Source organism: Lepisosteus oculatus, chromosome 27, assembly GCF_040954835.1.
Source record: "Lepisosteus oculatus isolate fLepOcu1 chromosome 27, fLepOcu1.hap2, whole genome shotgun sequence".
In the NCBI taxonomy this organism is placed as follows: Eukaryota; Metazoa; Chordata; class Actinopteri; order Semionotiformes; family Lepisosteidae; genus Lepisosteus; species Lepisosteus oculatus.
Window position 1 is genome coordinate 4,143,266 of NC_090722.1, and position 140,100 is coordinate 4,283,365.

The 140,100-nt window shown below is 48.4% G+C and overlaps 6 protein-coding genes across 20 annotated transcripts in view; all 6 read left to right on the forward strand.

The window, feature by feature from the left end:
* The first annotated feature begins 833 nt into the window (after nt 1–833).
* paqr6 (progestin and adipoQ receptor family member VI) lies at nt 834–19,864 on the forward strand. Of its 3 annotated transcripts, none has more exons than XM_015336662.2 (8): nt 834–981; nt 9,867–10,093; nt 10,185–10,312; nt 10,788–10,993; nt 12,213–12,339; nt 12,878–12,974; nt 13,427–13,571; nt 15,145–19,864. In XM_015336662.2, the coding sequence occupies exons 2-8, from the start codon at nt 10,043–10,045 to the stop codon at nt 15,426–15,428; spliced, it is 1,038 nt and encodes a 345-aa protein (XP_015192148.1). In that variant the 5' UTR covers nt 834–981; nt 9,867–10,042; the 3' UTR covers nt 15,429–19,864. The 3 variants fall into 3 exon arrangements, with proteins under 3 accessions (XP_015192148.1, XP_006641879.1, XP_015192149.1); XM_006641816.3 differs by having other exon boundaries at nt 9,870–10,093; XM_015336663.2 differs by lacking the exon at nt 834–981 and adding an exon at nt 9,129–9,144.
* Nucleotides 19,865–29,522: 9,658 nt separating this feature from the next.
* LOC102690567 (relaxin-3 receptor 1-like) lies at nt 29,523–39,282 on the forward strand. Of its 2 annotated transcripts, none has more exons than XM_069185246.1 (2): nt 29,523–29,786; nt 35,537–39,282. In XM_069185246.1, exon 2 carries the CDS (start codon nt 35,770–35,772, stop codon nt 37,024–37,026), a length of 1,257 nt encoding a protein of 418 aa, XP_069041347.1. In that variant the 5' UTR covers nt 29,523–29,786; nt 35,537–35,769; the 3' UTR covers nt 37,027–39,282. The 2 variants fall into 2 exon arrangements, with proteins under 2 accessions (XP_069041347.1, XP_006641878.1); XM_006641815.3 differs by lacking the exon at nt 29,523–29,786 and adding an exon at nt 31,042–31,116.
* Nucleotides 39,283–49,480: 10,198 nt separating this feature from the next.
* Nucleotides 49,481–72,933, forward strand: LOC107075450 (ankyrin repeat domain-containing protein 35). Of its 4 annotated transcripts, none has more exons than XM_069185090.1 (17): nt 49,481–49,961; nt 54,514–54,644; nt 55,383–55,471; nt 55,814–55,878; nt 56,328–56,385; nt 57,250–57,320; nt 59,623–59,729; nt 60,908–61,086; nt 61,441–61,481; nt 61,940–62,314; nt 63,313–63,495; nt 64,142–64,315; nt 65,509–66,171; nt 68,059–68,766; nt 69,786–69,875; nt 71,939–72,028; nt 72,540–72,933. In XM_069185090.1, the coding sequence occupies exons 1-17, from the start codon at nt 49,923–49,925 to the stop codon at nt 72,609–72,611; spliced, it is 3,135 nt and encodes a 1,044-aa protein (XP_069041191.1). In that variant the 5' UTR covers nt 49,481–49,922; the 3' UTR covers nt 72,612–72,933. The 4 variants fall into 4 exon arrangements, with proteins under 4 accessions (XP_069041191.1, XP_069041188.1, XP_069041190.1 ...); XM_069185087.1 differs by having other exon boundaries at nt 49,482–49,961; nt 64,142–64,405; XM_069185089.1 differs by having other exon boundaries at nt 49,482–49,961; nt 64,142–64,405; nt 71,971–72,028.
* Nucleotides 72,934–74,958: 2,025 nt separating this feature from the next.
* Nucleotides 74,959–81,745, forward strand: nudt17 (nudix (nucleoside diphosphate linked moiety X)-type motif 17). 6 transcript variants are annotated; one of them, XM_015336667.2, is made up of 8 exons: nt 74,960–75,654; nt 75,919–76,041; nt 76,944–77,127; nt 77,448–77,473; nt 78,612–78,704; nt 79,899–79,997; nt 80,098–80,234; nt 80,990–81,186. In XM_015336667.2, exons 1-8 carry the CDS (start codon nt 75,580–75,582, stop codon nt 81,000–81,002), a joined length of 750 nt encoding a protein of 249 aa, XP_015192153.2. In that variant the 5' UTR covers nt 74,960–75,579; the 3' UTR covers nt 81,003–81,186. The 6 variants fall into 6 exon arrangements, with proteins under 6 accessions (XP_015192155.2, XP_015192153.2, XP_006641877.2 ...); XM_006641814.3 differs by lacking the exon at nt 80,990–81,186 and adding an exon at nt 81,193–81,745 and having other exon boundaries at nt 74,962–75,654; XM_069185093.1 differs by lacking the exon at nt 80,990–81,186 and adding an exon at nt 81,193–81,745 and having other exon boundaries at nt 74,962–75,654; nt 75,919–75,963.
* Nucleotides 81,746–113,927: 32,182 nt separating this feature from the next.
* Nucleotides 113,928–131,084, forward strand: LOC107075457 (uncharacterized). 3 transcript variants are annotated; one of them, XM_069184829.1, is made up of 8 exons: nt 113,928–113,998; nt 117,632–117,749; nt 125,821–126,032; nt 127,990–128,304; nt 128,891–129,208; nt 129,822–129,935; nt 130,586–130,638; nt 130,784–131,084. In XM_069184829.1, exons 3-8 carry the CDS (start codon nt 125,972–125,974, stop codon nt 130,841–130,843), a joined length of 921 nt encoding a protein of 306 aa, XP_069040930.1. In that variant the 5' UTR covers nt 113,928–113,998; nt 117,632–117,749; nt 125,821–125,971; the 3' UTR covers nt 130,844–131,084. The 3 variants fall into 3 exon arrangements, with proteins under 3 accessions (XP_069040930.1, XP_015192146.2, XP_015192144.2); XM_015336660.2 differs by lacking the exons at nt 113,928–113,998; nt 117,632–117,749 and adding an exon at nt 119,536–119,711; XM_015336658.2 differs by lacking the exons at nt 113,928–113,998; nt 117,632–117,749 and adding an exon at nt 123,565–123,877.
* A 3,878-nt stretch (nt 131,085–134,962) lies between these two features.
* The window catches only part of mtx1a (metaxin 1a), a 25,039-nt gene continuing 19,901 nt past the window's right edge, over nt 134,963–140,100 (forward strand). For both annotated transcript variants that reach the window (XM_069184830.1, XM_069184831.1), the window contains exon 1: nt 134,963–135,079. In XM_069184830.1, coding sequence (XP_069040931.1) covers nt 134,999–135,079 — 81 coding nt within the window. In that variant the 5' untranslated portion in view covers nt 134,963–134,998. The remainder of the gene's footprint in view (nt 135,080–140,100) is intronic.

Sequence of the window (140,100 nt, forward strand, 5' to 3'; positions counted from 1 at the left end):
CTCACAGCACACAGCCTGCAGCTCAGAGCTCAGAGCTCACAGCACACAGCCTGCAGCTCGGAGCTCAGAGCTCACAGCACACAGCCTGTATCACGCAGCTCACAGCCCACAGCTCAGAGCTCACAGCACGCAGCACGCAGCTCAGAGCTCAGGTTTATTACACGTTCGACTCTTCGCCCGTTTTGTGATGTATAGCTCCCCTCTGATAAAGTCGATAATTCATTATAACGTTAAATGTCGTTTGCGCGGATTTGTGTTTAATAAGCGTAGCCGGGCTGAGCATGCAACGCTGACTAATAAGCAGATACTGTAGCTGAACAGGTGCCGGCTGCGAGCTCCTGTCTGTAGTGGCACACGGCCGATTAACGAGGGGTTTACCAAAGTGTGCGGAAGCGGGAATGATTCTTAATCGGCCTCCACATTGCAATTCCCGACCCACCAGGTAGAAAATAACCCCTCGAGAAGCCCCATCCCGAACGCGCTGAGCGGGGAGCGCTGCCCTCTGCCTCTCCGGGGCGGCCGGCGCGCAGCGAACAGCTTTGGAGGCCGAATTGGGGCGAATCTGGAGGAGGGGGGGGCGGGTCTCTTCGCGGGGCTCGAATGAAAAAGAAGTCCCTGGGCTTGGTGCCCATCCTCGCCTCCTCCAGAACCCCCCATTTACCTCATCTTTGTGTCCTCCCCCCCCTTTTTTATTCTTCTTTCTGGAGCGAATGGAAGGGAGGAACAAGACCCGTCTCCTGATGCCCAAACAAACAAGGGCCTCTTTCTTATCCGCAGCCAATGAGATATCCCGTTCCGTATGGCGGAGGTGGGATCTCGTTGACATTTTTTTTTTGGGGAGGGGAGGTTTAACGCAGAGCGAGGAATGCGAAGACACGCTCGAAACTGGAGCGGAGCCACACGGCGTGTCCTGACACAGCGAGCGACAGCCCACCCGAGACCCGGACCCGCGATGTGCGTTTGACACCCCTCGTCCGCAAGGTTGGGCTCGATTCCTCCTCTCCTGTCTCCCGCTGGGGAAGCAGCGGGCGCTGCCGGGGATAGTGGCGTGATCGGGCGTCCTGTTTCGAGTCTCAAGTTTTGCTTTTTCCCGTCAGGTTTGCTCGGTTTTTTCCTCCTCTCTCTCGCTGCTGCTGCTGCCTCTCCACCGCCGTCGCTAAACTCGACCGCTTTTGACTCGGTTTTATCGCAAGAGCTTTTCACAACACTCCAGCCCTGCAGGAGCACTGAAACTCTCGACCACTCCCACTCGCTTTGTTCCCCCTAAGAATTAAAAAAAAACAACCCGTTTTCCCCGATCCTGGCTTTGCTTTTCGTTATTTTCATGTTTGGCGCCGTGCAACTAGGCGTTGGTCATGTTTGCTATGAATGTTTTGTCGCAGTTTGCTGAAACCTGTGTTATCCTGGAGTGTAAGCGGAACTCCAAAAGTTGTGCGCCTGCAGGACGCGCTCTAGGTAGCGTTTCTCTAACTCGCAAGTTTGAGAACAACACGGTACACTTGCACTAGTGATGTTAAGTATTTTTGCGAGAACTTAATGCGGTTTGATTTTTGCAACACGGTTTTTGTTTCGTGGACATGTGACAGGCGCAGAGTTCAAGTTTTTTTTGCCGACACCCCCACGGTTGCAGTGAAAAAACACATGAGCAGAGCGCCACGCTTTGGGTAAAATACATATCGCGTCGTTAATAAAAACACCATAAACCGACTTGTATTGTAATTCGTACAGGTGGGGAGCTGCGTCAGTATGCGTGGGCTGCAAAGGAACAAGTAATAGGTTTATTCCTGTGCTGAAAAGAGAAGACAGAAAACACAACGTTTCGGCCGGTGAGGGGGTGAGGTGCTGGAGGTGGTGTACCGATCACCTAAGCTTCGGTAAATTTGCATACTGGAACTCAAAGTACAGAGAAACACAGAGCTCTGGAACAGATCGTACTGCGGGGCAGCAAAGAGACAGTTCTGTTCCCGATGTTGTAAGAAAGACGCCACTTCTTAAGCAACTGTAATATCACAATTCAGTGAACGAATTGGCCAATGTCAGCAAGCCTGGTCTGTAACTGTTCTGTCCCAATAAAAGCTAAGGACTGAACAGATTTGGTCATTTTAGATGTTATTGTACTCGACCACATTTGTCGTTTTACAGACAGTAAATCATACTGATAACGTCAATTGCAAATGTTACAATGTATTTTTTGTAGGTGTTAGAAGCACATCTGGTTTATTTGTGGAGCCGGTGTGCAGTGTGATGGAGTTGAGGTTTGTGGGACCGAGAGTTGTTGTTCTAACTCGATGAAGCCGCCAGTGGCCCGGAGACTTCGTTAAAGCTGTTAACGTTAAAATGACAACGACAGCAGATCGATTAGCTTGAGCTACAGGTCAAGTAACATAGCTAATACACAAATTCCAAAACAATTGGCACTGATCATAGAGCTGTCAGTTGAAATGACAAATGCAGTCGAGTACAGTAGAATAATTCTGCTGTTGGAATAACATCTAAAATGTCCAAATCTGTTCAGTCCTTAGCTTTTATTGGGACAGAACAGTTACAGACCAGGCTTGCTGACATTGGCCAATTCCTTCACTGAATTGTGATATAACAGTTGCTTAAGAAGTGGAGTTTTTGTTACAACATCAAGAACGGAACTGTCTCTCCGCTGCCCCGCAGTGCGATCTGTTCCAGAGCTCTGCGTTTCTCTGTACTTTTGAGTTCCAGTATGCAAATTTACCGAAGCTCAGGTGATAGGTACACCACCTCCCGCACAGGGTGTAGGCTCCCTTCACTTGTATGACGCAGCCCAGCAGCTGCTAAAATGTGGAACGGCTCAGACTGCTATGCAGTGGGAGCCTTAGAGCTGTCGTTGCACATGCACCAAAAGCACGTTCAGTGGCATCCAAGCCAGGACCCTCAGCAGGAGATTGCCTATGCCTGTCGAATCATGGGGTGGCTCTGTGGCTAAGGATCTGCGCCTGTGACCGGAAGGTTGCCGGTTCAAATCCCGCGGCCGGCAGAGGAATCCTACTCCGTTGGGCCCCTGAGCAAGGCCCTTAACCTCAACTGCTCCAGGGGCGCCGTACAATGGCTGACCCTGTGCTCTGACCCCAAGCTTCTCTCCCTGTCTGTGTGTCTGTGTCTCCCTGGAGAAAAGCTGGGGTATGCGAAAAGACGCATTCCTAATGCAAGAAATTGTATAGGGCTAATAAAGAAACATTATTATTATTATTATTATTATTATTATTATTATTATTATTATTATTATTATTATTATTACATTATCATGAATTGAAAGTATATGCCATCAAAGGTGCGATCGGTTAAGTGGAATGCAATCACACAGGTGATTCAGTGCCCAGATGTGACTGCAGGCTGACCACTCTTCCCCATGACCTGGAGCAGGGCTGTCTAACTGTGCTCCTGGGTGGCCGGTGTACCTGTGCTCGGCTCGGTACTGGCTGTCGGCTCACCAGGTGTGGCTGCTTTAATAGAGAGGCGTGGAACCTGTCGGCTCCACGGGCCCCTGGGGGTGGGAGCTGGGACCCCTCGAATGTGGCCACTGGAACAGCTCGTGGGGCGCCGGGCTGGGGGAGGGGGATGACCACAGTCTTGGACATGCTTCCAGTCTGGCGCGGAGGTGTTTTACGGGGGAGCTGTACTTGTAATGAAACGAATGTTTTGAGTGATCACCTGTTGGAGACCTTAATAAATATCTCCTATGCGGCTGGCTGGCTGCGAGACTGGTGAGGCCCGGTGTTTAATTCAGCAGTCGGGACAGGACGCGGGCCCTGCAGGTAGCGAGTCTGAGTCTTCCGGATCAGGGGTACTTATAGCTTCTGCAAGCCTTGGTTTTTTAATATTAATTGTGCCAATTAATACAAGCTCCCCTGTGACTAGGAGAAATAGTCCTTTATTAAAGTGCCTTAGGGTCTCCTGAGTGGCTGAACTGATCCTGATCACAGCATAATTACTTAACTGTAGGCGGTACAGCTGCTATTTGGGCTGCTGTAACTGGGGCTCTGCTGTTCAGATATCATCTGCTGTTTGCTTGTGAATTGTCTAAATGCTCTGTCTGCAGTTTGTGTTTTTTTTTTTACAATCGAGAGACTTTCTGTAAGTCAGAATTCCATTGTGCCAGAACATGTGCCGGTTACGTATGGCACTAAAGTTCAAGTTCAGGCGTAGCTGGTGCTGCTGTTTGTATTGAAGGGGGTGCAGATGCTACTCTTCCTGTGTGACAGTACCTTCTTGAGATGTGATATTTCTTCATGAGGAGACTTTGTATGTTTTGCATTTTTTCAGTGATCTCCCCCTTTTCTTAATGCTGTTTCCTGTACAGGGTTACGGGGGGGGAGCTGGAGTCTATCCCAGCAAGCAACGGGCAGAAGGCAGGTGACACCCTGGACGGGATGCCAGTCCATCCCAGGGCACACACAGACACACTCACACCAGCACCAATATTCCTAAAAGTCAATTAACCCCACCAGGATGTCATTGGACTGTGGGGGGGGAACCCGGATGAACATGCAAACTCCACACAGACACCCCCCAGGGCGCCAACACTGCATGCAACGGTGCTAACCACTGCGCCAGAACTCTACCCTGTTCATAAATATTTTGGCAGTGATGGTCACGCAGTGATCACCCAGTGCACGTTAAAGTCACTGCAGAGAATTCCGCAATCGGCCTCCACTGTTACCCCAGAGGTTTTCCGTCTTTGTGGTTTATTTCGGAACTGCAGGAACCAATTATTTCGGCCCAGGCACTAAAATTCAAATTAGCAGCCTGAGCTGCTATGCAGGCTAAACGTTTCCAACTCCTGATCCCCCGTTTCGACTTAAGCACTTCCTCGGATTTTTCAATTACACTCGCTGACGTTTGGAGTTGCAGGCCCCAGGCGCAGCTATCAGCTGGGATTTCAGACACGATCCGGATTGTGATCTGGCTTCCCTTTGGCATTCTGCCCCCTTTCCCACTGATCTCTTAATCTGCTGCCCTGTGCCATTGTCCCAAGACCCACTTCCGTCCTCCCGGAGGGGGTGGTTTAAATGCCCAAAGTCCAAGCCACACTCAGCCCATCTGCTCAGCAGCCCCTAGTCCAATGGCTGCTCTGCTGGAAAGAGGTGGGGATTTAGCAGGGGTGCAGCCAGTAGATTCCTGTCCTACTTACTCGCATTCCAGTGCTTGGCTATTGGCCTCCAGTTGTAGTGCAGGATTCTGGCTTGTACCAAACATGTGTTTTAGTGGAGTTCTCATAACTGTGTTCCGGGGAAGTATGCTTGAAGATAAATGATTTCACAAAGAACAGTCTTGAGAAGATACTGGCACACAGAAACCTGCAACTTGTTCTGCAAAGTGCAGCACTTTTTTAAAAAGCTTTTTTTTTGCCCTCTCCCCTCTTTTGTTTTCATTGTAATATAATTGGCATGAATGGCAATCGGTGATATTTTCCTGTCTATAGTGAAAAACACACCTACAGGAATGTGTGGCGAGGTGTCTGTTGGCATACGTGCACGGGGATGTCGAGGAAGCCTTTGGAAGTTGTTGTTTTTAGGGTTTTGCTTTTGCAATCGAACACTGGCAAAACGCAGTTAAAATTAAGTTGCCCCCAAAAAAGCCGCAGGTCAGTAGCTGGCTCTGGACATGTGAAAAGCTCTGTTGGAGGAGTCTGGGGTGTTGTAGGTGTACTCTGCACCCTGTGGTGTCTGCATTGGACGGAGGGCTTGGCCAGCCCTCGCTTATGGGTGGGGCTAGAGGTTGTGCTGGACTGCCGCTCCCCAGGAGTGACCATCACTTGTCTTCTCTTCCCAGCTGTGCCTCTTCCGGGCAGAAATGGGGGTATGCGCCACCCCGTTTTCGGACCCCCTTACAGAACCGTGCGCCGAGTCGGCTGTTTAGCTCCCGATGCACAGCGGTCGGGTCCGTTTCAGGCTTTCCCTCTCGGGTGGGGCTCTTGTTCCCCTTCCTGTGCTGAAAGAGGAAAGTCGTGGCGCAAGTTGTACTGGCTCTCGAGTTCAAATCCGGCGCTTGATTGCAGTCGTTTGGGCTTGCCGAACGCGTCTCCCTTAAAGGAGGAATTTTGTGCAAAAGAAAACTGGGTGTTGCTCGAAATCCCAGGGTGTTTCTCGAAAAGAGAAGGGGTGCTACCTCAGTGTCCTGGTCAAATTCCCCCCTGGCCTTTACCCATCATGGCCTCCTGATAATCCCCATCTCTGAACTGGCTTCATCACTCTGCTCTCCTCCCCACTGAGAGCTGGTGTGTGGGGGGCGGGCTGGCGCGTCATCCAGGTGGGGCTGCACACTGGTGGTGCTGGAGGGGATCCCCATTACCTGTAAAGCGCTTTGAGTGGAGTGTCCAGAAAAGAGCTATAGAAGTGTAAGGAATTATTATTATTAGAGTGGTCAGTGTTTGTGATGTCTAACCTGGGCAGGGTGTTAAAAGCATGCTTCAGCTTGGAGACATCCTCAAAATCATCAGTATGATTTGTCCTACAGGTTGCAATGACTCATCTGCTGTAGTCCAAGTTCTTTGACTATCTACGTGCTGCTCGACCACACGAGGTGACGGGGGCCTGGTGTGGCCATGCCCTGGCCGCTTTTCTGACAGGTTCCAAACCATCAGATCGTGGGCATGGTCAGAGAGGCCAGAAAGACTCTGCTGCAGCCTCCAGAGCAGGCGTTCTGTCCTTTTGCATTATTGGTAATGACAGTAAGTCACACACACACTCTCTTTTGGATAGCTGACATTTAAACAAATATCACGTCCCTGCTAGGAACTGATTTAGTGCACACTTTCTGAAAGTAACCAACTTTCAAGAATCTGGCAGCAGAATTCATGGAGACAAAAAGCAAGCTTTCCAGATGGGTGTCTGTACCTTTCCCTTGCAAGCAGTTTAATAGGTCATAGGTATAACAGTGTATGCTAGAAAGGTTACCCGTTTGGCCCCTGCAGTCTGATTGGTAATTAGTAGTTAATTGATCCAGGATCTCATCCAACCTTTTCTGGAACAAAGGCAGGGTATCGGCTTCAACACCATGGCTCTGCAACTTGTTCCACACTCCCACCACCCTCTGTGTAAAGAGGTGCCTCCTGTTCTTGGTTTTAGATTCACTTCTACCCATCAGGACCTCTTCTTATTGTCTGTGTTTTAAGACTACAAAGGTTCTCCTGTCAGCAGGAGAACTTAAGAGGCAAAGTAAGAACTTAAAGAGACCTTTATAAATGAAAGAAATTGTTGACAAACTGCAAAAGCCTTTTCACAAAGAAGGGTCTTGAGAAGATACTGGCACACAGAAACCTGCCACCCCTTCAATAAACACAGGGCTCCCGTACGAACAGCAACACCAGTTACACCAGTGTGAACTGCATGAAATCAGTTAGGGTTTGTCTTTTCCTTAAAGTCAACATCCCAATCCACCCTGAATAGTGGATTTTTACAGCAGATGAGATCGTGTATTTCCCATAATTTCAGTTCTCCTGATTCTCTGTGCAGCTGGTTTGCACAGGCAGTTTGAAGAGGCAATAAAATGAGGTCAAACCAGGAATTTGAATGACTTAAACTTTCCCCCTTCCAGCTGGTCATTGTGACTTCCAGTAAACACAATTGAAATGATCCAGTCATCCCCGTGTGTAGCTCTTGGTCCCACACACGCACAGAGTCCCCTCCCTGCTGTCTGGAATAGGCCTCTTATTGTCAGGAAGCAGGAATAAAGATGTCTATTCACGGGGATCATGTGATGGGATCACGCGGGAGAACCAGAGAGGGGTGGAGAGGGGGAATGTGGGGTAGAAGGGAGGGGAGGGAAATTGAAATGGGGAAAGAGGAGGACGTTGGGAGAGAGTGACAGTGGGCAGGGAGAAAGGGCCTGAGAGATGGGGTTAAGCAGGAAGGGAGAATGAGATCAGTGGAAATGTAGGAGCTATGAATGGGAGGGCTCATTTTATCAGTAGAGGGAGTCAGTAGGGGCTCAGCAAGACAGAAGGGTACTGTGTAAATCAGGGTCTGGAGTCTGGGACAGGGTGGAGCAGTCGTTCATGTTGAACAATCCCAGGCCTTATCCAGGATGCACCCTTGAAGATCCATTGTTCTCCTGGTGTTTGTGCATGCTCCGTTTTGTGCTTAGTATTTGATCACATGCATAACCCCCCCCCCCCCCCCCTCCAGTTTGCTCATTCTCTTATGGCAGGCTCTGTAATGCTTTGTAACAGTATCCCCTTAGCTCTAGCACTGCTGTGACCCTTACAATATACTCCTCGTTCCTGTGAGGTGGGTCTGGGGAATGCGGTCCTGTATGCCTGAAAGGGACAGTTTCAGCACAGCCCACTGACTGACGCGTCTTTCAGGGGGCCCTGCGAGAGTTTAGGGAAAAGACACTTTCGTCCTGAAATGTGCCTGTTTAACTGGGCCACCCTCCAGACAGGATGTCCCCATGTCTCAGTCTTTGTGTGTTTGTGTTTCCCAGAGTCACAGCTTGTATCCGTCAGTGTGTGCGTGCACGCACAAGACCCCGGCTTGTTTGTCTCTGTCAGTGTGTGTGTGTGCACGCACAAGACCCCGGCTTGTTTGTCTCTGTCAGTGTGTGTGTGTGCACGCACAAGACCCCGGCTTGTTTGTCTCCGTCAGCCTGTGTGTGTGCGTGCACGCACAAGACCCTGGCTTGTGTCTCTGTCAGTGTGTGTGCGTGCACGCACAAGACCCTGGCTTGTGTCTCTGTCAGTGTGTGTGCGTACATGTACAAGACCTCTGGTTGTGTATGTGTCTGTGTGTGTGCGTGCACGCTTGTTTGTCTCCGTCAGCGTGTGTGTGGGAGCACGCACAAGACCCCGGCTTGTGTCTCTGTCAGTGTGTGTGCGTACATGTACAAGACCCCGGCTTGTGTGTGTGCAGGCTGCTGTGCTGTTTCCTGTTGATGTTCTCTGCCAACACTGTACGGACTCTTTCCTGCGAGCTGTCACAGAGAGCAGCTGGGGTCCTGTTGCCCTTGCTGGGGATGTTTTTCTCTGCACCCAGTGTGTCTCTGGATAGGGAATGCTTGGGACTTCTGGCCCCAGACTTAAATCTCGCCTGTCCGCTTCTCGAGGGATCCTGGGGGATCGGCTCTAACGTCAGAGCCGGAGCTTGTCCAGACTCCCGCATCTTCCTGTCCTCGGTGGTAAACGTATATCCTTTTCCGTTCGGACCGTACTGCTCCTTTGTTTTGCTGTGTCGGTCAGTGTGTGCCACGCTGGAAACGGGGTTGTCTGGGTTTGTACCCCCATCCTTATGTCTGTAGTCCCCTCTCCGTCTCTGTTCGAGCCGAGATGGGGTTGGCGATGAGCTGTGGTCAATTTAAGCACAGCAGATAATGGAGCTGTTCTTTGAAAGGATGTCTGAGCTGCAGGCGTCTTGGGGCGACTCCGGATGAGGGCTCTGCAGTGCCTGTGAGCGGGGTTGCTTGGCCGCTGTGTGTCGTGGAGGGGCCAGTGTGTCCGTCACATCCTCCCTGTGGAGAGAGCAGGGCTGCTGAGCGCCAGGAGAGACCGCATCTGCAGGGTTGATTAAAACAAAGAAGGACTGTCGATTCAATTAGGATGTAATAGGGAAAAAATCTACAGTGTGGTATAGTTTTGTTTTTTTTAAACCAGAAGTCTCCATGCGTATTTTCCTGTTGATTCATTATTACCTCTCCGTGATCTTCTGTGGATGGATAGAGCCCCCTGTCTCTGGGAAGGCAGACTGCTCCTTCAGTGCAGATGGGTCTGGGACAGTATGTACGTTCTTTATTAGTGGGAAAAAAACGTTGGCATAAAAGTAACCCTTCTATCTCTCTCTCCCCTTCTCCATATCTCTCACTCCACATCCTTCTGCTTCTCTCTCTCTGTGTTTCCTGTGTAGCAGGAGGTCAGCCTTCAGGCAAGGGGGCCGCAGGGGGCCGTGCGTGCGATGGGAGGGGGGGCCTGCCTGCAGACCCTCTCTCGGTGAGCGTCAGGTGAGGTGCTCGGCGTGCCAGGCGGGGGCTCGACTTGGACAGGCCTGCCGGGGCCGGGGGCGGCTGGCGTCTGCCCCCCGACATGCTGACCATCAAACTCCCCCAGCTGTTTGATATTCACCAGGTGCCCCGGGTAAGGACCCCCCCCCCACCGGATCTGCGCACGGTGTCGAAACGCTGTTATTGCTCAAGGCTGTGCTGCTGATGCCCTGTCTGCGCGGCAGGTCTTCCGAGAGGATGGCATTATTTCCGGGTACCGTCACCCTCGGAGCTCGGCCCTGGACTGTATCCTGAGCAGTTTTCAGATGACCAATGAAACCGTCAACATCTGGACCCATTTCCTGCCCACATGGTAGGCCCTTGCCAGCAACACCCTCCCTCCCTGCTCCCCCGCCATCCCTCTCCCCCTGTCTGCCCCGCCCAGGGTCTGTGGAACCGGCCACAGGTTACAGGAGCAGCTGAGAAGCCTGGAGTTCCCCAAGCGTGCTGTGCAACAGCGCCCCCCTGTGGCCGGGTAGTTGGCAGTTCCATCAGGAAGACCTGAGTGCCTCAGTCCTGCTGCTGGTACTCTGGGCCTTGCGGGGTGAAGAGAAGTGAATGGCCGGTCAGGTTCTGGATGTGTGTGTGTGTGTGACCTGAGCCCAGTCTATACAGGTCTGTCTGTCCCACATATTCCCCCAGATCTCCCAGATTCGGTGCCCTGTGTCTCTGTCTCCCCGGGGTATTCCCTGTGCGGATCCGGGGCCCTGTGTCTCCTGGGTATTTTATTGCGCGTGTTAAGTGCTCTGTGAGTGCGTCGTGCTGATTCTGCGCTCTGTGTGCTTCAGGTATTTCCTGTGGCGGTTCACCATGCTGTGCTCGTCCCTGGACTTCCTGAACGAGAGCTACACCTGGCCCCTGCTGGTCTACATGGTGCTGATCTGCCTGTACCCCTTCACCTCCAGCTGTGCCCACACCTTCAGCTCCATGTCTGCTGAGGCCAGGCACATCTGCTACTTCCTGGACTACGGCGCGCTGAGCCTCTACAGCTTGGGTAGGGTGGGCAGTGCCCAGCAGCTGCTGTTTCTTCTGTCATGGCTGCAGGTCCTGGGCCTGCTGCTGAGTCCTCGGCCACTCACTACTGCTGCCACTGGTGCTTATGGTGTCTCCTGCAGTGATTGTTTATTTAACTGGCTTGTATCTTAAGTGATGATGCTGACGAGTGTATTTTACTGGCGCGGTCTAAGGGAAGTTCTTTGCCAGTAGGAGACTGAGCTCATGTGATCTGGCTTGATCGTGTAGCAGGCCAGATGCAGGTTAAAATAATCAATTAAAATGTAAGAACAACAATTCCTTACACTTATATAGCACTTTTCTGGATACTCCCCTCAAAGCAGTTAACAGTTAATGGGGATCCCCTCCACTACCAACAATGTGCAGCCCCACCTGGATGATGCTCCAGTCTGCTCCCCACACACCAGCTCTCAGTGGGGAGGAGAGCAGAGTGATGAAGCCGGTTCAGAGAGGGGGGTTATTAGGAGGCCATGACTGGTAAAGGCCAGGGGGGAAATTGGGCTAGGGCACTGGGGTAACATCCCTAGTCTTTTCAAGAAATGCCCTGGGATTTTTAATGACTACGGAGAGTCATTTTTTACAGTATAGTGTCCCCGTCACTATACTGGGGCATTAGGACCCACATGGATCCTACTGGTCACACAAACACCTCTTCCAGCATCTGCTCAGCTTTCCCAGGAGTCTCCCCTCCAGGTACTGGCCAGGCTCACAGTGGGCAGGGCGTTGCAGGGCGATAGAGCTTCTGGATAAGGTAAGCTAAGCCAGGCGAGTCAAAAAGTAATCCAAGGTCATGGTCAGAAAACGAGCAGGGCTCAGAACCAGAGACACCTGGTGGGGAGGACAAAGTATCCAGGGAAACCCCAAAACACAGATCAAGGGGAGATCCACGAGAGTGAAGTCAAAACCAAGCCAAGCTCAGTCCTGAGGCAAGGAATTGCACACGGAGGCCGATACCAGGGCCGAAATCACTGAGACTGGGCGTGGTTGTGTCATAGAGGCGGGGCTTAAGTACTCGGTGAAGAGCGTATTGGTGGGCCCGATTTCCTTCCTGATCTGGTCACCGTGGCAGCAGGTTGAGTGGCAGGTCTGCTGGCGGTGGGGATTCTAGTGTTGACGGTGTTGTTTCAGAGCGGGTTGTGGCAGCTCTTTCATGACTCAGCGTGGCCTCTCTCCTGTCTCCATCTCGCGTGCGCGCCCAGGCTGTGCCATCACCTACGGTGCCTATGTGATGCCCGATTGCTGGGTGAACAGCTGGCTTCACCAGAACTTCGTGCCCATCGCCGTCCTGAACACCCTCATCTGCACCGGCCTGTCCTGCTACTCCAGGTATGCTGCCACAGGAACGGAAGCTGGTGCTCGGCTCAGGTTACCTCGACTCTGCTGTTGTTTTGCCTGGTCTTCTTTAAGCCCAGCAGCTCATGAGAGTTCGATTTGAAAAATCGGAATGTGGGCGTCAGTGGGGTGAGATACGATGCCAGTCAGAGAGAGATAAGTAGCTCTAAGGAAATCCCAGCAAGAGCTGAAGTCAAAGGGAGGATGAGTTCGGTTTAGGAATTCAGTAGGAATGATATCTCGTCAAGATGATACTCTTGCTGAAACAGTGTCCTGGGTTTAGGAGAACCGGGACAGGAGAAAGTCTGGAGTTTAGGCTCAGGTTCAGGGTAAGGGATTTCAGAGCCGGATTGAATTGATGTCAAGCTCGAGGGTAGACTAAAGGTTAGGAGTCAGAGTTAGAGGTGGTCTTCGGGGTAGGGGTTAGAGATGATACCTGGGTGTTGGACTCGGGATTGGAGGGGTGACGGCACCGTCTGTTGTCACACTCCCCCCCTCGTTCTTGACTTCTGTCTCCCTTCTCGCTCTGCAGGTTTCCAGAGCTAGACTTTCCTCACTGGAGCAAGGTTGTTCGGACGGGTGCCTTTGTTTATCCCTTCCTCTTCGACAACATCCCCCTCTTTTACAGAGTGAGTTTCCCACATCCCGGTGTGGGACAGAATTGTTCTTGAATGTCCTTCATTTTCCATGTCCAGGCTGTGGTCACTCAGCCTGTTCACTCTGGACAGCCAGATCTGCCTGTGTTCAGCCTCTGTGTCCAGATTGTGGTTACTGAGCCTGTCCTCTCTGGACAAGCAAGAGCAGTCCTGCTTATGTCAGGTTTCTATGTCCAGGCTGTGGTCTGTTTCTTCTTGCTATCTCTCACTTGGCTGTGTGTGTTGTGTGCTGTGTGTTGTGAGGGGGTGACTGACCTGTGCTGTCCTGAGGCTGGCTGGTGTGGGTGTGACTGGGCAGTGAGCTTCAGGGCCTGCTGACTCAGGTGGGGTGGGGGTGGTGGTGGTGGGGCTCTTCTCTCCCTCTCACTCTGTTTGACCCCCGAGCTCTTCCTCCTTGTCTCTCCTCTCCCTCTCCCTGAGTCCAGCTGCTGCTGTGCCTGGGAGACAGCTGCAGCCACACGGAGGCGCTGTCCAGTCACTGTCACCACCTGCTCTTCGCCTTCCTCACCTGCTTCCTCTTCGCCTCGCACCTGCCCGAGAGGCTGGCCCCTGGACGCTTTGACTACATCGGTCAGTCTGCCCGCCCGTCTGCACGCCCGGCTCTGCTGTGCCTTTGCTTTGGTGTGACGGGCCTAGAGCCTTTCTCAGAAAAACATTCCTAGCTCTCACCATTGCAAACCCTCACTACCGCTGTCCAGATCAGAGCTGCCCAATCCTGCCCCTGGAGAGCTGATATAACTGCATGGTTTCATTCCAGCTCAGATCTTAATGAGCTTAATCATCTCGTTCCTGGCTTAACTGGAGCAGCTCAGCAGCTTCTCACTGCTCTTCAGGTGCTGCTGCTTGAAAGAGATCTAGGAAAGCTGTAGACACACAGGGACCAGGATTGAACAGGTCTGATCTGTTCTAGATGGTCACTTCAAGTGGTTTTATTCCAGGCCACTAGATGGCAGTAAAATGCAGCTATTGAAAGAAACTCGATCTGAGAAATACTCAGCTTGTCATGGAAGTTGGCACATTTTTTTCCTGATTTGCATAAATTAGGCCATTTTGAGTATCTTAAGAGTTTGTGTGGAATTATTTCTCAGTGCTTTACCATGAGAGCTCCATGCATGCTGTGTGTGCACATAAAACCTACTTTTAAAATAAAATCAGAAATTTAACAAGTGTAGAATGATAGGTAGAATCTCCACAGTCACACTGATATTTTGAGTTTGTAAACCCTAGCAAGCATCAGTTTCTTATTAATTATTTTATTGGGCATGAATATAAAAATCACTGAGGACACCTGGACACAATCACACATGTTCACAAATATCTCCAAAACACTTCATTCTAGACTCTTGAAACTAACTCCATTTGAAAGCTGTCTGAGATATTTAATTAAATGCTAGTTGTACCCAGCTTTAAGCTTGTATTGCTGCTTGCACTCTTAAAAATGTGTATCCCATTTTTTCCAATGTAGGGGACATTTTCATAAAAGTCCCCAAACCAATTCAAGCTAGACTCCTAAAACCTCCTAAGTTTGAAAGTAGAGACTGTGATCTTTAATGCAAAGGAGAAAGTAATAGGTTTATTCCATGCTGAAAAGAGAAGAAAGAAAACACAACGTTTTGGCTGTGGAGCCTTCTTCGGGTGTGAAGAAGACCTGAAGAAGTGAAGAACACCTGAAGAAGGCTCCACGGCTGAAACGTTGTGTTTTCTTTCTTCTCTTTTCAGCCTGGAATAAACCTATTACTTGTTCCTTTGCAGCCTATGCCTGCTGACGCAGCTCCCCACCTGAGCTATCTTTAATGTAATACCAATTATACCCAGCTTGAGTCCTACACTGCTGCCTGTTCTCTGAAAAGTGAGTGTCCAGGGTAGCCAAAATAGATTCTCCAAAGCAATTATGGTGAAGTACTATTTGAGCTGTGGAATAAAGATCACGTGTAATCTGCTCTGCAGAAAGTTGGGTTAAAACCAAGATTATGTTGGTGCCCATTTGTGCAAATACATTCTTACAAACATCCAGATATGTTAAAAGGCCATAATCTGGTTTATCAGCAAAAAGCGACACGTCCACTTGGTTTCTAAAGCTGTAAAAAGTCCCAAGTGCACATAGACGGTTTACAGAATTCCTCTCTCGGCCTGTACCCTGCAGGTCACAGCCATCAGCTGTTCCACATCTGCGCGGTTGTGGGCACACACTTCCAGATGGAGGCGGTCCTGGCCGACATGAGCTCTCGCCGGGGCTGGCTGTCCGCCCACTCCGCTCTGCCTTCCTTCCCCGGTACGGTGGGCGCCCTCGGGGTGGGCATCCTCCTCAACCTGGCCATCATCGGCCTCTTCAGCGCCACCTTGCTGTGGGCGCCCAACGGTGCCCTCTCTCCCTGCCCCCCGAACCATGTCCCAAGCCCACGAAGGCTGGAACAGAAGGAGAAATAGAAACCCGAACTCTGTGTGGCCCCCTACTGTCCCGGCAGAGACCTGTTGCTTATTCTTCTTGTTTTCATGGCTTTGTGAACTGAGCTGTTCCTCCATTAAAGTAATCGTAGAGCACAGGCGGACCTTCCTGACCATAGGTTCCAGGCTGGAGCTGTGATCGGGATTCCCAAAGGTCTGGTGTACAATTGGCTGAGGATCACCAAGGACAGGGTGAGATTACTCAGTCAGGCCTCTGTTGGCTCTCAGAGACATCCTGAGGCCACCTGGGTTATTGCAGGCATGCAGTGCAGTGTGAAGGCCACACCTCTCCTCCAATCAGCACTGATCCTCTGATTAGGGGCGGTGCTACCTGTGACACACATGCCTCTCCTCCAGTCAGTGCTGTGGATTGAAGGTGGGCGGGGCAGAGGAGTCTGCCTGCACTTCCTCATTCCCCCCGTGTGCGGTCACAGGGTTTATAGTTGAGATTATTTTGAGAACAACAGTTGGTTATTACAACATTGGGTTGGTATAACAAAATTAATTGGTGATTCTAAATCGTAAAGAATGATCTCTTGCCAGACCGACAGAGTGAGACTGGAGAATGGTTTCAGAGGACCAGGACAACAAGGAAGCAAACACAGACTGAATCAGTTCTGTGTTAGCTTGTGTGAGAGGGGTGCGTTCGAGTCGGACATCTCTCCCGGTGGACCGTGGAGTCAGGCTCAAATGGAATGTGGCTCTTGACAACCATAAACGTCACAGACACTCATCTCTGCAGCTGTTGCCTGTTCAAACACTCATATCCTGTATCTTGATCTTGTAATGATCGTGTTTATTTGGAAATGTAGTAGCCTTCCCTTTAAAAAGGTGGCCCAGCAACAAAATACTAGGCCTAACTATTGCAAGCAAGCAAGGTCAGGAGGATTGTCTTGTCACTCCTCTTGTGTGTATATTCCAAACGTGCTTCCCTAGAAACTATTTTGCAAATGCAAACAAGGAAGCAAGGGTATCGATAATGATGTGGGAACCTTGTCGAAGGTGACTGTTATCACAACCTTTGGTGAAATATATCCCGCCAAGTGCACTTAAAACTTTTGGCAGAGTGTAAAAGATGCCAGTTATCCAGTGGGTGTGTAAACGGCCCCTGACGATGTCCAATGGATTGTGCCATTCCACCATCTTTGTAAGGTGTGGGAACATTGTAAAGTGCAATTGTGCTCAAAGCACTTTGAACCTGAGGTAGAAATGCCCATTGGGATTAAACGCCCATCTCCTTTAGCATTCTTTCTTTCCTTTTCCATTTCTACTCACCTATTCTCCTATTCTCCTGTGCCCCGTTCCTGTACAATTGGCCTGTGTTAAATTTTCATAAAAGTGCTTGCTGTGCCTTTAACCATTTACAGAGTTTTCTGTATGACGCCAATTAGTTTTGAAGTATCACGCTCTTTCTCACTCGTTTGTACTTTTCAAATGTCTTGATGATGACTTATGAGACACCTGCTAGGACCTTTTGAGGAAGGTGGGCTCTTCCCTCCTCACCCCTGACCCCTACGTCTTCATGGGCCGATCGAAGGAGCTCCTGCCCCCAGAGCACCTAATGAGATGTTTGTCACCCCCAGAGGTGAGAGAGCGCTCCTCCTGTTTTGTAGCAGGTGCTACATCAGCCTTTCAGATTCTGACCAGTGAATGCTCAGAAGAGTTTTTAACAATTTGTGAAGAAAGGACACAAACTCAGTGGCACTTATATTCCTCAACATAGCACTTAACATATGTTTGTAAGACCTTTTCATATCTAGATTTTTTGAAAAGCAAGAGGAAAAACGTTGCAGTTTATCCACAGAAGTTTTATTTATAGATTTTTTTTTTTTGCTTAACAAAAATCCCTTTTGATTATCCTACCACTCCCCTGCTCAGCGGGGGCTTAAAGCTTTCAAGTTGAACCCAAGCCTGTCCCGTGAAATGGAAACAGACCCAGCTGGTGTGTAATGTGGAGAGGGGGTTTGTGAATAACTGTAGCTTTTACTGGTAGAGCTGCACTAGGAAAGCCAAAAACACTTTTAGTACATGCAGAGATCTGAAACGAGTTGCTCTAGGAAGCGCGTGTATTAAAATGCCCCAGTCTGTCCGGAGTTTGGATTTGATTTGCATATCAGATTGGAACTGCTGCCATCTGGGGAAGGTTGTGCCAGACAAACATGCTTAAGATTGTCGCATTTTATCAAAGACGTTAATGTTACAACTGCTCTCCATTAAGTTTGATGTAAGAGGAAGAAAAACATGACTGTAAATGGGGGAAAAAGCAGTAGAGACAGAAGCAGTAGTTCAGGTCAGGCAGTCATGAAGGAACAGCAAGTGGTTTGTGTGGTTTGTGAGGGGCTTGTGTTGTGCAATTTTTAATTGAAGGCTTTCTAGTCCGTAGAGCTTTGTAGCAGTCCAGCTGCGTTGGGCTTAGAGGCGTGTTGTGTAGGGCAGGCCGATACTGAGCCTAGCTGGGACTGAAGAGCGAGGGAGAAGGGGAGAAAAACAGCTTTGCATTTAAAACGGAAAGTTTCTGGGGCGATCAGAGGGCTTTAGTCTGTCCGGGCAGGAATGTTTCTAAAGAGTTGACCTGTTAGATCGTCTGTTTCAATCTTGACCTTTCACCTTTGACTTGCCAGTGCAGGAGATTGTGCTGGTGTTGTGCTAGACTGTAGATCCTGTATCAGTTGCACGATAAGAGAATCTTTAATAGCAATATCCGCATTTGAGCTAATGAATCTTATTCTAAACTGGGTACAAAAAAGAAAAAAAGCAGGACAGAAGAATAGTCTGCCTGTAGAAGCTCTGTCTTCTTTGCTTGAAGACATCCAGTCCTGATTGAGAGACCCAATCCAGCAGGCTAGAAGTCACTGGCTGCTTCAGATACTTGGATAACAGGTTAGCTGTTCGTTGATCAGGTTGGTTAGATGGGTTAAATTGGTGCAGTTACATTTTGTTAAAACTTTGTTGTTAAACTTGAATTAACACCTTATACTTGGCCTAAGATTTCTAATAACTGACAAAAGCTGGCCGGAATGGATTGTAGGTCGGAAACCCAACAGAGTGGCCCGCTTGAATTAAAGTAGGGAAGACATGGGGTCCTGTGGTCCTTATTCCAGAGAAATGGGTGGTTTGAGAGTGGAATAGCTGTGCAAATCACACACACGCCTCACAACCAGGCTAGAATAGCACTTCCTGTCTGTTGTCACTGAACTGTGATCCAGCCAGTTCTGCACCCTACCACTTTGCCCTCAATGATATACTTCATTGAATTAAGAGGTTGCCTACCTCTGCTCAAATTAAAAGCCAAATTAACATAATAGACAAGTTATTTTGTCTGTTCATTTTAGGTGCTTGTAGCATATTGAGCTGAAGATCTTATCCTGTAGTTTCTTAAAGGGTCCCAGGAAATGGGTTTGGGAAATGTACCTAGATGGCTTGTTCCTGACCTCGGCCACTCTTTGTATAAAGATGTGTCTTCCGTTGTCAGCCCTAGTCCAGATCTCGGACTCTTTGCTTGGTCTGTAATGATAGGTGATTCCTGATCAATGCCAGACCTGGGTGTCCAGTGCCAGTTTGTGTCCAAGAAGGCTGATTTTGTCCTGTCAAGCACCAGTCCAGCACATCTGAACTCCCAGAAGGCTTTATTTTTTCCACAGCCTGCCTGCGTGCACGGGTGCCCCTCCACATGAAGGAAATCAACAGGCCAGGATATTGTGCCGAACTTCTCCGCACTTCCTGATAATCATTGGACGATTATCCCAACTGGCGCCACGCTTGTGTCGGGAAACTCTTAACACAAGTCTGCTTCTGCTGGTTTCAGCCAGTGCCAGCCACTCTCTCCTTGTCAGGGAGAGATGCTGGGTCTTCTTGTTTTCCGTGCATCCTGATCCATCAGCAAGGAATTAATGAGTTAATTGAATCAGGTATTGATTAAATGGGGATAAATGAGTACTGTTTCCAGGTCTTTAGTCAATCAGGTCATTACGTTCCCTATATAACCTGCAGGGCTATAGTCTCTAGGCTGCTGTTGTGATGTTTTTCAACCTTAGATGAATGTTTCAGGTCTTGTCTGTGATAAACAGAACCACTGGAAAAACCTCTCAGACAAGACTAAACTCTAAACTCTTTTAACCCGCTGAACATACTGTATAAACGGTGCCTTTAATGACTTTCCCAGTTTTCCAGCTGTTCATGTCGAATGTTTCTGTGCTTTTTTTTGTTGTAACGTACGAAGCAGTGGGTTTTTAGCAAGTGCCTTGTTCGTGTAGCAGGTCCCATGTCCCCACTGCCCACCGGCTGTGTTAATCCCTCTAGAAAGTGTTATTTTATACTAAAATGTACCAGACTTATATTTACTAAGTAAAAGTTTTGAAAACAGAAGTATAGCACTGATATTCTCGGAATAAAAAAAAAGCAACTGACCACTTCGCTGAGCTCGCTGTGTCCGTGTGTCTTTGTCTGCTGGGTGGGGCGGGATGTTTTGACGAGAAGGCGGATCGGCCAGGCCTCGGATTGTTTGGAAGTTTGGGCAGTTGACCTCTGCCCCTCTCCCCTCCCCCCATAATGTCGTTCATTTGTTTTTAATTGTCCCCCTGCGTTACTGTCTCGCTGGAAACTAGTGCGCTGCTGGTCCCCTGTGTGGTCATCTGGCCGGCCAGCGCTGCCCGCAGACATGTGGGTTGCTGCCATGCCGCAGTGTCCCCCAGATCGTGTCCTGCTGCTGACCGACAGGGACTCTGGGCGTAACGCTGCAGCAGGAGAGGGACAGTGCACTCCTGATGCTGCGAAGGCATCGCTCGCTCAGAAAGGACAGCATATCGCTTCCTGTCTCTGCTAGCCTTGGTTTTCACCAGACTTGACTTGTCCTGTCATTTGCCAAACCGCTTTGTACAATACGGTGTCGCGGGACGCGGGAGTCTACCCAGCAGGCAGCGAGCGCAAGGCAGGGTACACCCTGGACAGGACGCCAGTCCATCGCAGGGCAAGTGCAAGCCAGTCACACATGGGGACAATTTGGAGGCCACGGTGAAGGCAGAGGGGGGGGAATTTGGCCAGGACACCGGGATAACTCCCTACTCTTATCGAGAAAAACCCAGGGATCTTTCCAGACTTGACGTTCGGCAAGTTAAATCAGCTCATCACCTGCAGCCAAATAACTTTCTCAGTAACAAGGGGACTGCTTGCACAATTAACGGAGTCACTCAGGTGTATCATGATTAAAATGGAATAATCTGTTGATCTAAGTGACTCCAAACACCTTTCATCAAATGCAGGATCTGTATGCTTTATTTTTCCAGCAAACACGCATATAGAGAGCGATAAGTATCTTTTGATGCGCAGTGCTGCTTGGAGATACAGGATTGGTTTAATGATTTACCTAGGATGGCCAGTGCAATTTTGAACAGTTTAATTAAAGATCCCAGTCATTACTGTTACTGACATTATCTCCGTTAATGTCAGTACCACTGTCTGTGCTATTTGTATCACTACATTTATTGCAGTCATCATAGTTATCTCTTGTTACGATCTTTATTACTGTCTCTCTAATTGCTACTAAGCCAGGGTCAATTGTTTTTTTTTTCTCAAATTTGGAATTGACAATTATCTCCTGTTGTACTACTCACCCATTTTGGAATCGGCCGGTTGGGATTTGGTGCTGTGGGCGGGAGCCATATCCCACCCAGGCTGATTGAACCCACGAACCAGCTAGTATGCTGCTCTGGCACAATGTGAGCTCCACAGCACCTGACAGGCGAGTTGCTGTGTCTCTCGCTGATGTCATCGCTCGCCAGCACATGCCCAGTGGCTCCCAGGGGTCGCTGCTGTACCAGAGGCCAAGAGAACTGTGATTGAGAAAGGACTGGCTGTCTCCAGTGGAGCTTGGTCAATCGTGAGCTTCCTTTGGCGCTTTGCACCTGGGGACACTCAGTTCAAATTGCTGCTCTGCATTAAGGTCAGCGTATCGGTTTCTCCATCCTCATTCTGCCATTTCCCAGCACCTGGTTTGAAGTCCCGCAGGATGGTGGCTCCCGAGTTTTGGAATGGAGTGCTGATGGGACAGAGGGCTGCACTCAGGTAAGAAACTTCAGCACCCGGTGGAGTAGGGGTGTGATACATTCGGAGATCAAAGGCTCCTGGTATTTCCACTCTGGGTTGGAGAAAGTGGAAAGAGGAAGCGCTCCGGGGAATGATATTAGTGTAACACAGAGCTTCAATGAGGTGTTAAAAGGGTGCAATACCTAATTGTCTCCCATTTATATTAACCTGCCTTTATTAGACACTAATTTGAGGACCAGTACTTGGCATAAATTAGATGGAAGATACCCTGCACTTAGTGAACATGGTCAGTACCTGGATGGGAGACCACCTGGGAAAAACTAAGGTTGCTGCTGGAAGAGGTGTTAGTGGGGTCAGTAGGGGGCGCTCACCCTGCGGTCTGTGAGGGTCCTAATGCCCCAGTATAGTGATGGGGACACTATACTGTAAAAAGAAAAAAAGGTGCCGTCCTTCGGATGAGACGTAAAACCGAGGTCCTGACTCTCTGTGGGCATTAAAAATCCCAGGGTGTTTCTCGAAAAGAGTAGGGGTGTAACCCAGGCATCCTGGCCAAGTTTCCCATTGGCCCTTACCCATCATGGCCTCCTAATAACCCCCCTCTCTGAACTGGTTTCATCACTCTGCTCTCCTCCCCACTGATAGCTGATGTGGGGTTAGCGTTCTGGCGTATCATCCAGGTGGGGCTACACATTGGTGGTGGTGGAGGGGATCCCCATTACCTGTAAAGCGCTTTGAGTGGAGTGTCCAGAAAAGCACTATAGAAGTGTAAGCAATTATTAATTATTATTATATTTATTATTATTATTACTACTATTATTATTACTTAACAGAGGATTGTATAGCGATGGAGTTGAAAGAATCCCATTGCACAGCAATTGGATTCCATCTTGTCTAAATTGTGCAAAATAAGCTAATAAAGATTTCAGTTCTGCGCCCATCTTGTCCTTGGTCTGCCCTGGTTGGAGTTTGCTGAAATTAAATCTGAAATGGCTTGGAGTCTCCTTTACAGCTCATACTTAGAAAAGCTGAACAGCTGTTTGTATGTTCGGCATTGTACTGTACTTTTTGTTGCCTTCTCAAAGGGTCAATTAAAGAAAAGGAAACAAGTCAGGCACTGGACTCTTTTTAACAAGTCATTGAGGCTGGTGGAAATACGGCCTTAAGACAAAGGACCGTGAAACTGCTATTCCATATTTGACCACAAGAGGGGGATAAAGTAATTGAGTGACATAGCTCTCTGGCATCCATTACTTGGAAATTTAGTCACTAATTGCTGCACCTTGCACCTGCTGCTTGCTGGGATAGGCTCTGGCTCCCCTGCAACCCTGCATTTGATGAAGTGGTTATAAAATGAATTGATGGACCTGCTGCATAGCTTTGCCTATTAATTGGCCTTTTGATATGTTTTTCAAATGATTGCTGTTCTACAGCCTGAAAGGGTGTCATTGACCATTTTTGTGTGTAGCTGGTATTTTGCTGAAGAGATCCAAGTCCAGTTGGAGTTCCAAAGGGCTGTATAACTTCGTTTATATTGTCATCTCTTGCCATGGCGCCCAGTAAACAGAGAGCAGATATTGCTGCCTGAGGAAATGACTCTACTGTATATGTATGATAATCAATCATTCAACTCGAGAAGGATGCCCTGATTACTGATTATCAGTAGTGTCTGCATTACAGAATATTCCACCCCATGTCCGTTTAGAAAAGTAGCTTCACTCTGGCTCCTGAGTTCAGGATTCTCTCCACATAACAGCTCCAGTGCTACAACTTCAGCCTCTATTGTAACAGTTGTGCCCCCAGTGCTGTCTGTTGAGCTACAGAACACCTGCTAATTTTGTTCTTAGCATTTACTTACTTTCCATTTACCACATCTCAGCACTTGCAATAGATGACCATGTAACCTGTGCATCCATAGTATTGAGTGGACATCAGGTTATCATCTTGTCTAAAAGACAGCTGTTCCTACAGCCTGGGGCCCCTTATTATTCAACTACAGCCCTATAGGCAACCTGGGGAATTTAGTTTTCTTGTTGTGTTTTGTTTTGCGAGTCCAATGCAACAATATGACAAACACAAATATCACCAGTAAGCAGTTCAGGACAAATGATATTTCGGGAAATAATTATTTTCCATGATCTAAGAGTGAAGATTAAATTAGTTCCTAAGACTACTTCTGATGTGATTGCCATATTCTTGTAGAATTTCTTATCCAGCGGGCAAGAGCTCCACCTGCAATGGCAAAAAGTAATGCAAGTAGGCAGTATTGAGAATGTACTGGGTATTTTGAAAGAGCACCTGCGCTGCTCTTTCAAATATTGCAACATGCTCCTCTGTTTAACAGCTCATCCAACCACAAAACTGTTATACAGTGCGGCACGCTCTGAAATCATACCGTCGCAGTGGTTTGGGATTTGTGGCCCTGATGCAAGAGCTCCACCTACTGGTCCACACGCGTCACTGCAACAGCAATCTCGTATGCCCCTTTGCTGTGAGCCCCGTCTGACCTCATCAGATTCCAAGCTGAGCAGGAGCAGCCCAGCTGGAAGTTTCGGAGTCTTTTCGTGGGGGCATCCTCGGGGACTCATTAAGAAGGAATCTTTCTTTCAAAGGTTCCAGTGTGGGGAAGTTCTCGCTCGTGGTTGTTACTGGCACGAGGGGGCCAGCTCAGTCTGTCGGCCTTCGATCTTTGCAACACCTGGGCTGATGCCCGGGGTCACACTACCTGACTTTTCCTTGAGTTGTAGGGACTCGCAGCGCGCGTCCGTTACTGCAGTTGTGTAGTGCGACAGCCCCAGCGACAGCCATAGCGCTCTCAACAGCCCCCACAACTCTCTGCAACTCCCTATGTCAAGAGCAAACTGGTTCGATTTTCTCGTAGCGAATCGCCAGTGGTAGGGGTGGACACTGAGCCAGACGTGTACTTGTGAGATAATGTGCCCATTATATTACACATTATAGCGCAATACTTGTTTACAATATTTGTTTTAAAGGTGTTTAATTTTTGTACATTTGTCCTATATGTATATAGCAGAATCATATTTTTGAAGATGTTTAATTGTGGGAAACAATGCCTGTTTTCTCGAGATGTCTATGTGCTTGTTCTCCCTGGTGTTTGTCTACTCTCGCGCGGCACTCCACATTGATAGGCTGCCAAAACGTGGCGCCCTTGCGGTACTTTCACGGCCCAGCACGAGAGTTGGAACCGCGATGAGAAGTCCTGCGGGAATCGTGTCATTGTTCCTCGTCGTATAGTTTGAGACCCTCTAGGACAGAAGAAGGCCGCAAGATTCAGCAACTGCAGCTGGTAAATTTGACTGGAAGTCGTGACCTGCGATGCCGGCTTAACTCCAAGAAGCACCGGCCACAGAGGTGACCTGGGTTGCAGGAGAGATGACAGAAGGAGTCCTGTCACTCCACTGTGGACACAGCAGAGGCACATTAATAATACTGCCCGCTGCTGTAAAAAGGGCTTTGGGTGTTTGTGCAGATTAGATAACAGTAATGAGCTGGAGGCCCCCAGGGCTCTCAGTGACAAGTCTCTTCATTTGGAGTCTTGCGCAATGGAGAGGCAAGAGGATAGGCCCTCAGCCAGCAATCTGCAACAGGAGGGGGAGATAACATTCAGAGAGGCAGCCTGTAGCTGCAGAAATACCTGGATGTTTGTGTTTGAGGTATGGGGGGGGGGCTTTCCATCACAGGTCTACAAAAGGACTGAAGGATGGGAGCAAACATGCTTCTCTGCTGCTGCTGTTAGTCTGGGATCTTGGGGGAGCTGTATGTCGGGGTTCTGATATTTTGGGGGGTTTGAAAGCTTGGGCCGCCCATCCCCAGCAGCCCCCTTAGACCCGTCACTGTCACGGGGCAGCTGAAAATACGTGAATTGGAGAGGGTGGGTCACAGTTCTGAAAGTGATTCTTGCCTTTAAGGTTTCAAACATATAGCTGAGGTTTGTGCTGATCTTTGAGTCTCTCGTTATCGCCTGCCTGCCTTGCTCTGCCTTTTCTGTGTGTCCATCATGGCTCAGGAAAGGGAATGAAGGAAACACAAAAACAGGCCATCAACCCCACTTACTGTACAAGCTCAATGCCACCCCTTCATCAGCAACACGCTGCTTGTTCAGTACAGCCCAGTAGGTTAATCTGTTATCGTGTGCACAGATAAATTATACCACAGCTCTGGAAAGCTACCACAGAAGAAACACCTGCTGTCTCTTATCCCATAGTGGTCTCTGTACTCTCGGAAACAACTGCATGGGTGTAACTTAAAGTACCCCCAGAAGAATTATGCTACTGGGCAACTAAGAGCAGGTGGAGCTTCTGCATAAAGGTGTTACTGGGAAACCAGTATGCAGAAGGAAAGGACGAGGGACCAGAAGCAGGAGAAGGAGACGATGAGAAAGCAGAAGGACCAGGCTGGAGCCTGTAGACATGAAGGCCAGGTGAAGAGGAAGACCCGATCTGGATATGTTTGAAACCGAAGAACGAGCGCACTGCTGGAAGCTAATTTCCTGGGAACTCCTTCCGAAACCTGGTCCCATCAGAAGCTTGGATCAAGAAGAGTTTAGCTCTGCAACCAATTCAGAGGCTGCAGAGTTTCCCTAACCGGGAGGGGGTTCGACAGACTTAAACAAACTAGTCTTCGTCAAGGAGCGGCCTTGCTTGTAACACCCTTGACTGTTTGCGTGTGCTAGGTCCTGGGCTTGTGGCGATGACCCCCCCGCCCCCCCCCCACATGCCCTCCCCTTGCCCGAGCCACTCACGTGGTCCACTAATGCTGGAAAACGCTCATGCGCAGGCAAGCCCGGCCAATTAATCCCTCTCTCCCATCTGCAGGAGCCTCATCCTTCCTGTCTCATTTCCCTCTAATCTGATCGGCGTGCTCCTCCATTGACAGTGACCTTTGCAGTCCAAACAGACCGTGCCCTGCCAATTATGGCACGAGTGAGACGCTGCTTGTTTGCTTTTACAACTGTTGAAAGTCAAAGTCAGCTAATTAAAAAGAAGAAGCCTTGATTGCCTCTCTATATACGTTTCAGTCCTTTATGACTGCCCGCTCCGCTCTCCAGGAAACGCTTGCTGCAGAATTCCCTGCAGGTTTTTATTGGTGCCGCCTTTCAATCTCGATAGTTTCACATTCTTCACGGTTGACGGAGGCAGGCCTGCACGCACACGTACCAGGCGGAGACGGCCTGGATTCTTTCTCTACCAGACGGCAGGCTCCCGGGGATCCCTGGGAAATCGCTTTCGCCCTGCAGCAGCCTTGTAAGGTTAGTTTTCGACTTTTGCAAGAGTTTGGTGCAGAGAACTGTTGCCGTCAGGCAAATCTGCATGTAACCAAGTCCACCCCCATACTGTCACGCAATGTAGTACACTGTACAGTATGTTTTGAAAAGACTCTAAGGAAAAATTCCCATAGTCCATCCATCCCTTTGCAAACCTTAATCCAATACAGGGGGGTAGGGGATGCTGGAGTCTATCCCAGCAAACCAGTCCATCACAGGCCACACACAGACACACTCACACGAGAGGCCAGTTTGCCCACAAGCCAGTTAACCCCTCAGTGTGTCTTTGGCCTGTGAGGGGAGGGGGATCGTCACTCAGACCTGGGGAGAACATGCAAACTCCCCACAGACAGCACCCCCGGTGCGGGATGGACACTGATCCTACACTGTGTGGCAGGAAGGCTCCCCGCTGCCCCACTGCGCTGTCCGTCCCACCCTTATTAGGACTATGCAAGTCCGAATGTGTTGTCTTGACGTTAAATAGCCCTGATCAACTAGAAAGAACCACTGTAATCACGAACGTATAGGAATCAGTTAAATGAAACGGCATGAGTCCCTCCTCTGCGTCTGTGATCATCACACCCCACTATAAGGAAGTGGGCTGTAACTGTCAGTGGGCCTAGAGTCGACTCTAGTCACTCCCACCCTGCTGACACAGAACCTGGAGCGTTCGGTACCATAACAGAAACCAGACCAGGCTGAGATGCAGGAGCTGGGTAGTGGGTACTTGGGCAGGGGGCAGCTAGTGAGAGGCTCCCTCATGAGCTACATTCATCTGGCGGTCCTCGTCTGTTGAACCACCAATTTGAAAGTTGTGCTCAACAACCTTCAGTTAGCTTTTGTCCTGCTCTACTCTGTACAGGATAGCTGTTATTCTGCCCTACAATTGCCCCTACATGAAGAATTCCATGACTCGTGTTTTTTGTCTTCCTCCTTGTCTGTACCGTGTCCTTAATTTCATGACTGCTCGGAGTCAGGCAGGCTGTCCTTGCTGTTCAAACTCTTGGCAGCCTCCTTCGGTGCTGCTCAGACCTCCAGGTCTGGATCAGTCATTGTGAACCCCGAAACGGGCAGCACTAGTCCCTCCTGGGTTGGTCTTTTCGGATCTCGGACTCTCCGCGGGGCTGGATCGGGTCAGAATTGGGATGGGAGACTAAGGGCGATCAGGTTGGTGCGTCACATGGCTCTGGTGGACCAGTAGATGGCGCTCTTTCCTTCTGGACTGCAGTTCCTAACCCCGGCCCCAGCTCCTGACTGGGCACACTCTGCTGTCCTTCTAAGTCAAGGTGCTGACACTACTTGGGAAGTTAAAGGTCTGGTCATGAGAGTTGTTTTTAACCCCTATTTCCTGGCTGAAGTCCACTCCATACATGTACAACCTCTTCTTAAATTCCCCCTTAATTCACCGGGTGCAGCAGTTTCTCTCTCCTCTTCCTGCCCGGCTGAGCAGTGGGGCTCCTGGTGCTCAAAGACCGTCTTGGATCACCCAGATAGGGCTGCTCTTCAGTGGGGGACAGAGTGGGCCCCCCCTAAACACTAAGCACTGCAGGATACGTTAACACGGTTAACGTTCTGATTTCCTGATAATTAAAGGTCATTAAAAGTGGGGATGTAAAGCTGTTGTCCTGGATAAATTCCCTTCCAGACTTGAATAATAGGGCCTCTCCGAGGTTCGGAATTCATTTAGGGCCCTGGGGTGCTGTCTGTGTGGAGTTTGCATGGTCCCCTTGTGTTCGCATGGGTTTCCTCAAGGCGCTCGGTTGCTCGCGGTTGTTGAGAGTGATGTGATTTCCCACTTCATCTGCGCTAATGTTTAGTGGGATTAATGGTGCAGAATGGCTTCTTTGCGTCACTTAAGTGGATGCTCAATTTCAGCTGTAAAAGCGCTATATAACTACAGTTCAATATTATAATGAATCGCGGGATTCCCACAGCAGAGCGAAACTGTAAAAGGGATATATCCTTGTTTAATTCACCGCGGGGAACTTTCGGATACGGATCACACACACCCTCGTTGTCAGGAAAAATATTGACTTTTCAAACATATTAACGTCGTTCATTTATCGCGGCTGTGCGCGGCAGCATCTGTCGAAACATCGAGGCCGATTGCTGGCCCGGTTTTTGCAGCTCGCCTCGTTAACGGAGACTCATCGGTTCGCACGAAGACATCGCTCTGCTCCGTCGCGTACAGGAGCGTGACGGCCGTTCTGTACTTAATGGTCCTCCGTCAAACAAATTGGATTTTCTTTTAAGAAAAAAAAAGGCTCCCATAACTCAATAAGAAATGACCTCCCACCGTGACTGCGCTATTGCGACGACGTCTTGTTTCCGTCTCATACTACAGTATTTAAACGTGTCTAACAAAACATTTAAACTCAAGTCAGCAGTATACAGTGTGTTGTAGACGACACACTGTACAGATCTCATAAAGCAGACCGGAGGAGATTAAACAGAACCTCACACCTCTCTCTCCAAACGTTCCTTTATTATAAAATAACTTGCCTTTGGAAATTCAGCTATTATTATTACTGAAACACGCCTTGAGCGTTATGAAAAAAGTCTCGCACCCAGAGAAGCGGGTTCCTTTAGCCGTTGTTGAGCGGGCGCAAGTAACTCCTGCAATAAAACATTATATTTTAACCTTTGCTGGATACGTTCCCAGTAGATTCGCATGGGGCAATATGTTTGCTAAAATTACAAACGTGCGGCTCCCGAGGGTTAGTCATTCATTTCTGAAACAGATCAGACGTGCGCCTGTCCCTGACCTTCTCCAGTAGCGGCGACGGGGCGCTCTTATCAAGGTCAAGGTCTGTCCAGCCCCGCTCTCGGCAGCCCTGACGCGCACTGGAGAGCCGCCCTCCCGGCCGCCGCCGCACCCCACAGCGGACCCACTAACATCCCGCGGGCAGAAAAATCAAAGTTCAATTCGTTTCACACCAACAGCTTGCACATTGGTGATGTCATTTCTCAACCAGGCACAAGTTTCCTCTGGACCGGCGACGCTCTTATATCGGAAGGTAAGAACTTTAACACCGTCTATATTTTGAACCACCTCTAACGCTTCAGGTTAGAGGTTTCGTTTAACCTCATTACGGGACAGTGCAAATGCTACTTAAAGCCCATTCTAAAGTTATTTCATTTGAAAACTCAAGAGAAATGTCTGTCTGAAGCCGGAGTCTATCCCGGCAAGCAACTGGCTTAAGGCGGGGTACACCCTGTGCGGGACACCAGTCCGTTGCTGGGCAGACATAGAGACAAACACACGCTTACACACACACACAAACACCCACCCGCGTGTCTTTGGGCAGTGGAAAGAAACCGGGAGGAAACCCACACAAACACGGGGAGGACATACAAACTCCACACAGACAGCACCCCAGGAATTGGGCCCAGGGTCCCCAAGCCGTGAGATCGCAATCTTAACCACGACGCGGACAGCTGGCCACCCCGCTAACCGTAGATAAGAGTTTCTATCACTTAAGCTTCCACACTTTCTCTCAGTAGAGGATATTATGGCCCTGGTGTGATTTTTAATAACTTCATGGATTTAATTTCTATACAACAGGGGGGTCGTGGCCGTGTCGTCTCCACTCGACCCCGACAGAACCAGTCCACCCGGGTGATAAGCCGGGTCTGAGCGGGTGATGCTGCAGCGGCCACCAGTGGTAGAAACCTGTAATGGCAGCGCGCTGAGCACGACTGTCGCGGCGTGTGCGCTTGGCTCAAGCACGGAGTCAATCAGTTCAAAATACATAAAGCTTCCTGTCTAATAGAAATAAATATTCAATGATTATATACCTATATATATATATCAATAATTCCATAAAAACGACCAAAAACGGCGTGTTATCTGTCTCTGTTCGTTTTTTTTTCCGTCAAAAAAGAACGAGACAATTATATAACAGTAGTGTAGATTATCGGACCCGGGTGCGCCAGGTAGTACCGTCTCGAATCTGGCTTCTGTTTTTGTCTTCGTTCTTCTGCCCGTCCTCAAACCAGCCCTCTCTCTTCAGATCGGCTCCTGGATGGTTAAACTTTACTGGGAAGAGAGATGGGGCGGGGGGGTAACATTACAGACGCAGGGAAAACAGGAGCTACAGCCTCGTAAAACTCGAGAGCTTAACGAATTTATCTCCATCCCCTCGCGCTGACCTGTGGCGCGCGGGAGGAGGGGGGTCGGAGCCGGTTCGACTCCTATAAATGACGCAGACACCGCCGGAGCCCATCGCATCCCCTCCTCTCTCCTGTACATCACACACGGGTTAGACCCCACCGGAGAGCGCTGGAGTCTTAGTGCGGAGGACTGACTGAGAGTCGCCTTCTCGCCACTAGGACAGCGCAGACCAGGTGAGACCCACCGATTTCAGCATCATCACCATCATCATCATCATCATAAAAATAATAATTCATGAAAGTAGTTGGAGTGGGTGGCTCGGCTGACTCCGAAGAAGGCTCCAAAGCCGAAACGTTGTTTCGTTTCTTCAATTTTCAGCCTGGAATAAACCTTGTTCTATCATCATCATCATCATCATAATAATACAACTTTATATAGCGCCTTTAAAGGTAATATCTCACAGCGCTTTACAGTTGGTGTAGGGAAAAATCAGTCACAAGGATAGCAAATTACAAGCGAAGGACATATACGAAAGAATTAGACAATGGAGCAGACACAGAGACAAGTAAATGCCTTTCGGGGGGAAAAAAACCGCTTCTGAGGAGTCCGTTAGACTGCCTTTCTCCTTTTGAAGGCGGATGGTTTAGCGGCATAAACATAATTCTTTGTACTTTTCGCAACGGTAACTCTTCGGGATTGTACACGGGATGGCGACGGATTTATTCTTCCTGAGCTCCAGCGCCCGAAACAGGAGCAGGTTTGGAGTCCGTTTGCCGTGGTTTGCCAGGTGTGAGTTGCTGTCGACTGTAGCCCGGTTCGGGCGCTGACCGCCGCGGTGATAATACTGCGCGTTAGCCGGTCCGTTTGAAAACGGCGTTTTATCTCGCAAGCCTCCTAGGTCTCCGGGTGGACTGGGTCGCCGGTCAGTCAGTCCTGAAAACACGCTGCGGGTTTGAAATGATCAAATCCAGCTATTATTTTTCCCAAATATGAATATTTCAAAACCTGTGACGTGGTATTAGGTCCTGACCGCTTCTGTAAAGTTGCAACGGCCGGCATTTATTCAACAATTTTTATCAGCTGTTATGAAAAAGTTTGCCGTAGTCGCTTTATCTCTGATTTACATTGAAACCACAGTATGTGACTGGGGCGGAATATAAATGTATACAGTTCACTGGAACAACTTTTCTCGGTTATATTTACGCCGAAATCGTAAATCGTGAAAACGTATTTATCAAGGACAAGTCAATTCTGCATTTTGTAACCTTGCAAAGTCGGTGAACTCTTCGAGTTAACGCGAGGTAGCAATACTCGGCGACTGGTATTCCGCGGAGTAGTAGCAGATTCATTTTTGCTGTAATTTGTAAGGACTATATTCAATAAAAACCATATTAATGTTAAGCTTTCCGGGATAGACACCGATTCCCCCGCGACCCGGTATAGAAAGTCTTTAGAAAACGGAATGATGTAAATTTTAATAACATTGCTGTGTGAATTTTTTTTTATTCCTATGACATACTATATGTTACACTAGCCTTCAGAAAAAAAAGTATTATTCCTGCAATATGTATAACAGGTATTGCAGCTACAGTACACTACATCAGTGTGCTGGGGTTCGAGGGACAGTAGTAACCTCCCCTTCAGACCCCAGATTGGGGTGCCTTAGGTCAGAGGTTAATGAATCTTGCTATGTCATCAGGGGTCCCTGGGTCTGGATATCGTCCTCGGTCTTGTTCTGACTCTGCAGACATTTCCATCCTGTATGGGTCGTCGTTTTCAACGATGTGTCACTAAGCAGTTTGAGAGCACAGCGTCAGAGTTCCTCTCATCAGGACAGTGTCCTATATCCCAAAGGGTCTCCAGGGGCTGTACATGTGTCAGGGCACCCACCTCATCCCCCACAGAGGAGAAGGGTCGGGGCAGGAGAGAGACACTGCTGCAGCAGGTGGATTAAGAGGGATCTCAATAAGGAGAGCACGAGCCAGTACACAGTGGAATATATCCACTGGGCAGAGTGGTGGGACTGTGGCTAAGGATCTGTGGCAGGAAGGTTGCTGGTTCAAATCCTGTGACCGGCAGAGGAATCCTACTCCATTGGGCCTCTGAGCAAGGCCCTTCACCCCAGCTGCTCCAGGGGCGCTGTACAATGGCTGACCCTGCGCTCTGACCCCCAGCTTCTCTGTATGTGTGTCTCATGGAGAGCAAGCTGGGGTATGCGAAAAAGACAAATTCGTAATGCAAGAAATTGTATAGGGACAATAAAGTGATCTGATCTTATATCCTGGACACTGGGGTTAAAACTGCAGTGTCATTTGGTGGTATACTGGATGCTATCTATTAGCTGACCTGAGGTTGATGTCTAGCTAAGGCATTGCTAAACTGGAGCAGCAGGGAGGGGTCAGTGCTTTTTTTACGAAAGGGTTGCGGGTTCAAATCCCTGGTGTTGACACAGCTCCATCGCCTGGCTTGCTCAAGTAAAATGCCCGGGAGCCTACCGTGGTGTGTTTCTTCCTGTGAAACTCCCAGCTCAGCCCGTCGCATGCGTCTGGATCTGCACACTGAGGGTCACAAGAAAGGAAAGCTTTCTCCAGGTGCTCCAGAAAAAGCTCAGATGACACCGACCCCGCTGTTGTGGGTCTAATTCTTATGCGATCACTGCTCCAGGTCCCACGTGGTTCGGGTTTCATCTACAAAGGAAAGCTGTCGCTCGGCATGCCCTCTTATTTAACAGGAAATCCTCGAAATAGCTCCCATTGTGTTTTGCGTGGGGAGTATTTTCCAAAGAGACTGATAATTATTTGATTCGGTTTCTCTGGGTGTTTGGTAATATGGCCCGGACTTAACAAACAGCACCGTCCTGCCAGCCACGAAGGTTCCGTTGTGGAAAAGAATAGGGTTAGGGGATTTGAAGTCACGATTCGGCTATTTAAATCCCTCAAACGTTTTTTTTAACACTTTTTTAAAGTAAAACAATAACATCAGAGTCAACTAAAACAAATTTTCCTTCTACGTTCATCACGGATCTAAATCGCTTGCAAACACAGTACTCTTCACCTTTTCTCATTTCTCATACTCCCTCTCACAGAGCCCTTTTAAGATATTAATGTATTACTATTTAGCGATGGAATATCACTTTTTATTTCAGAAATAAGTCACTGCCGCAATCTGCATTTGCAAATGTCAGTAACCATCAAAGCCCAGTGCAGTACAGTGCACTGATATGCGCAGAGCACTTCAAGAATGCGAGAGAAATGTCGGGCGAGTCCCTCTCGGGCAGGAGGCGGACTGAGAAAGAGCGAGAGCGGATCTCCCGGCTGCTCGCTCGCTCTTCCACCCCCCGCAGACACTCAGAATCTGGGGGGTCGCACGAGGAAATATGGTATATAGAAAATTTCACGCGGATCCTCAAAACCACGTAAGGTGAATTCGCGCACAGCAAGGTATTACTATGTATAGTTTCCCCACTTTTTCATTTGCAGTTAATATGTTTGTCCGCGGCGGTGTTTACCGTGCTGTTGCCGAATCTCACGCATGATTGGAACTGACAGCGTAAACGTCTTCCACACGGCATCACTAAACCCCAGCCGTTTTAATTGAAATCGGAGCCTACTGTCTTGAACCCCCATCTCCGATCCGATGGTCCTACAGCTGGGGTGGGTCATACCTGACCTGCCACGCCACACAGCTGCCTGCATTTTAAAAGCCCCCTGTTTAATTCAATGGGGGAACAAACGTATTGCAATTCAGTGCAATGGCTGCTGGCAATATCCTGCAAAAAAGGATGGAAATCGGTAATTAATGCACATTAAGCTTTAGATTATAATGGTCGTGAGCACTGTGTTTACAAAATGAATAAAAATGTCTTTGTGTTGCATTAACAGAACAGGAAATTTTTCTAGAAGGGATAAAGACCAAGGGTAATGCCATCATCTGATGATTAAGGCATTATGAGATCCGATGAGATAAAGTGTGTACAGTGGGAAGCTTATGGGTTTTTCCATGTGAGAGTTTACCGGGGCCTGTCAATAAATGTTTGCAATCTACTAAGCCCAGCAGCAACCATCATCACAAGTTCAGTACACAGTGGGAAAGCCACTGGAGCTCAGCAGCTGTGAGCCTGGCCAGTATCTGGATGGGAGACTCCTGGGTGAGCTGAGGCTGCTGCTGGAAGAGGTGTTAGTGGGGTCAGTAGGGGGCGCTCACCTTGAGGTCTGTGTGGGTCCTAATGCCCCAGTATAGTGACGGGGACACTATACTGTAAAAAGGCACCGCCCTTCGGATGAGGCATAAAACTGAGGTCCTGACTCTCTGTGGTCATTAAATATCCCAGGGTGTTTCTATATAACGGTAGGGGTGTAACCCTAGCGTCCTGGCCAAATTCCCCCCTGGTCTTTACCAGTCATGGCCTCCTAATAATCCCCCTCTCTGAACTGGCTTCATCACTCTGCTCTCCTCCCCACTGAGAGCTTGTGTGTGGGGAGAGTACTGGCGCATCATCCAGGTGGGGCTGCACACTGGTGGTGGTGGAGGGGATCCCCATTACCTGTACAGAGCTTTGAGTGGAGTGTCCAGAAATGTGCTATGGTATAAGTGTAAGGAATTATTATTATTATTATTATTATTATTACTTGAATAGGCTTCTTTCTTTTCCAGGAGTGCCTGCTATGGTAGTGACCAGCCCACTATCCCATGCCTGTCCGTGAGATGACCTGAGAGCTTCACCCCAAATTCCAGCTCCAAGGAAACCTCGTCCACACCAGCCGGAGATCCTTCCCAGCTCCCATTCCCCGGGCTGTGAGAGCACAGGAGCAGACTGTACCAGCACGGGATTCCTTGTGGCTGTCGGCCCCCGAGCAGTGTTTCCGGAAGGGGAGATTGGACAAATTATGGGCTCCGTAGCGGAGAGGATGGCCAGGCCCACCGACCTTGATTCGCTCCACCAGCTGAATGAGTCTCTGACGCTGTGCCAGAGAACTGCGGCTTGCAACATCTCCGAGTTACAGTACCACAATTACGACAGCCTGGATGTCATCGGGGTGCCGGGGGATGGATCCCCAGCGCTGCTTACCGCAATTTCCCTGGTCTACTGTCTGGTGAGCGCCGTGGGGCTGATGGGCAACCTGCTGGTGCTGTACCTGCTGCGCTCCAGCAAGAGCACGGAGAAGTCCACCATCAACGTCTTCGTCTTCAACCTGGCCTTCGCCGACCTGCAGTTCTCGCTCATTCTCCCGTTCTGGGCGGCGGAGGTGGCCCTGGACTTCAGCTGGCCCTTCGGGCACTTCATGTGCAAGCTGGTGTCGCTGGTGAACATGGTCAACGTCTACGCCAGCGTCTTCTTCCTGACCGCCATGAGCGTGACCCGCTACTGCACGGTGGCCACCGCCCTGCAGCCACTCCGCCCTCGGGTGCAGACGGCGTGCGCCGCCAAGCTGGTGACCGGCCTGATCTGGGGGGCCTCCTGGCTGGCCGCGTTGCCCGTCTTCGTCTTCTCCTCCCTGGCCACGGTCGGAGGAGAGCCGGCCTGCCTCCTCCGATTCCCAGGAGGCGCGTCCTGGTTGGCCGCCTACCACCTCCTGCGGATCGCCCTGGGCTTCCTCCTCCCTTACGGCATCATCCTCGTCTCCTACCTCTTGCTGCTCAGGTTCCTGGCCAACCACAGCAGCTCTCTGAACCCCCAGAGGCAGACGCGGGTCACCAAGTCGGTGGCGGTGGTGGTCCTCGCCTTCTTCTTCAGCTGGCTGCCCAACCAGGTCATGACCTTCTGGGGCGTCCTGGTCAAGCTGGACGTGCTGCAGTTTGACGGCGCCTTCTACTTCGCCCACACCTTTTGCTTCCCCGTCTCCCTCTGCCTGGCTCACGCCAACAGCTGCCTCAACCCCGTCATCTACTGCCTGATGCGGCAGGAGTTCAGGAAGGCGCTGAAGAACCTGCTGTGGAGGTTGTCCACCGCCTCCGTGTTCAAGTCCTGCCTGTCCACCGTGGGCCTGGAACACTCGGACGGGCAAGTGACCATTCCACTCAACAACGTGGACAGCCAGAGCGTGCCAGCCTTGCTCTCCTACACCAAGAGGTCCAACGTCCCCTCACTGACCGCCACCAGCAACCAGAGACACTCCAGTCCCCTGATTAACGGAACCCCTTGAGAACAACCCCAGCACTGGAACTGCGGGACAACCCAGTAACTTTGTGTATAATGGAAAAAACTGAAGAAGTGGAGAACTTAAAAAAAGGAGGGAAACAAGACTCCCATTGCTTAGCAGTTTAATCCAGGTCGGGTTTTACTCACTACAGTCCCTCATGCAGCAAGTGAAAACCCTGTAGCTTCCAAGTACTTACAGTTGGCATCATATTTGTATCGCAGCCAGAATGCTTCTGCATGCAAAATAACGCATGTGTCTTATTCAGCACCTGGAATTGTCTCATATACAAGATTGTGATGCTTGTGACAACTGTAACTGTTTAATCTGCAATGCAATGAGAATCCCCTTGTTATCCGTGTTCAGATTATAGCAGCCTAAGCCTCTATGCAGTGCTTAGATCATGTAACCTATGTAGTGACACATAGTAATGGATAGATCAGCTTGCCGGCCAATTGGTTTGAAACCAGATGAAATCAAAATGTCTGTCTTCCCTGTGGAGAAGATGCACAGAGCCGCCATCTGAGAACGTGCACAGAATTTGCGAAAGGTGTGGGGGGTGTATTGAAGTCCTGGTTTAAGTCAGGGGCAGGTGTGTGTGGGGGGGAGAGGGCAGGAGAAAGACGCTTAGTCCTGTGTGATTGTACTCAGCGAGACTCTTGCTTGCTAAAATAAAAAAAAACAAAAAATGATAAAAGAACAGGACATTTAAGGGTGTAATAGTGAGGCTACTACCCCTTGTATTTAAAAACACGAAACAGGAGAAAGTAAATGTTCACTCTTTGAATAAGGATTGAGAAGATTGAACCATGTGAGAAGATTAAGGACGTTTTGCAGAAAGATCATTTCCTGGTTTCTGAAACACTCCTTTGTTTTCTCTGCGGCTATCTGTGATGTTCACATGGAGAGCAAAGGGGAATTGGATTTGTTGGCAAGTATACAGAGGGATGGTCTCTTTGGTCATTTGAATGTTGCGCTATTGTGGTGCAACACTGAAATGCTTCCCCCAGTCACTTCCTTAGAGATGAGAAGCCCATTCAAAGTGCATGTTGTGCAAGAATGGTCAGCTAACAACACCAGATAACATCACAACACTGCCTCACCAGGCAAATACTCACTACCAGAATATGAATCAGGAAGGAGACTCCTGGATTTCAGTACAGCTGAGCTCCAAATCATACTGAAGTGCTTCAATACTAATTAGTTGCCTTACAAGTGTGAGTTAACATGTGCAAGTCTTTAAAAAAATCAAATTACAAATAATCTTTACACTTATATAGTATTTTTCTGGACCACTCAAGGCACTTTACAGGCAATGGGGATCCCCTCCACCACCACCAGTGTGCAGCTCCACCTGGATGATGCGCCAGTTTGCTCCCCACACACCAGCTCTCAGTGGGGAGGAGAGCAGAGTGATGAAGCCAGTTCAGAGAGGATGATTATTAGGAGGCCATGACTGGTAAAGGCCAGGGGGAAATTTGGCCAGGACACCAGGGTAACACCCCTACTCTTCTCAAGTAACACCCTGGGATTTTTAATGCCCACAGAGAGTAGGGACCTCGGTTTTACATCTCATCCGAAGGACGGCACCTTTTTTTTACAGTATAGTGTCCCTGTCACTATACTGGGGCATTAGGACCCTCACAGACCACAGGGTGAACTCCCCCTACTGGAGAGTCAGGACTTCAGTTTTATATCTCATCAGAAGGAAGATGCCCTTTTACAGTGTAGTGTCCCGTCACTGTACTGGGACAGTAGGACCTACGGGGGTAGCGCCCCCTAGTGGCTCAATTAACCTCTTCCAGCAGCAACCTTAGCTTTCCCAGGAGTCTCCCATCCCGCTACTGACCAGGCTCAGTGTATTGCTAGTTGTGAGTTGCAAGGTGATATACTGTAGCTGTTGGCTACTGTACTCGTGAATGCTCTCTGTAAACGTTGCATCTTGACCGGATTCCAGCTTTAATGCATGGCTGTACAAGTATAAGAAGTGACACACAGTCATCGTGCGTTCCCTCATTGTCTTTACGGTTCTGTGTATTTAAGACTGAATGTTGTTACGATCCTGTCTATTTACAGTGTGGTCCTGCTTTCACCTTAAAACTGGAGGCCTGGTAACGCCGCGGCCGCTGTTCCAACTGTACTAAGCGTGTTAAGTGTTCCTTGTTTTTGTGTGTTCGGTTGTGTCACGGGCTGTCCGCACGGCCGCTGTAAGACACGTGCACAGGTCATCTGTAAATAAAAACGCTGTCAGTGGAGCTGTAATCGTTCTGGTATTTTATTTTCTCCCCTGTGCACGGAACGGTCTTGCTCGTTGGATGTTTGCGCCAGGTGCCACAGCTTCAGGCGAGATCCGGCAAAGATTGTGTCAGACGATCTGGCAGCGTGCTTTCAGCACTACAGTGCTCCTTTATTGGATAAAATGTTTATAGACTCGCGTTGCATCTTTTAAAGCTCCAGATAGCTGATGGTCTCGTTCCTCTGTCGGCGTCGCCCCTCGCGTTCACGCTCTGTCCCGCTGTGCGCTCCCCCGTGGGGGCGACTTCGCGATAATGACCTCGTGTGGCTCCGGTTCGATTCCGAGCCCACACTAATTATCCCCCGCGACCGCCGGGCCCCGAGTGGGACGGAGAAGCCGGGGAGAGGTGGTCGGCACTGCGCTGTCGGGCTGTGGGAGCCCTACAGAGAGGCAGCGGTGTGCCCACCCGCCCCCGGCTCTGAGTGGTTCCCGAAGCGGTGAGAGTGATGGACTCTTGTCGTGAGCGCGTCCGTGAGTTCGCGCTTCATTTTCCGTGTTCAGTGAATCCGAGGGGATTCCGTGCTCCAGGCCCTGTTGTGTGGAGAATCCTTTCCGATTGGATTATTATGATACTAAACACGCTGTAAAGCATATAAATATCATCAAAGTTTATTATAATTACCTGTGCGTGATTCTGCTGGAAAACTAGCTAGATGGGCGCTTTTACACTACCGTCTTGTGTGATACAAAAAGTGAGGCCTGGTCTCATTTAACATTAATAATATTATATCTGGTGCTAAATACTACTACTACTGCTACTACTAATTTCTTACACTTATATAGCCCATTTTTATGACGTATTTCTGTTGTAACTCTGTTGTAGTCTCGTTTTGAACCATCGGCGATTGAGCTCGGGTTATGTACAACTGAGGTGTCTGTGGTTTTTTAGACGCTTCCTCCTTTAAAGTTGCAGCAGTGAAGAGCTGGAGGACGTTGGTCAATATCGCAAATACTCGCAAAATACGAGTTGATTAATACTTCTGCTTAAACGCCAAGACAGAATGCGTATTCTGATGTTCAGCTGTTGGCGAATACCACTCTTCAGACAGCTAAATGTGTCCCTACCAAAGTCCAACAATACTGTAGCTCTGCTCCCTGCTTTAAACATGAGGAGACGAGTCCTGGCTGAATTCTACAAAGGCTGGGTTGTCCAGTTCTGGTGTGGAAGGGTCGGTGCGCGCGTTTTTTAAAGCCTCTTTTCAGGTGCAGCACCTTGAGCAGCCCCGAGAATCTGTTGACTGGATCCGGAAAGCCGAGGGACCTGCTGTTTCAGCTGGCGGAGAGCTCAGTTGGAATGAACGCCCGCAGACGCACGCCGGCCCCGTTGTGTGGACAAAGGTACGACGCGTCGGGTTGCAGAGATAAATTGTTTGCATTAAACGAACATTTATCGTGCCCCTACAAGGGAATTTGTCTTGTACACCAAGAGCTCGTAAACATATGACATATACGGCATCATACAATACAACAACACTACAATATTATGATTTAACTCCAACGCTCAGCTGTTTATCAGTCCGTGGCCATTTACGTGTTACTCCAGTATCCTCGGCAAATTTCCAAATTCCCCCCTGGTCTTTACCCATCATGGCCTCCTAATAATCCCCATCCCTGAACTGGCTTCATCTCTCTGCTCTCCTCCCCACTGAGAGCTGGTGTATGGGGAGTGGACTGGCGCATCATCCAGGTGGGGCTGCACACTGGTGGTGCTGGAGGGGATCCCCATGACCTGTAAAGCGCTTGGAGTGGAGTGTCCAGAAAAAGAGGCTTAAGTGTAAGGGTACTTTATTGGATATATCACGTATTTCCGATAAATACGCAGAAACCTTCGCGGGTGTTTAAGCACTGTCCCGGGCGTACAGTCAATGCGCAAACGCAACATTGTAACATACAGCAGCAGGTCCTCTACAGCCAGGAGGATGTAGGTTTGCACGGATCTTCGTCTCGGCCTGCCCAGACTTGTCCTTTAAAAGCGCAAAGGCCGAAATTATCCAGTACCACAGGCAACGGGATTGACTAGCGTCCGCGTGCAAGGCGGGTTGTCACGCGCGGAGAGAGTAAGGTTCAGGGTCCCGTCACGCGGCGGCCGCGGGCCACATCGATGACGTGAGGGGGAACGTTGGCGTGCAGATAAGGGAGGACGTCAAAGACCAGTCTCGCCCCGACAGAGCCTCACGGGCAGCATTTTAACTCCCTCCCCAGGGGCAGAACCTGCACCGTATTTTCTGAAAGTGAGGGTAAATAGGAATTGTCCCAATCTAGGAAAACGGATTGTGTACATTAATAATCACCGAATAAAATCAATAATCTTTCTAAAAATGAGCTGCTGGTTGTTTTTGCCCAAATTAATTCCACTTTCCCGTGGCTTCCCTTGGGCGTTACTGCACTAGGCTTTATTGCGCTGCTTTTGCCGTTGTTTTACTGTGTTTGCACTGTGTTTTGACTTATGCTTTACTGCACATTACTCTTCTTTTACCACATTTTCTCTGGGCTTTAGTGTGCTTTTTACCATGAAGTCTCTGGGCTTTACTTAACTCTTCTGTGCTTTTATCTTGGTTTCCTAGTGCTTTGCTAGGCTTACCATGGAAGAGTGCAATAAAACTTCATAAGAGGAGGCTGCCTCCTTAATTCTTCAGCGCCCATCAGTTCCTGCTTAAACTGATATGGTTTGCCAAGCATTTGCACAGATCTATAACCAAAGCAACAGTTCCATCCAGTGGGGTGGGTGGGGTTATATAATGTTTAGCATCAGTTTCCTATCCCGGAAATCCATGTGCTCAGGAAGATGGGAACTCTTGCAGACACTGGCATAGCGAGTCAGGAGCAGAGCCTGTACACTGAGCCAGTTGAGAGATAACAGACAGGGTCACACACAGAGCCACCTATCCTCTGGAGCTACTGGAGCCCTGTCACCACTACAGATACCTGCCTGTCCCAGAATGCAATTCTCTTACAAGACATGGCTCTTTCAAAACAGCTCACAGCTCGGATCCAGTTTTGCACCTGTAATGGGGGAAGGGCTGAAGGTGGGGTTGGCAGGGGGAGATTCCCAATATTGGGTGGAAGGAATTGTAGGGTTTGGTCTAATGGTGAAATGGTTTAACTCTGTGCATGCTGAGAAGAGGAGAGAGACTCCTGTCGTGGGGAATGTTTGCGGAAAGAATATGGGACATTTCTGGACAGGTGAGAAAGTGGAAACGACATTCTGTGTTAGTGTTAAAATATTCCTGTACCATATATTGCAGCCATATCGCCCTGCAACTCACAACTGGCAGCCTACTGAAGCTCAGCAGGTGTGAGCCTGGTCAGTACCTGGATGGTAGACCTCCTGGGAAAAACTAAGGTTGCTGCTGGAAGTGGTGTTAGTGGGGTCAGCAGGGGGCGCTCACCCTGCGGTCCATGTGGGTCCTAATCCCCCAGTATAGTGATGGGGACACTATACTGAAAACAGGTGCCGTCCTTCGGATGAGACGTAAAACTGAGGTCCTGACTCTCTGTGGTCATTAAAAAGCCCAGGGCGTTTCTCAAAAAGAGTAGGGGTGTAACCCCGGCGTCCTGGCCAAATTTCCCATTGGCCCTCACCAATCATGGCCTCCTAATAATCCCCATCTATAAAAAATTGGCTTCATTACTCTGCTCTCCTGCCCACTGAGAGCTGGTGTGTGGGGAGCGTTCTGGCGCACTATGGCTGCCGTCGCATCATCCAGGTGGGGCTGCACACTGGTGGTGGAGGGGATCCCCATTACCTGTAAAGCGCTTTGAGTGGAGTGTCCAGAAAAGCGCTATATAATTGTAAGCAATTATTATTATTATTATTATTATTATTATTATTATTATTATTATTATCTATGTGCTGTGAATTTTCTGTCTAAAGTTTCTGCCCAGGTGTCTCATTCCTAAATGAGACCTGTACAGTCATTTTGAACTCACCCCTGCTTCAAGCCCGTCGTCTATCCAGGAAATAACATGGTTGCTGGGAGGCCACTGCTGTAATGTGATAATGATACCGGCAGCTACAGAGAAGATCCTCAGCAAACACCTCAGGTATTCTGAGCTCTGTTTGCTTTTCTGATCTCTGTGAAACCAGCTCCTTATGAAGGGGCTACCACCCTCCCAGATGCAAGCTGTCAGATTTGCCTTTGCTAACCAAGGAGTCTGGAGGAGACCTGATCGCGGAGCTCTGGGATGCCGTGGGCTCTACCCAGGAACGTGGTTCTTTCTGATGATGGGTGGATGAATGGAAGAATCTAATGGAATGGAATGGAAGAAAATTCGGTGCAGGCCCAGGCCAGACTCGGTAATGATGACGCTGCTGAATTTTTGGCACCTGCGTGACTAGATCGTAAACTGGCCATATAAAACAGCTTTCCAAAAGCCATTTGTAATGACGGAGAGATCAGAAGAAGAGCAAGGTCTCTTCAATTCGATTAGGCCCGGCCCTAATTAAATCCGACTTTGCCCTGCGCCTTTTTATGTCCTGCAAGCTGGCCGTTTGAAAGGCTTTCGGAAGAAGGTGCTCCGGAATTCACCGGGAAGAGGCATCGGACAGCGCAGAGCTCCTGCTTCCGTGTCTCAGTGTCCGTGCTCCCCGACAGCCGGTCAGGGACACATCTGGATGAGAGGAGCTCATCTCTGGTTTGGATTCTTCACCCACTGAGCCTGAACAGGTTGGACAGGTTTGTTTTTAAGTTCCATTTTCTCTGTAAAATGATTATTTTATTGGCTGAACAATAACAAAGGCATTTCCGAGCCCCGTTTTGTCCTGATGAAGGTCCACAAGACCTTTTCCCCTGTTCGAAGAGCTGGCCGATCACCTTCCCAGGACTGAGACAGCCAGCGTTGCGAGGATTGAACCTGAGGTGAGTCACAACAGGAGGCGGGCGGTGTGGAGGTGGTCACCAACTGGGCTGCAGTTCTTCCTCTCCCCAAACTTGGAATCGCTTGGTCACTTAGTCTGCGCCCAGTCAGTATTCGCCACTTGCTAGTAGTTGGGCTTCTTGACTGCTATTCTCTATCCCTGCTCGGGACAGAGTGAGACATGTGACACTGGAGAGTCCTCCCACCTGTGCTTCTGTAAGAACCAAGGCTGGTTCCACCAAATGTGTGGCGCCCCCTGGTGGTCAGGGGTGGTTTGATCTCATTTAAATAATCCAGTTTATTTAGTGATAAGATGCCTCTTCTCCCTGACCAGTATTTTTAATCGATTAATCTTTTTATCTAAAGTGCACATCAGCTCTCAGTGGGGAGGATAGCAGAGTAATGTAGCCAATTCATAGAGGGGGATTATTAGGAGGCCATGATTGGTAAGGGCCAATTGGAAATTTGGCCAGGATGCCGGGGTTACACCCCTACAACACAATTACAACACTTCTGCCCCCTACCTGTGATTTGAACCCACAACCTTCCGGCTCGGAGTCCCAAGCCCTCACCCGCGGGGCTCAAGTCCTACATGAACAGCATTGAGCCCACCCTGAGCCTGTCGATGTCTGTGTGGTGGTCAGTGTTGTTGTCCTCGGACCTGTGGCCACTAGTCAAGGGTTTGTGATAAAACTGAAATGGGAGGGGTTGCGTCTGGGGAGCTAGCTGTTATAACATCTGTGAGGACATGGGGGCTGAAAACTAAGCTGCCCAGAAAAACTGCATTTTTGCTGGTCTCCCTGCTGGGATGATCCCCTCCCCATTCACACTCTCCTCTCACTGACCCCGTGTCCACAATCCCACAATGCCAAAGGGCGTTCTGTGCAACATGTGGTCTGCTGGGATATTCTTTGTTCGCTTCAGAAAAAACGAGGATTAAGGACTCATTTCTGTCCCACTGCGCACTTGAGATGAAAAACACAGGACACCTTTCCATTTTAATATCTGTAGGGACCTTTCATTTAAACTTCTGAGCAAAAAGATTTGTCTCGTCCTGCGGCACCTGAAAGTATAATTATAATTTTTATTTTGAAGCATGCACTCTTGAGCTCTGAGGCTGACAAATGAACCGTCCGCCTCCTTAAAGGGCCTCATCGAGGAATCGGACTGGGACTCGTCCCGAGCCAAGCAAAGCCTTTTCTCCGAGACTGCCTGTGCGGTGGCTCATCTTTCAGGAACTGCCCGGCCCACAGCCCTCCCTAGCAGGAGTGAAGGAGAGAAAGGGGGAGAGGTGGTACTCCTGCCAAAATCCAAGAGCTTGTCCCAGCCAGCCGTGTGTTTCCTTCTCAGATGAAACTCCAGCACGGCTTTTCATCAGACCTTGACTGACCTGGAAAGGCCGAGCCCTTCAAGTCGTTCATCATTCCTTCTCTGGCGGGTGAGGGGGTGGGGGGGGTTGTTTTTCTTGCAAAGCCTTGCTCTCAGGCAAAGCCCAAGGATGGGAGCGGGCTGGGGGTGGGGTTACCGGCAGTCATCCAAGGAATGCACATCATCTGGACTGTGTGACCAGCATGGCACACTGCTAACCACGCACCTAAGCTTGATGCAGTGACCCATCCATTCAGAAGTCAGCACGAGCCCCTGCACGGACGGGCTAATGGAACTGGACGACATTGGCATGGTCCATATGCTCAAGCACAGGGTGCCCATAGAGCTTACTTCCATGAAAGCTGTGCACTGTGCAGCAGTGAAAGTTGATGCACATGCAAGTGTACCCATGGCTTGCATGTTTGCACAGACAGTGAAGATGCAACTCAGGGGGCTCTTCTTGGGCACAGAGTGGGCCCTGTGTGTGCCCACAATAACGTGTCTGTCTGGAAGGACTTTGCATACTCCAGTATGTAGATTCCACACCCACTTTCCTTACCCATGAGACAGCGGTACCCCTGCTTTTGCCTGCCCCCCCCTCATTTATTCAGGTTGCCCCCACAATCAATGGGGACAAGGCAGGGTGCGCTCAGGACAGGATGCCAGTCCATTGTAGGGCCAAACACTCACACTCACAGCTGGGCCACTTTTCCCTGGAGCCATTTAGCCCACCAGCATGTCTTGAGCCTGTGAGGGGAAACCCACACAAACATGAGGAGAACACGCAAACGTCACACAGACAGCAATCCAGGTCAGGAATTGAACCCAAGGCAGAGTACACCCTGGAGAGGATGCCCGTCCATTGCAAGGCACATACACAGACGCATACACACTCACATCAGGTCTAATATTCCCAGAAGCCAATTAACCCACCAGCATGTCTTTGGACTGTGAGAGGAAAAGCACGCAAACCCCAGAAAACACGCAAACTCCACACAGACAGCACTCCAGGTCTGGGATTGAACCCAATGGCGGTCCCCCCACTCATGCCTGTCCCCCCCTCCCGTTCATTCCAGTGCCCAGTTGCCTGCCTCTGCAGCTCAGGAGTTGTGTGTGTGTGTGTGCTCTTTCTGGAGAGCCAGCTGAGTCTTTCAGCACCTTGTATGCACCGCATGGTTGTAAGTTGTAAACGGCGTCATTGGGAATGTCTTCAATCAGCCCGGGGCTGCAATTCGATCGCGTTACAACACCGACTCCAGCCGGATCTGATGGGAGCTGGAAGGAAGGATTCGGGGGTGGGTGGGGACAGGAGGCAGGGGTCCTTGTTGGAACTAGACAGATAGCAGGAGCTCTGGTGGAGATGCAGGTTACTGTATTCAACCTGAGAGTGGGTGTCAAAGTCCTTGAAATGTTCCGTCTAATGTTGTTGGCGTTGTGACCTGTCCACTGTCGAATCGACAGGGTCTGCCAGTGTCAGGCAATGGGAGGAGAGCAACAATACGACTTATGTCCCATCTCAAGGCAATCCCAGAGATCCTCTGCCTTGTGAAAACCAGTGGGAAAGATAGAACATGCATATTCCTGTTTATCCCATTATCCCTTATCACAGCCTCAGCTGGAGGCCATCCTGCCTGTTAGGGTTATCCCTATTCCTGGAAAATGGTAGCATCTCCTGTTCCCTCTTCCTAGAAGGTCTTATGATGATGCATGAAAAAGAACGTCTTCTCTGCCCAAGGCTGCAGAGATTCCTACTAGCGGGACGTGTCTGTCCTCCAAGGTGATGACATAGTCAGCCCAGTGGAATGCCAACCATAGGACGCAAGCGGAAACTATTGGGGGTGTTTATTTAAAACTGAGAACAGGAAGTGCTTCTGAACACAGAGAGTGGTGGGGGTATGTAACAAGACATGATGTCGAATATAATAACCCCTGGCGTCTCAAAGAGAACCAGCTGGATGAGGTCCTCAGGGCAGTTAGCTCCAATACATACTAGTGAGTCACAGTAGATGAGGCGAATGTCGTCTTATACTTTGTAGGCTTTATGTTCTTAGATGGTCAGCATGGTGGGGCAGTGGTTAGCGTTACTGCCTTTCAGTGCTGCATCTTTGATTCACCTCTGGACCTGGGGTGCTGTCTGTGTGGAGTTTATATGTTCTCCCCATGTTCATGTGGGTCTCCTCCCACAGTCTGAAGACATGCTGGTGGGTTTATTGACTTCTGGGAAAATTGGCTCTGGTGTGTTAGCCTCACAATGGACTGGTGTCCAGTCCAGGTGTGTATTCGGCTTTGCGCCTGTTGCTTGCCAGGATAGGCTCCAGCTCCCCACGCTACCCTGAATCGGATGGATGTTCTTCTATAAACGCTGCCATGGCCTTCCGGGACCAAGGAGAACATGGGAAGCATTGTGGGATACGAGTGACTTCCTGTTTGAACAGCTCTCAGACTGGAGAGGATTTCCAGTATGTAGTTAAGTGCGCGTGGATCCAGTCGATTGAAAAACTTGCTGAGTGGTGGATCCAGCCTTTCATACTTTTTGGCCACCTCTTTATCAAATGGCCTTAATATTACACTTTTGTTTCTCTCAAATAGTAGTCTACGTTTCTGTTAGTGTGTGTTGTATTTCTACACTGACGTATGTGCTAGAATTATAGGTTGTGTAGGTCCCACTGTATGTGCAGTATAATTAGAGGGCCACCTCTCACTCTGTTTGCTTAATAATAGGGCTGCTATCTGCAGCTGAGCTCCCCTGCAAAAGGCAGCTTCAATTTTTTACTTGTGTTTCTGTGGCCTGGTTTGGGGGGTTTGTTTGTGAAGAGAGAAATGTGCCTACACACACTTAGTTAGCAAATATTTCTCCTTCTTTCATCTTCCATCCATCAACATTTAGATCACTTCCTCCAGTTCAGGGTTGTGGGGAAGCACGAGCCTATCCCAGCAAGCAACAGGCACAAGGCAGGGTTCATCCCGGATGGGGACGCTTGTCCATCGCAGGACATCACACACACACACACACACACACACACACACACACACACACACACACACACACACACACACACACACACACACACACACACACACACACACACACACACGTTGCTTGCTGGGGTAGGCTCCCGCTCCCCCATGACCCTGTATTGGAATAAGCGGTTCGACAGTGTACTCCACAGGCATGGAAGGAGTTAGATTTGTGTGGGTCTTCCACACACCAGCCACAGAAGTCCCGACACCTGAGCTGAAGTCGGAAAGAGCTCTTTGGGAAGCGATTCGGACTTTTCCCATTTTGACTCCAGAACGCAAAGACGAAAACCACAGCCTTCTTCCCGGCTGGATTCCTGCATCCCCAGACGTCTGTAGAAATCTCCCAGCACCCCATAAAAGACGACGCGACGTGAACGAACCGCAGGCAGTCGGAACGGTCTCGCGTTTTCAGCCAGTATTTCATCTGGTGTAAAGGCTTTTCTTGTGCACCGGCCAGAGTGTGGAGATGTTCTTGGCTCTCAGACACTTTTTCCCCTAATAAAATAAAAAGAAAATTGTTCCTGTTTAGGCGGTGCAGTGATGGCCCATTCCATTCCAGACCTGTGCTGTTTTTAGTAAGGAATTACTGAGCATTATCACTGATAATACTCCGCCTGGACTTGATTTCCTGGACGGTTCTCTTACGGTTCTGCGTTCATCTGGCCAGGAGTTGGGGTTTGTGTAGCTTCCGCACAACGCGGCACAAAAGGCGATTTTTCTTCTTTTCCCGTCTTTTTGTTTTTCTTCACTGTCGTCTCCCACTGCCAAGCATCCGGGACGTGTCAGGACCTGCAGTGTGAGGCAGAGCCAGGTGTGTGTGTGTGTGAGTGAGTGGTATGTGTTTTCGGAAAGGGGAAGAGAGAGAGAGGCAGCAGAGTTAGGCCACAAAAAAGAGCCCTGAGGGAGACGGAGCACAGCTTCTACCATCTCTCCACCTCCAACCCTCCCCCAGCAGAAAAAGAAAGGAGAATCACGCCCATATTTTCTACTACAGACACAAAACTCCTGCAGGCAGGCTCCTGAGGAACAGTGCCTGTGAGAGGGAGAGAAAGAGGCAGGCAGGAGGAGAGGGCGAGGGACAGGGGGACACAAGGCTTCCCAGACCCACCATTCCTCTCGCTTTTCCTCCCAAAAGGATGAGCCCGATCCCCTGTCCCGCTTCCCAGGCTCAATCCCAAAGCGGAGGCGGAGAAGGGCCGGTCCAGGAGGTGTGTCTTTGTCGCCGTCATCACCGTCGCCTGGGTCTCTGCCTCCCAGCCATGCGGGGCAGCCGAAACGTGAGCTAAACCTTGTCGGACCCTGTTCCCGGGCCGGTCGGATCCTCGCCGGCGGAGACAGGGAAAACCACGCACGGGCTCTCATGAAGAGGCTGTTCTCGTGCTCGGCGGCGCCTTCGGCTGTGAGTATGGTCCTCATCTCCCCCCCCCCCCCCGGTTCCGATCCATTTCTCATGATGAGTGGTGTGCTGGTGTGACTGAGGCCTGGGCGGCGCTGTCGCCAGGTTCTGTCGGGTCGGTATCGGTGGAGACGAGAGGCACGAGTTGTCCTCTGCCTCTCCGGCCGTGCATCCAGGTTCAGACTCAGCGGAAGCAATTGTTCCCGGCTTGCTGCCTATGTATCCATGCATCCAGAGCGGTCAAGTCTGTCTCCCGGCACCCAGCGGTCGGGGAGTCTGTAGCTCTTAGCTAGCCTGGCCAGGCGCTCTCGCTGTGCAGGTGCAGGTTTCAGGGAAATGGCAAGTCTGAAACACGCCCAGGGCTTTTCCATGGTGACATTAATTGTGTCCCTGGAATGGCAGTATCTGACAAGACTGGTTCCTCCTGAAGACAAGTCATCCACGCATTCTTTTGCCAAGTTGGTACTTGCACGTTGGATGTTTTGATTCCTGCGTACCTGGCCTGGGAAACACACCAGACCACTCACAACCACTGGGAAACCTCCAGCTTTAACATCCTTCATGTCCTTTTCCGGGAAACGTCTGTAGCAATGGAGTGGATGGCCTTTAAGGCCGATTTGGCTGCTGCTTGCAGTGGCGTTGGTGTACCAGTAGGAGGCACTCTTTCCTCCAGCCCAAATTCGAAAACAGTGCTACACTATGGTGATTGAGGAAGATTTGCTGTAGGAGGTGTGCTCTCATGATTGTTCATCACCACGTTATATATTATGATTATTCAGTCATTAAGGTACCAATTAAATTAGTGTGCTGGTTAAATTCCAAATGAAATTCTTAACAATCCTCGTCTTCCTGCTCTGGTTGAGTTGGCTAAGTGATTCCACTCTTCCCCAGTGTGTCTGCTCAGTTCAGATTGGCCTCCTGAGCCACCACCACCAGGGGGAGCTCCACACATTCGGGGGACGTTGTGAACCCTACTTACCTGTGAAGTACTTTACGAACTGTTAGAAATTTACAAACCGTTCTAGATCTCCTGGGATCTCCCATAAAGGCATTCAATGATCTAGATGTCCCGGGTTCGAGTCATGGAACTAGAGCACTGTTACTATGGTTCTCCAAGCACTCCAGGGGATGGGGGATGGGGGAGAAGGGGGTTAGTCGGCCAGGGCTCTCTTGGTGACACAGCGCCACCCTGTGACCTTCGGGGTGCTTGCAGTCCAGCAGTACTGTCGAGGTCGGACGCTCCTCTCCAGCAGATATTTGACACAGAGTATCCTGTGACGTGTTTAAAGACAAGAGGCTCAAGATGTCCTTTGGGTTACTGGGAGTTGTGAGGGCATAAGGCAGTGGATTCCTGAGGAGCCCCCAATCCAGTTATTCTTAAGGGTCGCCCCCAATCACCTCTTATTTACAGATCAGAAACCCTTGTGTAAGCAGCTGATCAATTATGCAAGTAATGCTTCAATGAAGGGAACACTGGTGGCAGAGAGCTGAAGGTGTTGACTGGTGTTCCCAGTGGTCTCTGCATCCTTGCCTTGGGCCCATTGCTTGCTGGGATAGGCTGGTGCTCCCCCACGACCCTGAATAAGAAGAAGCAGCTTGAAAATGGATAAGATAAGATAAGATCACTTTATTGGCCATATACAATTTCTTGCATTAGTAATTTGTCTTTTCGCATACCCCAGCTTGCTCTCCATGAGACACACAGACAGGGAGAGAAGCTTGGGGTCAGAGCGCAGGGAGTGATCTATGTTTCTTTGTGAGTCTTCCTGGACTCCCCTGCCTCCCTTGCCTAATGGGTCAGCAGTAATCTGCTCAGAGGGCACATGGACTGGGGGTGGGAGTCAACTACTGTGAGAAGGTTCTACTGTCAAAGCCACATGCTGCAGGTATTTAGATTAGTTGGGTTTTTATGGTGAAGTACACACGTAGTTTCTTCAGGATAAAATAACTTATTCATATTGTTTCTGCATGAATCTCAGTTTTACACTCCTGAGCCTCCCCCTCCACTCCGGTTTCTAATGCTGCTGTTGTCTGCTCACACCTGTGAGGCCACGGGCTAAGCTCAGAAGAGTCATAGGCACACAGAAAACTGGCTCGGTGTCTGTGTGTGTTTTATTAGCTGTGGGTTCGGGTGTGTGGGAGAGAGAGACAGTGAGTAAAGTGTTTTCGTAAGATTCCCTGGAACGGCTGCTGTGGCACATGTTGTCCGTGTCTGCGAGGCAGGTATTTCCAACTCTGTGGTATTCACCGAGAGCAGATCAGACGCTGGGTGTTCTGCGAAGCCAATGACGACTGAGTAACCAGCAACAATGAGGGTTTATTTTTGCCAGATGTTGTCAGGATCCCAAACTTAGCTTCAGATAGAGAGTCCAGCCCGGAAGAGAGGCAGCCCGCGGTTCTCTGACGATGGCTCTCTGCCAGTCAGATTTAAGGATGCTCACTTGCTTTCTCTAGGCAGTGCCATACTCACTACAACTGTGGTCAAGCATTCAGCATCGTCCAAGTGCTGTTAGCATCGAGGAAGGGTTACAAATCAGGATTGAAGCTCATCACACTAATCAGGTTGCTAATAGCTTATTGAAGGATCCAGAGAATCTGCTTCAATCCAAGGTACAGAGAGCTTGTTACAAGCTTCCCCCACTCTTGGTGCAAAGATGTTTTGTCAGGCCTCAGTCCTCAACATTTGTGCTCTTGATTTCCCAGCTCTACAGTGCCTTACAGACAGTGCTTGGGTCTTGGTCCAGGCAGTGGTGGTGAGTGGTGTGTTGTGTAGGATGTAACAGAAAGGCAGTTTGCTTGAGTACCGTAGCAATCCCAATGAAAATTTAACTGCAGTTTTGACTCCATTAGTTTTGGTTAATTCTTGTACTTTAACAGTTTATTCCCAAACTATTCTGTTCTTCTTATGAATGCTCACTGTTCTTCCTAATGACTGACTAAAGGCAAAGTGCATTTAGAACTGAGAACAAGATGCACTTCTTTACACAAAGAGGAGTGGGTGTCCAGAACAAGCTGTCCACCCACTACTGAAGAAGGTTCCCTTGAATCTTTCAAGAACTGACAGATGAGATCCAGCAATGGGACATCCTTGAGTGTGTGGTTTGTGCTGGGCTCAGATGACCCAACCTTTCTCCCTTCTGCGCATGACAGCTCAACAAAATCTAAGAATACTGCTGCAAATTATAGTCAAATTGTACCTCGACTCCGGTCATTATTATATTTCATTGCTGTAAAGGCCTTTACTGTAATAGCTAATCCATTTTATAACTTAACCTCCTTGTTAAGAATCCATAGAAATACATAGTATTGCACTGGCTAGATGAATTACAATCTAATAGCCTTAAAATGTTAATAAATAAAGGAACAATTCTAATATTTTTTTTTCAGGGAAATTAGAATCCAAAGAATCAAGGAGGCTGCTGGTCTTGGATTCTCCATGAAATCCGCCGGACGTAAACACCAGCCCACACAGACACCCGGGGTCGTTAAAAGACTAGATAAATTGCTTCTAATTGGCCGGAGGCGTGAGCACTTCGGCGAGTAATTACAGAGCAGCAGGGCGTCATGGCTGGAGTCAGATAGCAGCCTGTTGAGCATAATCCCCTCCGGTAATCCCTGGTCCCACAGTTCACTGCTTCATCGCTCAGGAATGACCCTGCCTGTTTGTCCGATCTTAATGCTGGAGCAATCTAAAAGCGCAAAGCCAGCCCTGCCTCGAACTGTGACTCCAAACGCTTCTCCTAACCCCAGGCCTGACCACTGCTTTAATCCTGCCAATCTCCCTCATGGCCCAGCATGCATCTGAGGAATGCAAGAGCTGTGCTGTATCGAATGTCACTGAATCAGCCCACCCTAGCGCTCCAGTTCAGCTCAGATTATTGTCATAGGTACGAGTGCAATGAAATGCTTATTTGCATGTGTGCTCCAATACAAAGACATTAAGGAAACAGCCCCAAAACATAAACACAGAACAGCAGCAGCAACAACACGTTAAATAACATACATGCAAGTAAATAACAACAAACATCACTGTGAGCCAGTGGTGGGGGTTGGGCTCAGTAATCTGACAGCTTGTGGGAAGAAACTGGCTCTGAGTCTGGACGTTCGTACTTATATGCTCCTGTAACGCTTACCAGAGGGATGGGGGGAGAAAAATGAGAAACCAGGGTGACTGGTGTCCTTAGCGATACTTCCAGCCTTCCTGAGACAGTGAGTTGTGAAAATGTCCACAACAGAGGGGAGCTGTACCCCAGTGATGGACTGGGCTGACCTGATCACCCCCTGTAACGCCTTCCGGTCAGACGAGCTACTGCCAAACCACACTGTGATCCCCCACGCGAGCACACCCTCAACAGCGCACCTGGAAAATGTGTCTGCAGCAGAGGGGAGCACAGGCGGCCACAGGGGGGCGCCAGACCTGACTGTGCCCTGGCCACCTCAAACTCTCCCAGACAACCGGGGCAGGAGGAGGCTGGGACTGGGGCCCGGTCAGAGAGCCCGCCCCCCGAGACGGCCCGGTCACCTGTTGAGTTGTGTTTTTTTGGGGGTTCCCCAGACAGAGCGGTGGGGCAAGGATGACCAGAAGCTTCTCAAGGCCGTGGACCAGGGTGATGTGGGGAAGATCTCGGCCGTCCTGTCCCGCCGGTCCGTACGCCCCACCAAGCTGGACGAGCAGGGTCGATCCTCGTGAGTCTGTTTCGGGGGCTCGATGTGAAAAGGAAGAGGGGTTATCTGAAGGACGTCCAGAGATATGCATCTAGCCTGATCCCTGAGTCTGGAGCACCAGGAAATAAGGCCCTCATTGCTTTTCTTTTCTTAATGGTTTTCCAAGAAATTGTTTTGGTAGGGCATTCATTTATAATAATAATAATTGCTTACACTTATATAGCGCTTTTCTGGACACTCCACTCAGTTTAGCTACCAACCTGCAGCTGGTAAAAACCCAAAATGGATCCAACCGCTGTGCAATGGGGGTCTGAGCTGTTTCCCTGACAGCAGGAGCATGGAGTGTGTTTACATGAGGAGATGTGTGTGTGGAAGCAGATCTGCTTGTCTGTGCAGCCTTTATTAAGCTGTTGTTTCCATGCTGTTATAGGGTATACCCAATCTATCTTCGCCAATACGGAGAACTCTCCCTTGTTTGTATTCTGCCTCCTACTCGAGGAGGATGTTAAAATTCCATGTCAAGTGTTTATTGTGTAAGTAAGCGAATTAATACAGTAACTCATTGGTTCATAATTGCATTAGTCAGTAATTGCACTGCTCACTTCATTTACCTCTCGATCAACCTCTTGCTCTTCCAATCTCTCTCTCTCTCTCCCTCTCTCATTCCCTCTCCCTCCTTTATTCGTTCAAACCTGCTTTCCCTCTGACTTACTCATCCTCTCCCCCTGCGTCCCACTCTCTCTCCCCCGTCTCTCTCAGGTTCCACCTGGCGGCATCCCGGGGGATTGTGGAGTGTCTGGACCTGATGCTGGGACAAGGAGTGGACACCCAGGCCAGAGACACAGAGGGTAAAAGCTTTGTGTTTTTTATATTCTTAGTGCATTGCTATCCAATATGACATGGGCTCTGCAACACCATCCTGAACTGCCCAGGCAAAGTGGGGGACTGGTAGACAGTCACCCCTGACACGCCCCCTCTCCGAGCTGTTCATCTTGTGATTGGCTGGGAGCTCCACAGAGCCTTACAGGTGAGTTAGCTCTGATAGGAAGAGCATGCCTTGCTGATGTCACTGCACCTGGCCAATCACAGGAGTGTTGCCTGTGCCAGCTCTCATTCAGTTTGCCACTGGACAGAGACAGCTGTGTGTGGCTTTGTCCATCAGGTTGCTGTGTTGCTCTCTCTCTTCCCAGGATGCAGTGCTCTACACTTGGCAGCGAGGTACGGCCAGCCTGAAAGCGTGAAAACTCTGCTACAGGTGAGCACTGCTCTGGTTTACAGAATGAGCAGCATAGATCAGTCCTGTGAGGAGATAATCATTACTGAGGCCCTGGAGCTCACGGGTTAGAAACAGGAAAATGAGGTTTATTTGTCCCATGGAGTAATACCATTATTTCAAATCAGAAACTGCACTAATGTAGCTGGAAAACCAGACCCCTGTACCACAGCGGGACTCCTGTATTTTTACCAGAGACCCTGGGACCTCTGTACTCCTAATAGAGTCTCTGGGTGTCTTGTTCTATTATTTAAGACTCCATATACTATTTTAAAAGCTAGGTCTCTATTCCATTAATACAATTGTGCGGTCCCTGTACTATTTATACAGACTCTGGAACACCTGATGTGTTAGAGTGAGTTCTTAATGAATGGCAATTGAGGAACTGAAGGATACTGCGGGTGTGTGAGGTGTATCTCTGTGTCTTTCAGCACAATGTGCCTGTGGACCTCACTGACAACAGGGGGCGCACTGCCCTGCACCATGCTGGTGAGCTCCTCTTCTTCTGTCATCTCTCCTTTTCCTTCTTCTTTTGCTTTTGCTAAAAGGGAAGGAAAGACATTTAGAATCATCAATATTACTCGCTTTCTGTTCCTAAAGAGTCTGGAGTCTCAGTTCACACACTCTCATGTCTCCCTGTGTTCAGTGTGTGTCTGTGCTCGTGTCTCCGTGTGTTCAGTGTGTATCTGTGCTCATGTCTCTGTGTGTTCGGTTTGTGTCTGTGCTTGTGTCTCCGTGTGTTCAGTGTGTATCTGTGCTCATGTCTCTGTGTGTTCGGTTTGTGTCTGCGCTCGTGTCTCTGTGCGTTCAGTGTGTGTCTGCGCTCGTGTCTCTGTGTGTTCAGTGTGTGTCTGTGCTCGTGTCTCTGTGTTCAGTGTGCATTCTGTGCACATGTGTGTGTGTCTGTGCGTTTGGTGTATGTCTTGCTTGTGTCTCTGTGTGGTCAGTGTGTTCCTATGTTGTTTCTTATACAGTCAATTCAGCTATAATGTGTTTTCACAGTGTGATTTGGAATGTGAAGAATTTATTACTACCAATGTCTTTTACAGTGTGTCTATTACAGGCAGTCATAAATTCTTAGCATTTATAATGCGATTGAGTGTACAGACACAAGTCTCACATGAGCAGGAATAAACACTCATGTAGGTCAACAATATCACCCATCACTGACTACTCCCAGGTTTTAGGAGCCTGAAAAGTAAAACACATATTGGAAAATGTAAAACCCCAAAAGAGGAAATAGGCAGGTTCATGCAGGAGCAGCTGGTAACTGCGTTGCAATTGTGTATGTGTGTGTGTGTGTGCAGGCTTGCCACAGTTTCTCTGCTCTGACTGGCGTGTTGTTTTTCCCAGCAATTTCGGGGTGTGTCTCCTCGGTCAGTCTGCTTTGTGAACATGGAGTCCCCCTTGAGGCCAGCGACCAGGTGAGGGTGACCTCATCTCCTCACAGCCTGCAGGCATGGAGCAGAAGGCTGCTGAGAGACGATGATGCCTTACAGATCAGATGTCAGAGCTCTATACCTGTCACCCTATATGGAGGTGTGGGGGGATGTTGTAGTCTCTTGATGTCTGATGGGACTTTGGAGTTTAATGGAAATAATGCCCCAAAAGTCGAGCCACGTCTTGGGGTGGGTGTAAAGGGGGTGGGACAAATTTAACATGCTAGTTACTATGGGAAGAGAGAATCCCCCTGATTGCTATTCTTTCACCCTTCTCCTCAGCCTGTGAAAGCACACTCCTAGTGAAGGCAAAAGACAACCAAGAGAAATTAGATCAGCAGACATATTTTCCCATCAGTCCTCTTTAGCGTGTAGTTTTTCCTGGTGGGCACGCAAATTGTTGCCGTGCTGTTTCAACAAACATCAGAATATTGCACTCAACGCCGAGATCCTGAACGCACATAAAGAATGACCCTGAACAAGCTCTTTTAAGAGGGACCTGTGTTGTCCCCAAAAGGTCCCGCAATCTCCGAATGACTCTGCAATTCGATGTGTGTCCAGCAAGCTCCAGCAGTCGGCATTCTTAAGCCTCACTTAGAATTCGTTCAAATTCCTCAGTTAAAGAAGAGCACAGAAAATCAAGCTGTAATGTTACACAGGAGACAGAACAGGGCAGAAATGGCAGACGTCCCGGGCATGAATTGTGGGACACAAAGGTACACTCTTGACAGGCGGTGACAGATTCCAGATTTGTGCGCTAGTTCCCTTGTCTTGTAAAACTGGGAGACGCTCTGAATCTTCTCACACCAGATAGACACAGCGGGGGCGAAGAGGAACTTTCCTGTTAATGTTTCTGTTCTGAAATATAAAAATTAAAGAATTCGGGGCATGAAACTTGGGGAGTTCTGGGAACAGCTGTGCGTGCTGCAAGCCCGAACCTGTCAGGTCTTATCGCCGTATCGGCTTTCTTTATAATGGAGGATATTTCTGGACATTGCCTTCTCTCTCTGCGTTATAGGTAGTGGCTGATCCCTCCTCTGCTCTGTCAGTGCACCCAGGCTCCTGGGACTGTTATTGCATTAGGGATTTGTTAAGCCTGACCTCATACTGTATGTGTCTGCAGGTGCTATAAGCAGGAGCTGTCAGGCTCCAGCAAAACAGGGGTGTGTTTGCAGAAATCGGTGTTATTTCCACCATGTTGCCGCTGGATTATAGGACAATAAATCTTTTAGATTGAGGACGACGGGCAGTGGGTGAAATAAAATGGAACAGTCTGAAAAATCTGGAACAAGGCCATCCAGGATTAAAAGCTGCAGTCATCTCATCTCGCGCGTGGGCCGACCTGATTGTGAACGTGGGATTTAGTATTCTCTAATGCTGCACGTGCTCACTGGCGCTTTGGTCCAAAACGTTCTCGGTGTTGCGCAAGAGGACGTTCTCCCGAAGCCGTCAGAGAGTACGATGGGGTCCGAAACGCTGTCTTCCTGTCAGAAGGTCACACATGAAGGTCGCCTTCCTATGACCTGATGATGTACCCCGAAAAGGATTACGGCTGCACCCCTTTTCAGCCTCTGTCAGTTTGATGGTGTGAGTGTCTTTTTTAAAACTTAGGGGTACTAGCAGTGGAAATGAGGTCACCGCTCAACCCACCGGGGCTGGGGGGGTTTCTATCCCAGGGGGGCCTGGAGGTACAGTCCCACACCTGTGGATCTGGGGGAGCCAGGAGAGGAGGCTCGGGCACCTGGCATAAGGAAATCCCCTCCCTGGAGGCTTCTGCTGGAGCCCCACCGGGCCATCCCAGGATGCACCAGCAGGACGCGAGCTCCCGGCTGCCCTGGGAAAGCTTGGGAATGCCACGGGCGGACCTGGAATCTGTTGCGGATGTCTGGTCCTCATGGCCCAGACGTCCTGGCCAAATTTCCCATTGGCCCTTACCAATCATGGCCTCCTAATAATCCCCCTCTATGAATCGGCATCATTACTGTGCTCTCCTCTCCACTGAGAGCTGGTGTGTGGGGAGCGTTCTGGCGCACTATGGCTGCCGTTGCATCATCCAGGTGGGGCTGCACCCTGGTGGTGGTGGAGGGGAGCACTGGTAAAGTGCTTTGAGTGGAGTGTCCAGAAAAGCGCTATATAAGTGTAAGCAATTATTATTATTGTTATTATTATTTTGGCACACTGGAAAACCCTGAATGAGCTCAGGCGCCAACGCAGGCCGCCACTGGGCCTTGCCTTGCTGGTGAGATGAGGGGTGGCGTTAATTACTCCCTCTCTGTGTCTGTTGCAGGAGGGGAGCACCGCGCTGATGCTGGCGGCCGCGCACAGGCGGCGGGCAGTGTGCGAGGAGCTGGCACGCAGAGGGGCGCGCTTGAATGCTGCCGACGGGCGGGGCAGGTAGGGCCACACCTGTGGGGAAGCAGTGACTCCTGCTGGCCAGAAATGCCACCCTGGATGGCACATCCCTCCACCCATTTTCTAACCCCTTTATCTAAATCTGGGCGGGGGTGGGTGGGGGAAGGGCTGGAGACTATCAGGGCAAGCAACGGGCTCAAGGCAGGGTACACCCTGGACAGGACGCTAGTCCATCACAGGGTACACAGACACACACTCACACCAGGGCCATTTTTCCCAGAAGCCAATTAACCTACCAGCTTGTCATTGGACCGTGCAATTAGATCAATCCTGGCAATCTTGATAATCTTCTTCCTATTGAGAGTCATAGGGGAGTTGGAGTTGGCAGGCATTGGGTGCAATGCAGGGTACACCCTGGACAGGGCGCCAGGCTATCACAGGGCACACACAGCCCAGACACAAACAAAGACACACCAGGACCAGTTTTCCCAGAAGTCAATTAATCCATCAGCATGTCTTTGGACTCTGGGAGGAAACCGGAGCACCTGGAGGAAAGGGTCCCCAACCTCAGCTGCTCTTTTGGATGTGCATCTAGAGTAAGCTTGTGCACTTGAGTCGAGAACATGCAAGCTCCACACAGACAGGCGTTCCCAGGCCAGAATCAAACCCAGGACCCTGGAGCTGCGAGGCAGCAGTGCATCAGTTTGTCATTAGTAGTAGTGAAGCAGACGTCTGTCCAGTGGAACCCACACTTTAAGGAATATTCCCGCCTTCTCAATGTACAGATTGTGTGTTTAGGATGTACAGCAAATATCTTAGCGTTGTAAGGCTTAAATCTGCAAAATAAGTATAGAAGCAGACAAAACTGTTGCCTATGTCTCTTTTAAGGTCTTGTTAGATCTTAGATGTTGGATCTTTAGATCTTGTCGGGAAGATAGTAATGAGAACTGACCTCAAAGACGATAGTTGTGGGTGAGTGTGTCACGCAAGTTTCAGCGAGCGCTTGTCTGATGTCTAGCTGTGGGTGTGTGTCAATGTCAGAGTGCGTGTCTGATGCAGATTGCCATGGTAGAAATGCTATGGAGGGCAGTGAGGCACATGTACCACCAAACCCTACTGTGTCAGTCTTGTGTAGGGTTGTGTCTACGCAGGAGCTGTCCAAGGGGGGGTGTACGTGGGCACGCTTGTGTGTCCCAGTCACACAATGGTCCTCTTTACAGGACCCCACTGATGCTGGCAGCAGGTGCAGGGTGTTTGGACACAGTGGCCGGGCTGCTGAAGTTGGGTGCCGACCCCACACCCCTAGACCAGCTGGGTAGAGATGCTGTCCACTATGCCAGGGAGGCTGAGAAGCACGAGATCTCTGGTCTGCTGAGTGCTCCGCACCAGGTGCCTGCAGGTAACAAATTACTGAGCGCAAGTTACCCACCTCTCTGCTTATCACTTCCTATTGATCCACTGGTCTCTACTGGAACGAACTCAGTTGATCTTTTTATATTAAATAGCACTAAAAAATGAAAGGTATTGACACATACTGTACCGCAGCCCTGAGGATGACTTCAGGGCCAACAGGGAAACAGTGGGTTTAAACCTGGAAACAGGAGGTGTGTCTTTACACAAAGGGTGGTGGGGGTCTGGAGCAAACTGGCCAGTCCTGCCAAATGAGCTAGATGTACCAAATGTTTGTATTTGTAACCTTTTCCTGTTCGCTATTGTGTTGTCTGCTCCAATACGCTGTCCTTTGTCCTTCCAGGACCAGAAGAGGTGACATTATACAATGCAGAGAACACAAGGGTAAGGCAGTGATGATGAAGAGGTGACTCCTTGAGCAATGTCATAGAGCAGTTCATCATCTTCAGCATAATAGGAATAAACAAGTGCAGACAGGACTCCCTAATACTCTTCTGACTGATCTGGCCTTTCTTGTCCAATTGGCTTCTGCAGACTCAGTGATGTCCTCTTGCCTTCCTTTAGAATGTCTTCATTTTAATTGGTCTTGCTCCCTTGATTCAGTATGTTATTTCCTTGGTTTAACAAACTTTCTTTTCTGTGTGTCCAGTCCATTTCCATTTTAGTGTCTTGACTCTTGATAATCATGGTGCATATTCTTAAACTTGTATAAATCACACTTTACAAAGTGATGCACAACAACATGTCAGTGTTTGAATAGTATAGGAAAGGGTGATGCAAATGAAATGAAATGTCAAATGATTATGTTAAGAATAGATATTCATTCTCGGGCCTCTTCAAAGGGAATCCCCAGTGTCGCAGTTGAGCCGATGCCTGGGGAGGTCGCAGAGGAGGAGGCCACAGACCGGCACTTGAGGCCCAGGCAGGAGGAGAGCAGGGAGGCCGCCCAGCTGAGACGGGAGCTGAGTCTGAGAGGGAGGCGGTGCGAGACCCTGGCCAGGGAGGTCGATGCCCTGCGAGGCAGGCTGAGGCAGCAGGCCGGGGCTCTGCAGGCCGTGCTGGAGCAGGAGGGGGAGGGAGGTGGAGAGGGAGAGGCGGAGGAGCTCCTGGAGAGGCTGGCCGCACTCCTGCGGGAGAGGAGAGGGAGCAAGGGGAGTCCGAGGAGGCCGGAGGACGTGAGGAGGGAAGTGGAAGTGAAGAGGAGGAAGAAAAGAGAGGTACTTCCTTTGGGAGAGAGACTGAACTGTCTCACTATTCACAGTCTTGCTGTGAATGGCTCCGTCAAAGGGGGGGGCACCCCTTTTCCTGGAGAACCGGTGCCCAGCAGGATTTAGAGGGATCTAGGATGGAAATTTACCCTAAAAATCTGAATACCAAAGCTAACATTGCCTATTAGCTCACTGATTGGCAACAGCTTAGATCAGACAAAACTCCAGAGCACAGTAGAAGAGCTGCCCCACTCTGCCAAACAACTGATTCAGAGACGGGGTTTCTAGGCGTTTTGCACCATTTTTAGCCTGCTGTTTCAATGTATCCAAGATGTGTTTAGGTTTTTTGACCTGCCAGGGCCTGGGACACATAGCGACAGAATTCCGGTTCCAGAATCCCTGAGCTTCACTCAGGCCCTGGCTTGTTTCCAGGTGTACAAGTACGAACTTCAATGAGGGTATTGAATCATGTGTTTTGGGAATCACAAGTATTTACAGGCTCAGCAAACTCAGATGTTTACTGTCTTAGGAAACCTAGATTTTATAGTCTTAGGAAACCCAGTTTTATACAGGCCTAGGAAACCCAGATATTTTCTTTTGGCAACCCTGACCACATTACACAACATTACATTACACAACATTTCTTGGCTTAGCCCTCCTCAGACACAGTGAGCATTGCCCAATCCAACAGTGTGATTGTGCTCTTGGCCTGGGGGAGCTGACTGAGCCCCTGTGTGATTGTGCTCTTGGCCTGGGGGAGCTGACTGAGCCCCTGTGTGATTGTGCTCTTGACCAGGGGGATCTGACTGAGCCCCTGTGTGATTGTGCTCTTGGCCTGGAGGAGCTGACTGAGCCCCTGTGTGATTGTGCTCTTGGCCTGGAGGAGCTGACTGAGCCCCTGTGTGATTGTGCTCTTGGCCTGGGGGAGCTGACTGAGCCCCTGTGTGATTGTGCTCTTGGCCTGGGGGAGCTGACTGAGCCCCTGTGTGATTGTGCTCCTGGAGCAGAGCGTGGAGGAGGAGCGCCTGGAGGCGGCGCAGAGGCTGGAGGAGGCCCTGGAGGGCAAGAGTAGCGCGGAGAGGCGGCTGGCCGAGATCGAGGGCCACCTGGAGAACATGCGGGCCGTGCTGGGGCAGTACGAGACGCGCAAGAGGATGCAGAGCACCGTCATCGCCGACCTGGAGGGGCAGGTCCGGGTCTGCGGGGGCGGAGGGGTGGTGTGGTGTCCGTGTGCTTTGTTTTAGGAAATAGCTGTACTGATCTGCTAAAATTCCTACCGTTCCTTATTAGATTATATAGACAGCTGAGAGTCCAGCAGTATGCTGGCATGCTGGCACTAAGTCTTAAAGGCTCGCTGTTTGTCTTCATCCATGAGAATGCATGCAGTTAGATCAATCCTGGCAATCTTGGTAATCTTCTTCCTTTTTAGAACCGTAGAGGAGCTGGAGGCTGACGTGGCGAGCAATGGGCGCAATGCAGGGTACACCCTGGACAGGGCGCCAGGCCATCACAGGGCACACACAGACCAGACTCACACACAGACATACTCACACCAGGGCCAGTTTTCCCAGAAGCCAGTTAACCCACCAGCATGTCTTTGGACTGTGGGAGGAAACTGGAGCACCTGGGGGAAGGGGTCCCCAACCTCAGCTCCTCTTTTGGATGTGCATCTAGAAAAAGTCAAGAACATGCAAACTCCACACAGACAGGCACTCCTGTCTATGGCTCGACTGGTAGTCTCTATAAGAGCACCAATCCACTCTGATTCAGATGAAAAGTTCCCGGTCTATATATACGTACAGCGGTGGCCCTAAAGCTCTGTGTCTTGTACTGTAGATCTCCGAGTCGGCGGTGGAGAAGGAGGCGCTGGAGTCGAGGCTGCAGGAGCTGGAGCGGACCCTGCAGGAAGAGAGGCAGCGGGCTCAGGGCAGCGTGCCCGGGGGGCAGCTGGAGAGAGGCAGGCAGGTGCTGGGGGGCACCATCGCGGAGCTGAGGGCGCTGCTGAGGGAGGTGAGGCAGAGCTACCGCGAGGCCGTCGGCGAGCGCGTGTCGAGGCGGAGGCTCAGCGAGGCACTGCAGGGGGAGCTGGACAGGCTCAAGGTGAGCAGGGGGCACCCAGGGTCCGTGAAAAATCGAGAACGCCTTAAAGGGGAACCGCAGTTCCCATTCCTCAGACGGGTTATTAAATCTCGTTGACATAATTCATTACGGGTGGAGAGGTGGCTCTGTGGCTCAGGATCTGCGTCTGTGGCTGGAAGGTTGCCGGTTCAAATCCCGCAGCCGGCAGAGGAATCCTACGCCGTTGGGCCCCTGAGCAAGGCCCTTCACCCCAGCTGCTCCAGGGGCGCTGTACAATGGCTGACCCTGCGCCCTGACCCCCAGCTTCTCTCCCTGTCTGTGTGTCTCATGGAGAGCAAGCCGGGGTCTGAGAAAAGATGAATTCTTAATGCAAGAAATTGTATAGGGCCAATAAAGTGATGTTATGTTATGTTAATCGACAGTATAGAAGAATTTGACAAATTTCGAATTGAGCACAAAATTGCAAATTTTGTGAAAGAGCTGTAAGTCTCCATGTTGTCGCAAACGTGCATTTGAGTTCCCATGAACGCTGCCCTTCCTGCTCACTAGTCACTGTACTGACTGATGCACTGTGATGTACGAGTGAATGAGTGCAGGCTGTGCAGCAGACTCTTCACCGCAGAAATGTTCCACCGTGACCTGCAGGCAGAGTTAACAAGTTAAAACTGTGGTGAAATCTTAGGAAAGCTGGCTGGTGTAAGGAATCCAAGTGTGGAAGTAGGAGGATCCTCTGCAGACGAGAGAGAGAGAATAGAGGCAGCAAGAACACAGGTGTCCAATCCAAATCGTCAGACGTGTCCGTGGTCAAGAGAAAGACTAAGTCCAAAAAGCCGAAAGGGTTTTTTCAAAAGGGCGAGGTAGGAGAGTACCTAGCGGAGAGTAGAGAGTTGAGGGTGTAAATAGAGCTGAGTGCAGAACGGTACAGCGGGTGGTGATGGTTTAACACGCGCTGGGACTCTTGTTGTGATTAGTCTGCTGCTGGAACTGATTTGTGGGTAGATCTCTGATGACTGGCGGTCGTGACAGTTGGGAGCTAAATGTGACTGGAAAGGTGGTGCACTAAGTGACCCTGGGGCCAAAGATTTGAGCTGATTTTAGTCTCCCCTGTTTCTCCGCCCTGCAAGGGAAAACTGGGGTCCGACTACGTCTCACTGGAGGACCACCAGCGGTGCAAGGCATCGTGGGAGACCACCGTGCAGGAGCTGGAGCGGCTGACGCTGAAGCTCACGGCGCAGAACCAGCGCCTGCGCGGCGAGCTGGGGCGCCGGAGCCCCAAAACCGACGGGCCGGAGCCGGCCCACCCCCGGCGCCGGCAGGACCGATCCTCGCGCCCCGTCTCCGTGGGCGACTTCGGCAACGCCCAGGCTGTCCCGGGCCAGATGCGGCCCTGGAAGTCGGAGAAGGGGCTGTGGGAGGGGCCGAATGGAACGGGGCCGGGGAACGGGGAGAAATTCATTCTGCACGGCCTGGCGGTGTACCCCCAGTTCTCCCCCCGAGCCAGCGACCTCAGAGCCAGTCTGGGACCCCCGACTGGAGCTCCCTTCCCCGCCCCCGGAGGAGAATCCGGGCTCTGGCGGAAGCGGATGGGCCGGATTTTCCAGCCCCTCTCTCCGGAAAGCCCGGGGGGCGCCCCCGAGTCCACGCCGGCCCCCGCAGGCAGCCAGGACTACTGCCGGGACGAGGGCCAGCGCCGGTCCCCCACCGGCGGCGCCGAGGGAGAGCTCGCGGAGGAGCAGCGGAGACGAGCGGTGTCGCAGCTGGAGGAGGACCTGGCCGGAGAGAAGGAGGTAAGTATATCGAACCCGGGTCCAGCACACAGGGACTACTCCTCCAAAGGAGTAAATCTTTAGTCTATGGGCTCCTCTTCTCAGTAGATCACTCCTACACTACAATTCACTCCTACATTACTTTAGGGCCAGCGCTTACAGTATGTTTATAGACAGGGATCTTTTCATCTGAATCAGAGAGGATTGATGTATTATGTTCTTATAGAGATTACCAGTCGAGCCATAGGCAGACCTGGGGTGCTGTCTGTGTGGAGTTTGCGTGTAATGGGGATCCTCTCCAACACCACCAGTGTGCAGCCCCACCTGGATGATGCGCCAGTCCGCTCCCCACACACCAGCTCTCGGCTCTCAGGGAGGAGAGCAGAGTGATGAAGCCAGTTCAGAGAGGGGGGTTATTAGGAGGCCATGATTGGTAAAGGCCAGGGAGGAAATTTGGCTGGACACTGTGGTAACACACCTACTCTTTTCGAGAAACACCCTGGGGTTTTTAATGCCCACAGAGAGTCAGGACCTCGGTTTTATGTCTCATCCGAAGGACAGCGCCTTTTTACAGTACAGTGTCCCCGTCACTATACTGGGGCATTAGGACCCACACTGCAGGGTGAGCGCCCCCTACTGGCCCCACTAACACCTCTTCCAGCAGCAGCCTGCTTTTCCCAGGAGGTCTCCCATCCAGGTACTGACCAGGCTCACACCTGCTGAGCTTCAGTGGCCTGCAGACTGTGAGTTGCAGGCTGATACTGTTACTGACTTTTAAGGCTTTAAAAGATCTGTCTCCTTCATACCTCTCTGAACTCCTCCATGTATACACTCCAACCTGTAGGCTCCGCTCAGTTGAGGCTGATCCCTTGTTCACTGTACTAGGGACTAAATCTCGGACTCTGAGAGCCTTCTGCCTTTCCTCTTGCTGCTCCATTGTTATGGAATGCCCTTACCTCAGACTCTATAGGAAACATATTCCTCGACTCTCTTCAAATCCAAACTCAAAACCCGCCTTTCCACCAGGGCCTACGTCTGATTGCCCTGAATTCGATCCTTATGAACCCGTTCTCATCTTTTTTCTTTCTTGTGCTTTTCATTGTGCTTCTTTTGTCTTTTTCTTTATCGTCACGTACAGCGTCCTAGAGCTTGGAAAGGCGCTTTAAAAATAACAGTTACAGCCCGCGAGAGAGCGCAGTCTAGACTCCACCAGTAACTCACTCCTGGAAAGCTGATCCAATTAGCTGAACGTCGTGCCGAATAAGTCCTAGGAAATACAGTGATCTCTGCTATTACGCGAGTTTCCAAAACACGAGTTGGCTCCTTACGCAATTGGTAAATAGGGAAAAGATGTCTGTATAACGAGAAACTCACATGGGTTCATCCCCGACATGTTTACGTTTCGCATCACGGGGTGACACAACTGAAGGCGGGGGTCCACGAAGGAATACATATGATGCTCACTGCTTTGTTTTGGAAGTGCTAATTGGGAGGCGCTCCTCAGTTTTCCTGCTGTTTTCACGGAATCTCCTGCATTGCCGTAAATATGAGCAGACAAGGTGGCAAGAATGTTGTCTTAAACGTGTGCTGGCGATACAATTTCAGGGGGTGAACTTGATGTGTATTTAAACTGCGCTAACGTTTGCATTCGGATCTTTATTAAATTTGGCAGAGCTTTGGTTAGGCATTTGGTTAGGTTCTGAGTGGTCTGCCCCAGCCCTGTTTTTCCCATAAGCCCTGTTATTTTTATTGGGCGATTTTGCACAACGCGAGGTTTAACCTCGCGACGGCAGAGACGCCTGCACTGGAGCCTGGGACCTGTGACCTGAGCCGGGGGCTTTCGGCAGCACGTGCCCCCTGTGCTAGCACGTGCCCTCCGGTGTAGCGAGGCTTGACCTGTGTCCGCAGGTCTCCGGGAAGCTGCGGGCCAGGCTGGAGCGGCAGGACGCCGAGATCCGAGCCCTGGGGGACTGCTTCCCCCCCGACCCCCAGGAGGCACAGGAGGAAGGGGGGGGGGACGGCTCGGGGACGGGGTTCCAGTCGCGGGCGGTGGAGGCGCTGTTCGTCAAGGTCCGCGGCCTGGTTCAGAGGCACCAGGAGGCCCAGGCGGTGCTGCGGGCCCAGGCGGCCCAGCTGGCGGAGCTGGCCGAGGCCCGGCGCCGGCCCCCCGCCCCGGAGCAGGCCGGCGGGGGGGAGACGATCAGCAGGGCGGAGCACCAGCGGGCCGTGGCCGGCCTGGAGAGGGAGCTGGGCGGCCTGCGCGCCGAGGTGGAGGGCTTGACGGGGGACCTGGGCCGGAGGAAGGCCGAGGTGGGCCGCCTGCAGGCCGAGGTGCGCGGCCTGGAGGCGCGGGGGCGGAGCCAGCTGGCGGAGGCCGAGGGGCAGGCGGCCGCCCGGCAGGGGGAGCTGAGGCGCCTGTCCGCCCAGTGCGAGGCCGCGCGGCGGGAGGCGGCCGAGGAGAGGCGGCGGGGCGCGGAGCTGGGCGGCCGCGTGGCGGCCCTGGAGGCGCGGCTGGGGGAGAGGGAGCGGGAGGCGCGCGGGCTGATGGAGAACGTGCTGCTGCTCCGCTCCAGGGAAGAGAAGCTCAGCAGGGCCTGCCAGGACAAGACCCACACGGTAGGCTCGACCGATCAGCCGTCGCCCGTCTCTCAGATCACCCATCGCTGGGTAGGACAGGCAGTAACAATGAACCTCATTCTGCAGCTTTAATCCCCGAGGATCCCAGACACCCAGGGATCTCAGATCCCTGAGGATCCCAGACACCCAGGGATCTCAGATCCCTGAGGATCCCAGACACCCAGGGATCTCAGATCCCTGAGGATCCCAGACACCCAGGGATCTCAGATCCCTGAGGATCCCAGACACCCAGCTTTAAGTATAAGGAACTAGTAGTAGGTTTATTCCATGCTGAAAAGAGAAGAGATTAAACACAACATTTCGGCTGTGAATAAACCTATTACTTGCAGAATACGCATGCCGATGCAGCTGCCCACCTGAACTGGTTTAAATATAAGGGCCCATTTCATTCCCCGCTGAAGTGCTGCTCCTCTTGGGGGGCCCAGCAGCCCTGCTGCCCAGCAGATCAGGGGGAGGGGTGAGAAACTGCAGCGCCAATTGAATCAAGGGGGGGGGGGGACAAAGCGTGCAAGCGCCACCTACTGGTCCACCAGCACCACTTCCCGTAATAATTGAGCTTTCCTCAGTAGTTTCTCATCCCAGGTCAGGCTCACGTTTTCCTTAGCTCCTGATCAGACTGCAAGCTAGGAGCACTGGACTTCACAGGTATGAGAACGTAAGACAGGCTACAAAGCGGCTTAGTCTGAGTGCTGTCATCATGCAGCCTTTCTCGAGATCTAGGAAATTATTTGGGCAAATTAGAGAAAAAAGTGCAGGAAAATGAGCCCCAGACCTGTGAAGTCTCGGCAGGGGAATATGTGCTCGTGATCTGTGTTGTCCAGATGGTGGTGAGTAACATCCTAGTATAGACAAGCACCTCAATCCCTGACACCCCAGCAGCTCCTCCCCACCTCCCCAGACAAGAAGAGGAAATCGGCTCACGGGTTTTCAAAAGTCGCCCGGTTCACACCACTGTTCGGCCAGCCTGAAACCCAGACATCTCCCTTTCCTGCTCCCAGATCAGTGTGCTGCAGTCAGAGCTGGAGACCCTGTCGACCCAGACAGCCTCCCTCAGAGAAGAGACGCGCTTGCTGAGGGAGCAGATCCAGGTGAGGTCAGATGGGGGGGGGGCATGTGCGTGTGTGGAGGGGCGTGAAACCAGACAGATAATAGGGATGGAGAGAGGTGGTGGTGGAGGAATAGACATGAGTGTGTTTGTGCCTCCTCTCTTTTGTGCTTGGCATTGTGTTGTTGTTGCATTATCTCTAAGTCAAGTTCACATTGCCACTTTCAGAAGCACATTGAATGGATACATTCTGAAACAGAATCTATGGAGATGGAGCACAGTTGGTGCTGGTGAAGTTTAAAGGAGAACTGCAATGTTATTTTTATGGTTCGGGGGTTAGAAGGAATCAGCATTGATGAGTGCATTACAAACCACAATGAAAGTAAATGTACACAGCATCATGTAAAACTTCCAATTTACATCACAAAATAGACAAAATTTTCAGGGATGCACAGCATCATGTTCTGCGAGTCAGAATGAGGCAACAAAACTTCCAGTGATGTGAAGCAGCCATATTACACTGTAAACAAGCAGGTTTGTGAATACATCTCCTTTAATCCAATAGAAATATTGCCCTCGACTTCCTCGACCATCCACCCATTTTCTGACCACTTCATCCAATTTAGGGTTGTGGGGAGCTGGAGGCTATCTCAGCAAGCAATGGCCACACGAGAGCTGCATCCTGTCAATCCATTAATTACTGAACTGAGCCTTAATTGCCTAATTACCCCAGATGGTAAAGACCACTACATTATTTAAAGATTTGAGACTAAGGCTTGCAATAGAATTGAATAAAGCAAGAGTTGTCTTTAGAATAATACACCCCTGTAAAGTTTTATTAAGGAAAGACACACCACCTGTGCCAGTTCTGTCTGCTGTCTGTTGTGGGTGGGGAGGTCTTTATGACCAGGATCTGCCTCTGTACCCTGTATCAATGTTCAGGGGAGGGGAGAAGGGGGAGTCTATGGACAGGGGTTTCTCCTGTAAAACAATACAGCTCCCTTGCAGAGACCAGACCCTTTGGGTTTCAAGTGGCTGAGGAGCAGTCTGAAACTGGCGCATGTGAGAGAGATCAGCACTGCAGCTCGGCTGCTGTGTCCCTCACCGCTGTTTGTGGGCTGAGCTGGGCTGAGCTGCAGCAAGTCTTGGCAGTGTGAAGGAGATGCCCTGGCACTGCACAACGGAGATAATAAAGATAACGAAGGGGAAAAGGGCATCCTGCCCGTGAGACTCGCTCTTAATCCTGGTTACTGATTGATCCCAGGAGCTCATCACAGTATTCCTTAGAAAATCCCAGATGAGTCCAGTTTAGCGTTCACTGTGCCGGGAATTCGCTGGTAGCCCACACCCACCCAGGCACTCTCTTCTTCTTTTCCTCTTCCTCCCTCTCCTTCTCTCTTCCTTTCCCTCCCCTCTCCTCCCTTGCCTTCTCTCTTTCACCACTCCTCTTTGGGAATTAGAGCCTGCCATTTTGGCTGCACAGTGGTACAGTCGCACAGTGCGTTGCTGTCTTGTGGCAATGGGGCCCCGGGTTCAATTCCGGACCTGGGATGGTGCTGTCTGTGTGGAGTTTGCATGTTCTCACCGTGTTTGCATGGGTTTCCTTTGAGTGTTCCAGTTTCCTACTGAAGTCCATGCTGGTAGGTTAATTGGCTTCTGGGGAAATTGGCCCTGGTGTGAGTGTGTGCCTGCCTGTGTCTGTTCTGCAGTAGACTGACGTCCCGCCCAGGGTGTATCCTGCCTTGCACTTGCTGCTTGCTGGGATAGGCTCTGGCTCAGGCTCCTGCCCTGTACTGGGTAAAGCATTTAGAAATGGATGCATATTTTGGCTCTCCGGATATCTCTCTGTGCTTTTTTGAGATTGGGGTTACATTGCAAGAATAAGCTGTTTGGGGAGCCTGCATATTTACCTTTAAGCAGCTTATTTATTGATGAACTCCTGGGAGATTGCTTCAGCAATACGTTGGGTGATTTGTCGCAGACATCCATACCTCCTGGCGTAAAGATGTGCCTCCTGTGTTTAGTACCAATAGCAAGCGTCCTTTAAGCGGTAACTGGGAAAGCCTCAGAATGGCAAAATGCTTTTTTTTCTTCACTTAATCCCAGCTGGAATTTCCCTCTCTTTGCAAGGACGTCAGGAAACAACATCGGGACATAGTTTCAGTGTACAGGACTCACCTGCTGAGCGCAGCACAGGTAATGTCCATAAAGATACATGTTCTCTCACAGGCAGACACACAAATGCATTTAGTGACTAAGCCTGCTGTAGACGTAATGCATTGGTCACCCCCAGTTTCTGGTCACAAAATAATAACCCAAACCTGGACAATCGTTGATTCCCCAGGACAATTCCTGGTTCTGCAGAGCCACACTCCAGAGCATTTTAATTGGCCACCTTACAAAGACCTGGAGATCATGTAATTGTTTTATCTATATATAGCAAATAATCCATGCGATGAGTCAGTAATTTGTTATGGGCAAGCTGGAAACCTTCGGGTAAGGAAAAAACGTTTTTTTTCCAAATCATCCCTCAATTAAGCATCTTAATTTTACAGATTCAAACTATTTGTTCCACATCTTTAGAACGTTTCAACATTTCAGTGCGTGATCTGTGAATCCTGCTGCCACTCTGGCACTTAACGGAACAGACAGGTCCCACAGCGCCACCCGGTGGTGGGCAACAGTAATAGCCTTTCTTCTTCTGCAGGGAATGATGGACGAGGAGGTCTACTCCATGCTTCTGTGCATCCATGGCATGCAGAGAGAGGCTGTGTGCTGAGAGACTGACACCATCCCCACTCCCACAATGCACTCCTCCAAGTCAGAGCCCACACTTCCCCTTGACCAATAAGGACTGTGGAAGACAGCAGACGTGCATGGAGAGGGTACTGTGATTGATGGACACTGTGGTCTAAGACAGCAGCATATGAAGGCACCCAGATCCCTGTATATGAAGCAGTCCTGACTGATCACTGTTACCATGTTTTTCTCCATATCAAACTGAAGCCTGTTCACTGATGTCTCTGGTTTCTCCTTACACTGTGACATAACCACAAAAAGTGCTGAAATGTTTGTTCTTCAGATTAAATGTCTCACTCTGATTGGGGGTGATTGCACTTTGTTTTTCACATAATCTTACACTGCTCCAAACTTTTACGTTTTTTGCACGTTTATCCCTTTCCATAAAATAATTTAAAATTGCTTTGGATCAAGTGCATTCTCATATGTTGGCTTCAGGCGTGTTACCCCAGCATCGTGACCAAATTCCCCCCCTGGCCCTTACCAATCACAGCCTCCTAATAACCCCCCTCTCTGAACTGGCTTCATCACTCTGCTCTCCTCCCTGAGAGCCGAGAGCTGGTGTGGGGAGCGGACTGGCGCATCATCCAGGTGGGGCTCTACACTGGTGCTGGTGGAGGGGATCCCCATTACATGCAAACTCCACACAGACAGCACTCCAGGTCTGCCTATGGCTCGACTGGTAATCTCCATAAGAACATAATACATCAATCCTCTCTGATTCAGATGAAAAGATGCCTGTCTATATACATACTGTAAGCGCTGGCCCTAAAGTAAAGTAATGTGCTTTGAGTGGAGTGTCCAGAAAAGAGCTGTTTGAGTAAAGCACTACATTACTACTGATGTCTGCCGTTGTGCTCTGCTGCCACCTGCTTGCTTGTCTTGTAAAACACACCCAACTGGTTGTTTGATGGAGACATCAAAGATCAATCACCAATTTGAAGTTATAAAAGGGTGGATTATGATGCAAGAGTGCTGTGCTTCATGCCCTTGACTTCATAATTCTGGTAACAGAGGTCACCTCCAACTGATAATGTATTTGCTACAAATGAAAGAAAATGCATTCTGATTGTGATTGCACTGGATAGTTACATCTCATTTCCTATCAGCAACATATCCCAGCTGCCCCTGTCATGGGTTCACTGTGGCCAGGGGGTGTGTGTCTTCAATGCCCTGGTGTGATTAGCTGGCCAGGGGGTGTGTGTCTTCAATGCCCTGGTGTGATTAGCTGGCCAGTGTGTGTGTGTGTGTGTGTGTGTGTGTGTGTGTGTGTGTGTGTGTGTGTGTGTGTCTTCAATGCCCTGGTGTGATTGGCTTGCCCGGGAGATGTGTCTTCAATACCCTGGTGTGATTGGCTGGACAGGGGAGATGTGTCTTCAATACCCTGGTGTGATTGGCTGACCAAGAAGTGCTTTTCAGTCAATTTCAATCAGTCAATGATTGGCTACCCAATATACTGTCAATCACAGTCTAGGCATTTGTCATTTGTCACTTGTCACTACTTTGAGCCCTCATATTAATCCTCATAAGAATTTGCTCCCTTAGACAAAATTCCCTTTTACTATTAAAGTGTAGTTTCACATGTTCCAATAGGAACAAGTGAAGGTTTATTCCATGCGGGAAAGAAAACAGACACAACGTTTTGGCTGCAGAGCATCTTGTGGACACAAAGAAGGCTCCACAGCTGAAACGTTGTGTCTGTTTTCTTTCTAGCATGGACTAAACCTTTACTTGTTCCTTTGCAGCCTACGCATGCTGACGCAGCCACGTACTTACGGGGGTACTCAGCCCAGGTCTTGGGGAGCCCTGGTCCAGTCAGTCTGAGAGGTCACCTGTTTCTTAAATCTAGCAACCCCTGTGAGCTACTGATGAATCAAGCAAGCTGTCTGTTCATTTGAGAGAACTCGGGTCCTTGAGGCCTGAGGATTATGAAGTTTTTCATTTTAAATGACCTATAAATGACTTAATTTAACTGGGGCTCTTCAGGACCAGTACCCAGACACTCCTGCCAGAGGGTATCAGCTCTGAATACAGCTGGGAGGTTGTTGTAGACTCCGCAGCCCCGCCTGTAAAAAGATTAAAGTGCCTGCTGTCCTCCTTTTTAAATGTATTTTCCTCTCATTCCGAAGAAGCCCAGAGATCATCTCTGCATTAACATGAGCGTGCGAGTAGACGCTGAGTCCAGCACGGCTCCGGGTCGCTGTGAGACTCAGCTGGACAGTCAATGGGCGCCGGCCGGGAATGTCAAGTATGAGCTGCTGTTCATTTAACTCGTCTATTCCCCAGGCGGACGGCAGAGGTCGCTATTTCCTACACGAATCCCTTATCGCCGACAGGAACCAGGAAGCCACGCCGACTTGGTTCCTGTGCGTTGATCTCGAGTGCAAATTCCTTCTGTAACTCCTGAGGAATTAACGCAGCAGAAGAGGGGGGTGTCAATGGATTATTCGGGAAAACGTGACCTCCCATCCCGAATTTGAGCGTCTAGAAATGTGGTCTGTCCAAATGTGTGCTGCAGAATATTTTTTTTTTTGCACGGCATTTAAAATAGCGCCTTGCTAGCCGACGTGATCGTATAAGGTCTGCAATGAGCACATTCGTTGCACTCAGCCCTCTTCTGAAGTAAGGGCTGGTGTTATTTAAAATATCAGAGAGTTATTCTGGGAATTGCGACGATACATCACAGGCGTTTGACAAAAATATCGGTGCATTTGGGGTTTGGGGGCGCTGCGGGATAGCACCGGGGCAGTCTTCACTGGAGCCTCCGTGTGGCGGTTTGCGTTCACACTTGTATTGGACCCACCGGTAGGTTCCGGACTCACTCTGCTGGGTCCCAGAAGCAGGAATTTGCAGTGCAGCGGTGGGGTTCTGTTCGGCAGCCGGGACCGAATCTGTTGTGATCTCCTGGGCCGGGAAAAAAACACGTGTTGTGCTGCCAGCAGGGGGCGATGGCGAGCGCGAAGAGAGTCCTGGTCTACCTGGCGGAAGGGAACCGCCTGCCCCAGTGCGCCCGGTTCGTTCAGGTGTGTAACCCCGGGCGCCTCGGGTCATTCCTGCAAAACTGCTGCGGTGCACATCTCGGCATAGACGATTAGAAGGCTGGGCTCAACTGTAGTAATTAAACGTGAGGATTCAGGAAGATTTGTAAAAAGATGGTTGGAGCCAATTAATTTAGGGTAAATTTTTAGGACAAAAATATGGTACCGCTTGCAAATGCTCCCTATTTCTCCAATCCCCCCCCCCCCCCTTCTGTAATGTTCCCTTTCTCTCCTCCTCGTGTCTCCCAGAGCATCACGGGCGCGCTCTCGGGTTGCCATGCCGACCAGGTGGAGGTGAGCTGCTCTCTGGAGGGCCAGCACTTCGTGCTGTCGGCGGGGGAGAGAGAGGGGGCCAGCCGGGTCCTTCTCCGGGTCAGTGGCTCTCCCGCCTTTGGGTCGGGGACAGAGAAGGAAATCGTGCTAACAGACCGTCCTTTTCCCTCTTAATGACACTCGGAGAGCAAAGCCCAGTTCAAGGGCTGGGATGCCGAATGAGGAAAGGAGTCGCCCGGGTAGTAAGCAGTGTTTGGGTCAAACTGTAGATTTCCAGATCTGGGTCGTCTTCTGGCAGAAAGAGCAGCTGTCAGGCCCTTGATCGATGAGCATTGTGCTGTATAAAGTTGTGAGCGAAACAGATTCACCAGCCCAGTGTGGACAAGGAGCTCTTCCCAGCTGTGCTCTGTGTCATTATCTTGGCCCAATCCAACGCTATCCATCCTTAAGAATAGCAGTTTGACGTGGATGGCTTGATTGGGAAAGCTGGACAGCAAATACAAAAGAAAATCAAGGAATAAAGCTCATTGATTGATCATTGTGAGCACACTTCTGTATTTTCCAAAAGACGACAGCTACACTGGGCGGCACGTAGAAAGGGTGGGAGGTCTCACGCACACACTTGTGCAGAAGAAAGCAATCAGGGGTCTGATTCAACAGGTTTTTAAGAAAAGGCAAAGACATCTGTTTACCTTGTTGTTCGGAACCCCAGATCTGAATATCCAAATATGAACATAAGTTTACAAATGAGATCTGGCCCATCTAGTAGTTAGCAGTTAATTGATCCCAGGATCTCATCCAGATGTTTCCTGGGGTAAGCCAGGATATCAGCTTCTTCAACATGGCTGGCCTGCTTGTTCTACACTCCCCCCACCCTTTGCGTAAAGTGGTGCCTCCTGCTCTTGGTTTTAAATGTACTTCCACTTAAAACTGAGACCAGGTGGCACTTCTTTACACAAAGGGTTGTGGGAGCATGCAACAGATGCCCTCTTTCTCTCCAGAGAGCTCCGTTCTGCCCCTTCAAGTGCCTCTCCGCCACCGAGGCCGCATCCCTCCCGTCGGATGTCCAGGCCCGGGGGGTGGACGTGGGCGTGGCCGTCCTGCTGCAGACTGCCGATCGGAAGACCCTGCTGACCCGGCGGGCAGCCCCTCTTACCATCTTCCCCAACATCTGGGTGCCCCCAGGTAGGGAACAGCTTGGCACAGCTGGCACAGACTGACTGCCCGCTACTGTTTCAGCATCTGCCCCCTGCTGGCTGCAAGCAGGAATGGCATATATATAAGAGCTTCTCATCTGCAGTGGGAGCATCCCCTTCTGGGCAGGGAGGTTGTGAGTTTGTATCTTGCGTGGAGACTGTGCGATCCTTCCAGCTCGTGGTCGTATACTGTTCGCTACACCTAATATCAAAAACAAAATCCACACACTGTAACAATCAGAAGAAAACCCAGGAGGAGGGGTGCCCCTGTGCCCAGCTGGACTGAGCGCTGTTCTCTCTGTCTTTCAGGCGGCCATGTGGAGCTGGGTGAGAAGGTAAAGGCTTTTGTGTGTGATCATAGCCGTGCTGTTGGCAGCATCGATACAGCCCAGCCGCCCCCCTTTCGCTTGATAAGATTAATGCAGATATTCTCTCTCCTGCTCCCCAATTTTTTTAATCGGGAGTTTCCATCTGGGGCGGCTGGGTGGGGCAGTGGCCGGCATTGCTGTCTCACAGCGCTGAAGCCAGGAATTCAGTTCTGGGCCTGAGGTGCTGTCTGTGTGGAGTTTGCATGTTCTTCACTGGTTCCAGGGGGTTTCCTCCAGTTCCTCCCACAGTCCAAAGAGATGCTCGTAGGTGAAATGGTTTTTGATCACATTGGCCCTGCTGTGATCGTGTCCATGTCCATGTCTGTCTCTGTCTGCCCTGCGTCGGACTGGCGTCCCGTTGCTTGCTGGGATAGACTCCGGCTCCACTTTGATCCTGACTTGAAAGAAGTGGTTAGAAGATTGATGATTTGTGGTTTATGATCTATTTTTATGTTTCAGGGTTTGAAAGAATCAACATTGTTGACAGCATTTCAAACCACAATAAAACATAAAGTGTTCCTAGTAACTTGTAAAACCTCCTAGCCTCTTACATCACAAAATAGATTTAATGTCCAGGTATGCGCCGAGCCATATTGCTGTCATGTTCTGTGATTCAGAATGAGGCAATAAAACCTCCGCTGAGGCGAAGCAGCCCTGTTACACTGTAAACAAGCAGGCTTGTGAAAACATCTCCATTAATCCAAGAGGAATATTGCTCTTGACTTTGAGACGGTTTTGCTGATAAATGGAAATTCTTTGTTAACTCTGCCTGCAGGTCATGCTGGAACATTTCTGCGGTGAAATATGTGCTGCACAGCCTGTACTTACTCGCTCGGACATCACAGTACGCTAGTCATTAGAGTGACTAGTGAGCAGGAAGGGCTGCTTCACGTCACAGTTCTTGTGAACCAGGGCTTTGCAAGGACATGGTGACTTACAGTGCTTTCACAACGTTCACGACTTTGTGCTCAGTTCGGAATTTGTCCAATTTTTCTCTGTCGTCAATGACGTTTGTGACCCGAGCTTTAAGAACCGGTCTCGGAAGACAGACAGAAAACCCGAAGAGAAAGCAGCTGACGGCAGGGGCTGTGTGCACCTCTTGCAGCTGCTGGACGCGGGGCTGAGGGAGCTGGGAGAGGAGACGGGACTGTGGCTGGGCCCGGACGAGTTCTCCTGCAGGCTGCTGGGACTGTGGGAGGTAGGTGGGCGCACCGGAAGGGAGAGGAGGGAAGCAGAGGGTGGCGTCGGCAACTGATGAAGATGAGGAGTTCTGCATCTCTCGTGAGCTGAAAGGGGCTCGACCTCCATGCAGATCCTGCAGCTTTGTCACTGCGACCGGTGCTCTGAATGAATGTAATGGATTTCTCTAAGGCCAATTAGCGAAAGCTTTTAAATGATTCCAGGACAGAACCAATGAACCAGTGAGGCACAGCAGTTTCATTGTCGGCTCACACTGCAGTAAGCAGTGTGGTTTAATTAAAGCTTGTCTTGGAACATGCCCTAGCAAATTAGACATACAGTACAGGTGTAGAATAAATGATCTTGAATAATATATGTAGAATGTGCAGAGAATAATCAAACAGCTGGATGACGGGGTAGCGTGAGAAATTATAGCGGTGGTAATCCTGGCTTCAGTGTAATAACATGAAGGAGGTGCCAAGCAGTGCAGGGTACCAGGTCTGACAGGGTACCAGAGCCCACAGGGTGCTGGGGCCCACAGAGTACCAGAGCCCACAGGGTACAGGGGCCCACAGGGTACCAGAGCCCACAGGGTGCTGGGGCCCACAGAGTACCAGAGCCCACAGGGTGCTGGAGCCGACAGAGTACCAGAGCCCACAGGGTACAGGGGCCCACAGAGTACCAGAGCCCACAGGGTACAGGGGCCCACAGAGTACCAGAACCCACAGGGTACAGGGGCCCACAGGGTACCAGAGCCCACAGGGCGCTGGGGCCCACAGAGTACCAGAGCCCACAGGGTGCTGGGGCCCACAGAGTACCAGAGCCCACAGGGTGCTGGGGCCCACAGTGATCAGGGGTCACTGGTGCGGTGAGATAAGATGGGCACTGAAGAGGAGCAGAGAGGCAGTGGGGCCGAGGCGGGAGTGTTCAGGTGCTGATGTCTGCAGGAGGCTGTGTGCTTGAGGACTAGGACCAGATAGAGAGGCAGGAGCCAGGGGGAACAGTCGCCGAGCAGCAAGCGGGAGTCGGGAGAGACGAGGGACTAGAGGTAGGAGGGAGCATTGAGGGGTGGAGAGAGCAGGAATCACGACTGGGATCCGCTCCGAGGTGATCAGAAAACAGGCGTGCAGGTGATAACTCAGCAGTGCTGATTCTCTGTGTTATCTTGTGCTGTTTGTCTCAAACCCCCCCCCCCTCCCCCAAATCACTCCAGTCCGTGTACCCACCCATGCTGACCAGGGGGTTGCCACAGCGACACCACATCGTCACCTACCTGCTCCTGCGCAGCTGTCGCACGCACCTGCAGCTCCAGGTGAGTCTCGGCCAGGTGTTTCCTCCTGGCCCATCACAGCTCGATGGGTGCGAGCTTGCTCTGTCCCCGAACCCTGAACCGCTCTGTCTGTCTCCCTCAGGCGAGACTGAGGCCCGAACCCCAGGAGGTCAGCGGCTGTGTGTGGCTGGACGCTGTGCTGGCCAGGGCCATCGTGGCCTCTGTGGACGGGGCAGACGGCCTGGGGCAGCTGCCGGCCCACCTGCCCCCGACAGTCGGGTATGAAGCCCCTGCTGGAGTGTGCGTCTGCAAAGCTTGTGTGTTTGTGTCTGCGTGTTCTTCATGGGTTCTCCCAGGGAGGCAGAACCAGGCCTGTTTCCTTGTCTGCCATGATGACTCCAGTGCAGTAAATAATAACAATAATTCCTCACACTTCTATAGCGCTTTTCTGGACACTCCCCTCAAAGCGCTTTACAGGTCATGGGGATCCCCTCCAGCACCACCAGTGTGCAGCCCCACCTGGATGATGCGCCAGCCCGCCCCCCACACACCAGCTCTCAGTGGGGAGGAGAGCAGAGTGATGAAGCCAGTTCAGAGAGGGGGGTTATTAGGAGGCCATAATTGGTAAAGACCTGGGGGAAATTGGGTCAAGACACCGGGGTAACACCCCTACTCTTTTCAAGAAACACCCTGAGATTTGTAATGACCACAGAGAGTCAGGACCTCAGTTTTACATCTCATCGGAAGGACAGCACCTTTTCTACAGTATATGCAGTATATACAGTGTGTCCCCGTCACTATACTGGGGCATTAGTACCCACACAGACGGCAGGGTGAGTGCCTCACTAACACCTGCTCCAGTGGGCTGCCAGCTGGGAGCTGCAGGGTGATGTAGCTGCTGGCTATATATAGTGAGGGGCAGTGCAGGGCTGTTGAACCATAGACAGACAGCAGCCAAAGGCGAGGCAGGACTTGGAGAGAAGTGCACTGAAGCACCACTGACAAAAGGGAGTGTTTTGTATTCCGAAACCCAGACATCCTACCTGACACCCCACGTGTGACTGCATCCCGGATTTCCAGTGCCCTCGGAACCTCCTCCTACTCCTCCCAGTTCAGGACTAAAGAGATTCAGTTCTTGGGGATGAGGCGGGTCGCTCTTCTCCGTCCTGCTCCCAGTGGGAGAGGGTGAAGTTTCGGGGCGTCACTGTGGTTTCCGTGTGTGTGCTCTGTGTTCCAGGGTCTGGGAGGTGTCCAGCGCGGGGGAGCTCTTCAGGTCCACTCTGTCCACAGCGGTGCTGCTGAGCCGGGCGCCCGCGCAGGGCGGGGACCTGGAGCGGGTCAGCACCGGCACTAAGTTCGCTCTGGAGCTGTGGCTCGACACCCTGGGGGGAGACGAGCCCCCAGCCAGCTGACCAGGGCTCCCCAACATCCGAGGGGCTCGGTGGTGCTGAAAAACCAGTTTGGAGCACCTGTGGGTCACGTGAGCAGTCTCTCTCGTGACGGGACAGGCCTGTGAGATTCCGGCGGCACACCCTGACCTCGGCGTTCAGGGCAAGCTCATGTGAATTCTTACCCACCAACATTTATGGTTCCTGGGAAAAAAAAGAACTTTTTTTTTTTCTGTGAGAAACCATCTGGAATTTTCTTTTTTTGTTTCATGAAACCTCAGAGGAAGATGGCTGCAAGTTTGTATTTAGATGTTCAAGAGACTGTTGTGTGTGCATTTAAAAAACGATCCGACTGGGGGGAATTAAGAAACCATTAAAAATGAAATGAAACTGGTAACGAAAGGATGGCTCCTGCTATTGATCTGGTTGTAGGCTATCTGAGCGTGTATTCCGTAGCCACATAAACCTGCCCTCAACGTTATCAAATGTTACATCGTTTCATCTCTTTCTGGTTAAAATTTCTGCCGGCTCCACTTGGGCTTGGTTGTTTGATCAGGCTGCAGTACTCTGTGAGATCCAATAGGGGGCACTGCAGCCCAGTGTACGACACCACTGCACTGTACCATAGCTCTGTAAATGTTATCGCTCATGCCTTCGAGGGATTGAGGGTTATAAGATTTAAGATCGCTTTATTGGCCATATACAATTTCTTGTATTTGGAATTTGTCTTCACAGACCCCAGCTTGCTCTCCATGAGACACACAGAGGAGGAGAGAGAAGCTGGGGGTCAGAGCGCAGGGTCAGACATTTATACGGCGCCTCTGGACCAGTTGGCCTTGCTCAGGGGCCCACCGGAGTAGGATTCCTCTGCCGGCTGCGGGCGACGAACCTTCCAGCAGCCTTCCAGCCCCAGGTGCAGATCCTGAGCCACAGAACCACCACACTGCCCATGAGTCAGCGCCTTTAAGTGGTGATTTAGTAGTGATTTTTATCCCAGAGGATCCTGGGGCTGTAGAGGCCATGGCTGGGTGACACTCAGCAGCCCCACTGCTCCCTACTGATCGGGAGGACAAACCTGCTTCCCCAGCTGAATTAGGGGGGAAACTTCAGGCCAGGACGCAGGTGTGGGCACCCTGTCTTTCATGCACAGAGCCATGGAATCTTTAACGGCCGAGTAATTAAGACCTTGATTTAAGATGTCATTTGTAGAAAGGTGGAGACAAGATCGCCACCTACTGGTCCACCGGTAACACGGCTGGTTTTTCTGCTGGCCTTCATTCCTGCTGAGCTCTCCGTTACACAATCCATCCCTTAATTGTCTTAACCAGTTGTATTCCGTTTAACGTGTTGGTGATTGCTACTTAACTAGAGCATTTCTTAATTAACTAACGACCTCCAACCTTGGAATAGGGAAAAAAAAACTTGCAGAGGTTTGAGTCAATCAATATATCGGTTCAGTAACCAGCCGGTAATTGATCGGTTGGAATAACACAATGACTCCAGGATGCTCAGAGCCAGGACCTTGTGGGACCTCAAGCACTCATATCAAGCAGGAATAATCACATTGGAGTAGATTAGGTTTTTTTTTTCTGATATGAAGTGTTTATTCTAGAGTTTTTACAATTTGCCGGGTCTCAGCAAGTGGGCTCCTGTTGCAGGCAATGTACTTTTCCCACAGCTCTTGCGTTCCACTCAGTGAGGGGTGTCTTTGTCAGTCACGGACCTGTGTGCTTTAGATTAGCGTGAGAATCAGATGATAATGCAAAACGCGGGGTGTGCCAGGCAGGCCCACAGAGCTGCTCGCAGGTGTGCATGGAGATTTTTAGGGCCCCACGTGATTCTGCCCTTAGCTCCCTATTGCCCAGGTGTGCGCTACGCGCGCTATATGGGCGTATGGCCACTTGATCAAACAATGGCAGTCTGTTAATGCGATGGGTTGCAGGCCAAACACTGATCTGTTTTGCAGCTCAGCTTTGCACAGCAATTTTCCTACAGATAAGGGCCTATTGGGCGAACAACACAGCGGTGTGTTTCTCGTTTTGTTTATCAGGGTAACAAAAGCACACAATGGCTACAGGCAATCGGTCCCTTTTGCTCATGAGGCTGATGGTATTTTTATTTGAGTTTGCTTCAGAAACGCACCTGGGAGGGGCAGCTTGTTTCAGACACCCACCGCCCTTTGTGTAGCGGTGTTCAGGTGTTCAAGCCCATCCTTTTCTCCTGACTGTGCAAACCTGGGGTGGAATGGAACACCGTGGTGTTTTTAATGACCAAGTCAGCGGGCCATTGGTTGAACACCACCTTTGATGGACACCTCTTAAACCACAGTGTCCTCTGTCATCGTACTGTGGCACTGGTTGGCTCCGTCCACCACCATCGTAGTTGTCCCCTGGTTTTACTGGTCCACATTTACTTAGTCTTATTCAGGTATTCAAACTTTAATTTTGTGATGCCTTTTTAAATGTTCTTTGTGTCAGACTTCTTGCTAGATGACAGTTCTCTGACAAGCTAAGTAGGGGAATGGCTTTCCGAAAGAAGTTGTCCCTGGAAGGTTTTCAGGATGGAGCCCAATACATCAATTCTACAGGAAAGGTGGATGTTTTCATTGGTCTTGATAAAATAATGCACAGCCTAAGCAACGTGCACAGTAGGTCCGGTAGCCAAGCCACAGTTGGACACATTGTCCTTTTTGACTTGCTTTAATGTGACGGAGCTGATACCACTTCATTGAGTTCTGAAACGGTTTGTGATCACATTAGTTTAATAATATTGTTACTAATATTTCTCCAGTCTTGGTTCTGCTTTACCTGGATGGTCTTAGTGCAGCACAAGCTCTGCCAAGCTTCACTGTGAGAAAAGTAGCAGCTGATGATGAATGAGCAATTTAATTGGCCCAAACATTGTTCAAAGGCTTTTTTATAGAGTCATTTAGAGATGATCTCTTTCCGCCTCGGACTGCCTGTTTCTACAACAAAGCGGAGGGTAGACTCTGAAGACAGTTTGCCTGTGACACTGCAGTTATGATACAGCAGTATCGGGGGGGGGGGGGGGGGGCGCACAACTTTACACAAAGAGTGGTGGGGGCCCAGACCAAGTCGCTCAGCCATGTTGAAGTCAACACCAGCTGCTACAACTAGTAACCAAAACAGCTAACTGGGTTGTGTGGCCTCCACTGGTATTATTTTCTTTCTTACACGTTTGGTAGCTGTCTGGCTTCTCTAGAATGAAATGCTGGAAATGGGAGGTAAGTCTTACAACCAGCGTGCCTCTTTCTTTCTCAGCTTGCTGGGCAGGTCTGGGTTTGGGATCCATTAGCCCCCAGGCAGAATCTTGGAAAGCTACTTCAGCCCCCCTCCTTGTTTTCTGGGGTGATTTTGACTGAGTCCGTGCCCTGTCCCTAGGAAGGGAGGTGTGCTCCTGGCCAGGTGTGCGGGGCTGTGTTTTATATCACCAGCCCCCCCTAGTGATCAGGGGCACCTGCTGCACCCGTCTGTGTTGACAGAGGTGACCTGATACCGCAGGCACTGATCGCCCCCACTTCGCCATCGATAAACAGTGTTACATTACAGCACGAAGCACAAAGCAGCCAGGTCCCCTGGGTTTTGAAACTGCATTAATAATAATAATATTTCTTTATTAGCCCTATACAATTTCTTGCATTAGGAATTCATCTTTTCTCAGACCCCAGCTTTTCTCCATGGAGATACAGACAGGGAGAGAAGCTTGGGGTCAGAGCGCAGGGTCAGCCATTGTACAGCACCCCTGGAGCAGTTCAGTTAGGGTTAAGGGCCTTGCTCAGGGGCCCAAGGGAGTAGGATTTCTCTGCCAGCTGCAGGATCTGAACCCACAGCCTTCCAGTCACAGGCGCAGATCCTTAGCCATAGAGCCGCCACCACCAGGCCTTTGTTAATAGGCTATATGGATTAGGGGATAACCACACACAAAGATCAGATGCTGATATCTGATATTGATCTGATATCTGACAAATATGCTCGTATTGTACTCAAGCCTATTTCCCGGCAACCAAGCCATTATCTGATTTTTGATCTGGTCAGCTGGGTTACTAATTTCCTGACAGGCAGAACTCGAACAGTAAGAGTCAGTAATGCTTCGTCTGACTGTAGGCTGTATTATATCACTGGTTCCCTGTATTGTCTCCCTTACTCTTTGTTCAATGTACAAATGGCTCCCACTCAGAGCTGCCTCAGCAGTGAATCAGTGGAGATGGGTGGTAAATCAAAGTATTTAAGGACTGTTCTGGACTGCAAGTTACATTTTGAGGCACTCATTGATTCTATTTTCAAAAAGTGAAATAGTGTCTATTTTTCTTCAGGAATCTCATGCATTTTAGGGTTTATAATTTGTCATCGTTCATGTTTTATTAGACTTTTATCGAAAGCAGTTTTGCCCTGCTCCGCTGATATGGGAATCTGTCCCTGGTCCACTAACTACTGCACCACCATGCTGCTGAATGAGACACATGGGCTGAGTGGATACGTGCCTGGGACTTTTCTCAAGCTCTTAAATTCTCTTCTGGTTTTCTGAACCAGACTCACACATTTCTTTCACACCTGTGTGGTTAATCCCTTTATTGAACGTATGACGTCACTCTAATCTTCCTTCGGCTTTCTCAGCAAGGCAAGTTTAATCTCTCAATAAATGAAACCCAGCATGCCTGGCCATTGTTTGGTTACTCCTTTTATAAACAGAGGTTACGTGTTGAGTTCACCGTGTTGAGTTCACCTGACATTATTCTTTATTTACACCTCTGGTTTATTGTTCTCCAAGGAGATCCAATCATATAGTTCAAAGTGTCAAGCTCAAACACCAGAACGTATCTCAGGTGTAGGTCACTGGTTTGAAGTGTCTTGTCTGTATCACTCTATCACCATTGCTATTTCTAGAAGTATGGTAGCAACGTTGAAATTAATTTCTTTTCCCTCCAGATCATTCCCTGGAACCTGTTTATCCTGCATTCTAGTATTCCCCTGTCCTGCTGATAGCTGGGAGCCTTTCATCAGGGGGAGATTTGGCCAGGACACCGGGATAACACCCACACTCTTTTTGAGAAACACTCTTGAGATTTTTAATGACCATCGAGAGTTAGGTTAGAGTCTGGGTTTTTAGTCTCATCTGAAGGGCAGCACCTTTTTTGTAGAGTGTAGTGTCCCCGTCTTTATACAGGGGCGTTGGGACCCACACAGACTGCAAGGTGAGCACCTCCTAGAGTCTCCCATCCAGGTACTGACCAGCCTCACACCTGTTGAGCTTCAGTGGGCAGCCAGATGTGAGTCACAGGGCGATGTAGCTGGTGGCATATGAGAAAGATTGTACCCAAAAGGCGATGATTTCATGCTCCCACAACTCTCGGTGTTAAGACATGGTTCCAGCTTTTCCTCTGGTATGGTCCTAAATTTAAATTCTCCTGTGCCCCCAAGATCGTTGGGTTGCTGTTGGTCATGAAGATGCGCTTGGGTTGAATTGCTCAGTGCCTTAGAGAGTCTTGAGCACCTCAATGTTCTACCTCAGGGTTTCCAGGGTGTTGATGCAGCTTATTTAAGTGCTTTGAGAAGCCACCTTTAAAGGGGCTGTATAAAACTAAGTTGTTATTATTATTATTTATTATTATTCAGCCTTTGTGTTGAATCACTTCTGGATGACAAGCCTTCATTTCCAAATTCTTCTTCCACTCCCACTGGACTCACACGGCATAAAAGAAAAATGCGCAGTTTTATTTTTTTAGGACCAGTATGTTTTGGCTTGTGCTGCAGGTCTGCACGGAGCATCAGTTTAAGGACAGCCGACGCACCACGTTGTCTTCGATCCTGCCATCTGCGGTAACTCTGCCCACTGATACACTTTACGTTTTGTGTTCAAACATCTCCTCGCATTCTTCTCCACAGGGAAAATAAAGCGGATTATTTTGCGATGACTCATTGAGCTTATCAGAGTTCCCCCACCCTCCTTGCACCACCACAGGTCCACACACAGCACACTGGTTCCCATGGGGCGATACTGGTGGCTGTGGGTTTGTTTTCTCTTAAATTCCATTTATTTCGGGTGTGGTGGAGAGGTATGGAACATTCTCCTAAATGGGAAGGCAGTTGCATTAAGCAATGGTGTTTGTGTGGTGGGGACAGTCGGAGGAATGTTGTTTTGCAATGCTTGGGCATTACGCAGCTAGCCCGTGTTCCCAGTAAGTATCTGTCACCCAGAAAAACATCACGAACAAACCAACCCTCCCCTCCCCGCCTCGCCTCGCCTTGTCAAGAGCCTCGTTAGGAATTCTACACCTCTTTGCTTCTTTGAGAAGAAATCCCACCAGCAGGCATTCGGCGATGTTGGGGGAAATCCATTCGGTGGTAGGCAGACATGCGAGCAAAGGGTTAAACATACTGAAAAGCTTTGGGACTGCATTGGGGGGAAAGGCCATCGCTCCCATCACTCTCGGCACACGGTCTATTTCTTTGCTGTGAGGCAGCAAATTGCTTTCCTCCTGGGAGGCATTTTTTTGACCTGTTCAGGTGGGGCTGCACATTGGTGGTGGTGGAGGGGATCCCCATTACCTCTAAAGCGCTTTGAGTGGAGTGCCCAGAAAAGCGCTATATAAGTGTAAGCAATTATTATTATTATTATTTTCCTCTGTGACTGCATGCTTTCCAAAAAAACCACCAAGCTCTTCCGCTGCTCAGAATCCCCAGGAAGATCTGTAGTTTCCGGAAAGGCATCAGTTCGGAGCACAGTTTAGAGACTCGCCTTGCAGGCTCTGGTCTGAGCTGATTGCGCCCCCAAGAGGCGGACCGGAGGATGCAGGAGTTTGTAGTTGACTAGGTTGTCCAGCTGTCCCACCCCGGGAGTGATCGGTGTCTCTGGATGCCTGTGAGATTGCAGCGTCACTGGGGTGGGGTGGTTGCAGTAGTCAGCCCTCTGTTCCCTACACTCAGGTTTGGGGTGCCAAGGGGCTCCCCCATGTAGAAAACAGTGGGGACTTCAGGCTGCAAGTGCCGGGGGTTGGCATGTGTGTAGTCTTGGATTAAGACAGCGGTGCTCCCAGGTCACAGACTGCATTTAAAACACGATGCGCATCAACATCCTCTTCCTATTGGGACAAAAAAAAATCCCTCTCAGAACAAGAAAATGCAAAATCATCCCAGCTGCTCAACGGAGCTCATTTCCCCACTGCTCCCCCCTTCTCCTCTTTTTGTGCTCCTGATTGACGCATCTGCTGCTTTCCCCTCTCTCCCTCACACCCGAAAAGGGCTGAAACCTTGTGTTTCTTTTTCCTGCCCTTTCCGGGCTGAAATAACCTTCTCCTGTTCAGTTGAACCAGTGCAGCGAAAGAGGCTTTTAATCTGCTCCGGCTCCTCGGCTCAGGCTTGTAATGAGCTTGGTGTCAACGGCAAACAGCAAGATCCAGCTTGTGTTCCTACCAGGTGGGGGGTCTGTTGTTGCTGGTGTTTGTTTTCTTACAATTATAATTAATTGAATATGATTGAAGAGCCGCTGCCTTTTCCCAAGCTGCTATTCTGTTAAGATTCCCGCTGAGTCCTGCTGGGCAGTCTGCAGTCTCCTGGAACCCGAAGACTCCTTGTGATAGCCCCCTGAGATGATCAGCTCAACCCCACTCAACACTAGTGTCAATGTTCCTGCGCCCTCCTGTGGCAGAACTGAAGGAGCATGCCATATGGAAATCGTCGCCTCGGCCATTCCTCAGAAGACAGACCCGTTGAGACCTGCTCAGTCGGAGGAATACAGCTGGGAAGGATGACTATTAAAAGAGCCAGGGCTTCGCTTGGCGTCTCTCCTGGCTCCTTCTGCTACCGATGCTGCTACATGTCAGTGAGTCTGCCCTCTGTCCTCAGGTAACAGCAACAGAGCCCACAGAGGCCTGCGTTTTAAAAATGTAGCGAACAACGAAATGGTTTTGAATACTGGTGGTCCCCAGTGCTGGGTTTTGTCAACTTTACTGCTTGGCTAATGAAAACGCAGGGAACGTCTGTTAATCTGGTAAAGCACGCAGGTGATATGGCCGTAGTGGGAGTGTTTACTGGGAATTATTGAGAAGAGGTGGAGAATTACTTTGGCCAGATGAGTAAACTAGAAGGGTGGTGACAGCCAAGCAGGCTTCACATTAGTGTTGACAAAACCTGGCACCAGGAAAACATTAGATTTTGAACCTCTCCCTTATTACTCAGCATGTTGTTCAGTGTTTCACACACAGTACCCAGGAACACTAATAGATAAACATGCAACCTGTGCAGAGAATACCAGCTTTTAAGAAGACTTTTCAGCTTTTATTTTTGATCGGGAAGCTGAAAGAGGGTTTAGCAGAAAGCTTAATTACTTTTGGTATCATGTTGTGGTATGCAGGGAACGTCTGTTAGTCTCTTCAAGCTTTCTTGTTCTCTGTTTGTGGTGTGGTAGCTGCAGTATTACAACTAAAGGCCAGATTTGTTAATACTGCTAATAAAATAATTGGCTGACCTCAGGAATGGCTTCAAGAGCTGTATTATACTGCACTTCAATAGAAAGATCAGCTTATTCGTAACCCCTCCCAAACTCTTATTTCCATTTCCAGCTGGTGCCTACGGGTGGAGGGGGGGTTAGAAAGCCCGTAGCCAAGAAAAATGTCTACAAGAAATCCTTTGTTCCTTGTGCAGTTGGTATATTAAATGCAGCTTAGTGACCATTTCCTGTAAGAAGTAATTGGATTAGTGTAAAGACAGTGTAATATGGGCACAGTAAGATGTGTGTATGAGTATTGTTGCATTTCTAAGACTGTTGTGTATTTTTAATGTGAATTTAGTGTATGTTGTGCTGTTTGTTTTTTTGTTGTGTTGTAGGGTGATGCCAAACACAAATTTCCCCCCTTTTGGGTGGACAATAAAGTTATATGTTATCTCATCTACCCAAACTCCCATGGGCTCTGTGCCCCAGAACATGTGAAGTGTAAATGAATAAACAGCACAACATTGCATGGGCACAACATTTTAACATCACCTGTTCAAAACAGAAGCGGAATAGAAAACTGGTTTTCTGGTAAATTTTATTGAGATGCAACTTTTTATAAAAAACAAATTATAAAAATTTAATGTAGCATGATAAATATTTCCAAACCATAACGAATTGCCTGGTGAGTCTACAACGTGAGGAGCATGTTACTCTGATCCTCGAGATTCCGATCTGGGCCGAGGATCTGAGGCTATAGTCCTCCAAGGGGTCTAGTCCCTGTTACCTGGAACAGGGACCTGGAGATCCTCATTTATCTCGGTCCAGTTCCTGTATTGTTTTGTGAAGGTATTTGGATCAGGCATCTAAGGGAGGGGGATATGGGTGTGATAAGGCCACAGGAATTCTAGCACTGTCTTGACCTCTCACCCTGTACTCTTTACACCTGCTGGCAGTGGTGTCTAGGAATGCATTTTTAAAAAAAAAACGTGGTCATTCACCCTCATTCATTGCGGTCCGTACATAAGAAGACATAATAAATACAATCAGTGTATACAGCCGAGAGAAAAATCACGCAGATGTCCGTACAACACAGAGCTCATCACAGGACAGCCATCACATTCAAAATCTGGGAATTCTTCGCCGGCCTTCAGAGCATTAGTCTGCAGTCAAGCTCCCTCTCCTCCTGCATTTCATTTTTATAGACCTGAAAGCCTGTCGAGAAGAAAATGTGCTGCACATCGTAAAACTAGACGGCTTATGGAGTTTCCATCTTTCATTGCTTGTGTGTATGTACATATGCACAGCGTATATACATATATTTATATATGGTAGTAGCAGTTTATGCTTGAAGAACAGAAATAAATACATCTAATAAGTAGTTGTAGCATTTTGTGTCTGACCCATATCAAAAAAGATACATTGAGCTTTATAAACTCTTCAGATTGGTGGTTGTAACTGAATGCAGTGCCTTAGAAAGCATCAGTGATGCCCTAATTAAATGGATGCTGTTGTACAGTGTGCACACATACAGCAAGGAACCTTATTGGCCAGCATGCTAATAGGAAGCAGAGCAGCTTCTAGCAGGACTTTTGCAGTCCCTAAACTGAAGTAGACTTAAAACGTTCGCATTACTGGGCCATCTTGAGGACACACAAGTATCGTGGCTTTTCAGAAAGTCAGGGGTTGATCCCGGATCTCAGGGCCCAGAGGAAATGTCTCTGTGGGGGTGAGGAGGCAGCGTCTGGGGGTCTCCTTCCTCTTCACAGGCGGCTGGCTGTGTTGGCGTATCCTGCAGGCTTGTCCCATGGGTTCTGCATAGCCAAAACAAAGGTGACAGTGTTGTGTCATCGGGGCAGTCGGCACCTCTTCATGCACACAAGCACAGGTACAGGCCGCAGAGGCCTGGACCGGGGAGTGAGAACGGTGGAACGAACACATGGATTCAAAATCAGGGGCCTGCATTCTTTCTTTCTAACCCTTATAATCATTCTGTCCAGAATTAGGCAGCTAGAATCCTGACCAGGTCTAGTGCATGTGATCACATTACTCCTGTCCTGGAGTCCTTGCACTGGCTTCCAGTCAGGTTTCATGTCGACTTCAAAATCCTCATGCTCACCTACAAGTCTCTGCATGGCTCAGCACCTTAGTGCCTGTCGGAGCTACTATTGTCCTATCCCCCACCTCGCAACCTTTGATCATCTAACTCTGGTCTCCTGTCTGTCTCCTAAGCCCGTCTACATTCTGTGGGTGACAGGGCCTTCTCCTGCTGTACCCCAGAGCTCTGGAATTCTAACCCTAAGGATATCAAAGAGTCACCTTTCCTGAGATTCTTCAAATCTAGACTCAAAACCTTCTTCTTTAGAAGAGCTTTTATATAATTGCTTTGGTTTCCTACTGTATTCCAAGCCCTCATTGTAACTGTGGAATTCTGCTAGCTCCTGTCATTGCGTGCTTTTTTCCCTACTGTAAATGCAAAGCACTTTGAGAAGGAGCTTTTAAAAGTGCTATATAAAGTGCCTGACCAAGCGTTCCTTGTTGACGTCAGTGCCAGCGGACTGGCGCCACCCAGCCCAGCTCTGCCCAGCTAGCTGTTTGATGAGTTTGCAGTCCTGGCCCAGCGCTCATGGTGTTTACAAGACAGGTTCGGGCAGAAGGTTAAATCCTAATCTCACACCTGTCCGCTTGCCAATTTATATTAAGTGTCACGCCTGGGACTTCCCTTCTCTTACCTCTCTCACATCCCTCCTGCCCCCCATCTACACCCATGCAGCAGCTCCCTAGCTCATTCCTCTCAATAATGAGGGGGGTGTCATGCCCAGTACTTCTACCATTTCTTCTATCACATTCATTAGGCACTAACTGAACCACTGAAAATTGAACGATTGTTCCCTTAATAAATCAAACTCTTTCATTATTTTCCAATCCTGAACAGGTGGCCTTGTAACTATTGCCTAGCAAAAGGATTTTTTTTCTTTTTTATTTGGTTTCATGTTAAGCAGCACCTTGGATGGGGAGGAATAGAGCTCAGACTTGGCAGAGCAAGGGGCTGAACCTGTTTTTCGTGTAGGACTGTACGTGGTTTTACAGAACTGAGAGTGGGATCGCTGGGATACAAAAGACATCTCTTCCTCAGCACAGAGTGGCGTTGAGCAATCTGTGCCTCCGCTGAGAAAAAGACAATCTGTTCTAGGTGAAACCTTTCCTTTTGACGGAGGCTAACCAGGCGTGGATAATGTCTTACTTCGGAGCTGTGACGTGGGATAAGTGCCCCCCCACTGCCACCAGACCTTCGGCTTGATGTCACAGCAGATCCTAAGAGCTACGCTGTGCAGCCATGTGGAATGGTGGTTTGGATTATTGATTTGTAACAGGAAGGCTGTAGATTCAACCCCTGAATGGGGAGCTGCTGTTGTACCTTATAGCATCACAGTGCTTCACTGCTCTATAAATGGATACACCTGTATGTTGCTCGGGTAACAGCATCTGCAAAGTATATAACAGTCCACAGTACATGTCCTAAGATTTAGTTCAGTTGAAATAGGTATGTGTGTAACCTTAGTGATCTGTGCAAAGTATTTTTGTTACCTCTTGAAAACGAATTTGCAGGCAATTAGTAGCTTATGGTAGTAATTGTTACGTGTTCCTTTCAAATGGACAAAATGGAGAATACAGTGATGTATTGGCATCACTGGTGTGGATTTGTAGCTGGAAGGTTGTGGGTTCAAATCCCATGTGCGACTGTGGTACTTTATCCTGATTACTGCTGTATACTGTAAATGTGAGCAACTGTAAGTTGCTTTAGATAAAAGCGCCAATAAACTAACGTATTATATGGTTTCAATTATTTATTGTTAAGTTACACAGCCCCCTTTAAAATGCCCTGTTACTGAAGCTCCTTTCCTGGCTTCTTTCAAGAAGTGGGTAAGATCTTCAGATCAGTTAGTCACTTATTAACAAACCACTAAAAGAACCGAATGACCTTTCATTTGACATGGTTCTTAAGTGCTCAGGAATCATTTCTGACCAACACCTGAAAGGTGAGTATACTTGTGCTTATACTTGAGATTTATTACCCAATTCCTAAACCATTAATGTGGGTGTCCATGTGGGTCCTAATGCCCCAGTATAGTGACGGGGACACTATACTGTAAAAAGGAGCCGTCCTATGGATGAGATGTAAAACTGAGGTCCTGACTCTCTGTGGGCATTAAAAATCCCAGGATGTTTCTTGAAAAGAGTAGAGGTGTTACCCTAGTGTCCTGGCCGAATTTCCCCTTGGCCTTTACCAATCATGGCCTCCCAATAACCCCCATCTCTGAACTGGCTTCATCACTCTGCTCTCCTCCCCACTGAGAGCTGGTGTGTGGGGAGCGGACTGGCGCATCATCCAGGTGGGGCTGCACACTGGTGGTGGTGGAGGGAATCCCCATTACCTGTAAAGCGCTTTGAGTGGAGTGTCCAAGTGTAAGTAATTATTATTATTATTATTATTATTATTATTATTATTATTATTATTATTATTATTATTATTATTAAACAGGGCTTAAAGTAAACAGTACGTACACGTCTGACTCACGGAGTTGATAAGGGCTCGTCCTCAGTTTTGTAAATTATATGTCCCTCTGCGGTTTGACACCTGCCGTAGAGAAATAGTGAATGAGCTACAACATACTGGAAATTAATTTCTGCCAGTCCTCGCAGCACAAGGCTGCAGTCATCTGTCACTAGGGCTTGTTGTTACAGAAAGAATAAGGTTTTGGATCCCGAGATGAAGTTAAACCGATGAGTTTATTGCATGCAAGGAACGATAAAGCCGAAGTCTTGTTTCCCGCAAGCAACAGCAAAACCGAAGTATTGTTCCAAGTGCCGGTACAAACTTTCAGTTTCTATAGGGTTTTCCTGCCGCTTCTGACCTCACTCCTTATTATGGTAAAGGGGAGGGATCACGGTGTTTGGACAGTTTACGGATTCTGGCCAAATGGTCAAATGGTCAGTTAGATTACCTTCCCTGGGGGTTCCCTAGCTGCATCTGGAATCCTTATCAGTTATCCCCAGAGCCTTGGGACCCCCCATTTTTCGTCCTGTTGCAGTTGCTGGTGATGCAGTTCAATTAATTATTTAATTCATTTAATCATATTCAATTAATTATAATTGTAAAGAATTTTTAAATTATTATTATTGATCTAATTACCCACTGAAAGGGATCCCTATAAATGGTGCATGGTGTTGTTACTCTTTGAAGCCTGAGGAACACTGATCTCAGCCCACTTTTCCACCTTAAAAGCGTAGAAGACTAAAACTCAGCTTCCTGAGAGCTAGGACCAGTCCAGTCTTTTTGATTCGATCATGGCGGGTAGAAAACATTATTATTATTGAGGCGATTCTTCCTCACGTAGCCTGATGTAAATGTCGCCCTGGAGGCACTGGTGCTGTTTCAAAGTTACTTGGACGGAGGGCAAATATTAGTACAGTGCAATGAAGTGAGTGTCTGGAGCTGCTGTCTCTGGCCTGTCTCTGCGTATTTCATTGTCCACATTAAATGAACACTAACCCGGGCCTTTAAAACTTCCCTCCCCATGCTTGTCACCTGTGCGTTTTCTCAGATCACATGTCTGCCACCTGATTGTGCCTTTTGCATGCCAGAGAGGGGAGAAGAGTGATTTCTGTGGCCCGGTCCATGTGGTTGCTAGGTAACTAGTAGGGCAGCAGGCCTGCTCTGAGTGTATAGTACGTGTAGGCCTCAGGTAAACACTGACTGAACAGTTCCTTCCCGGCCTATAAATCAATTGGAGGCAGCTGGCTCAGGGAGAGTTTCTTGCCTTAACATTTGGTGGTGATAAGATCCAATACAGATAAAAGCTGTAGACACCTTAAGAATCAGAAGTCTTAGGCAGATGAGGTTGGTCCTCCTTGTGTAGAAGTATCTGGCAGAATCCTTAACTGATTTATGATTCGGTTGAGATACTGTGTTAGTCTTAAACCTCAGTTGTAGCAGATCTCAGATATATCGTCTAAAATGCTTTTCCTGTCATTATAACACAGTGTACTTCAACTACTCCGAAATATAAGGCCGTTTTTCAATACTGTCACGCAGCCCAAAAACAGTTCAAGAAGTACTGTGCGCACACTGCATCGCACTGCGGCAAAACGCACTGTGTGATGGCATTTAAAACTGAGAGCAGGAAGCCAGGCTTTACCCAAAGGGTTGTGGGAGTTTGGAACAAGCTGGTTTCATTCAAGAAACAGCTGGATGAGATCCTAGGATCTTACAGGTGGAAGGGTCTGAATGACCTCTTACTTGTAGGCTTCTTATGTCCTTAATCACGGACTCTAAAAGCTGAAGTGAATGGCTTGTGATTTCTTCTTGCACATCAAAATATCATGACCTGATGCAGGTTGCATATACGCAGAGATCTCTCGCACAGAAGCAAGGTTCTCATTGGTTTATCAGGCACGCATAATAATCACCTTGGTTGTATATAGCTACAGAATACATGGTGGTCTGAAGAGCCCTGTTTGGTTTAGTCATGTTTATTCAGTGATTTACAGCCCAGTCCTGCCTGTCGTGTCACAGGGAGATAGTGACTGGGGAGTAATGCAGAAACCTTGTTTCTAAGTGGCTATGGTAACTTTCCTGGTTCTCTGAGTGAAGCACGCAAACAATAGTGTGCCATTTCGGTGGACTTTACCCTGACACTTTATTGAACAAGCCATAATTCATTACAGTTAGCATTTTAAAAGTGGCAGCATGCAGGATACTATGCTTGAGATGTGCAGTCCAGTACGGTCCAGTTTAAGGCATTCCTTGTCTGGGCGTCTAGATATTAATGCACGTTCATATATGCCACACATACAGGTATGACATACTGTATGTCTTGTAAGCATGGTATAACAGCCTTAAAATAAAATCAAATTCACACTATGGTCTGGCATCCCCCACACCAGCTGGTTTCCCTTGTATCTGAGCTCTGGACTGCAGAGAGACTTGATTGGACCCGCCAGTTGCTTGACTAGAACTTTTAGACATTTTTTTTACGGAAAAGGCTGGAGATGAGCTGAGAACACGCAGCGTTCAGATGACATCTGTTGTTGGGTCTGTGAAGGGTTCAGTTATTTAGCTGGGTGCTCAAACAGAACAGAACCCAGCAGGCGTGTGGGCGTCTCCAGGCCCAGGATCGGGAGTCTGCGCCCTGTACCCAAAAGGTGTGAAAACTGAACCAAGCAATTATAGACCAGTAGGTCTGTATTACATGTAAGGTACTGGAAATGATCATACGAACTAAACTAGACGCTCACCTGCAGTATATGGTAGTTTCCTAGTAAATAGAAAGGGTTATGAAAACCCTTTGAGCAAGCAACAACAGGAATGGATACACGTAGCACATATGATACATTTTTAGATTTTATAGGTAGATTATTTTTAGATTTTTAAAGTTAACGTTCCCCATTTAAAGAATAATTTTCAAATTGCTGGCGGTATGCACAGTATTCAGGGAAAGGGGAGTGTGTAGATTTAGTATTTGGTTATTAAATAGAAAACAGTGATAGAAAAAGTGATCAAAGATTCTCCTCTAGCTGTTTCTTTAAAGAAGCCGGGGTATCAGCTTCAAGAACGTGGTTGGGTAGTCTGTTCCATGCTCCCACCACCCTTTGTGTAAACAAGCGCCTCTTGTTCCTTTTTGCCTTTTCGCATATTTTCCGCTCATGCCCCTTGGTTTGTTTCACTGGTCATTCTGAAGAAATAGGTTGGTTTGAATTTAGTGCCTTTGTCTCCTGAGCGAGAAACTGTTTTCTCTGCCACATCTGAGATCTTACCCGACAGCAAATGGTCTATCTGCTAACCAGAAGAATTCCTGATGCACGAAACAGAAAGGGGTATTTCATGGCCTGAATGCTGATTCTGTTCTCGACAATTCAGTTTTGATGTGGGGAGAGAACAATTTTTTTTTTTCACTGAAGAAACGCGATGCCACTCTGAAATGAAATCTGAGCTTTTTTAGAATGGACGTCACTCGTTCTGTGCTCTTTTTTTTTTAAATTGGAGTGCATTTTCTCTTTACTGATATCTTTCCTACCCCCCTCGGGATAGTACCCAAATTCCCAAACCAATGAGAGGGACTCGCTGAGCAAAAAAGAGCTGCACCCCATGCAAGGTGAATAATATACACAATGCCACAGGGGGCCGTTTTCCTCTTGGACTGATTGCATTGCACAGAAATCGGACAGCCACCCCAGACCGTGGGAACCTCTGCTGCTGTTTGTGCAGAAACAATGTTCCAGTGTTTGGGGCTTCACCTGATGTCTGAACTTCCCACTTGCTGACAAGTGCCACTTTGGCATTGCCTTTTCAATAAGCTTCAATTGCTTTGATAACAGACGATTTGGTCAAAGGGATTTTTCGAAGAGAGGGTGGGTCCTTGATCAACTCGAGAATGCCATTTCTGGGCCTCAGTCATAGCCGGAGCACAGTCTGTCCTGTGGCTTATTCCGGCCGAGCAAAACCTTCAACTCTTTTTCAACGGCTCCCTCGTCTGCTGCAGGGGACCAGCCAACAGCTGGTGCAAATAAGCTCTGCGAACAGATCGATCCTGGTTGTTACAGAGGCGATTCCGAGACTGCGCCCCAAGAGCGGCCCACATTCAGTGCCACCTTGTGCAGTAAAGTGTCCACATCCCAGTAAAATCAAACCTGTCTGCAGACTGACATTTTATATCGCAGTCTGGTCCTTCTGAGCCACACGAGAGGCTTTTCTGTCCCGTCAAACAGCCCTTAGTGTAGGGGTGCCCTACTGGTCCTGGGGTCCCCCTGGGTTTCAGTGCAGCTGATCTCTATACTCTATTCACCCTGTAGCTGAATCAGTAAATAGCCTGATTGGAACCTTGGCAGGTGTTTTTTTTATCCTTAAGGTTGCAGACTTTCAGTTACTTCAGAAATGCAGCAGTTAAAAGGCCGACTATCTGCAGGTTGAGGAACTGAAAATGTGATCTGTCGGGGGTTCGTTTAATGAACTTGAGTGTTCAAGTGGAACAAAACCCAGCAGGTGTGGGGTACCCCAGGGCCAGCAGGGAGCCCCTTCGCTCAGAGCTGTCTGATGAGACAGGATAGCCTTTCGTGGGATTCAGAGAAGGACCAGACTGTAATACAAAATAAGATACAGAACATAGTAACCAACAGAAAGCTGAAAGCTGTGTACTTCGGACCTGTCTGTGTAACACACACTGATGTTCTCAGCACAATCGGTTCGAGCCTGTTTGTCCAGCTAGTGGCGGAGATGTGATTTCTGCTGTAAGGCGCTGTATGAACCACTCGCCCTGCCTCTCCGTTTCCCTCAGTGAGTGCAGGTCATCTTGTTTCACGAGTGCAGACGCACCCAGAATAAGAGAAGGCAAGCACAAGGCGGGGTATTGTGGCGGAGGAACTCCTGACAGGTTCGGAGAGATCGCTGCTCGAGCTGGAGCTGTGGAGCGTCTCGTTTCGTGCTTTTTGAAAGCCTGTTGCTTCTGTTCTGATTTTTTTCTCTAACAGAAAGTGGGGGGTGGAGTTAGCTCACCAGGAAGACATGCAGTAACCGGTGAGACTTGGCTTTTCAGGATCTAAGAGAGCAAGCAGGCTGTTTGTGACTCTGGCAGTGCCAGGTCTGTATTTAGGGTCAAGAATGACTGACAGCTGAGCCCTTCTGGTGCTTGCAGAGGAGAGATAGCCCTTCCGAATGGGTCTTTTCCTACACAACACTTCTGGTAACACAGGAGGCTGTCCATGCTGTGTCTGAGCTATAAAGGCACATAGAAATGGCCTAGGCTTTAAGTGTTTATCTCTGAGAGAATGAGGTTGTCTCTCTACTTATCTCTCGTTCCAAAGATGGACTTCTGAACAGTGGAACACAAAGTAGGGAGCACTCTACATGCAATCTACATGGAAGTGCATTTAACACCATGAACAGGAGGCACCTCTTTACACTACCTGTTGCTTGGGGGTGTGGAACAAGCAATGCAGCCACATTATGGAAGTTGCTACCCTGGCTTCTTTCAGGAAAGAGCCGGAGGAGCTCCTCAGATCAATTAACCGCTGACTGCCTAACAGGCCAAATGGCTCCCCTCTTGTTGGGAACCTTTCTTGGGTTCTTGATAATCCGCGTGTGTTCTGCTTTAAGAGGCTTTCAGGGGAACTGCCACGAAGGGGTTGTGTTTCTCCTGCCTCGCATTTCTGTGCGGAGGCAGGGAGGGCACAAAGACAGGTCTGTGAAGAGGAGAGCTTTGGTAACAGGAGATGGATTCCTAGGCAGAGCCCAGCACACACAGCCCCACTGTCATTTTCTTTTAGTTTTGCTTTCTTTTCTTTTCTCCAATAGAATGTACTGCTTACCATTGTAACGGGCAAACTCGCTCTCCAAGGCAGCTGAGACAGACAGGGGGAGTTAACGGCTTCCACTGCTGAGCCTCTTCCTATGGGATTCGGGTTTTCCAAACTACTCTACTCTTCCTGAAACTTTCTCAGTGGCTCAGCGGGGGGATTTGAACCAGGAACCCCTTTCTTTCCAAACCCCTTTCCTTTCCTCTCAGTTTTTTTAAGTCCCTTAAGTTCAGAGCCTCTAGAACACTGAAGTCACACACCGGAGTCCTGTGAGCTCATGAACCTGCTGTTCACATCCTGGAACATTACAGCTCACACAAGCCCTTGTCCTAGAGAAGTGTACAGCGTGTTTTCCCCACTCTGCGGTGTTTTGCTACTCACTTGATTTCCCCTTATGGCTGTTATAGGTCAGTTTCCACATCTCAGTATGCACTTCTATAAAAAAACGGCTTGCTGCTTCATTATAATAAGCATTCATCGTTTCTTGCGTTTATAAAGTGTTCACCATCCCTAAGGGTTTCAAAGCTCTTTGCATATCAGAGGGGAGTCAATTAATCCACTAATGAAGTCCAGTGCTGCTGCTGCTGCACCAGCAGCCCCACGACACAGGTCAAGCAGAGTAGTCAGACAGTCCTTTGTCAGTTGAATTAAGGAGGAGTTTTAGGGTGGCCACATGGTACATAATGTACACCCCTATTTTAACATGGTCCCCACAGAGATTGGGAATACTGCCAATAGGGTTTATATGATGCCTACTTGTAGCAGTTTGGTGTTCTCTAGGTCTTAAAACCCATTGTACGTCACAGTCAGTTGGAATATGATAGTGTGGAGTGGTCATCATGGTTCAAAGCTCAAATCAAACAGTGTAGGATTGTGAGAATGGCAGGAGATATAACTGGGAAACAGCACCCCTGGCCTGGTGATTTCTATCCCAGTTCAGCTCTCAGAATGGAGAGGAGCATCACAGCCAATCCCACCTCCTGCTCTGACCTCAGTGTGGAACGTCCCCATTGGGAAGACAGCTTAGGGTACCAAAGTCAAGCAAAAACATTAATAAGAAATTAATAGGAACTGCTTTGTTCCCTGTGCAAAACAGCTTAATGAGGATTTTTAATGTCTTCCCCTCAGTTCTAATTTATTTGTTGATTTATTATCTGTCATGCACGGTTGTAATGATTTTATGCACCTGTGTGTGATTTTATGTGACTTTTATGCTTTGCTTTGTGTGGGTCTGATTTGTTGTATGTTTTACAGGAGAAGCTAAAGAAATATTCCCACAGTTGTGCACAATAAAGTGTCCGTGTATTTGTCTGTCACACTGCAGCAAAGCGAAGTTTGCTTTAGTTTACTGACCTGGGGCCTAGTGTTACCGGCAATTAAGCCTCTGGAGAACTGTAAACGTTGCAATATAAATGTATAAATCTTACAAAAAACTGATGGATGGTTGTAGGTCCAAATCCCATGAGATTAGGTGCTAAAGTACTGAGCATAGCACCTGACTCAGACCACTCTGGCCTGCTGTGTAAATTGTGGGGGAGATTCTGTTATCAGTGCTGCAATCTGGGTCGCCTTTTTACGAAAAAATCCATTTAACACTTGTGGGATGGTTTTAATATAGAGGGTGCTAGACTTTGCTTTGATGACGTGCATAAGGGGCTAGGAACGTCTCTGGTAAGGACTGATCACAGTACCAGTTTTATCCTGGATGGAATTCACTACAGAAAAGTGGAATTCATATCACGAATGCATCTGTTCTAAGCACGGAAATGGGAAAGGTTTAAGAAGTACCCAGATGTTGGGCCCACTTCTCGGTCTTTGAAACTTGCATATCACCAGAATCCAGCCAGCCGATGTGTCTGTATGTGTATCTGTCCCTCTTGCAGTCCAGCTGTGTGGAGTCAGTCTTTCCACCTCTGAGTGTTCCCCTCGACCTGGAACTGTAGTGCAGCCCTCCCTCCGATCAGACTTTGAACTTCTCAGTCACGTGCCAAACGGAGCGCATGTCATAAATGATTATAAAGCCGTCACGGGCAGAAAAAAACAGCTACCCTTCCTTGGAGTTGTTGTTGCTATCATTAATATTATTGTCGATCTTAGTGGTCCCGGATCTATCCCTGTGCCTGTCTGCTCTGCTCGCTGGCTCAGACGTTTGCTTTGTCATCAGCAAGAGGTTTTTAAAAGTTTCAAAAGGAAAGCTGTGCTGATGTGCTTTTCTCGCCCCCTTTTTTTTCTCGGCTGGCGACTGAAGCCCTTTGTTCGGGCTTCTCAGTTCGCCGTTCGTGACTGAAATTTCCAGAGGCGGATCCCCCCTGTAGCCCTGTTGATGGGCCAGCCCCACATTGATCAAATTCTCCTAACAAAGGCACACAGACTACAAAGTCTGACATGTGCCTCAGGTCTGTGACATCTGTGACACTGGTGATTGATTCCCATAGAGCAACGCCTCAGTACTCCTTTCGAGAGTGTTGCCATGGCCCCACAGAATGATGAACAAGCCCTTCGCTCTGGGTGGAGCCTGATTAAATGCGAATAAGGTGCAGCTCCACCAACTTAGTCAAATAATCCACTGGTTTCAGGCTGATAACACCTGGGATGATTGTATTACTTTTCCCTGCAAGACTTGGCCTCGAACCATTTGTAGACTGAATGTGAATTGAGCAGCTTCTGCATTGAAACTGGTTCAGCACAAACCTGAGTACAGATGTATCGGGGCTCGTAGGACACTGAGCCTGTTGCAGACGATGGGGTCACATAGCTGATGTCTCCTGCAGTTGGAGGCCTGGCCTTTTCAGAATGTTCCCATGTGGAGGTGTGAGGCTCTGAAACCCAGCGTCTCAGGAAGGGCAGAGCACAGCTCATTATAGAGATGAAAAGCACTCTTTCTTAAATGCATGGATATATGTATGCAAAAATACTGCAGGGAAAAGTTACGCACTGCATACAAAGAGATTCAGATTAGTGGAAACTGGTTTGTTTGGGTGATAAAGAGTGCAGCACTGATGTAGGGGTTTTCTTTATATGCTACTGGGGCTAGATGGGCTTCTTCTTTTTTGTAACTTCCCTTCTTATGAATTCCTGACCACTGGTGAACGATGTAGCGCAGGACATGTTTAGGGATCTAGGGATACTGCCCAGGTCAGGGTTCCCAAAAACCAAAGGGGATCTGAGTCAAGTATTCAGAATCCTCAAAATCGCCCGCAGTAACTTTGTTTTCCGGGAACAACAGTGAAACAAACCAGAGGACACAAATGGAAGCCAAGCGAGAGCACACTTGTTTTACGCAAAGAGTTGTGGGAGTCTGGAACTTGCTACACAGGCATGCCTGTTGAAAACATTCTTGTCTTGCAAGAAACAGCTGGATGAAACCCTCAGATCAAAGAGCTACTAGCTCCAAAATGAGGTCGAATCAGCACTCCGGTGCAGCAGCAGGTCTGGCAGGACCTGGAGAGGATATTAACTTTTTCAGGCCTGCTTTCCCCCTTTTAAAATTAGCAGCAATAATGCCACTAATTACAGATTCAACTGGATTTGATATATTAAGGTTGATAACTGATAATAGTGAGAAGTTCTTCACTGTATTTGTTTTTAATTTGAGGTATGTAGTTTCCCTGTGTGCGCACACTCTGTTCCGTTTATGCACTCTCAAAGAATGTTGTTTGTCTTCAAATATTTGAAAACGCGGATATCTCGCGTGTATCGCCACCAGGTTTTTCTTATCTCGAGTGATTTGAAAAAAGGCCCCGAGGGCTAAAAAATTCACTCAGGGGGGGCAGAGTGCAGAATTATATTAAGGTCAGAGGGGAAAAGGGATTTCATAAAATCTTCAAAATACATTCCAGGGCGGAGGGAACTTTTGATGTACACTCCAAGAATTTCCTTTTGTTTGGTCCTGGAATTCCACGATACAGGTGTTTCTTGCCTGGACATTGGTCATCAGGACTGAAGTGTTGAGCTCAACGCCTCCCGGGTTTGTCAGCCCAAGCTGGTGCAAAAGAAACTTACTGCACCCCGCCTGAGGGTATCTGGTACCCAGAGAGTAAGAGGCTACTTCGGTCTTGCTGGCTCTTTCCTGTTTTTTTTTTTTTTAAGAGCAGAGATGCACTGCACAAAGTTTGTTCCAGATTACACTCGGCAGTCTTCTACCTGAACACGTGTGTCCTGTTTCGTGCCACTTATTCAGGATTTCAAAATCCAGGTTTTCCTGGGATTCCTAGTCACTGACAAAGTCCACCCAGAGGTCTACAGCATCCATTGTGAAGCAAAACACAGGGCACCAGTGGAAACTACGTGGAAGTGCATTTAAAACCAAGAACAGGGGGCCCTGCTTTACATAGAGAGTTGTGAGGGTATGAAACAAGCTGCCCAACCATGTTTTCAGAGCCATTTCTGGGGCCAGGTTAGGTAGCCAGCTTAATGAGCTACTAACTACTACTGGAGGGCTAGATGTGTTCAGTGCCCTCCTTTCACTTGACACCTGTCTTGTGTTTCTGATTAGTGATCTCTGCTTGTGTCCCTGGGTCTTTGCGTTGCTCTTGACCATGATTTTCAACTCTAGAAAAATGGGATCATTCCCCGTTTGCACTGAATCTAGAGCAGCAACAATTCCTCCTGACGAATGGCAACCCAAACTGAGGGCAAGTCACCTTTCAAAGCCTAATTAGGGCATCGTAAAATTTCCGCCTTGCTTCCCCTATATATCCCAGCATGCTCTTAGCTTGTTGTTTCAATTCTCTCCCGCCCTCCGCAAATCAGGAAAGTGACGAGTCAACCCAGACTCCTAAATCTCACTCATATGTGGCTTCTTTTAGTCCAGTGCCTCCTATCTGGATATTTCAGTTGTTTGTTCTGGCTACCTGCATGTAATACTTTGCACCTGTCTGTGCAGGATCTCATGTGCTTGCTGCTGGCCCAGATCGGAGCCCAGACCCCCATCCCACCCAGCGAGATTCCCTTGGCAGAGAGAGGAAATAGGGTGAGGGGTTCTTACGTTGCTGTAGGGGTTTTGGCCCATGCCGTTGGGCACCTCATAGTGGCTGTGGGTGGAGTACATGGGGATGTCGTTGGCATAGAGAATGGAGCTCCCCCCTCTGTCCAAGTTCAGGAATCCTGTGCTCCTTCTCCGGCACAGACACACCAGCTGGGGAGAGACCAGAGCCCGTCAGCCACGGGGAGCAAGGCCAGCCAGGCATTTCCACAGGACGGAGTGAGAATCCAGACTCGGACTCTCTGTCCTGAGCTTTGAGGAGAGCAGCCCGGACCGGGGTTGTCCAGACCGGATCCTGGAGCGGCGGGTTTTCATTCTAGCTCAGCTTTTAATGATCTAAACCAGTTGGTTACTGGCTTAATTGGACTAATTTAGCAGCTTCCCCCAGCTCTACAGATGCTGCTGTCTCAAACAGACCTAGAAAACCGGTAGATCTCCAGGACCCGGACTGCACACCCCTGATCCCTAAAGATCAAAAGATTACAGGTCTCCTGTAGCATGAAAACAGGCAGCACTGAGTAGTGATGACACATGAACCTGTGTAGGTGGTGTCAGACTCTGCAACAGAGCCCTTCAGAAAGGGTACATTACCACAGATGCTCCAGTCCTCCCAGTGGGACCGTTGCGGTTCAGCATGGGCTCGTGCCCTTGCTGCTCCACCCCACTGATTCGTCCTGCAGCACCTGGGGCGCGAACCCGGGTCTCCGGCGTAACGCAACGGGGAACCAGCCGAGTGAGCTAAAGGAGACCTCCCCCAGCCCAGGAGGCTGAGGTCCCTGCTACGCGCAGGGAGGGCGATGACGTCACCGTGCCCGAACTAGCTCCGCTACACCAGCTCTATAGATATCTATCAGCATTGCTGGGGGTAATCTCTGCAATGGACTCACGTTCCCACTAGGGGGCGAGGATGTGCTCTCTTTCCAATTAGTGCTACTGCAGGTGGTCCTGCTGCAGGTGGTCCGGGAGGGCCAGTGTTTCTGCAGGATTTCTAACTCTCTTCCAAAGAGCAGCACCTCTGGAGCTAGAAGAAGCTGTTTTATTGATCCTATGAAGTCAATGAAGAACTGATTTAGGTCTTGAAGAGCAGAGCTGGAATGACACCAGTCCTCCAGGACCAAGAATGGACGCCCCTGTGCTGCAGAAAGTGTCTGCGATCTGATCTTAAGCTTCAGAGAAAGGACCAGCTCCAGTGTACCATAAATGCAAATGAACAAACACCAGTTTGCCAGAGTTTGGGATTTCTCAAGCCTCCCTGATCCTCACCACCACCCCTGTCCCCAGTGTCTGCCCACCTGGCTGTGATGGACAAGGTTCCTGTACACCATTCCCTCAGCCAGCCTGGCTTATTACCATATCTGTGGCTCAGAGGCCTCCCACACCGACAAAACCGTGGGGTGGGTCAGTCCAAAGATAGCGAATCCTAATCAGTGCTTTTACATCCACCCGATGAGATCTATATTTCCAAAGGCAGAACAGGAGTTTTGTCCAGATGCACCGGTCATCCTTTCCCAGTAGACCTTAGCCCTAGATTAGACTTGATTTAATCGGACTTACCACAATGATGAGCAGGATGAGGAAGATGAGCAGGAGGAGGCAGACCAAGACCAGCAGGGCGATGCCCCATCCTGGTACGGTGTCGGTCGAGGGGCTGGCAGTGGGGTGAATGCTGAGTTGTTCCACTACAAAAATTCAGAAGCGCTGTTATCGGTCACTCTTAAAACCTCTGATGAATGGGCAGCCGTTAGCAGCACATTACATGTATGTATGTAAATGTAGTTATATAAAAAGATTAAGAGTTTTGATTAATATATATGGGGACCACATTCATAAATCCAGAAAAATAACTTACCATTAATAGAGTCTGGTTTCAGCTCTAGATCTGTCAGGTTTTTTCCGCCAGTCTTGCTAACAAACAGATGTCTAACTTCTTCTGAAGAAACGTCTTTGCTATGAAAATTTACTGTTGCTGCTACATTCACTGATCCTTTGCTGCAACATAGAACAACAGTACAAGTGACACAGAGCCTTTCAACAGACCAAAAATAATTCCATCTAGTCAGTTTTCTTCATGTCCAAATAGTCCACTCTGTGCTACACCTAACCACTGACTCTCACACAAAATGGTGCAGTATGACTAGTTATCCCACAAGAAAGATGGAAATGAATAATTAATTAATCAATAATAATTTTCATGCATGGTGTTGCAATAACCCACTGCCGGTTGACAGCAAAACAATGAAGAACCTTCCTTCCCCACAACTATAGTCAAGTGTCTTGGATGACACAGGCCGAAGAGAATGAAGACCTGCTCAACAGCATCTTCACCTTAGTCCTATATTTCCACCCTTCCCCTTCCACTAGTATGTACCACCTGGTACATACTGACTTGTAGTGGGTTGCAGAATTCAAACTTCAGTGTGTGAACTCTGGTCTAATTTGCTAAAAGAGCTTCCATCTTTTTAAAGACAAGGACACAGCCTGGTGTTCAATTACATGCCTTTGTGCTAGAAATCTGCTGCACATCCCATTCAGAGAACTAGGGTACTACCTGAAGGTCACTGATCCGACGCCGGCGTATCCGTCTTGAGAGTTGTAGATGTCATTGAGCTGTAAAAACAAACCACAAGGATGTACACTTGTCATCTGGAGTTCACATCATCCTCACATACATACATATGCTGCTTGTCGAAGTCAAGGTTGCATTTATTGTCCCTGATGGGAAATCTTATTAAAATACACAACACAGTACATAATACATCTAACACAACCTTGAACACATTAACAGCTAAGACATCCTTAAGATGAGAAAAACAAGTTAGCAGCTCAAGTATTCTTCACATTTTACAAAAAAAAAACAAATAGTGTCACCAGTGTGTGACATAGATTCATAAGATACAATCAGTTGTTCAAATTAAGTCTTACTGTTCTGAGGACACAGGTTTTACATAAGGAAACTGTACAGTTTATTGCAGAGGTCTCTTCAATTGCTGTATAGCTTTGCCCTTTCTGTATCTTTAAAAGGCTCACAACACAACACACCCAGCATTAAGGAACAGAATGTATGTGGCCAGTGGCACATAAATGCTAATTATATGTTGTAGAAAACAAGCTTTCAAAGGGAAGACTTTGGTCTTCACAGTGTCTGACTTAAAATAACCTTGAAAAAAAATGGAAATCTTACCCCCTTCACAACCGTGGTCCTCAAGCTCTCATACTGTGGTGATCCAGGGACAGTGAGGTTATGGGTGAAGTTCTGGTTGATGACTTTAAAAGTGAGATTAAAGGAAGCTTGCGGAGGCTGGATTGTAGTGGTAGCTGTAGGTGAGGTTGACTTGACTGTAGGTATTGTGGTGGTGCTCTTGAACCCTGTAGTGTGGGTGGAATCGGTTTTGGCGATAGTAGTAGCAGTGTTCTCATTTGTGTGTGGGCTGGTGGTAGTCGTGACTTTTTCCGTGTGTGGGATGGTGGTAGTCGTAGTTGTGCTGTTTTCTGTGTGTGGGCTGGTGGTAGTCTTAGTTGTGCTGTTTTCTGTGTGTGGGCTGGTGGTAGTCGTAGTTGTGCTGTTTTCTGTGTGAGGGCTGGCTGTAGTCGTAGTTGTGCTGTTTTCTGTGTGTGGGCTGGTGGTTGTCGTAGTTGTGCTGTTTTCTGTGTGTGGGCCGGCGGTAGTTGTAGTTGTGCTGTTTTCTGTGTGTGGGATGGTGGTAGTCGTAGTTGTGCTGTTTTCTGTGTGAGGGCTGGCTGTAGTTGTAGTTGTGCTGTTTTCTGTGTGTGGGCTGGTGGTAGTCGTAGTTGTGCTGTTTTCTGTGTGTGGGCTGGTGGTAGTCGTAGTTGTGCTGTTTTCTGTGTGTGGGCTGCCTGTAGTCGTAGTTGTGCTGTTTTCTGTGTGTGGGCTGGTGGTAGTCGTAGTTGTGCTGTTTTCCGTGTGTGGGCTGGTGGTAGTCGTAGCTGTGCTGTTTTCTGTGTGCGGGCTGCCTGTAGTTGTAGTTGTGCTGTTTTCTGTGTGCGGGCTGCCTGTAGTTGTAGTTGTGCTGTTTTCTGTGTGCGGGCTGCCTGTAGTTGTAGTTGTGCTGTTTTCTGTGTGTGGGCTGCCTGTAGTTGTAGTTGTGCTGTTTTCTGTGTGCGGGCTGGTGGTAGTCGTAGCTGTGCTGTTTTCTGTGTGCGGGCTGCCTGTAGTTGTAGTTGTGCTGTTTTCTGTGTGCGGGCTGCCTGTAGTTGTAGTTGTGCTGTTTTCTGTGTGCGGGCTGCCTGTAGTTGTAGTTGTGCTGTTTTCTGTGTGCGGGCTGCCTGTAGTTGTAGTTGTGCTGTTTTCTGTGTGCGGGCTGCCTGTAGTTGTAGTTGTGCTGTTTTCTGTGTGTGGGCTGCCTGTAGTCGTAGCTGTGCTGTTTTCTGTGTGTGGGCTGGTGGTAATCGTAGCTGTGCTGTTTTCTGTGTGTTGGTTGTCTGTAGTCGTAGCTGTGCTGTTTTCTGTGTGAGGGCTGCCTGTAGTTGTAGCTGTGCTGTTTTCTGTGTGCGGGCTGCCTGTAGTCGTAGCTGTGCTGTTTTCTGTGTGTGGGCTGCCTGTAGTCGTTGCTGTGCTGTTTTCTGTGTGCGGGCTGCCTGTAGTCGTAGCTGTGCTGTTTTCTGTGTGCGGGCTGCCTGTAGTCGTAGCTGTGCTGTTTTCTGTGTGTGGGCTGGTGGTAATCGTAGCTGTGCTGTTTTCTGTGTGTTGGTTGTCTGTAGTCGTAGCTGTGCTGTTTTCTGTGTGCGGGCTGCCTGTAGTTGTAGTTGTGCTGTTTTCTGTGTGCGGGCTGCCTGTAGTTGTAGTTGTGCTGTTTTCTGTGTGCGGGCTGCCTGTAGTTGTAGTTGTGCTGTTTTCTGTGTGTGGGCTGGTGGTAATCGTAGCTGTGCTGTTTTCTGTGTGTTGGTTGTCTGTAGTCGTAGCTGTGCTGTTTTCTGTGTGTGGGCTGGTGGTAATCGTAGCTGTGCTGTTTTCTGTGTGTTGGTTGTCTGTAGTCGTAGCTGTGCTGTTTTCTGTGTGTGGGCTCCCTGTAGTTGTAGTTGTGCTGTTTTCTGTGTGTGGGCTGCCTGTAGTCGTTGCTGTGCTGTTTTCTGTGTGTGGGCTGCCTGTAGTCGTAGCTGTGCTGTTTTCTGTGTGTGGGCTGGTGGTAGTCGTAGCTGTGCTGTTTTCTGTGTGAGGGCTGCCTGTAGTCGTAGCTGTGCTGTTTTCTGTGTGTGGGCTGCCTGTAGTCGTAGCTGTGCTGTTTTCTGTGTGTGGGCTGCCTGTAGTCGTAGCTGTGCTGTTTTCTGTGTGTGGGTTGTCTGTAGTCGTAGCTGTGCTGTTTTCTGTGTGTGGGCTGCCTGTAGTCGTAGCTGTGCTGTTTTCTGTGTGTGGGCTGGTGGTAATCGTTGCTGTGCTGTTTTCCGTGTGTGGGCTGCCTGTAGTCGTAGCTGTGCTGTTTTCTGTGTGTGGGCTACCTGTAGTCGTAGCTGTGCTGTTTTCTGTGTGTGGGCTACCTGTAGTTGTAGCTGTGCTGTTTTCTGTGTGCGGGCTGCCTGTAGTTGTAGCTGTGCTGTTTTCTGTGTGTGGGTTGTCTGTAGTCGTAGCTGTGCTGTTTTCTGTGTGTGGGCTGCCTGTAGTCGTAGCTGTGCTGTTTTCTGTGTGTGGGTTGTCTGTAGTCGTAGCTGTGCTGTTTTCTGTGTGTGGGTTGTCTGTAGTCATAGTTGTGCTGTTTTCTGTGTGTGGGCTGCCTGTAGTCGTAGCTGTGCTGTTTTCTGTGTGTGGGCTGGTGGTAGTCGTAGCTGTGCTGTTTTCTGTGTGCGGGCTGGTGGTAGTCGTAGCTGTGCTGTTTTCTGTGTGTGGGCTGCCTGTAGTTGTAGCTGTGCTGTTTTCTGTGTGTTGGTTGTCTGTAGTCGTAGCTGTGCTGTTTTCTGTGTGTGGGCTGCCTGTAGTCGTAGCTGTGCTGTTTTCTGTGTGCGGGCCTTCTGTAGTCGTAGCTGTGCTGTTTTCTGTGTGTGGGCTGCCTGTAGTCGTAGCTGTGCTGTTTTCTGTGTGCGGGCTGCCTGTAGTCGTAGCTGTGCTGTTTTCTGTGTGCGGGCTGCCTGTAGTCGTAGCTGTGCTGTTTTCTGTGTGTGGGCTGGTGGTAGTCGTAGCTGTGCTGTTTTCTGTGTGTGGGTTGTCTGTAGTTGTAGCTGTGCTGTTTTCTGTGTGTGGGCTGCCTGTAGTCGTAGCTGTGCTGTTTTCTGTGTGTGGGCTGCCTGTAGTCGTAGCTGTGCTGTTTTCTGTGTGTGGGCTGCCTGTAGTCGTAGCTGTGCTGTTTTCTGTGTGTGGGCTGGTGGTAGTCGTAGCTGTGCTGTTTTCTGTGTGTGGGCTACCTGTAGTTGTAGCTGTGCTGTTTTCTGTGTGTGGGCTGCCTGTAGTCGTAGCTGTGCTGTTTTCTGTGTGTGGGTTGTCTGTAGTTGTAGCTGTGCTGTTTTCTGTGTGTGGGCTGCCTGTAGTCGTAGCTGTGCTGTTTTCTGTGTGTGGGCTGCCTGTAGTCGTAGCTGTGCTGTTTTCTGTGTGTGGGCTGCCTGTAGTCGTAGCTGTGCTGTTTTCTGTGTGTGGGCTGCCTGTAGTCGTAGCTGTGCTGTTTTCTGTGTGTGGGCTGGTGGTAGTCGTAGCTGTGCTGTTTTCTGTGTGTGGGCTGCCTGTAGTCTTAGCTGTGCTGTTTTCTGTGTGTGGGCTGCCTGTAGTCGTAGCTGTGCTGTTTTCTGTGTGCGGGCCGTCTGTAGTCATAGTTGTGCTGTTTTCCGTGTGTGGGCTGGTGGTAGTCGTAGCTGAACCATTTTCTGTGGTTGCTGCTGTGCTGTTGTCTGTTGACAGTTTGAACATGTAAAATAATAATGCAAATTAAGATAAATAAAACATAGTATTGCTATATACCCATAAAACACTATATTTAGTTGTTTTACTTTCGATTTTTCCAATTCAAGTACAAATATATCATATGGACAGTTATTCCTGTATTTCAAGCATAGTTTAAATATTTGTAATTTACTGATGAAGCCCCTAAACCCTGGTGTTATTTGTATGTTTTAATAAAAATTATTATTCACGCATTCATGTCGTGCTTTTCCTCCCAAGGAATCCCATACTGAATTCATCAAAATGCAGGAATGTTTGGCATTGTGCAGGAAATTGTGGTTTCTCTAATATCTCTTATGGCACTGTGACACAGGGAAGAACAGCCTCCACTCTGTATCAGTTAGTTCTGTTCTGAAGGCAGAATAATTCCCTGCAGACTTGGTGTTATGGCAGAAACAGGATCTGAGATGCGGGAATCAAGTGAGAGTTGATTTTCCTCTGTCTAAGAGGAGTGGGTCTTTACCCAGGGCTTCTGTAAGAGTTTTGTTTTTCTTATTTTTACATTTATAATAGATTAAAGTTCTTTTTCCACCTTTATAAATGGCCACCTTCAAGAATTATAGATAGATCAGACTTAATTGATCCCGAAGGGAAATTTGAGGTGTTACAGCAGCCCAGCCCAAGACATGCAAAAACAGACAGCGGAATAGACTAAAAATTAAAATAAGTACAGCAATACAAAATAAATATGTAGAGTTAGTTGAGTGCAAAATATGCTCATAGTCACTGTAAAACAATATAATATGTGCAAAATGCACATAGGTATATACAGATTGAGTGTCCAAAACGTACAGTAGTGCAACATGCTGTCCATAGGTGAGCAGATGAAGGGCTAACAGTCCTTAAATTATATTGTTCAGCCTTGAAGTGAAATGCGTGAATTTCACAGAGCCCAGATTAGAATGAATCAATGTACTGGTTTCCTAAATCCCCTTTGAATGTAGCTTTCTCCTTACCTAACATTTCTTGCTGTCTGCTCAATAGTAATGCACAATCAAAACTTATTTCACACTCTCATTATACGCTCCACTTATGTCCATGTATACTTCTCTGTGTTTTCAGTTATTCTAGTTTGGAATAGGCATTAGGTGAGAAACAACATTTCTTGATATAATCTCGGGCCAAGTGGCATCTGAGGTTAATCTGCTACCCTTGTGATTTAATTGGACCTAAACGTCAAAACAATGTTGTTTCACACCACAATAAGACTTGCCTTACGCTTGCCTTAAATTCTGGCAAAGTTAAGAAAAAAATATATGTTTTGAAAGTTCATTGGTATTAAATGACAGGCAAAAGAAAAAGGTCAGAAAAGGGAACCATGGGATTTCAACTCAAAAAGTGGAGGCGTTCCTTTACACAAAGAATGGCGGGGGTGTGGAACAAGCTCCCCAGCCATGTGGTTGAAGTTGATACTCTGGTTTCTCTCAATGGCTGGATGAGATCCTCAGACGAATAAGCTAATCGCAACGAAACGATCTAGACAGGCCGAATGGCTATCAATTGTAAACAATCCCACGTTCTTCTGTTCCTTAAAGTAAAAAATACAGAATGTGGAAAAACTCCTCCAGTAGTTCTAGTCTTCCTAGAAAGGCTTCTCTGCGCTAAAGTGTGTAAAGCTTAGTGCAACAGGCTATCCAGACCTGCTCTGCTGCTGAGGCCAAGCCTCACACAAGTGGGACAAAGAGAGCAATAACATATGCAACGGACTGTCAGCCAAGAGAAAGAAAAAGCTGACTGTTTTACACAATCAAATCAACAGGCTTTAATTAAACAGCTCTTTTTTTTTTGCTTCCACCCGCCTCTTTGTAATAGTTACATTTTAACCACCAATTTTAGTAACTGATTGATGGAGGAATTTATTTCAGCCAGCAGAGTGAAAGCTATTTTTAGTACAGGCCACAGGTTTATATACAGTATGACATCCTCTCATCGTGGACATATTGTTGTTCCTCTCTCCAACAGGACGGGGGGGAGGCTTGATCTGGACGAGGTTTGTGCCCTTTGAAGGGGTCGGAATTGGTGGGGTGATCGATCTGTTCAGTCACAGGAGAGTTAGCTAAAGCCGTTTTCAGAAACAAATCTGTCGATATCCACATTGGCTCGGCTGCGCGGCGGAGAACGATCTCGAATTTTGAAAAGCTCTAAAATCCCCCCCGATCTAGAAATTCCATTCACTTCTCTTCGGTCAAGAATGAGAGTAGTTCATAATCCCGTTTATTTTGATCAGCAATGCATAATTCAGACTATAGAAATAATTACGCTTAACTTTGAGCGCAGAAAGTACATACCGGTGGAAATGAAAACACCTTTTATTGATTGGTTCATTGATTGATTACCGAGATCTATGCTGAAGTAATAAAAGCAGCGTCCGGCTTCCTACTCTCGCGCGTGTTTTGCAACGCAGAACATAAAATTAAGACAAAGCGGAAGCTGACATAATTATTCTCTCAAAAAGGAAAATAAAATAGACAACAGTTAGTGGTGTTTATGAGAAAAGAGTTAAAGACATTTAAAAGACAGGTTTATGTTACTTAGAAACTATAATGTGAAGTTAAAATATTTAAAGCTTTTTTTTTACATTTGTATATGGGGAGTTTCCTCCTAAATGATCCCAAAGCTTTTGACTGACGTGACACCCCCGCCTTAGTGACTGACTTAGCCTGGACTGTCCGGCCCAGAGTGGATTCTCACCCGGACACGGGTGTGAACACCCTGCTCGTGAGAGCGGGGTCACGTGATCTGCAATGCGTCCATCTGTAATGTAGTCGGGTTTATTCAAACGCCCTCAAATTGAAAAGGAAATAATTTTGTATTTGTGGATTTTTCGTGTTTCAGCTCTGATCCATGCGGACTTAAACCTACCTTTCCACAACCCTGATTTACAGCTCGCAGATGTGTAATGCAGAATACATTGCTACAGCGTGTGTAAGCACATCATTACTGAATTTATGACTAGTCGGTCAGGCGCTCAGATTAAGCCCTTTCAGCTAGAGGGCCGCCCTACAGCCCCGCTGTCCTGCACCGCCAAAGTGCTCTGCGGTTTCTTGAAAACCTGCCGTGCAGATGAGCGCCGGCCAGGATAAATACAACTGTCTCAAACTAGAAGGGCCAGTGATCTTTTCATCTGCCAGCAAAGGAAAGCCGCAGCCTGGATTATAGTAAAATATCGCGAAGACAAAACATCACTTATTCCCTGAAATTTTGAACGATCTCCGAAGCATCTCTGACCCATTAGAGAAGAGACGTGTCGCTTCCAAGAGACAAGTTTAATCTTGAATCTTTTATTTGACAATCCCGTTAGCAGAAGTTTTAATGAAGCTGTGAATAAAATGTTAACACGAGAACATTGAAAAAAAAACTTCACATTTTAAGACCCGAAGCAAGCTCAAAAGACCATCTTCTACAAAAAAAAAAACAGAACCCACGTCTCTTACCCAGAAAAGCTAAAATCAGCATCAGAAACGCGGTCCAGGAGACGTGTCCACTTTGTCGACCCATTTCGAAGAAGCAGTCTTAGAGAAGACAAAAATCCTTTTCGGACAATAAATAATTTATGGGAAAATTCCTTACAAAATATATATATATAGTATATACCAGCACTTGTAGTGAGGCAGAGACCAATGCGCGCTCTGTAATCCCCGAGCAGAGGCTGAAGTTTCAATCTCAGAGGCAGAGCCGTTGCTTTTAACGGGCTGACACCTTCCTCACCTGTGGGCAGGTGCACCGCGCAGGAGGCGGGGTCTCGTTTCTCAGCGAGGTGCTAATTTTAGACCCGCGATTTGAGTATAAGAATCGCTCGCTCTGATTTATTTTTGTTTGCGTGCGTGGTATCCAGAGCGCGAGTCGGAGCCAGCCGGCGACGGGGTGTCGGTTTAATTCTGAGGTTAGATGCGCTGAGCACAGTGAGGTGAGCTGTGCAAATTGAGGACCACTCTGTCCTGTGTAAGTGCGTAGGTGTAGCGTTCTGTTCCTTCGGTCTGTGCTCCTGGTTCATGCGATTGTCTGGTTATTTTCAGTGTGTATATGAAATGACACAATGTGTGCACCACATTGCATAAAATAGCAGGTGAGGTGAATACTATGTGTAAATCCAATTTACGATCAGTTATTTAATGTAAATATTAATAAACGCGGTAGTAATAATTCCTTACACTTATATAGCACTTTATTGGACACTCCACTCAAAGCTCTATACAGGTAATGGGGATCCCCTCCACCACCACCAGTGTGCAGCCCCACCTGGATGATGTGCCAGTACTCTCCCCACACACCAGCTCTCAGTGGGGAGGAGAGCAGAGTGATGAAGCCAGTTCAGAGAGGGGGACTATTAAGAGGCCATGATGGGTAAAGGCCAGGGGGAAATTTGGCCAGGACATTGGGGTTACACCCCTACTCTTTTTGAGAAACGTCCTGGGATTTTTAATGGTCACAGAGAGTCAGGACCTCAGTTTTACATCTCATGTGTAGGATGGCGCCTTTTTACAGTATAGCGTCCCCGTCACTATACTGGGGCATTAGGATCCACACAGAATACGGGTGAGCGCCCCCTACTGGTCACACAAGCACCTCTTCCAGCAGCAACGTTAGTTTTTCCCAGGAGTCTCCCCTCCAGGTACTGGCCAGGCTCCCACCTGCTGAGTTCCAGTGGGGCTGCCAGCTGGGAGCTGCAGGGTGATAGGGCTGCTGCCATAAGATGCTTGTCAGTGTGTTCACTGGGAAACGAACCCGCATCATCTACATGGAAGACAGTTATGTGTACCACTACACCACCAACGCAGACTCTCAGTATCGCTGGGTGGGCATGAGCCACCCACCCTTCGGTTAACAGCCAGATATTTATGGATCTTTTTTTAAGTTCTAAAAATGTTTAATTATGTTTTGATTGTCTTTTTTAAAATTAAAATAAAGCCCAAGCTGAGAAGCTAAAGAATCATATCTTACACTGAAGGTATCAATGCTAAGGCCTTTTACCAGCGCCAGTTATCCAAATTCTCTTAAGTCATTATATGGTTTATGGCTTCATACACAGTGCAATGTTAAGCTCCACAGGCTTCATTACACGCTCATAGTCAGTGTCCAACGTTTTAACATGTAACCTTCAAAAATAATACTTTTATACCAGATCTAATTATACTGTAGATTGTAATTACTGTGTTGTTATTATAATAATAAAAGTAACATATAGAGCAAGGACATATTTAATAATAGTTAAAATAATAATCCTATTTATAACTCAGGTCCGTACAAATTGACGAGTTTATTGTAGTAACTATTTCTATAACTATTCATTTTCAGCGGAATCGTCGTCTCGTCTTTTTTTTTTTACTTTTATTCTGAAACGCTTAGAACAGTTCTGGGCAGAAGAGACTCTGTTTATAGGCCACAGGTCGATAGGTTTTTGTTTTCGGAACACGCTTAGCGAGGTTTCTAATAAAATGAATATCCGTTGTGCAGTGCCGCGTTAGTCTCTGCTTGAACGGGTAGGTAGCGCCTTTGTGCCGGCCGGTGTTAAAAAAAGAGATTACGGTTTGATTAATTCTGTTTGATGTCGAAAGGATTTTCTCGTGAATGTGCTGACAACGACTGATTTTTATTTTCCTTTTGGGGGACATTTCCATCACAGGGCCCTGACACGAGGCCTGGAACCACAAGCAGCAGGCGCCCCGGAAAAGGTTTTATTCGCCTTCGTCCGGAGCAGAGAGCAGAAACATCGATGAGCACCTAGCTCGTTCTACATATAGGTACGACCTTCATCTTTTTGAAGAAACTGGTGAGAGTTTGTCAGGGTTTTTTTTTTTTGTATTATGCTGTTATCTGTTATAAATACAAAACACTTGGATAAATCCAGTGACTTCATGTTTCCGGTAGCCTTTCTTATTTTCTTATTTGTTCCGATTTGCTCCAGTACGCCATGTTTAAATGAGAGCCGCGTCCAGGTGTTTTTTTTTCATCCAAACTTTTTTTTTTTAATTTTTATTAAACATATAGAATTTACAAATACAAATACAGCAAGAGGATCAGAGTCATGTACAAGAGAAAAAAAAAACGCAGCAGAAAAAAGCATTTAACTACCAGAGGTAATTAAGTAATTATGTGATCAAATTATATATTTTACACGTATCCTATTTTCCTTGCTTTAATATTTCTCAATTATATATAAACTTTAGTTTCAACATGCATGCGTTTCCTGTAAAAAATAAAACTCAGCACACAGTTTTTTACAAAACAAAAAAAAACGTTTTTCTTTTAACAACATTTTGAGTACCTCTGGCATTCATAAAAAAGACATACACAAAAGCAAATAACTCACTCTAAGACTGTCTAAACTATTGGGTTTTTTGAAGAACCAGAACTATAACAGTCCTTAACACTTAACTACATCATTCCAAACTAACACTAAATAAACACTAGTATATACTGGTATAACAAATAAAACCACACATAATTATTAACTGAGCAGTCACTGGGAGCAAATCTCCTTCCTGTCCACAAAGGCCCTCGCTCCCACAAAGTAGGCTCTCCTCCGCTCTCTTCTGGCAGCTTCAACCTGGGGCCACAGCTGGTTCCTGGTGCTCCTGTCCGCGGCAGACAGGTCCTCTGCAAACCTCAGTTTGTTCCCATTCAAATACTCATTCCTCCACGTCCAGGTGTAGTGGAGCTAGTCTGGACACGGTGACATCATCGCCCTCCCTGCGCGTAGCAGGGGCCTCAGCCGCCTGGGCTGGGGGAGGTCTCCTTTAGCTCGTGGGGCTGGTTCCCCGTGGCGTTACGCCGGAGACCTGGGTTCGCGCCCCAGCTGTTGCGGGATGAATCAGTGGGGTGGAGCAGCAAGGGCATGAGGTCCCACTGGCACATACAGTAAGTACATGCTTTCTAATCCAAGTACGAGGAAGGGAATGGGAGAGGTTAAGAGGTACAGATACCACTCCTTACATACGAACTCTGTAGGGTTGAGCTAGTTCGGGGGTCTCAGTCCTATTCCTGAATAAGCCCAGTGTCTGTTGGCATTCTTTGCACCCAAGCCCTTAATAATCCATTCCGCCAGGAATGGATCTGCTTGATCAAGGGCTCTGGGTTTCCCCCCATCGGGAGTCGGTGCCATCTGTGTGGGGCTGGGGCAGTGGGGGCGTCCTCACAAGGAGCCCAGAGCGACGGTTCAGGGGAACGAGCACAGGAGATGGGGCTCATCGGCCTATAATAGGGGTCCTCCATGCCCAGCTACTAGGTTAAAGGTCACAGGGTGAATGAGTGGAGAGTTAGTGGTGATGCACTGTCACAGCTCACTCCCTGTGTAAATAGTGAGCTGTCACTCCTGTTTCCGTGTCAGTGGTGCAATCGGTCTTGCAGTGTCATAACTCTGTGTCGTGAGAGCTGTCCCTTCTCATTCCTCCACCCAGCTTCTTCACAAAGAGTAGGGAGGTGCATAGGGGTGTGTTGTAGGGACATTTCTTTCCCATTTGTTAATCACTTGTGGGCACACTGCTGCCATGGCAACCCTATTGATGTTGTTGTTTTCTAACACCTACCAGGGTTTTTAAATCCTCACAACTTGACCGCCCAACGGCCACAGATTCCTTTCCTTCCAGGAACATGGGACTTCATAAGAATGTTGGGGAAACAGGAACGGGGAACTTTTAGGCAGTCCAAACTCTGGATCTCCTTAGTCGATGTGGATCTTTCGAATGTAAATAATTCTTGAAGAAGTAAGTTTAATTTTTTAACTAATTAAATAACACATCTTGATTCCCACCAGCTGTAAACTTCAGTACTGTACTGTCACAGACTGACTGGGAGCCTAGATACACTGTGTCAAACACTCTGCATGTTGAGTTTTCTACAGAAGAATACAGCTGTTTCACTAAGATCTTCCTCTCCAGAGCCCTGTCCCTGTAAGAACATGACTGTCCATGTATGATTCCTGGCCTGTAGTTACATGGGTCTCTGATTTGTGAGTTGCTATAATAATAATAATAATTCCTCACACTTCTATAGCGCTTTCCTGGACCCTCTACCCAAAGCGCTTTACAGGTCATGGGGATCCCCTCCAGCACCACCAGTGTGCAGCCCCACCTGGATGTGGTGGCTGAGCAGCAGATCAGAGGGGAACAGTATGAGCTGTACTGCCTGACCCCCTCCCGTGTCAATTCAATTCAATTCAGTGTGTTTTTATATAGTGCCTTTCACAGCAAGGTTGTCCCAAGGTGCTTAACAATGCAAGTGACCCTACATGTTGTCAATACAGAACAGAAAAGACCAGAAGACAACGGAGGAGAGGAACCAAAAACTCCTTAGTAAGGAGAAAAAAAAAACCTCTAGGGGTCCAAGGTCAACTGGCTGCCTAACCCCTTTGGGCATGCTAGCATCATACGATTAAAAAAAAAGGAAATACATGAATGAGTGTCCCCACAACACAGAGCGTAGCCCAAATGATCCCTGGTATATCGTAATTATGACATAATCTACTGTCTCCTAATTACAGGAGGCGCTCACCCTGACAGGGACACTGTACTGTAAACAGGCGCCGTCCTTTGGATGAGACGTCAAACCGAGGTCCTGACTCTCTGTGGTCATTAAAAATCCCAGGGCGCTTCTCGGAAAGAGTAGGGGTGTAACCCCGGTGTCCTGGCCAAATTTCCTATTGGCCCTTACCAATCATGGCCTCCTAATAATCCCCCTCTATGCATTGGCTACATTACTCTGCTCTCCTCCCCACTGAGAGCTGATGTGTGGTGAGCGTTCTGGCGCACTATGGCTGCTGTCACATCATCCAGGTGGGGCTGCACACTGGTGGTGGTGGAGGGGATCCCCATTACCTGTAAAAGCGCTTTGAGTGGAGTGTCCAGAAAAGCGCTATATAAGTGTAAGCAATTATTATTAGTAGGACATTATGTCGTAATAATAATATCTCGATGACGAGATACCACATGAACAGTTTTTTCTTGATGGCAGCAATGCGCTTCCGTATAATTACACGCAGGCTGCGGATATAGTTTGCTGTAACCCAGTGAAGACCTATACCGATGCGTTGAAGGACAATAACCCCCTGTCATTTGCCCGACCTTTAAACTTTAAAACTCCGATGCAACGGTAAAAGCGACGCCGTTGCTTTTTAAGGACTGGGGCGAATTTGCATTTCTGACAGCGCGATAGGCAAATTCTGTAGCTAAGTACGCAGGCGACCGTCACAGGCAAATGTGGATTAGTGTGTGTTCTGTGTTTTTTTCGCGTTGTGTGGGCAGGGAGATGGTTTGAAGCGTTATGGCACGATTCTAGCAGCACGCGTCTACAGCGGACTCTCACAGCGCTTGAATTTCGATTGCGGCTGTTTTTTTTTTTGGTTGGGCTGCCATCTTGCGGTGAGTCTTGTTTATGCTGCGTTTGTATGTCCGACTCCAGCGCAATATCGCTGCGCTCCTGCGCGTTTTATAGTAAAAAGAATCCTTACTCTTACATTCGACTTCTCTGGACACTCTACTCAAAGCCAGTGTGCAGCCCCACCTGGATGATGCGCCAGTCCTCTCCCCACACACCAGCTCTCAGTGGGGAGGAGAGCAGAGTGATGAAGCCAGTTCAGAGAGGGGGATTATTAGGAGGCCATGACTGGTAAAGGCCAGGACACCAGGGTAACACCCCTACTCTTTTCGAGAAAGGTTTCAGGTACTCAGTTTGATGTCTCATCTGAAGGACGGCGCCTTTTTTACAGTTTAGTGTCCCCGTCACTATACTGGGGCATTAGGACCCACACAGACAGTAGAGTGAGCGCCCCCTACTGGTCCCACTAACACCTCTTCCAGCAGCAACCTTAGTTTTCCCCAGGAGTCTCCCATCCAGGTACTGGCCAGGCTCACACCTGCTGACCTGGTGGCTTTATGTGAAGAAACACACACAAACAATGGGAGAGCATGCAAACTCCACACAGACAGCACTCCAGGCACTGATTTGAACCCAGGGCCTCAGCACTGTGAGGCAGCAATGCTGACCACTGCGCTTAATCAGCTCTTCTGGAAAGGGTGGAAAATGCCACTAAACTGCTCCACTGATGGCAATGTGAGCTGGATGAGAAACCCCACTCAGATCAGGAGGCATTTCTTTACCGAAAGAGTGGTGGGAGTATAGAACACGTTACCCAGTCATGTTGTTGAAATCAAACCCGTTCAGAGAATAGCTGTAAGGGATCCTGGGATCAATTAACTATTAACAACCAAACAGGATGGGAATACCGCATGGATCTCCTCGTTTGTAACGGTTCCTAGTTCCTCGGAGACCATTTTCGGTTCATCTTGCCAGTTGGTTACTAGTAATCCAGTCCTGGATCTGTCCAGTGTCACAGTTGTGGACAATTTGACATGGCGGCTCCTTCCAGACTCCTGTGTCTCTCGATGGAGAAAAGGGATTCGGGATTCTCCCTCCTCTACATTCAGCACCCCTTCATGAAATTTCCGTTTTCACCACGTGCCTGGATCCTGCTGGTTATCCGCTTGGGAACTCGGATGAAACATTTCTTCATCTTTAGAAGAAATCAGAACGTCACTACCCCTCCTATAGTGAGCTCTGTCTAATCCTTAGAATGTCTTTGTGGCAGGAAATAATAATACTAATAATAACAATACTAATAAGCTTTATTTTATATAGCGCCTTTAAAGGTGGCGTCTCAAAGCACTTTACAGAATGACAACAACAATAAATAAAAAGAATACACCAGATAAAACACAATGTCAATATACAGAGGAGACCGTGGATGGTGGTACTCAGTAATGGCTGTCACCCGTACAATGTAGACAGGCTGGGGAGACAGTAAGGAGGGCAGAAATAGAAGAGTGAAGGTTGTGAGGTGGGGAGGAGGGCGATAATAGTTCACTATCAAATAGTTTATTTGATTTTCTCCATTTAATCACAGTGGAGCTGTAAGATACAACGATCGTAATAAAGGTTTTTGGTATTCTGAAAAGGACAAATATGATTTTAATCAAAATTCATTCGGCGGTTCAATAGGTCTGTGATGGACTGGTGTCCCGTCCAGGGTGTGCACCGCCTTGCGCCCGGCACTGAGTTGGAAGAAACGATGAGAAAATAGACGGTGGATAAGGTTGAGATTTGGGGATCAATCGGTCTTCTGCAGATTTACTGTCACGGGTATCAGAACAAAAACGCCTTTAAATAAAAACTTCGAAGAAGGCTGGCTTTTCTGATCGACTGTAATAACACGGCTGCTACTAGTCGGGGGACTGGTGTGTCCTGTTAACACTGAACTTGGCAGCTATCGCTTTCACTGTGTTCATAGCGAACGAGCTTCCCTCGCAGATCGGAGCCGCGTGGAAACTCTCCGGCCCAGTTCTCCGGAAAATCACGCGTCCCCCGCGTGTCCGGCTGCTCACCCGTTTACTCAAATGTCATCGAGCCCCGCGCGGTCTTATTTCGCCCGAAATCACATATCACGTCAGGAAATAATAAAAAAAAAAAGAGCTCGGAAACTTCATTCTGGGACAGCAGCGTGTCGCAAGCGGCTGCGGTTTCCAGATTCAGCCCGCGCTTTGTTATTTAGCGGGGTCTGGCGGCCCGGCCTTCCTCGGAGGCGTCACTGCTGGCCTCAAGAGAGGCTTGTTTTCACAACGCTGCCTCTTACCGCTCAGTGACCTAAATCCAATCTCCCCTTTCTCCGCACAACTGTCTCTTTTTGGATTGCGCCCACACGCTTGTTGCTTTTTTACCTCGCCGGTTCTCTGTGACCAAAAGCCGAAAGCGGCCACGGGGCGTGTTTTTCGTGTACAGGTGCTCATTTGCCTCGGCGTCCGTCTGCACGACCACAACGGAGCATCGTTTTAAAGCTACTTGTCGCTCTGTGATAGAGAACGCCGCCTTTACCTCTGTGGTAAGTATTTATTACACAATTTCAAGTCTTCGTGCTTTTCCGTGGCCGTGAACGTCTAATTGAGTATGGCGCTGTTACAACAGTTCCTCATTACACCTCAATCTTACGGCGCAAATTTAAAACCCTTCGCTTTATTATTATAGGAATACACTATAATAAATAAATAGGAATATGTATATATAAACAATTTGAAGATTAAATTCTTAAGCATTTTCTCGGTTTTGTTCAACTAAGGTCATTAATTTCGAAAAGAACACAGGAGACATTCAAACGTAGCGCAATGGAAATTGCAGAAATTGTGAAAGAGTGTTGCATTTATTTAGATTTGGTCATTGTAATCCAATCTAAATTAAAAACAATAATGCTACAGCCGACGCTTTTTAAACTGTAATATACAGTACTTATCTAACGTCCGTAAAAGTTCAGCTGTCAGAGCTGCGGTCCAGTCCGGTTAGCTGTATCACCGGAACTTCAACAGCAGCGGAACCGACTCGGTTCCATATATCAGAGAGCTTTAACAACAGCTGGTGAGAAGAGGCAGTTAGGCTTGTATCCGTTTTCTAGAGCAGAGTTTTTATCGTCTTCTCCTCTGCACCTAATAGCTAGACCTATTGTTATTTCTTTTTAATTTTATTTTATTGAGTACACGGTCATAGCATTTCCAAAATAATCACCTGCCTAAACATTTGTCCGCCCACCTACAGTACTCGCTTCTGTTTAATTATGATGTGGTTGTCACCTCGCTCACCACTCATCTGCGCTATACGAAGGCTAGCGTTTGCCTGCAGTAAAATCGGTAGGAATTGCTTTCCGGTACATTGTATCAACAGTTATCAGGGCACAAGGAGTTCAGCTCACTAAGTTATCCTTCCGTTGTGAGCGTCGATCTCAGTGAAAGGCTGCTCACTGAAAACCCGACACAGACCTTCGTGAATTTTAAATAGACTACAAGTATATAAAAAAGGTACAGTTTATTTCCCTAACGCGTGAGGCGAATCAAGCGTATGGCTCATCAGCAGTGGGATGTAACTCCTTTGCGTTTGGGACTACAGATGGAAATCGGCTTTGGAGCGCACTATTTTCAAGATTAAGCGAAATCGCGTCAATATCAGTCCACCAACTGGTCCCCAAACCAGAACTTTTAATTCCGGTCCTCAGCGAAATCCATCGGGAAGCCTGTAAAATCGCAGTCGGCGCTGTTTCTGTTTGGGGCTCGAACGTCTGTACTCCTGCATCTTTCCAAATTCCCAACTTCTTTTCAAGTTCTAATCCCCGCAGATCCCAAAGAAATCATTCTGGTCATTTTAGATTAAAAAAAAATATACCGTTAAAAAGTAATTAAAAAGGAGGGATCGAAATTCACCTTTTGTTAACATGTCCAGTGGAAATGGACTCTTACTCTACGCGAGTAAGATGTGTTGAAATCATGCGGTTGAACCAAAAATGCCTTTATATACCCCTTCCAGTTGATCAAATATATTTTTTTTTCTGTGAAAGATGTTCTGGAGATCACAATTGTTAATAACAATCTAAATAATTTGAAATGATTATTAAAAATATTAATATACAAATACACTGCGTAAAACATTTTTAACCAAATGAGTCGATTATCTTTTTTTTCTGTGAAAGATGTTCTGAAGATCACAATTGTTAATAACAATCTAAATCATTTTAAATTCTTAATATACAAATAAACTGCGTAAAACATTTTTAACCAAATGAGTCTCATTTCCAAAGACGACCTGTAAAAATTTGCAAATATAATTTTTTTCTACACTTTTTACAAAAAGAAAAGCATGTTACTGAAAGATTCGAACCCACCTCTTCCGATCAAGACTCCTAAGCATTACGCAACACGTGTGCCCTAATTATCGTCTGTTGTTATTATCAGTAGTACCAAAATGTGGAAATGTTTTTTTGACTGTTTTCTGTGGTTTACACAGGCGATTTCCTTCGTCTTCTGGTCTCCAGGCAACGGGCGCTGTGGGCAGAGACGCGAGCGCCCGGCCGACCTGTTGGACTCGCTGGTGGGGGGAGCGCGCTCAGCTCGGGCGACCTCAGCGCGCGGCTCCCCGCCTGCTGCAGGACCCCGCCATGCGCGAGCCCCGGCGCGGACTCCTCCTCGCCTGCATCCTGGCGCTCGGGGCTGCTCCGGGTGAGGGGACCTAATTTTGCGCCTTTTTATAACACGGCTTTGCCATTTCGCTTACGAGCCCCACCACCTGTTAATAACGATCTGATATCACTTTCATCCTTAATAAATAAGCCTTATTTAGGCTGATGTGGAAACAAAAACAAGTACAACTCGAAAGCTGCGCTTCCCAAGAGTTCAATACACATTCGCACGTTTTCCGAAAATAAATATAACAACAGGTACTGTAGAAGCGATGTAGACCAGTGAGAGAGAGAGACCTCGGCCCTTATGCTGAACTCTCGCAAAGCGGCTTTCCTGCTCCTGGGCTCCCAGTAACACAACTGAAAGCACAGAGTGTTTGGGAACTCAATAGCTCGGCTTTGAGCAATGAAACACCTACAGAGTTTAACAGTCCAGTAACTTGTGAGAGTGGTACATCAGTTAAGGGTTCAATTAAGAAAAGAGCTCAGCCGTCATGAAATATGCGTTAGTCCGTACATGTGGCGCATGAGTAATTAATTAAAATGTGTAACCGCCTTTTTCACAGAGCCATGTCGGTTCACTTTGTCTATTGACAAATAGACATCGTATCACCCTGATCTTTAATCAAATATCTGCTTGGTTTGAATTCCTTAACAAAAACCTGTATAATGCAGTACAATTTTCCACGTGATAAAGTATATACTGTACGTACAATGCGCGTTTTTGGGCTAAAACCGAATATGTCATTTGTTTTCTGTTAGTCGGCAATCAACATTAATTTCACTGCTGGAGGATTTTATCCAAAGAGACTTATGTTTATACGGTAGTAAAATACAGTGAGCAATTTATGTTGGATGTTGAAATAAAAATAACGTCCGATTTATTTTGACGGATTACAATACCGAATAAGTCGTATATTTGTTCAGCAGTGACCATTTGATTCTTTGCACATCAATTAAAAGGTTTTATTAAATGACCCGCCGCATCTCTATAAGTAGGATCTAATGATATTTAATGAACATTTAAAAACTTTTGGTTCATTTTTCACATGCGTCTTCCATGACTTTGGTTTTTCGAATACTTCTGAAAGGCAAAGTCGTTTTCAGATTTGGGATTTTGGTTTTCGTGATTATATGGGTGTGGAAGATACGGGTTAATTCAAATGAACTAATATGCACGATAGCATAAAAAATAATTTTCCCTTAGTCCATCAATGAGTGCAACTGTGTGCAGACAAACAGTGATGTTGCCTCTTAACGACACCCTGTTGTCATCTTAATTCTAAATGTTAACACGTTGTCTTGACCTGGGTTGTCTTGTGGTAACACCCATTTTTTTTGTTCGAAAATAGTCTCTTTTTGATTATGCTCTTGTTTGGCGAAGATACTGTGTATTATAAATATATATACATAGGCTTACATGTTTGTGGTCGTTACGTGTAGCTTGATTTCAAATATGCGGTTTTGACTGTAAAAATGACAACATGGGAAATCATACTAACGTGGCAATACGCAGGAAAAATGCGTAAATGTCGCTGAGAAGGGCTATTTTATGCCTTTACTTGTGATCGTGTTAAGAAAGCTTTTTAAAATGGCACTCATAAAATAACCGGAAGCCCCGTCTTCAGCTCAGTGCTAAATTTCCGAACAGGAGCTATAGTACAGAAGCCTCTACAAAGTACTCAATTATTACTGCGAGGTTTTTCAGCGTTTCGTTTGACCGGGTTGAATTTTAATTTTGTCCAGAACGACTGACAAAGAGCCCGTTTCAGGGTCTAACAAACATAATTTATGTTTTCGAAACCGCGTCACCTTCATCAAGTCCTCTTCATCATCGTCATCATCCAGATCCAATAGGCACCACCCCCCATCTATTGACAAATACCTATTTCATCACACTGCTCTTGTTATATAATATCTGCTTTGTCTGCATGCCCTAACAAAAGCCTGCGCTAGGCAGCCAGTCTTTAAAGGCGCCTCTGTCTGTGCGCTCCCAGCAATAGGCCCGGTGGTATTCCAGTACCCTCGGCTGGTCAGAGTGGAGGAGGGGGGCGTGGCCGCTCTGGCCTGTGACGTGACGGGCATGTCCGGCGGCTGCTACACCGTCTGGTGGCTGCAAGTGAGAAGCGGGGGCGCGCTCAGGCCTTACCCCAACAAAGACGGCGAGGCGCGCTCCCGGGACGGCCGCGGGGGCGCGGTCTGCTTCCTCAACATCACCGGCGCCGCGTCCCCCGACTCCGGCATCTTCTACTGCGCCTTCAGCTCCGGCGAACTGGTCTATTTCGGGAATGGGTCGTCGTTGATCGTAACGGGTAAGTAACGCCACTCTGCCGCCCTCACACCAACATCAACACTTTTCAGCCTGACTGTGTTGTTCTGCTCTGTTCATTTGACGTTGTCACTGTGTTGTCAGCTTGCAACATGTGTATGTTTATGCCTTATAAAAAGACTAATAAAACATAAAAGGATTAGTAATAATAACAATGATATAGCGCTTTTCTGGACACACCCCTCAAAGCGCTTTACAGGTCATGGGGATCCCCTCCACCAGCACCACCAGTGTGCAGCCCCACCTGGATGATGCTCCAGTCCGCCCCCCACACACCAGCTCTCAGTGGGGAGGAGAGCAGAGTGATGAAGCCAGTTCAGAGAGGGGGGTTATTAGGAGGTCATGATGGGTAAAGGCCAGGGGGGAAATTTGGCCAGGATACCGGGGTAACACCCCTACTCTTATCGAGAAACGCCCTGGGATTTGTAATGACCATAGTGAGTCAGGACCTCGGTTTTACGTCTCATCCGATGGGCGGGTTAGTCATGATGTTCACGGGGAGAAGACTGCTCCTCTGCCTCATTCCTCCCGGGGTGAGAATTGACCGGCCCTCGTGTTGATCTCTGCAGGGCGACCCCCGGCTCCCCTCTCCATGGCTGTGCTCGCGCCCCCCGGCCCCGAGCCGCCGCCTGCAGCCCCAGCGCTCCTGCTGTGTCTGGTGTTCGGCGCGGACCCCGAGCGGGTCCGGCTGTACTGGCGGGTGTCCGGGCGGATCGAGCCGGGCTTCACGGAGCCCCCCGCATTTCCCGACCGCGGGAAAGACGGCGCTCCGGGATCCGTCAAGAACCTGCTCACCGTCCCGGCCCAGACCTGGCGCAGCGGAGTTCCGATCACCTGCGTGGTGGAGACAGGAAGCGGAAGTAACATGAGCAAAACGGTCCGCGCGGGTGAGAACCTGAGCGCCTCGCACGTGTCTGCACGGTGCTTCTGTTTGATCTGACTTCACACCGCCAGAAGGCACACATGGCTTAAAAAGTGAATAATATTATTCCGTCTGATGGAAACACATTGCAGATACGCGAACTCGCTTGACAGACTGCCGTCTGTGTCAGCCATTTTCATTTTTATAATGCGATTCACAGATACAAACAGCTACAGGACAGTTAAACAGCTACAGCCAGTGGAAACGATACACTCGCTGCCTTCTGTATTGACTGACGTCCTTCCTGCTAAACCGACGGCTTGTGGCCGCAGCTGAGCAGGGCGCCGGGGGACGCGCAGGTTGGACGGAGAAGCAGCTGACCGCCCCAATCTGAAGAGGTTCTGCTTGTTGCCCTCCTTTTTATTAAAGACAGCTGGCAGCGAAGAGTACAGAGAGTTTCGATTCGAATTTGGCGGCACTACGAACTACAGGGCGGAGGCATCACTTAAATATGTAGTTAAGCATCACCAGATTGCTACTAAAGGGTCATTAATTCTAGTCAGAGCCGTGAAGAAAGGCTTAGAGTTCAAGGGCTTGCGTGTCTATTCTGGAGGACCGACTGTCCATCGTCTCTGCAGGCGGACCCGGACACTGCCCGGCCCTGACCGCGGCTCTCGCGGGCGCCTCGGCCCTCCTCGCGCTGACCTGGACCGTCCTCGCGGCGTGCGCTGTCCACAGAAGACTCGGGTCAGGTGAGCGAGGCTGCCGGTACTGTATAACCGCAGCGCTGCGCCCAGCGGAGGCGGCTTTCTCCAAAACAGAACGTTTTGTCGTATTCCTTTAAACCTAATACACTGGGGGGGTGTATGCTCCCTACTGATTCTGGCGCACAGTATTTCGAGTGTTTTTTAGACCTTATCGGTCTCTGACGTTTAAAGAACGCGAATGCGAATACATTCCGAAGGATATTAATATCGTAACGCAACGGGGGCTCAGGCGGGCGCCCTTGCCGCATTAGGTCGGCCCACGCCGGCTCTTACACAGTACCTGTCGGCCGTAAGCGTTACAATATGAATACCGCTACACGGATCTAGCGGTGTTAATATTGGACGGCCCGTCGTACGGTTGTCATTAAACCCTCAAAAAATAAAACCCCGACTCGTCTTAGTCCCGTGCCCTCTTTGATAAATGACTGGGGTCTGGGGCTTTTTTTTTTCCTTGAATGGAAAGAACTTAAGAAGTTCGTTCGACAAGACAAACACTGACATTTGATTACAGCACCAGGAAGCCCGGTTAGGCCACTCCGCTCAGACTAAATGAGCGACAGAATGAATGTTATTTCTGAGAGGCAGAGGGCATAAACCGCCGCCGGTCGGCTAACCAGCCTGTTTCCTGTCCGCAGGCAAGAGGAGAGCGGTCTCTGCCCGGAGCACGGCCCAGCACGGAGCGTCACAGGTGAGAGACAGGCAAATCTGACCAGCCTCATTTTAGATCGTTTATCGCTGCTGGGATTTTCTTTTACGAAAAAACTCGAGGGCTGAGGTCTGTCCTTGTATTCTCCTCGGTGCCACCAAAGGTCCTGCGTGTGTTTGATTGACAGGTCGAGGAGGCGGTGCAGTACGCCAGCCTGCAGTTCGAGCCGCGCGGCCGGAGGAAGTGAAGAAGGCACTCAGCCTGCAGGACGCCACGCTCGACGTCCTGCAGGTTTTTTTGGAACATGACAGGGCACGGTGCTCCATCACCAGCGAGCTGTAATTACGGGGCTGAGGCCAGAAGGGGGCACTGTTCTCATTTTTTTATACCAAGCCTGCGCTCCATGTTTCCTGATCGTAGGAGACGACAGTTTCTGAAGGCGGAATTTGTATTTGAATAAATGCCCGATCTGGTGCCTCTTTGCCTTATTATAGGGGCTGTTTACTTTTCTCCTCGTTGAAAGGCAACCAGTACGTTTCCTGTCTCTTTTTAAATCGTGCACAGTCTCAGGCCGTGGAGAAAGGATCTGCAGAGGTACATCTTAAAGAGATGGAGTACATCTGCCAGATACCAGACCCTAAGCAGGACACTGGCACTGATTTAGGCAGCACTGTTACAGGACAGCAATGCACCTGGTGGTGATCATGTTCCCACTGCTCAGTTTGTGTCTGACATGTAGACCGGTGCAATAATCACTCCCTTTTCCCTCCAGTGCTTGCATTTGTACGGAATCTCTCGCATTCAAAGCAGTTTCATGTCAAAACAGCTGCTGCAGCTGCCCTAGAACCACAGCCTAATGCTTGGTGTCCAAAAGTATGGTATATGTATAAAGTTAGGTAGACTGTAATGTCTCTGGTGAGGTTACACTGTGTGCTGTGATTCAGGGAGGTGTTGATTGTGTTTTGGTCAATATGAGCATCACTGCTGAAAAGATGCCCTGTTACATGAGTTATTTTGGCTGTCTACTATGAAATGAAACATTGCTGGAGGTTTTATTACAGCTCCATCACAATAACCAGCCTTCGGGTGGGGCTGAGCCTGTTTCCAGTGTGATTGGTTCCCATCATGCCTGGACTGCAGGAAGGACTCCTTATCAACGTTGAAACCAGGCGGCTCTGCAGCAGCGATGAGTGATGTCATCCCCTCCAGCCGCGGTGGGGACCAGATGTTCCCAGCTGTTGGGGTGACTTTGCAAGAAGGCAGAAATTCAAAGAAAGCACTCGTTCATTCAGTTTGGACGCGCCGGCCGTGTTCGCTGATCCTATCTCGAGATACCAGACAGCCCTCCTTTTGTTTTCACTCAACTGAAGTTTGAAAATGAAATGACGTGTGCTAGAAAATACTCTGAATTGGAAAACTGACAAAATTTGTTGATCTGAAGTATCCTTTAGCGGTTGCAGTATCCTTTTTTTTAATCATTGTTTAGCTCGTTTTTCAAAACAGAACAAAAATAAAATGGTTTTCCCTTTTCCCATTTTTTAGAAAAAGGAAGAGTAATGACCACTGATGGAGGAGAGGTGCTATAATAATTGTATATGAGTGTAGTTGGAATACAGCTGGAACCCATCTATCATGGCTGCTGTTTGAAACAGAGGAGGAAACGTTAATAAATCACACTGATGTCTGGGATTACTTAATTTTCCACAAGGACGGACAACTGTTTTAACTGCCGAGATGTTTCCCCTTCTCTCAAACGTAAGGTCCTCGGTCTTTCCCTTTTCGAGAGCGTTGGAGAAACATGGCCCGGAGAAGGATCTGGGTCTGTTGGATGAGGAAACAAACACTGCAAACCCCCCCCTTCACACACACACACCTAACACACACACACTCACTTAAAATATTGGCAGCTTCGCTATGACCTCATCCTCTCGAAAAACAAATGTTCCATGACCTCCGGCGTCGAGTCGTAAATCTTCCCCTTTCAGGAGGAGGGAGAGAGAGCAGGGAAGCTTTTCTTTCCAGACTTTGAAATCAAGTCAGGCGATGATTTATGTGCGCGAGGCCATGTTGCCTGCAGGGGGGGATGGGATTCAGAGTGACGTCACTCTCCTGTTTGGTTCTCTGGAACCAAACCGGGGGCCCGAGATGTCAGGAAAGCCACTGATCCTGCTGTTTCACTTCAGTCATCATGTTGGTGTCAAGCAGAAGGGGTCTTCCAGCAGCTGCAAGCAGGTCAGTCCTCCTGTGGCAACGTAAACAGCAACGCTGCCGTGTTCATTAAGAGCGCCCTTTGACCTCACCATTCGGAATGAAAGAAGTTGTTTCTCTGGCGTCTGGAGAAAGAGAGACCACAGACAACAAGTGCAGCAGCGCTCCGAAAGACAGTACAGGTCTTACTCCTGGAATTAAGACATTAGCTAATTGGTGAATGTGGAACAACAACCCAGCCAGGCCCAGCCACCTTAGGGGAGAGGATCACTATGGCTGAGGAAAAATGAGCCTCATAACTTAAAACATGCAATTTACAGTATCAATATATCTAGAATAATTATCTCCTAGGGCATTGGATTCATTTGTAAGGCTTTCAATTAAATACATCTTTTATACCCAAGCCACATTGAAAATCCATTATTGCTGCCGAAGTGTAAAGCTCTGCAAAGCATAATCCTCACTCCAGGAGCTGGAGAGCCACAGGGTTCTTCTGCTATTGCTTTTGCAAGAGTGCTTGTCAACTTAAACAGAATCAATTAGTGACATACTGTATTTGCTCTCAAGTCCAACTGTTTCCAAGTCATTGCAGAGTGTGGGTTCTGTCTCAAATCTTCAGGATTTTGGCTCTCCGGTGGTAGGACTGCGCTGTAGTTTCACAGGACAGAGCAGTATAATAGCTTCCCTTTTCAATCCAGTTTATCCAATACAAGGTCATGGGGGGAGCACTGGGCACAAGGCAGGGTACACCCTGATTGGGACGCCAGTCCATCACAGGGAACACACACTCACACCAGGGCCAGTTTCTCAGAAGCCAATTAAACCTGCCAGTATGTCTTTGGACTGTGGGAGGAAACCCATGTGAATACAGGGAGAACATACAAACTCCACACAGACAGTATCCCAGATCCAGAGAAAATTCAGGGGCCCAGCACTGCAAGACAGCAATGCTGACCCCTGCTCCACCGGGCCACCTGCAGCTTCATATAATTATAAGTGTCCAGTCTGATGAAATATAGCTAAACCGCTGCAGCACAAAAAAATCTTACAACTAAAAAAAAGTGAGTGAGCAATACACCCCATAAGCAAAAATTAAAATTACTAAACTAAAATTAAAATCAAATGTAAATCATCAGAGACTTGAGCTCTGAGAGTGGAGAAAAATGTCAATCCTGCATTTAAAAGGTGAAAAGGGTGATGCAATTTTCATTGCTGATTTTTTTCATTGCTTAATTAAAGGAGTAAACAAGTCAAATGTTTGTTTTTTTAAATAGGAATGTTTTTTTCTTCTCTTGGACATGAGAAGTGTCCTGTCCTGAGCTGTCTTCTGTGTTTTTAATTGTATTTACCCCTGTCCCGGGCAGAAACAGTAAAATGATGTGCTTGTACTGGTTGCTGAACATATGAGTGAGAGTGTACAACACAGAATTCAAATTGTATGCGTCACTGGCCAGGATGCCTTTGAAGGATAAACACCTCGTCCCCCCAGCCCAGGCCTCACTTTCTGGAATATTCCATTTCTTGGTAAATTTCGTAAGCCTATGTATATACTCTCTGGAATTCACACTAAAACTGATCCGGACACTTCCAATTCCTGTGAATCGTTAAAACTAGTGTCTGGCTGGATAGTTTTTGATAGTTTTCTTTTTCTTTGTGCCAACTACTAATTGCAAAAAAAAAACCCAGCATATCAATACAGCCATTTTAACCCACAATAAATGTTCAAAGAAGTAGTCGGTCATTAACAATAATAACAAGATTTAAACATGCACCATATAACAACAGCTATAAACCCGTTTATCATCAGTTTAAAAAAATTGTATTTAAATATAATCTTAACAGATATTATCTTTTTAAGAAACTAATAGTGAAGTTAGACAGTTAGACTTCGTAGAACAGTTTTAAAATATGTATTTCTCAATTTTACACGAAGATCTTTATTGACAACTGACATCTTTATTACTGTTTTTGTTCATTTCTTTCAAAGCGCGAATCTAGCATGATAGTGTTTAAAAAAACATTTCTGTGATACTCTTGAAAAGTTTAATGTGGATACTTTCAATTTTCCAAACGCATTACGGCTTTCTGTCAACAGAAAGGGTGTTCGGACTTAAAGCTACAACTCGCGTGGGGTTGTAAGAAGCGATATTGCCGGTGAGAAGTTCCGGGTGAAAGGTTACTCGGGAGAGACAAGATGGCTGCCACCATGGAGTTGTACTGCTGGAAAGGCGATTGGGGATTACCTTCTGTGAACACGGAATGCTTGACAGTACTGGTAAAGGTTTAACCTTATAAAAGCAAAATCACTATTTTATGTAATGATCCGTGAACTGTATTTCTTTAAATCCCCTGGGAACCTGACGAGTGGCCGTTTCTTGCTTCCTGATTGACCTGGGAGAGTTTTTCTTACTTAAATCAGTTTATTTGAAAACTGAAATGGGTGTGCGAGATGAGACAGCAGTTCTCTGTGTAATCCTTTAAATGCACCTTGTGATAATTTAGTGTCAGTCATTGATTTTATCTGTTTTAAACCAATACCCCCTTAACTTATACTACCACGAATACGTGAAGTTACCGTATTCCTTCAGTTAGTGTGTATACTTTTTTATGTTAGTATATTGTCTCTTAAGTGTCCTCTTGAAGTGCGCTTTTTATTATTTTTTTACCAGAAATAAAAGGAGACAGAATATTAAAATGGATACAGAAATAGACACTTCACAGCCAGAGGAATTCACAATTGTAAAAACTAAAAATGATAGTTTTTACGTATTTCCAGTGTACAGTATGTCTTTCCTTTTGATTCTTTGAATTTCTCATAGAAGTTAAATAAAAAAGGAATTCAACTTTAAAAGAATGAATAGACAGAGCAGTATTAGACCATTTACCTTTGTGGTAATAAGCCAAAATAATCAACAGATTCATAATAAAAACATATCATTTATCTCTTGAAGTGCGCTTTACATCTGGGGTTTACGGGAGAGTGACGTTGTAGAACTAGGACCGCTTCCTTCTTGTATTCTCCCAGTTTTCATGTAAAGTGCTTCAGAGGACACCAGGGGTGAGAATTGGTTTGGAAATTAAGCAAACCTGTTACGGGAGAAACCTCAGCGAGCCGTGTACAGTACAGTTGATAAAAATAAAAAGTTGATTATTTTCTTTCGGCCTTTCAGCTATTATCTTACTGTTTTTTTTTTACAAAACATTTTAGTTTACCCCTTAACCGGGCGACCTTGAAACAAGGCTACGCAGAAACCAGTGTGTTCGTATTTCTCTTTATTAGAACTGTTTTAACTGGGTCAAGTGAGCTAACTGCTTTGCAGGTATTCTGTATACTACAATCTCTAGTAATTGAAACATAATTAAATACAAGACAGTAGTGCTGAATACTGATCCTTAAGGTTTATTTTCTGTGTTTAATTCTTGGTTTTTAAAACTAAAGTGCATTATTTCCAACAACTTCCATCACACAGAACATGATGCACTCTCTCCTCAATGTGGACCACGGCTGTTTAGGCAGCAGTAAAGGAGCAAAATTCTTAGTTTTTTCATTTCTTAACAATGAATTTGAATTTTTATCATCTTAATCAGGTGGGGATGGTACTGTATCAGACAGCTCACACAGTGAGTCAGTGTTTTCACCTCGTACCTTCTGGGAGAGGGCTGGCCTAAACCTCACTGATGAGTATGTGGTTCTTACCAATTGCAAACCTCTTTCAGCTTTTTAAGAGCTGAAAGCACAATTTAAAAATTGTGCCCCACATAGAGCTGAAATGAGGCAGCCTATGATTAAGAACTTAGTCGACACAGGAGTCACTCAGGGCCAAGATATATAACCTCTGATATAGAGAACAATGTGATTCTGCCATGTCAGTCTCTAGTGACTCTTGAGTCTGATTATGTTTTGCAGGTAATTCTATCTGAAATCCACTTAAAAATCAGTCAGCCCTACAAGAGGTCCTTCATTTTGTTCTCGACCCGTTTCAATTTATATGTGAAATCCGATATCGGATTCCACTTCAAGAGAGGAATCTTTTCACAAGTTTCTAGAAATTGTGTTAACAGCACAGTACTGTTGTCTGCACAGCTACACAGTTCTGCTTATTGTTCTGCCTCTGTCTCTTTAACAGAGGCATTGTTCATTCATCTTGAACATATTTGCATAGAGGTTGGTACAGTGGTAAGCATTGATGTCTTACAGTGCTAGTGCCCTGGGTTCTGTTCTGGCCCTGGAGTACTTGTGAGTTTCTATCCTCTCCCTGTGTTTGCATGGGTTTCCTCCCAAAGTCCAAAGGCATGCTGGTGGGTTAAATTGGCTTTTGGGAAGTTTGCTCCTGGTGTGAGTGTGTGTGTCTGTGTGTGCCCTGTGATGGACTGGTGTCCCATCCAGGGGGTATCCTGCCTTGCACCCGGTGCTTGCAGGGATAGGCTTCGGCTCCCCTGTGACCCTGACTTGGATGAAGCAGATAGAAAATGAATGATTGGAATTTGCATAAGCAAATGTGAGGTCAGAATATTCTTAAGAGCACAGTATGGTCTTTAACTTTCATGTGTGAGCAGTGCAGCATTGTACAGTTGTGGAAATAATTTCTTTCTGGTTGTTAAACTTGGAGCGGATCAAACAGCTATGCTTTGGCATCTGGTTTGCGTTGTAAGTGCTGCTAATGACCGGCACGCTTTCTCTTGACTTGCATGTTTCTGATGGAATGACAAGTGTTAGAGAATATCCACATGAACGAGGCTGCATGTTAATGTAAACCTAATGGCACTGTTTGCTCATGTATGAGCTGTTTCTCAAGGTACCTGTGCTCCATGTCTACCCCTCTTTTAACTCATTTTGAATCCAACTTTTAACATTTAGTAGGAATAGTTCTGCATGTCTGAGTTCTGAATGAGTCGGTGGCCAAGAGAGGTTCATATAAGTTAAAGCGCGAAATGACTTTCTATGAATCCGTTTGTTGGTCATTGGCGGGGGGGGGGGGATCTTTTTTTCAGGGAAAACTACGTGCGAGTTCTACGCTGCGAAATTTGGAAAGGTTGGGGAATGATGTTGAATGTAACTAGTCTTCAGTTAAATGCGTTCCTTGGCCTTAGCTTCCCCCAGTTCCCAGACCTTTTTTTCTCGGTAAGCTTTGCCGACAAATAGCGTTTGACATGTCGGTCCTGAGAAGTCCGAGGCCGTCGGACCGGGGCTGTTTTTGGGGTGAGCGATAGTGAGGGAACAGCTGTTCAAACAGGATGCGGCCTCGAAGAGCTCAGGGACTTAAGAAGGCCGGGGATTAGCCGCGGGAAACGGCTGCCTTAAATCTCTCGGGAGCTCCCCCTTTTTTTTTTACTTCTGTTTCGAGCGGAACAGGGTAGGAATCCTGTTTTGGTTCTGCTCACGGATCCGGGCCCCGTCAGGCCTCACTGTTCGAGCGAAGGAAATCTCGGAGCTCGATCACCCGGTTGCCACGGCAACCCGGCACACAGCCGTAAACTCGCTGCGTGCAATGAGAGATCGCTCGGCTGACACCGGCACAGCTTTTCGGGTCTTTAAAAGAAATAAAAATTCACAGAACAAGCTGATCGAGACGGTTCCCGAGTGCAGTGGTGCAGATTCGTTCTGTTGTTTGATGTTGTTTGGTTAAATTTGACCCCGTCACTTTTAAATGAATCAACGATTTGCCCCTCGATTTCGGTGCTGATGAGCTGTGAACATTATTTGTTTTAATGAACACATTCGTCGCCAGTACAGTCTCTCTGTTTTGGCATCCTTTCATGATTTTCAGGCGCATCGTACAAGCAATTTGGCGTAGGGGGGCATTAAATTCCTCTGTCACCGGACTCAAGTCGGTGTTTTGCTGGAAAGAATACACCGGTTTTATATTTACCCCACACAAAAATTGTACGGAAGGTTATTTTGTGACAGTTGCGGCTTCTTATTTTCGTCGTAATTATGAAAAAATGAACGTATTTACGCGGAGAAATGTGAAAAGAAGCCCAGACCTACGGGGCTTTAGCGCATTGACTCCGTAGAAAGAGCGATACGCACACCCTGAGGCAGGGCAGGGTTTTGAATTTGTTCGGCGTTCAGTAACCAACGAGCAAAACGATTGTTAACTTTTGCTGAAGATCCACGGTGAGTAAATAGTCTTCCTAACGACGTAGATTCAGCAACTAAAACTGCCATTCCACGTGATTTTTTGTTGTTGTTGTTGTTGTCTTTTAAAAGTCGGCACTTAATCTGCCGATAGTTGGAGTCCTAGTGTGTGGTGTGAATTGTCCTTCCAATGAAATCCTCAAGCTGTTCTGTCTGCGCTGTGCGGGAATTAATAACTGCTGCAAAGGAACAGGTAATAGGTTTATTCCACGGCCGAAACGTTGTTTTCTTTCTTCTTTCTTCAGCATGGGATAAACCTATTACTTGTTCCTTTGTAGCCTACGCATGCTGACGCAGCTGCCACACCTGAATTAATAACCGCTGGTCATGGAAGGCGATATTTCTCAGTAACAACGGAAAATGCAATCCAATGTAACGAAAAGCGAGCATTCATAGAGACACTGGGACATATATATTTTATAGGTATAGAGTGTTTTCGTGTCGGAGGGCTTAGTGGTCATTAATCTGTTTAAGGAGGCCGTTGACAGCGGCGACAGGCGTGTGTTCAGTCCCGGAGACTGCGCTGCTTCTCTTCAGCTCGCCAGGGCGACCCTAGCCAGACCCTGGGGCCCGGAGAAAGCCCCTCCAACTGCTACTGCGGGCCTCCGTTTGTTCCGCCTGCCACGCGTACGTGTTTTGTGCTGAACGAGTCCCTCGTCACGTGTTCCTCTTTTTAACACGATGCACGCGTGACGTGCCCGATCCCTCCCTCCATTGTTTTAATGGGTTGATTGAGTCGCACCGGCAGGGGAGGCTTCCCTACACAAAGCGTGGTGGGTGTGTGGAACAAGCTGCCCAGCCACGTCATGGAAGCAGATCCCCCGGCTTCTTCTCAGAAACGGCTGGTCGAGATCCTGGGATCCCTTGTCTACTAATTGCCGACAGGACTAGATCGGCCCAGCAAAGTCCTTTAGTTTGTAACCAGTGTTGTGCTCTTTACCTCCAACTAGATTTTTGGAATTGTGGGTTGTTGGCGTGTCGATACTGTGGTTCGTCGCCAGTTTCCCTGCACGTCTGGGGCAGAGCATGAGGGTGAGAGCCAAGACGTCTGGGAATGGGCTTTGACAGCAGCTGGGCAGATCTTTGTGTTCGGCCAGAACAGGAGCCAGGCCGGTTGAACGAATTCCTGGTGAGCAGTGAGCCAGGAATCGGAAGAC

Excerpts from the sequence above, each read along its gene's own strand:
- paqr6 (XM_015336662.2), top strand. The coding sequence starts at position 10,043 with ATGCTGACCATCAAACTCCCCCAGCTGTTTGATATTCACCAGGTGCCC. Across the intron at positions 10,094-10,184 it reads ATATTCACCAGGTGCCCCGG|GTCTTCCGAGAGGATGGCAT; the intron begins GTAAGGACCCCC and ends TCTGCGCGGCAG. Across the intron at positions 12,975-13,426 it reads ACATCCCCCTCTTTTACAGA|CTGCTGCTGTGCCTGGGAGA; the intron begins GTGAGTTTCCCA and ends CCCTGAGTCCAG.
- LOC102690567 (XM_069185246.1), top strand. The coding sequence starts at position 35,770 with ATGGGCTCCGTAGCGGAGAGGATGGCCAGGCCCACCGACCTTGATTCG.
- LOC107075450 (XM_069185087.1), top strand. The coding sequence starts at position 49,923 with ATGAAGAGGCTGTTCTCGTGCTCGGCGGCGCCTTCGGCT. Across the intron at positions 61,087-61,440 it reads TCCGCACCAGGTGCCTGCAG|GACCAGAAGAGGTGACATTA; the intron begins GTAACAAATTAC and ends TTGTCCTTCCAG. Across the intron at positions 69,876-71,938 it reads TGCTGAGGGAGCAGATCCAG|CTGGAATTTCCCTCTCTTTG; the intron begins GTGAGGTCAGAT and ends ACTTAATCCCAG.
- nudt17 (XM_006641814.3), top strand. The coding sequence starts at position 75,580 with ATGGCGAGCGCGAAGAGAGTCCTGGTCTACCTGGCGGAAGGGAACCGC. Across the intron at positions 75,655-75,918 it reads AGTGCGCCCGGTTCGTTCAG|AGCATCACGGGCGCGCTCTC; the intron begins GTGTGTAACCCC and ends CGTGTCTCCCAG. Across the intron at positions 80,235-81,192 it reads CACCTGCCCCCGACAGTCGG|GGTCTGGGAGGTGTCCAGCG; the intron begins GTATGAAGCCCC and ends TCTGTGTTCCAG.
- LOC107075457 (XM_069184829.1), top strand. The coding sequence starts at position 125,972 with ATGCGCGAGCCCCGGCGCGGACTCCTCCTCGCCTGCATCCTGGCGCTC. Across the intron at positions 129,209-129,821 it reads GAGCAAAACGGTCCGCGCGG|GCGGACCCGGACACTGCCCG; the intron begins GTGAGAACCTGA and ends TCGTCTCTGCAG. Across the intron at positions 130,639-130,783 it reads CCCAGCACGGAGCGTCACAG|GTCGAGGAGGCGGTGCAGTA; the intron begins GTGAGAGACAGG and ends TTTGATTGACAG.